A 144,179-nucleotide genomic window follows, 5' to 3' on the forward strand; every position below is an offset into this window, starting at 1 on the left:
CCCTGAGATTTAAGAGGAAGGGAAATTTTGGCCCTTTTACGAGAAATGAGTTTCAACCAAGAAGGTTTCGGGCTGGTGTATGTGTTAAAAGCATTGGGCTTCTCGTCACTCTCGTATGAATGATAAGTTATTTGGGAGCGGTTTTAGATTAGAGGAGTTGTGGTGTTTTGAAGTTAATCATTGTTATAGTTCTTTGTGGAATAAGAGGGAAATGGTAATTATTTTGAAGTCTGGCTGGGTACGCCCGACGTAAGCTGGACGTACGCCCAGTGTAAAGGGGCGAGAAGTTGCGGGTGGCCGGGTGAGTACGCCCAGCATACCAGGGAGGTACACCCAACGTAGTCTCAGAAACTCCAAACCCTAATTTAGGGTCAGCCACTATATAAAGAACATGTTGGTTCACCTCTTAGCCTCCTCATGCTCATCCTTAACCTCAGAGAAACCCTGGATCTCGTATTCTCTCCATTATTGGGTGTGTTTGACCTTAGAAAGCTCTTTTTGGCAAAAGAAAGGCTTGAAGGAGAAAAGAGAAGTTGTCAAAGAAGAAGAAAAACGATTAGAGCTTGTAGATCTTAAGAGATACCATCCTTTGGAGCTTGTTTGAGGTATAAAGCTTCTTGCTTGACATTAATATTGGGTAGATCTATGTATTTTGGAGCTTTGACACCATTCTTGTCCCAAAAGTTCTCACCTTGTTGCATGTATCGAATTGGTCAAGATTACCTGTCCTTTCAAACCTTTGGAGAGGTCTTGAGTGAGAAAAATGAGGTCCCAAGGGCTGTAATTGTTCCAGGTGTGAGATATATAGGTCTTAATGGATTAAGACCTTGGATTAAGAGCTTATGGACGTCCCAAGTGATAAAGTTTGAGACTTTATGGATTCTAATCATATTTGGCCTAGGGATCTAAAATTTGAGCTTAAGAGCTTAAGCCATTAAGAGATTAGAAGGAATTAATGAACCTCGCAGTTACGCCCCGCGTAACCCCTGAGTACGCCCCGCGTAGCGGGCCAGTGCCCTGTTTTCTTTTGTGATCATTGCAGTACGCCCAACGTACCAAGGAGGGTACGCCCAACGTACTCCTCCTGTTGGACTTTCATTTTGGGCTTTTGAGTTTGGGCCGTTGGTTATTGGGCCAAGTCTGGGAATTTATGGATAGAGTATTTTGGGCCCAATTATTGTTATGGAAATTGGTTCTAGGCCCATTTGGTGAAGTGGGCCCAATTTGGTAAATTAGGCCAATGTTGGACTTTGTATGAGATTTGGACTTTGGTCTTGGCCCGATAAGTGGAAGTATGATTGACCTAATGTTTATTTTGTTATGATGGTTAGTTCGGAATTTGCAGTGAGTTTGGTGATTCGAGAGTCTGCTTCTTCAGTTCAGAGTATCGGCATTCGCGAGGTGAGTTATCCTCACTATATCGACAGGGTCTAAGGCACTAAGGCCGACCCTTTATTGGATTGAGATTCGGATATTGTTGTTATGTTATTGCTTTGATATGTCTGCATCCTGGTAGCTAGGATAGTATATGCTAGAGACCTGGTTAAGGTCGGTTTCTTGATATGTAGAGTGATGCTACGCTAGTGACCGGTTAGGTCAGTATCCTGGTTAGGGTAATGATATGTTATGTGATCTTCTTGACCGATTTGTTGACTATGAACTGTTATATGATTGTATGTTATGTGCACATGGTTGTTTGGACTGGAGTTGGGTTGAGGCGGGTCCTACTTTGTGTTGTAGGCTAAGATACCTAGGGCAGACCGGTTGTTCCGAAGGCCCAACGAGCGGTCTGGATAGGCTGTAGGCCCCACGAGGGCGGACCAGACGTGCCGAGGCTCGGAGAGTGGACTAGGCCGACTGAAGGCCCGATGCGGGCGGACCATTCATACTGTAGACTCAGCGAGTGGACCAGGTGGGTTGAAGGCCCGGTGCTGGCCGACCAACCACACTGCAGACTCGAAGGACATGACTAGACACGGAGGGTGGACTGAAGGCCGATACGGCGGACCAGTCACACAGTAGACTCGATATGCATGGTTGTTCTATGTTCTGTTATGTTATGTATACTATTTATGTTATGGGCCGGAAGACAATATGTTTTGGACCGGAAGGTCGTAGCCTGGAAGGGCGTATATGTGGTTGGTATTTTGGGGGTATCTCACTAAGCTTTCGGGCTTACAGTTGTGGTTTAAATGTTTTTTAGGTTCTTCAGGAGACCATGGCAAGGCGAAGGAGTGATCGTACCGCTCCTCGTGTTTATGTTTATGACATTGTTCTGGGAATACTCTAATAATAAATGTATTGAAAACCTTTTTGTAATAACATTATTAAAATGGGTTGTTTTTGAAAAGTTTAAATTGTGTTGAAATTTTTGGTCGTTACAAATTTTAATTATTAAATCATAAGGGATTATCTAAATCTTGAGGATAATTACCATTTATACATTTAAGATATCCTAATCCCTTAAACATCTACATAGATTTCGAAAATAAAGGATGAGATATCCCAAAATCTTTAATTACCATATTTAACTATTAAAGGATAATTACAAGATATGGGATAAACTAAATCCCTAAAATTTAGGATCTAACCTTGGGGAAGGAGGTAATTTCGAAATCCAAGGGTTGGATAACTCTAGATTTCAAAATCTTGGAGGCTAAGGAAAGGGTTTGGGAAACCCTAGCAAAAATCGCCAACTAGGGTTTTGCAACCCTAATTGCGAAAATTACCTAGCCTTCAGGGTTTATTAGCCATAAACCCTAATATGTCAAGTTCATACAGTTGAATAAAAGCTAATTGAAAACAAAAACCATTATCTCTGATACCACTGATGAGTTTTATACAAACAATCCTATGTGTGCATGCTACCCTAAAATTGGATGTATGTTTTACTATTAGTTACACAACATTATGAATACATAACAAAACCCTAATGAGTCATACTATTTTCGAAATTCACCAAGAAGATTAGAATACATACCTTTTGTTGTTATATAGTAATAATAACTCAAATCCTCCTTGTAATGACTTTAGAAAGCTTAGAGTCACCAGTGTAACTCCTCTAATGGCTCACAAACACCAAGAGCAAGAGGATGAAGAATGATAAGAGAGGAGGCACCCAAAAATGTGTGGAAACCCTAAGGAAACTCTTATTCACGTTTTTGGGGCTTAAGGATACTATATATGCATGTAGGCTATTAGGGTTTTAAACTAGGAAACCCTAATCTGACTGCTTAAGCCCTAAGCAGCCCATGGATTCCTTTGTTATATCCCTTGGACAATTTCTAATGGGCTTCCCCATAGAATTCGTCCAACTTATATCTTATTAAGTAATCCATAGCCCAAATGCAATTATCTTATAATTACAGTTTCAGTCCCTTAAGTTTAATTAATCTCTCTTAGCCACAAAATTAACTATCAATTAATTCTTGACTACTATTAATTAAACAATTTGATTTCTCCTTTAATATATTATTCTTATAATATATTAATAAATCATAATTAATCCTCTCTCTCCATAATTCATCCTGTCAAGTCGCTTTGGTGAAGGCAACCCAAAAGGACCATGCACCATCGGGTCAAGTACATACCAAAATAGTTATGGACATAGACACTAATCCAACAAGAATACATACCTCTTGTAGTGTAGCTTGACTCCATGGGGCTTGAGTGCCTAGTGCCTTAAATGTGACACCTAAAATGGTCACACAACATCAAATTCTCTTGGAATAACTTAGAGAGAAATCCACACTTCATGAAATCAGCTATCCCTTCTTTTAAACACACTAGTGGCCAATTTTGGTGAATAATATGATGCTTATATATTGTGTCAGAATTAGGGTTACACCATCTAAACCCTAATTTTCATGACCTTTCATTTCCATGACCCATGGGTTATGTAACCTCCATGGAGAATCCATGGAGCATCCTATGGGTTTAACCCAACTTGATTTTCAATGGAGCTTTGGCCCACTATATAAGTTATGGGTGATTTACACAATGAACCCATATGTTTAATTAGTCTTCTTTTGATCACATAATTAATTCTAAATTAATTCTTGATCAATACTAGTTAAATATTATTATTACTATTATTAATATACTAGAACTTATAATATATTAATAACCACAAGTGTCTTATTTCTCTCATTTAGTCTATCCAAGTGCATGATGGCATGCAACCCAAATGGACCATGTCGGGTCGGGCCAAGTATATACCAAATATAGTTATGAACTTAGACATTAATCCAACACAATTAGTCTCTTCTTCCTATCTCTCAAGATTCTTATCCCGAGAATATAGGCTGCTTCTCCTAGGTCTTTCATGGCAATACAGTTTCCAAGCCAAGACTTAACTTCTTGTAAAGTTGGAATGTCGATTCCCATGAGTAGTATGTTATCAACATACAACACCAGAAAAAGCACTATACTCCCACTAGCCTTTATATATATATATATATATATATATATATATATATATATATATATATATATATATATATATATATACACATACATACATACACTTGACTCATCTTCACTCTTAGAGAAACCAAACTCTTTGACTTTATCATGGAAGCAAAGATTCTAGCTGCGAGATGCTTGTTTCAATCCATAGATGGATTTATCAAGCTTGCATGTTCTATTTGGAAACTCTGTTTCTACAAAACCCCCTGGCTGACTATTGTAAACACCCTTAGCCAACTTCCCATTAAGGAAAAAAATTTGACATCCACCTACCAAATTTCATAGTTATAAAAAGCAGCTATGGCGAGCATTATCCTAATAGATTTTATCCTGGATAATGGTGAAAAGGTCTCATCATAGTCAAGCCCTAGGGTTTTAGTGAAGCCCTTTGCAACAAGTCGAGCCTTGAAAGTGTGTACCTTTCCATCCATATCGATCTTATTCTTGAAGATCGATTTTCACCTAGCTGTCTTTCGACTTGGTACATTATTAACCAAATTCTAAACTTGGTTGTCATACATGAACTTGATCTCTCTATCCATTGCCTTTTTCCGTGTAGCAACCTTAGGGCCTGACAAAACTTCCTTGTAGATTGATAGCTCATCTAAATTTATCAGTGTCCTATCACTAACAAACATGTCACCATCTATAGTAATATGGAAGCCATAGAAATCAGGTGGCATGCTAACTCTATTGGAACACCTAAGAGGTAATGACTTGTCTATTGAACAATAGGAACCTCTTCCTCTTGTTGAGTGTTAGTATCATCTAAGTTTCCTTCACTGGTTAAATCTTGAATTTCTTAAATGTCAATCGTACTCCCACTATTTTCTTTGAATATGAGCTCTCTATCTCTCTCTCTTTCTCTCTCTCTCAAGACTCCTCTTTGCACCATAAAAACCACATTCTCATTAGGGCTGTAGAACACATATCTAAATGACTACTTTGGGTAACCAATAAAAATACACTTCTCACTTCTAGCTGTTAGCTTGTCTTGAGTCTTTCGTCTCATGAAAGCTTCACAAACCTAGACTTTGATATGTATTAATGAGGGAACTTCCCCATCGATTTCTGGTGAGGTCTTTTGACAACCTTCTTTGTATGGGCAAAATTGATGATGTGAGCGGCTGTCTCTAAGGCATACCAACAAAAGTGAATAAGAAGAGAAGCATGAATCATCATGGAATGATTCATGTCTAACAAGGTCCGATTACGCCTCTGAGCCTCACCATTCCATTGTGGTGTCCTGGGAGGAGTCAATTGTGAAACGATTCCATACTCCTTTAGATCGTAGTTGAACTCGATACTAATATACTCTTTGTCTCTATCCGATCTAAGAATCTTTATCTTCCTGCCTAACTGATTTTCGACTTCATGTTTAAACTCTTTGAACTTTTCAAAGGTTTCTGACTTATACCTGATTAAGTAGATATAACCATATTTGCCATAATCATCTGTAAAAGTCACATAGAATCGATTATCATCCCTTGTGGATGATCTGAGGGGTCCACACACATCTATATGTACGAGATCCAACAAACCTTCATCTCTTTCACAAGATCCAATGAAAGGTGAAATTTTCATCTTTACTCAAAGACAAGATTTGCATGTATCATCTGCCCTTAGGTCAAATAATTCCAACACTCCATCGTTTGAAGTTTGGCGACGCGTTTCATGTTAATATGTCTAAGAGGAAAATTGTAACGCCCGTAGATCCGGGCTAGTCAATTTAGAGAGAATAGGGGTCGAAAACAACTTTTCGATAAACGATTATTTAGAATAAATCATCTTAACTAAGTGATAGTATATGTTACAAGGATTCCGTACATATAAAGAACGCCGAAATCCGAGTTATAACAAAAAAGTTATGACCCGTCGAAATTTTGCGATAGAACCGGCACGACGCTGAATGACATAAAAAGTGAATTTACATTAGAGAGATATTTAGCCTTACTGATCTAAATGAAAGTTGTAGACTTCGTTAAACCATGAGCGTGCATAAAAAGAACGTCTAAATCTGACTTCGTATGAGCAAGTTATGAATTTTCTAAGTTTCGACTTAGCGGTATACAGCCCGAATACTCGATTTGAGATCGAGTGGTTTTTAGCCGAAACAATCTAAAAAAGAATCAAAGATCTCGTTAGTAGTGTAACGGTAAAAAGACAGACAAAAACAAATGTTAGATTAACAAGTTATGATTTTATAACGAAGTTTTCCTGTCACGGCCTACTAATAAAATAATATCAAAACTAGCCGACGGAGTCTAAACGAAAGTTGTAGAGCATAATCTCACCTACGCGTGGATATAAAGAACGTCAAAAACGGAGTTCATATGCGAAAGTTATGAATTTTTGAAGATCGTGGCACGTATACCAAAGCTTATCCGAAGATTACGTCCAACGTACTCTATGTACGCCCAACGTACTCCAAAATTACGCCCTATGTAATCCCAGACCCAGCAGCCTATAAATAGAAACCGAGATCAACAGATTCTTTTGCCATTTTCTTCCTTTGTCTCTAGTTTTTGCCTCGATTTGCGTGCCAATTATATCCTGAAGCCCCAGTATCATCCCCGAGCCCCGAAGCAAGTTCTGAAGTCCCGAAGATCCCAAGAAGTGCAATTCCCGAGCCGAAGCCCTGCCCGCGAGGAGCCCGGTTTTTGTGAAGATCTTCCAGATCTACCCAAGAATATTACTTCTACAAGTAGTAGTGTTGTCCGATCATCTTCTGATCAAGTGAGTGTATAGTCACTTTCATCTTACACATAGATATGAATTATTTATTAAAATACGTGTTATATGTATATATATATATATATATATATATATATATATATATATATATTGTTGTTTATATGCGTGAGTGCATAATTGCTTTCTTCTAACACATAAATATAAAGTATTAGCTATGGAATATGTGTTGTGTGTTATATATTAAATATCTATTTGAGATGGACTTGGAATTAATATTTTATACGGATGTTAAATGATTTAAATTGTGTTTGTATTTATATCTACAAAAATGTTTGGTAGAACATGGGTAGATGGAATAGTTGGTGACGATGCGACTTCGTGCCTATTGAGTAAGCCTTGGTGACGATGCAACTTCGTGCCTATTTAGTAAGCCTTGGTGACGATGCGTCTTCGTGCCTATTGAGTAAGCCTTGGTGACGATGCGACTTCGTGCCTATTTGATAAACCTTGGTGACGATGAGACTTCGTGCCTTTTTGTAAACCCAGGTGACTATGAGACGTAGTGCCTATTGTGTAAACCTTGGTGACTATGAGACGTAGTGCCAATTGTATGAACCCTGGTGACTATGCGACATAGTGCCTGTTGTATAAACCGTGGTATCAAATGGACTTGGTGCCAGTTCCTTAGGTAAATCCTTAGGAACGAGTGAAGAAAGTATAGTCGATTCTTAGGGTAAAACCTTAAGAAATAAAGAAGATAATGGGGATGGGTAATTGGGTTGATTGTTTGATGATTGAATATAATAAATATATTATTGTGGGTTGAAAACCCTATATGCTCACAGGCTCCCAAGCCTGACCCACTCAGTTTTCTTTGCATTCCAGGTAATGGCACAAGAGTATAAGTTGGTGGACTTGACGAGAGATTTTAGATTATAAATCAGTGGTTATAAATGACTGTTGTAAGATCTATTTTATATTGTTTATGTTTTTGATCTGTATCAGAACATGACATCCCGAGGTTTTATTATTTAATAAAAATACATTCTTTTTGAGAAATATTTTTGATAAATGGTTATCATATTTTGTTTTTGGGACAAATTCCGAAACTGTTTTCTTTAAAAGATAACTCTGATTATAAAACAAAGCATAAACAAACGCTTTCTATACACCATTAGATGGATCAATATGAAAAACATTATTACTTAAACTATCAACACACGTCACATTTTCATACGCACCATCACAAGGTAAATCTTCAAATAAAAAAAAACATTTTTTATAAGCAGAAATAGAACCATGCACATCATTAAATGAATATCTAAAACCTTGTTTGGACAATGCATGATAAGAAATAGTGTTACATATCATTTCTGACGTGTATCAACAATTTATTAAATCCAAAATAACACCATTACTAAGCACTAGACTATAAAATCCAATCTTAGTAACATGAGAAGATCATCTATTCCCCATCATCGGGTTCATTCTTCCATGCTCCACCTCCTAACTTTCTTTTAGCCCATGAAAATTGGAACAAATGTGAAATACACATCCTATATCAAGGACCCAAGAAAGAGAAGATGATGAGTTGTTAGTGAAATCGTGTATATACCTACAGAAGATGGATTTACCTTGCTATCCCTGATATCTTTCAGATACTTTGGGCAGCTTCATTTCTAATGCCCCTTATCATTGTAGTAAAAGCAAGTGACATCTTTGGGATCAGAATTGCGAGGAATGTCAGAACTAGATTCTTCTTTGGGTCCATTGCTTGACGGCCTAACATGAGATTTTCCTTTCCAGTTCTGTTTAGGAGGACCTTACCTCTTCTTCCCCTTTCCCTATCCAATAGCATAACGGGAGCACTAGCAGAAGTGGAGGCTAAACCTTTTCAATTCATTCCTACTTCAAATGTGTTCAATAGGTTATGTAATTGGGCCAATGTGTTCTTAGTGTTGTTCAAATGATAGGTGTCGTACCCCCGACCAAGGCGGAACATGCCAGGAGTGCGACTAAGTTCATGGATCACATATAAACTGAATATATATCACAAGTATAACGAGAAACAAAATAGCACATATATTTCATCATAATGTTTGAATATAGGGTTCTAACAGATAATAATAATATAGTAGTTGCCTTAAATAGGTAAGTAGATAACAAAAACTAGATAGCTAGTTCGTCTGTAATCAAAGACCAATCTTCTGTCTGAACACTTGTTTAATGATTTCCTGAGAATACATGTAAGTTTGAGGTTCAACACAAAGGTTGGTGAGCGTTACAAGTTTTCTGCTAACCGCAGTAATACTTTTAAAAAGTCTAAAAAGTATTTTCTTTGTATGTATGACAATGGTTAAAACAATGTTTTCAATGAGTCTTTCAAAGCCAAAACGTTTTCTGTAAGTAATTACATACTTAAAATTGTGTTTGTAATGAATCTTTGAAAGCCAAAATGTTATGTTTAATAAGTAATTCTATACTTAAAACAATGTTTGTAATGAATCTTTGAAAGCCAAAACATTATGTTCCATAAGTAATTCCATACTTAAAAACCGTATTAAAAACAACCAAACCCATGGTTGTACGAATAACAGATAAACAAACATACGGATAATGTTATCTGTCAAGGTTGCACTTAAAAACTGCAGATACGGATAAACAGACACACATAAATACATATAAAGTTATATGCCAAGGTTGTACTTAACAATAGCATATACGAATAAATGGATAAACGACAAGTATATTTGATAAGCGTACACGTAAAAGTGTACGATACTTGTTTAAACAGATGATAAAACTTCGGGTAATGTACACAAGCACATATATGAGCCTAAGATACGAGTCTTATAACTTGTATAAATATATAAACCTATATATTTTTGTGTATGTATTAGTTATATTGAAACTACCAAGCTGAGAACCGTCTATAAAGTCATAACACATTTGTAGTCGGAATGTATATGTTATTTTTATTAGTTGTATTATTTTAACAACATAACATATATAAATAATGAAGTTTAAAATGAATTTGTTTACTTAAAACATATAAGTGATCAAACAAATATTTCATTTAATGCCCCGGTTTATGTCGGTACGTTTAGTTATTTTAATTTAATTATTCTTCTAACCTTGGGTTAATTTATTTAACCAAGGTCTGATTTCTGATGTTATTGGACTCTTTTGATCATCTTGTAAATTCCTTTTATCGAAGTCTATGGGCTATGGGACTATTTGAAAAGCCCATCTAGCAAATAGTACTTAATGTGTTAATTGAGTCATTTGGAACACACACAAGAAAAACACTCTAAACCCTACTCTCTTTATCTCTCTCTCTCTCTCTCATATCGTCCTTCTCTCTCTCTTTGGGATCAAGAGTAGCCAAGGGGCTGTTGTTTGGAGCTTAATTATTGTTCATTTCCAGCCTTGATTCATATTCGTATGAACCTCCTTATCATTTCTTACAACTTCATTCATAACCTTGTTCTAGTTTTATAATTTCATCTTCACTTCTTCTCCTTCATATTTTATTTGTATCTCTTTTGTTATTTGAAAAGAATTGTATGTTATACATCATCTCAAGATCTCATATTCACCCCATATATGGTGAATGATGGATCTAGAGGATTACATGTTGCAAAAGATCATGGAAATCCTAAAAGGGAGAATGGTGATTTTATGTGCTTTATATTCATTTTCATGTTGATTATTATTACAATCTTGTGGTAAAATTAAATACTAATGATACCTAACCCCTTTTAGTACCACCATGATCATGGGGACTAAATTGGGATGATGAACATATCTTATAATGTGTTTCAAAGGGAGAAGGATGGATAAGCCAAAAAGGTATCACGGGTGGCTACGATTCTGTTTTCCATCAGATCTGTAGTCATTTTGTAAAACTCATATCATGAGCTCTAGAACTCAAACGGACCCCAAACTAGTGCCCAATGTTCATAAATTGAGTTGGATACCTTTCTTAAGCAGGCTAACCTCACTGATAAGGAATTTATCTATGGACAGGAATGGCATATTTGTTGTTAGGTCTGATCCGGGTCTGTTCTGATATGTCATTTTGTTTTCATCATATCTAAGCCTTGGAAAAGGATCCAGAGTGATTCCAAGTGTCTATATTTTCCTAATATTATGAATTTAAGATATAGAGTAGATGGGGTGTTATTTCCAATTATAAATTGGTTAGAGTGGATCCACACTCTAGATTAGTGGGTAGTCACCGACTTTTGCTAGTACTGTGACTGTCCATAATTTCAATTTTATATCTGGAGTTTAGGAGATGATTTTCATTTAACTCAAACTCTGAGACTTTCATTTGTATGTGCTTTACTTCTCTAAATTTTGTTTTTGGACGAATTCTACTCACAAGTTGGGTAGAATTGGACAACATCACTTGACTGTATTGTTGGAGACAGAAGTGATACACCCTTTTGTTAAATTCATATTTAATTCATGTTTTGGAGTTAGAAGGATTTCTTTATAGTTCTGGAATTCTGAACAATCATAGTTTCCTATAAATTTTATTTAAAGCTATGTTTCTGTTTTAGATTTTGGAGTAAATCCATTTTGAACAACAGGTCTGTTTTAGAGACCTAGCTGTGATTACACTTTTCTCAAATTATAGCTTCATTACTTCTCCTTTCTAACCTTTAGTCCTTCTTAGGTGAGGTTTTGAAGTTTGCTCAAGCTTTTTAGCATTATTTGATTGTTAGCTATCCTTACTACTCACTTAAGGTGAGTTCTCTCACACCGTTGTATTGACGATTGTGTTTTCTAGTTAGCTCGTGTGTGATTATTTGAATTTATTATAAAAGCATGCTATATAACTATTGTTTTAATTCGTACAAGTGCAATGTATGTAACTAAATGATACATATTACGTTGGTGATCTTACATACCCATCGCACCGGTAAATCCGTATCCTTTGGTGGTGTCCCCATATCCATCATTAGTTACATACATTGCACATGTACGAATTAAAACAATAGTTATATAGCATGCTTTTATAATAAATTCAAATAATCACACACGACCTAACTAGCAAACTTAATCATCAATACAACGGTGTGAGAGAACTCACCTTAAGTGATTAGTAACGATAGCTAACAATCAAATAATGCTAAAAAGCTTGAGCAAACTTCAAAACCTCACCTAAGAAGGACTAAAGGTTAGAAAGGAGAAGTAATGAAGCTATAATTTGAGAAAAGTGTAATCACAGCTAGGTCTCTAAAACAGACCTATTGTTCAAAATGGATTTACTCCAAAATCTAAAACAGAAATATAGCTTTAACTAAAATTTATAGGAAACTATGATTGTTCAGAATTCCAAAACTATAAAGAACTCCTTCTAACTCCAAAACATGAATTAAATATGAATTTTACAAAAGGGTGTATCACTTCTGTTTCCAACATTACAGTCAAGTGATGTTGGCCAATTCTACCCAACTTGTGAGTAGAATTCATCCAAAACAAAATTTATAGAAGTAAAGCACATACAAATGAAAGTCTCAGAGTTTGAATTAAATGAAAATCATCTCCTAAACTCCAGATATAAAATTGACATTATGGACAATCACAGTACTAGCAAAATCTGGTGACTGCCCACTGATCTGGAGTGTGGATCCACTCTAACCAATTTATAATTGAAAATAACACCCCATCTGCTCCATATTTTAAATTCATAATATCAGGAACATATAGAAACTTGGAATCACTCTGGATCCTTTCCAAGCCTTAGATATGATGAAAACAAAATGACATATCAGAACAGACCCGGATCAGACCTAACAACAAATATGCCATTCTTGCCCTTAGATAAATTCCTTATCAGTGAGGTTGGCCAGCTTAAGAAAGGTACCAAACTCAATTTGTGAACATTGGGCACTAGGTTGGGGTCCGTTTGAGTTCTAGACATCAAGATATGAGTTTTACAAAATGACTACAAATCTGATGGAAAACAGAATTGTAGCCACCCGTGATTCCTTTTTGGCTTTTCCATCCTTCTCCCTTTGAAACACATTATAAGATGTGTTCATCATCCCAATTTAGTCCCCATGATCATGGTGGTACTAAAAAGGGTTAGGTATCATTACTATTTCATTTTGCCACAAGATTGTAATAATAATCAACATGAAAATGAACATAAAGCACATAAAATCACCATTCTCCCTTTTAGGGTTTCCATGATCTTTTGCAACATGTAATCCTCTAGATCCATAATTCACCATCTATGGGGTGAATATAAGATCTTGAGATGATGTATAGCATACAATTCTTTGCAAATAACAAAAGAGATACAAATAAAATAAGAAGGAGAAGAAGTGAAGATGAAATCATAAAACTAGAACAAGGTTATGAATCAAGTTATGAGAAATGATAAGGAGGTTCATACCAATATGAATCATCAAGGTAGGAAATGAACAGTAATTAAGCTCCAAACAACAGCCCCTTGGCTACTCTTGATCCCAAAGAGAGAGAGAGAGAGAGAGAGAAGGATGATATGAGAGAGAGATAGAGAGAGTAGGGTTTAGAGTGTTTTTCTTGTGTGTGTTCCAAATGACTCAATTAACACATTAAGTACAATTTACTAGATGGACTTTGCAAATAGGCCCATAGCCCATGGACTTTAATAAAACGAGTTTAAAAGATTATCAAAAGAGTCCAATAACATAAGAAATCAGACCTAGACTAAATAAATTAACCCAAGGTTACAAGAATAATTAAATTAAAATAACTAAACGTACCGAGAAAAACCGAGGCGTTACAACTCTCCCTCACTAAGAACGGACTTCGTCCTCGAAGTCAACGCCTAGAAATAGATCCGGATAATGAGCCCTCATCTCGCCTTCCGGTTGCCAATTCCATCCCAAATCACTTGGATTTTCTCCGAAGTCCGTAGCACGATATCGGTACTCCCAAGTACCCTCTTCCCAACCTCACCCCAAAAAACAGGCATCCTGCACTTTCTCCCGTACAAAGATACATACAGAGAAATTTTAATGATCGAGTGATTGTTGTTGTAAGAAAACTCAACTAGATGTAGATGGTCATCCCAATATCAATCGCACATGCGCTAAGCATGTCCTCCAAGGTCTCAATCGTCCGATCACTCTGCCCGTCTGTCTGCGGATGGAAGGTGGTGCTAAAATGTAATCGTGTGCCCAACTCCTCTTGAAACTTCCTCCAGAATCGAGAAGTAAATTGGGTGTCCCGATCGGACACAATAGAAACGGGCACCCCATGTAATGAGACAATCTCCCGAACAAAGATCTCGACTAATTTCTCTGCCGATGAGCTCTCCTATATAGCCAAAAAGTGAGCACTCTTAGTCAAACGATCAACAATCACCCATATCATATCGGTTCCTCAGGCAGTTCTAGGAAGTTTTGTAATGAAGTCCATGGTTAGATGCTCCCATTTCCATTCAGGAATCTCCAATGGTTGCAAATTCCCATGCAGTTTTTGGTGTTCCGCCTTGACCTTCTGACAGGTCATACATTCTTCCACAAATTGAGCCACATAATTCTTCATTCCATGCCACCAGTAAGCCTCCCGAAGGTCCCAATACATTTTGGTAGCACCAGAATGGATAGCAATTTTTGACTTATGAGACTCATTCATTATGGTTTTCCGATTTCCCCCGGTATATGGAACCCAAACCCAACCATAGCGAGTTAGCAAACCCCGCCTATCTCATTCTATCTTAGGCAACTCTTTCCCAATCTTCTTACGCCTGATGTTTTCCTCCATTATTGTCGTCTTTTGGGCATCCTGGTTCAGATCTAACAAAGATGACACCATTGTGATCCGGAGACACTTAGCTCAAATCGGTTCGATAGATTGTTTATGACTGAGAGCATCAGCTACCACAATAGCTTTACCGAGGTGGTAGTGAACTTCATAATCATAATCTTTTACCACATCCTACTATCTGATCTGCCTCATGTTCAAATCCCGCTACTAGAACAAATATTTCAGACTCTTATAGTCAGTGTACATGACACACTTCACTCTATAGAGATAGTGTCTCCAAATCTTAAGAGCGAAAACAATAGCCCTAAGCTCCCAATCATGAGTGGGTAGTTTCGTTCGTGGGGTTTCAGCTGTCGGGAGGCATAGGCTATCACCCTATCTCGTTGCATTAACACAACACCAAGACCTTAAAGCGATGCATCACAGTAAACCACCATATCCTCAACCCCATCAGGTAAGGCCAAAATCGGAGCATCACACAATTTTTTCCTCAACTCATCAAATGCCAACTACTGCTCCGGGCCCCAAACGAATTTCACTGATTTCTTGGTTAATCGGGTAAGTGGCAAGGCGATTTTAGAGAAATTTTCAATGAACCTTCGGTAATAACCGGCTAAACCCAAGAAACTACGAATTTAAGAAGGTGTTTTTGGAATCTTATCTACAAAGCGGTAAGGAGATTTCGCTAACGGAATCGCACCCGACACCAAATCAATGCGAAACTCCACTTGCCAAATAGGTGGCAAGCCAGGGAGTTCCTCTGGAAAGACATCGCTGAAGTTGGAAATGATAGGGACGTTGTCTAGTGCTATAGCAGAAGAGCAAGAAGCCATGGCCAGGCGAGGAATGTCTCCCTGAATAATAAGTTCTCCACCTCTAGGGTTTTGAACATAAACTTGCTTCTTATGACAGTGGATTTCTGCATCAAACGCATCAAGCCAATCCATGCCTACGATAACGCAGAGCTCTCGCATCGCAATAGGGATAAGATCAATAGGGAATTCAACTCCAGAAAACTCGAGAGTGCAACCCCGAAAAACATCGGTGACATAAATAGTGCGGTTGTCGGCAACTTCGACAACCACTGGGCGAGCCAATTTTCTGATACTATGCCTCAAACGATTACTAAACGCGCGAGATACAAAAGAATAGATAACACCGTTATCAAACATAATAGCAGCAGGCTCGGAATCTAGCAAATAAGTGCCTGATATACCACATACAATCATGTAAACAATTCTAACTACCATTTATTAAATAATGCAAGGGTGGAGCAAAAGGAAAAAAAAAAAGAAGAAGAAATTTACCTGCCACTGTCCCGGTAATTACCGGCTCATCCGTAGTCATCTGGTGAGCACAATCTCGTGTCACAATAGTGGGTCCCTTAGAAGATGATGCAATTGCGGGCTTTATACCCCCGTCTCCTTTACCAACCTTCAAATTCAGGCATTCGGGCTTCTTGTGTCCCATCTCGTTGCAGTGATAGTAGATGGGAGCAGGAGAAGTAATCTGAGGAACTGCACTCGCAGGGGTAGCCCTACAATTCTTCCAATGATGCCCTGACTTTTTGTAGTTGTAGCATATCAACGGATTTTTATCGCCCTGACCTGAAGACGACCTATACTCATACCTTGACTTACCACCCTGCTTTTGCTTTTTCTAGGCATCTCCGAATGTCTTGGAAGGGGTGTCATTGGCCTTCCTCTTGGACCGGGTCTGCAACTCGATTTCCCTTCTCCTCGCTGCATCCATGATCGCGGATAAAGTCGGGAACTCCTGCATGCTAACGAATTCCCGAATCTCGGTACATAGAATGAGTTTTAAAAAATGACTACAGAACTGATGGAAACACAATCCTAGCTACCCGTGATTCCTTTTTGGCTTATCCATCCTTCTCCCTTTGAAACACATTTAAGATGCGTTCATCATCCCAATTTAGTCCCCATGATCATGGTGGTACTAAAAAGGGTTAGGTATCATTAGTATTTCATTTTGCCACGAGATTGTAATAATAATCAACATGAAAATGAACATAAAGCACATAAAATCACCATTCTCCCTTTTAGGGTTTCCATGATCTATTGCAACATGTAATCCCCTAGATCTGTCATCCACCATATATAGGGTGCAGATAGGATCTTGAGATGATGTATAACATAAAATTCTTTGCAAATAACAAAAGAGATACAAATCAAATTAGAAGGAGTAGAAGTGAAGACTAAATCATAAAAGTAGAACAAGGTTATGAATCAAGTTGTAAGAAATGATAAGGAGGTTCATACCAATATGAATCAAGGATGGAAATGAACAAGAATTAAGCTCCAAAAAACAACCCCTTTTCTGCTCTTGATCCCAAAGAGAGAGAGAAAGACGGTGTGAGGGAGAGAGAGAGAGTAGGGGGTTTAGAGTGTTTTTCTTGTGTGTGTTCCAAATGACTCAATTAACACATTAAGTACTATTTACTAGATGGACATTGAAAATATGCCCATAGCCCATGGTCTTCAATAAAAAGGAGTTTACAAGATGATCAAAAGAGTCCAATAACATAAGAAATCAGACCTAGGTTAAATAAATTAACCCAAGGTTACAAGAATAATTAAATTAAAATAACTAAACGTACCGAGAAAAACCGGGGCGTTATAACTCTCCCTGACTAAGAATGGACTTCGTCCTCGAAGTCAACGCCTAGAAACAGATCCGGATAATGAGCCCTCATCTCGCCTTCCGGTTCCCAATTCCATTCCAAACCCTTCCTATGTTTCCACTGCACCCTAACCAGGTTTATAGTCTTGTTACAGAGAGCTTTCGTCTTTTGTTCTAAAACAGCGATTGGTTTCTCAACATAATTGAGATGCTCGTCAATCTATATGTCATCCCATGGTATCACAGCGGTCTTATCAACAACGCATTTTCGTAACTGAGACACGTTGAACATATTATGAATTAGACTAAGATCGCCAGGCACTTCTAAATGGTAAGCCACCTTTCCCACACGAGTTATGACCTTGTAGGGTCCAATGAATCAGGGTTCGAGCTTTCCCCGATTTCGAAATCGAATCACACCTTTCCGGGGGAGACTTTGAGCAACACATAATCTCGCACCTGGAACTCAAGATTGGAGAATCTTTTATCGGGCTAACTTTTCTGAGGACTCCTCGCTGTGACCAAATGATACCGAATCACTTGGATTTTATCCATAGTCTGTAGAACGATTTTGGTATTCCCAAGTACCCTTTGCCCAATCTCGCCCCAACAAACGGGCATCATGCACTTTATCCCGTACAAGGATTCATACGGAGGCATCTTAATGCTCAAGTGATAGCTAATATTATAAGAAAACTCAGCTACATGTAGATGGTCATCCCAACTGCCCCTAATATCAATCACGCATGCCCTAAGCATGTCCTCCAAGGTATGAATCGTCCGCTCACTCTGCCCGTCTGTCTGCGGATGGAAGGCGATGCTAAAATGTAATCGTGTGCCCAATTCCTCTTGAAACTTCCTCCAGAATCGAGAAGTAAATCGGGTGTCCCGATCGGAGACGATAGAAACGGGCACCCCATGTAATGATAAAATCTCCCGAACTAAGATCTCGGCTAATTTCTCCGCCGATGAGCTCTCCTTTATAGCCAGAAAGTGAGCACTATTAGTCAAACGATCAACAATCACCCATATCGTATCGGCTCCTCGGGTAGTTATAGGAAGTTTTGTAATGATGTCCATGATTAGATGCTCCCATTTCCATTCAGGAATCTCCAATGGTTGCAACTTCCCATGTGGTTTCTGGTGTTCCACCTTGACCTTCCGACAGGCCATACATTCTCCCACAAATCGAGCCACATCATTTTTCATTCCATGCGAACAGTAAGCCTCCTGAAGGTCCCAATACATTTTAGTAGCACCAAGATGGATAGAAAATTTTGACTTATGAGACTCATCCATTAGGGTTTTCTGATTTCCCCCGGTATATGGACCCCAAACCATACCGTAGCGAGTCAACAAACCCCGCCCGTCTCGTTCCATCTTAGGCAACTCTTTCCCAATCTTCTCACAACTGAGAGCATCAGCTACCACATTTGCTTTACTGGGGTGGTAGTGAATTTCACAATCATAATCTTTTACCACATGCAACCATCTGATCTGCCTCATGTTCAAATCCCGCTGCTCGAACAAATATTTCATACTCTTATGGTCAGTATATATGATACACTTTACTCCATAGAGATAGTGTCTCCAAATATTAAGAGCGAAAACAATATCCCCAAGCTCCAAATCATGAGTGGGGTAGTTTCGTTCATGGGTTTTCTGCTGTCGAGAAGCATACGCTATCACCCTGTCTCGTTGCATTAACACGACACCAAGACCGTGAAGCGTTGCATCACAGTAAACCACTGTATCCTAAAACCCATCAGGCAAGGCCAAAATTGGAGCATCACACAATAGTTTCGTCAACTCATCAAATGCCAACTGTTTCTCTAGGCCCCAAATGAATTTCACTGATTTCTTGGTCAATCGGGTGAGTGGCAAGGCGATTTTAGAGAAATTTTCAATGAACCTTCGGTAATAACCGGCTAAACCCAAGAAACTGCAAATTTCAGAAGGTGTTTTTGGAATCTTCCATTGTTTAACCACATCAACCTTTGCTTGATCGACCTTAATACCATGTTTGTTTACCACATGCCCCAAGAATTGAACTTCTTCTAACCAAAATTCATATTTTGAGAATTTAGCATAAAGCCTTTCTCTTGCCAGAATTTCCAGAATCTCCTAAAGGTGTTGCTCATGCTCCTCTTTGATCTTAGAATAGACCAAGATATCATCTATAAACACTATGACTGAATGGTCAAGCATCGGGCTACACACCCGGTTCATGAGATCCATAAATGTTGCTGGTGCATTGGTGAGCCCAAAAGGCATCACCAAAAACTCAAAATTCCCATAACGAGTACGAAATGTTGTTTTCTCAATGTCTTTTTCACGAACCTGCATCTGATGGTAACAGGAACGTAAATCAATCTTGGAAAACCAAGACGCTCCCTGAAGCTGATCGAAAAGATCGTCAATACGTGGCAACGAGTACCTATTCTTTATCGTGCGCTTGTTTAACTCCCTATAATCAATAGACATTCGATGGGATCCATATTTCTTCTTCACAAAAAGAATAGGAGCACCCCAAGGCGAGCAGCTTGGCTGTATAAACCCTTTATCACTTAGTTCTTGAGGTTGATCTTGGATCTCTTTCATTTCAGGTGGTGCCAAACGGTAAGGAGATTTAGCTACCAGAGTCGCACCCGACACCATATCAATGCTAAATTCCACTTACCGAATAGGTGTCAAGTCAGGGAGTTCCTCCGAAAAGACATCGCTGAAGTCGGAAACGATAGGAACATCATCTAGTGTTATAGCAGAAGAGCAAGAAGCCTTGGCCAGTCGGGCAATGTCCCCCTGAATAATTAGTTCTCCACCTCTAGGTTTTTGAACACGAACTTGCTTCTTTCAATAGTGGATTTCCGCATCAAACACATCAAGCCAATCCATGCCTATGATAACACAGAACTCTTGCATCGCAATAGGGATAAGATCAATGGGGAATTCTGATGGGTTTTATACAAACAATCCTATGTGTGCATGCAACCCTAGATTTGGATCTATGTTTTCACTATTACATATACAACTTTATGAACACGTGAATAAAACCCTAAAGTATGTTGCTATTTTTGAAATTCATATATAAGGTTAGATCACACACCTCTTGTTGTTATATTGTAATAACAACTTAAATCTTCAAACCTTAAGTCTTGAAAGCAAGCACCACAAGTGTAGTGCCTCTAATGGCTCACAAACACTACAAGCATTTGGAAAGGCTATAGAGAGAGAAGGGGAGAGGTAGAAATCAGCCTAGGGATCTCTTACAAGCAAGTGGGGCGATTTCTTAAGGCCTAGGGGTCTTTATATAGGGTTGGGGTTAGGGTTTCAGTCCTTATCCTTATCCAATTACTTGCCCACCAAGCAACCGTAAGATAAGCCTTGATAACCCTTATCTCTTGGACCATATGGACGATTTCAAAGATATCTAATCCCTTGAATTCATCCACCCTTCTCCAAGGATAACCATTGCCTTATTTTACAACTATCACATAATTACAATTCAGCCCCTCTAGTTTAATTAATTACAGTTGATCACAAAATTAATTCCTAATTAATTATTGACCAATATTAATTAAACAAATATGATTTCTCCTTTAATAGATTATTCTTATAACATATTAATAAATCATAATAACCTCTTTCTCTATTTATTTCTCCATTCAAGTTGCTTTGGTGAAGGCAACCCAAAAGGACCATGCGTAACTGGGTCAAGTATTTACCAAATATGGTTACGGGCTTAGACATTAATCCAACAAATTCAACTCCAGAAAACTCAAGAGTGCAACCCCGATAAACATCGGTGACATAAATAGTATGGTTGGCAACTTCGATAACCATTGGGCGAGCCAATTTTCCAATATTACGCCCCAAATGATTAATAAACGTGTGAGATACAAAAGAATGGGTAGCACCGCTATCAAACATAACAACAACAGGCTCGGAATCTAGCAAATAAGTGCATGATTCACCTCATACAATCATCTAGACAATTCTAACTACCATTTATTAAATAATGCAAGGGTGGAGAGAAAGGAAAAAAGAAATTTGCCTGCTACTATCGAGGTAATCACCGGATCCTCCGCAGTTATCTGGTGAGCACGACCTCATGTCACCATAGTGGGTCCCTTAGACGACGATGAAATTGCGGGATTTGTACCCATGTCTCCTTTAACAGCCTTCAACTTCGGTCATTCGGGCTTCTTGTGTACCGTCTCATTGTAGTGATAGCATACGAGAACAGCGAAGTAATCTGAGGAACTGCACTCGCAGGGGGAGCCTACAATTCTTCCAATGATGCCTTGGCTTTTTGCAGTTGTAGCATATCAACGGATTTTTCTCGCCCTGACCGACGGCATGTACTCATACCTTGACTTACCACCCTGCTTTTGCTTTTTCTAGGAATCTCTGGATGTCTTGGAAGAGGTGTCATTGGCCTTCCTCTTGGACTGGGTCTGCAACTCGATTTCCCTCCTCCTCTCTGCATCCATGATCGCGGATAAAGTCGGGAACTCCTTCATGTTAACGAATTCCCGAATCTCGGTACATAGAATGGCAATGTAGTTTCAAAATTTCCAGTTTGATTTAGCCGTTATGACTTTTTCAATTGTTTGAGGGAACTAGGCATTCTTGTGGACGTTCTAGACTCAAATTTGAGGCTCTATAAGAGTTTATTTTCTTTTTAAAAGATTTTTCAAACCTTCTGAAGACTAGTAGTGGAAGATGTTGCGGTGTGCCAGTCGGCCAACCAAGTAAGCCTTATTTCTTATGTTAAATGTTTATATTAAATTGTTGACTATGAATTGGATTCTCTTAGTCTTAAAATGTTAGAATACACACTTATTTAGTGTTAACATGTGAGAGAGTTGTAAAATTAATGGCTAGAGCGAACTGGAAATTTTGAAACTTGACGCGAATGCGAAATTGGAACTTGTCTGGAAGGTAGTAGAAGGGCCCCTACTATTTGAAACATCGGTGCCGGTTTCGGGTCTGGGCAAGGTTAAGAATTTTTTCGCAAGCTGAGTGTTTCGTCTTCCTAGAAATAACTAGACTGAATTATTTCTAAATATTTTCCTTCTTCTATGGATACAGATGGCTCTGCCTGCTCGACTTAATCAGCTCCAAATGGAGCAAGTTAGGGATATTGTCGCCAAGGAATTAAATAACACTTTCAACAAAATAATCCCAGGTGTGACCAATGACATAATCAATCAAGTTGGTGCTCTTCTGGATGAGTGCCTCGTAGCTATTCCCGGGGGAGCATTACCGGCTCCGCCCATTCTAGATTCGACATACTACTTCGAGAAGTTCAGCAAGTGTAGCCCTCCTTTTTGGAACGGTGAATCTGACCCAGTTGCTGCTAAGCACTGGGTGTCAGATGTTAAGGGCGCCTTCATGACCATTAAGTGTCCGAACCAGTACAACGTAGTGATCGCCATAAATCGGTTGCGAAAAGGGGGAAAGACAAGGTGGAACACCATCACCGCTCTATTAAACGAAAAAGAAGTGAGGGCCATGTCTATAAAATAAGTAAGAATTTGATATGAATTTCTCAATTTTTTGTTGTGTTATTGAAGATTACATAGAGAGTATTTATACAGAGGATTTTACACCTGAATTCCTAATTACATGGCGTGATACTTGCACAACACATAGACTGTGACTACTTCTATTTCACACGTGTGCTGACTTGATTTTTATACCGTTATTACCCCCCTACAAGCTGATGTGCTGGTTGTACTCGAAGCTTGTGACATAACTGATGAAATCTGTCCTTGTGCAATGGTTTTGTGAATATATCCGCTAGATGGTCAACAGATGAAACATGTGTAATTTGAAGCTGTTGAGAGTCAACTTGTTCACGAATGAAGTGAAAATCCAATGCGATATGTTTAGACCTGGTGCGAATTACTGGAATTTTCGTCATGAAGATGGAACCAACATTGTCACAGAGAAGTAGAGGAGGGCCTGTAATGGGAAAATGCAGCTCATGTAATAGTTGTTTGAGCCATATTAATTCTGCAGCAGTGTATGCTAATGCTCGATATTCAGACTCGGTGCTGGATCTTGCAACTACTTTCTGTTTGTGAGAGGTCCAACTAATAAGATTGGATCCATGATAAATGGCAAAACCATATTGAGAGCGGCTGTCGTCTTTGTCTGAAACCCAACTAGCATCAGAGTAAGCTAAGAGAGAGGTTTTAGTGGTTGGGGAGAAGTGTAAGCAGTAATCAACCGTCCCATTTAGATACCGGAGTATCCGTTTGACTGCTTGCCAATGAAGATTAGTAGGAGAGTGCATATATTGACAAACACAGTTTACCGCAAATGTAATATCAGGACGGGTTATGGTTGCATACTGAAGGGATCCAACAACTTGCCGGTACAATTTTGGATCATGAAATGGCTCACCATCAAGAACAAGAGTGGAGGAAGGATCTGCTGGAGTGGAAATAGGAGAGGCAGCAGACATGTTGGTGCGAGACAGTAACTCACGAATGTATCCTTCTTGGCTAAGGGTGATGCCTACAGCATTTCGTGTAATTTGAATGCTAATTTGCCTAAATCTTTCAGTGCAAACACTTGATGCAACCGATTTATCAACCATTGAATGAGATCTTCATTAGTGCATGTGATGATTAAGTCGTCGACATAGACAAGAATATAAATCACAACAGAGGAAGAAGCATGAACAAACAGTGATGTGTCAGAGTGACATGCTGAAAAACCCTATGTAACTAAGTAGGATTTTAGTCGAGTAAACCAAGCTCTTGGAGCTTGCTTTAAACCGTATAAGGCTTTATGTAATTTGCAGACATGAGAAGGTTTGGTGGCATCTTCAAAACCATGGGGTTGGCGCATGTATACGGCTTCCTTTAACTCGCCATTGAGGAAGGCGTTGTTGATATCTAATTGACGGATACACCAGCCCTTTGAGATTGCGATTGAGAGGACAAGGCGAATTGTTGTAGGCTTAATAACTGGGTTGAAGGTCTCGAAGTAGTCGACACCTTCTTCTTGACTGTATCCTTGAGCAACTAATCGCGCCTTATACCGTTCAACAGTTCCGTCGGAGTTGCGTTTAACCCTGTAAATCCACTTACAACCCACAAGATTAACATTAGTAGAACAAGGGACAAGGGACCATGTTCTATTTTTTATAAGGGCATCATGTTCACTTTGCATGGCCTCTTGCCAAACTGTGTGTTTAACTGCTTGTTTGTATGTGCATGGTTCAGGAACCAAGGCGGTAGAAACAGGTGCGAGAAAGGTTTTTGGTTTCAATGAATTTGTACGTGCACGAGTGAGCATAGGGTGTCTAGTGTTGGGGGCTGGTTTGTAATAAGAAGGGATAGAGATTGCACGAGCTCTAGAACTAGAGGTGGAGTTTTGATAATGAGGAGTAGATGATGGAGATGGTGAGGTTGGTTGAGGTGTAGGCTGAGGTATTGGATGGGTGGGTGAGGAGGGTGTACTAGGAAAAGTATGTGGAGGCGATGATCTAGATGGAGGTGCACATGCAGCTACCTGTTCTAAAAAAGTGGGTGAGGAGACTTCCACTGGTTTAGTGGAAGGAGTTAGGGAGGGAGGAGTGGGGTACATAGCATAATGGAATTCTTCCTCATTAAAGACAACATGTCTTGATATGTATATACGTTCAGAAGGAATGTGGTAACATAAGTAGCCTTTGTGTGAGGCACTATATCCAATAAAAACACATGGAAGTGACCGATAATCAATTTTGTGTGGATTATAAGGTCGAAGGAATGGGTAGCATAAGCATCCAAAAGTTTTAAGGAATTGATAATTTGGATTTTTGGAGTATAGTTTTTGATACGATGACGAGTAATCTAGAACAGGGGTGATGGTACGATTGTGAAGGTAGGTGGCGGTTTTGAAGGCGTGTTCCTAGAAGATATGAGGGAGAAAGGATTGAGCGATTAGTGTAAGTCCTTTTTCGATAATAACACGATTACAACGTTCCACCGCCCCATTCTGTTCGTGGGTATGAGGGCATGAGATGCGGTGGTGTATTCCATGTTTGTGAAGATAGGTGGACACAGGGCGGTATTCTCCTCCCCAATCGGTTTGGAGACTCTTGATTTCACAGTTAAATTGAGTGTGAATCATTTGTTTAAAATTTACAAAGGTATCAAACACTTGGGATTTAAGGGACAAAAAATAAATCCAAACAAATTTTGTGCAATCATCAACGAATAATAGAAAATAACGACTTCCATTTATTGAGAATAAAGGGGATGATCCCTAGACATCAGAGTAAATTAAATCAAAAGGTTTAGAGGAACTAGGGTGTGTGTGAGTGAATGGTAGACGGTGGCTCTTGCCCAATTGACAAGCATCACAGACAGCTGGAAAGTAGGTTGAAGATGTAGGCAACTTGAACATAGAGAGAAGTCTCCGAAGAAGTGGAGTATTGGGATGAGCCAGGCGTTTGTGCCATCCATGGAGGGTGGTGCGAACACCAGATAAGGCTTGCTTATTGTGGAAAGAGGAAACTTTATTGTTCTGGCTTGGAAGTCGATACAGACCTTGCTTAATGTCCCCGCTGAGAAGCGATTTGCCCTGAAAAGATTTTACATGACAACGAGAAGGCCAAAATTCCACGAATACATTATTGTCAGTAGTGAGTTTAGAAACACTTAAAAGATTTTTGGTTATGTCAGGGACAACAAGAACTGAGGGTAACTTGAGATTTTGCAAAGTGGATGAGCCAATATGAGAAATAGAGAGGTTCTCACCATTTCCGACTTGAAGTTTATCAGCGCCCTTGTACTCCTCAACATTGTGAAGGTTCATAGAATCAGAGGTAACATGGTCAGTAGCCCCTGTATCAAAGTACCACGACGGATCATAGGTAGTAGATGGGCTGTGATGATTTACCAGATTGACTTGTCGTTGAGAATGACGTGGATTTGGTCAACGTGAGGGATAGTCGGTGTGGTTGTCGCGTTGCCAGCAATCAAGCGCCTCATGACCTGGTTTATTGCAGAGCTGGCAGTGAGGTCGGCGTCTCCTGTTATCATTGTATCGAGAGCTTGGGGTTTGATTCATGGAGAAACCAGATCCAGACGAAGTGGAATTGCGAGTGGAGGGGCGATGGACATGGAGGGCCATAGTAGTAGAAGCAGATGTAGGGGATGGAGCAGGAATGGATTGCCGAAGGTGGTCTTGCTCTAATCGAGCTTCTTCCTGAAGCAACATGCCAATAAGATCGTCAACTGAACTTGGATCATCTTTGACCATATAGGCCGTGATAAATGGCCCATAGGAAGAGTCAAGGCCCATAAGGATATAGTGAATTAGGTCTTCAGTGGAAATAGGTTTGAGATTCTCAGCTAGTGAATCGGCAATCGCACGTTTCCGTTCAATGTACTCCAACATCGACAAAGACCCCTTGTTCAGAGATTGAAGTTCCCCTTTCATAGCCATCCTTCTTGCCGAAGTCTGAGCCTGCTAGGTTTTCTCAATTGCAACCCATGCCTGGTGCGATGAAGTTGATCTAGCTACAACGGCTAGAGAGCTCTCCGAGAGTGTAGACCTGATCCAAAGGAGCACAAATTTGTCGCGTTTCTTCCACAGAGTAAAATCAGGGTTTGTTTTAGTAGTGGTGACACTCGCTTCATCAGTTGTGGAAATAATTTCAATGGGGGGGTCAGGCGAAAGAACAAAGGAATCAAGCTCAAAGGTTTCTAGAGCCGATTTGATGGTGGTTCGCCACAGACAGTAATTGTTGCGATCTAATTTAATGTTAATTGGAGGAATCTGAAAGTTTAGAGCAGAAGAATTGGCAGCAAGGCCAAGGAGAGAGGGATTGGAAGCCATACGGGAAAAAAAAAATCACTGAAGCTCTGATACCATATAAAATAAGTAAGAATTTGATATGAATTTCTCAATTTTTTGTTGTGTTATTGAAGATTACATAGAGAGTATTTATACAGAGGATTTTACACCTGAATTCCTAATTACATGGCGTGATACTTGCACAACACATAGACTGTGACTACTTCTATTTCACACGTGTGCTGACTTGATTTTTATACCGTTATTAATGTCTTGGGCCCAATTTGTGGACAGGTTCGAGGCACAATATGTGCCTAAGGTGGATGATGGATCTATAGGATTACATCATCTCAAGATCCTATCTTCACCCCATATAATGTGGATGATGGATCTATAGGATTACATGTTGCAAAAGATCATGGAAACCCTAAAGGGAGTATGGTAATTTTATGTGCTTTATGTTCATTTTCATGTTGATTATTATTACAATCTTGTGGTAAAATAAGATCCTAATGATACCTAACCCTTTTTAGTACCTCCATGATCATGGGGACTAAATTTGGATGATGAACACATCTTAAAATGTGTTTCAAAGGGAGAAGGATGGATAAGCCAAAAAGGAATCACGGGTGGCTACGATTCCGTTTTCCATCAGATCTGTAGTCATTTTGTAAAACTCATATCTTGAGCTCTAGAACTCAAACAGACCCCAAACCAGTGCCCAAAGTTCAAAAATTGAGCTGGATAACTTTCTTAAGCAGGCCAACCTCACTGATAAGGACTTTATCTATGCGAAAGAATGGCATCTTTGTTGTTAGGTCTAATCCGGGTCTATTCTGATATGTCGTTTTGTTTTCATCATTTCTAAGGCTTGGAAAAGGATCCAGAGTGATTCAATGTTTCTATATGTTCCTGATATTATGAATTTAAGATATGGAGTAGATGGGGTGTTATTTCCAATTATAAATTGGTTAGAGTGGATCCACACTCCAGATCAGTGGGCAGTCACCAGCTTTTGCTAGTGTTGTGATTGTCCACAATGTGAATTTTATATCTGGAGTTTGGGAAATGCTTTTCATTCAATTCCAACTCCGTGACTTCACTTGACTGTATTGTTGGAGACAGATGTGATACACCTTTTTGTAAAATTCATATTTAATTCATGCTTTGGAGTTAGAAGGAGTTCTTTATAGTTCTGGAATCCTGAACAATCATAGTTTCCTACAAAATTTAGTTAAAGCTAGGTTTCTGTTTTAGATTTTTGAGTAAATCCGTTTTAAACAGTAGGTATGTTTTAGAGACCTTGCTGTGATTACTATTTTCTCAACTCATACCTTCATTACTTATCCTTTCTAACCTTTAGTCCTTCTTAGGTGAGGTTTTGAAGTTTGATCAATCTTGTTAGCAATATTTGATTGTTAGCTATCCTTACTACTCACTCAAGGTGAGTTCTCTCAGACCGTTGTATCGATGATTGTGTTTGCTAGTTAGCTCGTGTGTGATTATTTGAATTTATTATAAAAGCATGCTATATAACTATTGTTTTAATTTGTACATGTGTACTGTATGTAACTAATCATGGATATGGGGACACCATCAAAGGATACGGATTCACCGGTGCGGTGGGTTGGTAAAATCACCAACGCAATACTCATCGTGAGGTGCGGTGGTTAGGGCCAAGTGATACGGGATCTTCCCGGTGCGGTTCAAACCTACAAGTCCTTCTTGTATTATTGGAGTTGATTCGTTCTTTGCCCTTATTATACAAGTATAATTGGAAAATGGATTACTTTTAGTAAATATGAATGTTAGTACAATGTCTATGTTTTAATTCACTAAGCTTTGTGCTTACAGTTTACTTTATAACTTTTCATGTGTTAAGATTAAAGAGGCTAAGGCTTAACATGGAGCACCAGGACATCGCTACTAGTTATTTTTGTTGGGACCTTATTATTGTTATTTCTTCCGCACTTATTTTATATGATTGTTAAGTTTTATGGATTGTGTTACGACTTTTCCAGTTGTTTGATTTAATTTAAGATGAGTTTTAAAAGTTTAAAATTTTTGAAAAAATTTTGGTGTCGCATTTCACAAGCTAGAAATGTGCTTACACAAAATAATGATAATTCATGTGTATTTTGTACGATAAATATTATTTAGTACACGTACTGCCATGTACAGACGAGGGCTAGACATGAAACACCGGAGGGCACGACCATTTTAGCATTTAAGCCTTTCTGAAATCCAAAAACCCTATACGACCCTTCAAACCAGATTCCCCGTACCGTAAGTAGTAGAGTAGTAAATAATATTTCTATGCAATGATGTTTGTATAAACAAAGCATGTAAGAAATATATATATGATATATAAGTAATACATGTATTCCCCCCCCCCCCCCACCCCCCACACACACACACACAACAAAAATATATAAAAGTGGGGTCGTAACACTTACCCTCGAAGCGTGAGTTCCATTTGTTTGAATTCGTTTTCTTATGAGAAACTCGTCATGTGAACCGAAAATCCGCAACTCTTGAACTTTGAGATACTTTAGGGATCGTTTTGTAAAGAATCAAACTATTAGAGGCTGTTTGGTAACTTCACTAAAATATAGGTGCTTTTCGGTAATTTAATTTAACGAATATGATTGTTTTGGTAAAGATTTATCAAATGAAGGGTTTGTTTAAATAATTGGGTTCAATATTTAAGGGTTTAGGACTTATTTTGAATAACATGTTTAATATGGAGGGCATCTTAGTCATTTTGTTGAAATACAAAGGGGGCTAAGGCTTTTTACACCCCGTCTCTTGTTTTGTTCGGGGGATGTGAATCGTTAAGGAAATTTATGAAGGAAACAGATGAACGGGAGAAAACATGAAGGGAATCAAGCATCGATCGATGACTGATCTTGAAGAGGGTAAAGCGTGTCGGTAAGCGAGAAGGGTGCACAAAGAGGCTAGCAGTCTGGCAATTCGGATCGATTGAAGGCAAAGGGAGGGAGTTCTGATGGTCGATAAGGAATTGAAATCCATATGTTAAAAATGTAAAATTTATTAATTTGTTAAATCTTGGTTTGTCAGATTAAAAATTGACAGATATACAATGTATGTTAATGCGATATATAAGGAATTGAAGATTTATAATATAGATGTCCAAATTGGTGTATATGTAGCAATTGGTATTTAAAAAACATGATATGTGATTTATATAAATATTTATATATTCAGTGTTATTTTAATTATATAACAGCTATGCATTGAGTTTATATAATTGTCACATATTGTATATTTTATAAAAACTCTTAGTAAATATGCTATACATTTGACCATAAAAGCATATCTCATACTCGTATACACATACATATATATGTATATGTATATATATATATATATATATATATATATATATATATATATATATATAGTTGTTTACGAATTTATGAGTGTTAGGCTATTTCCATCGTTATAATCCACATCAATCGGGTTTGATTTACGTACTATTCCGAAATACATAACTAATAATAGAAATTATGTCGAAATAAATAGTTTAATGTTTTGTGATTAAAAATCCTGAAAACGTCTGATTTTTCAACTTTTGTTAACATTTTTACTAAAAATATTTCAAATATGAAATTATATATTACGTTGTTGCCTGAGTCCAAAAATGCTTTCAGAATACCATTTGAGGTGTGCAAGTCCCTTAATTGATCGATTCGGTTTTACGCGATTACACATTTGGAAGTAAGGTAGCATCTGACACCATATAATAATTGAAATAATATTATATATATTTTACTTTAGATGCACTAAAACTCAATAAGTCAGATTATGACGAGATTCACGGTTAACTGGCCGGTTATAATATTTTCCCTAAATTGTGGGATGTCAGAATAGGTCAAGATTAACTGATCATAACAACTTGGTAAGGAGTTTAGCTCTATATCAGTATCCAACTCTTCCTCAAAGTGTACATTTAACCTAACAATGCATTCCATGTATCATTACATTCTATGTACATGGTCATATACTGATTCTCCCTCTTTCATCTTGCATGCCATCATGGATTTGACCACCTCACACTTTTCTTGATGAGCTCGTTTGTGGAACTTTTCCACAAGGTCCTTGTTCATCTTATACGGCCAGTAGTCCTCATAAAATCTCCACAACTTAGGGGTCATAGTGGTGACCATGATGCAATCAACTTTTTTCGCATCATTATAGTGTTTCTTGTAGGAGGCTAATTCTTTAAGAGTGGCCTTCTCTTCGTCGATTTCATTAAGGGACATCTTTATGTTGCACATCCAGTCATTATATTTGGTTCCATCCAATGTCACCATTGGAGGAGGAGGAAGCAGAAGCATCAGCTGGCGTAGAGATCTATAAAAAAAAGGTAGTTTAGTTAGACAAGAATAATTCTTAATAAAGTAACCCAAAGTTAAATACTAAGGCTAGGACACAACTATATAATTCACAACTTAGAAAAAGGATGTCGTAATCTAATTGTAAATTTTATAAAGGTAGGTAATTGACGATTTACCAATTTCACCAGAAAAGAAATGAAATTAAGTGAAATTCCTTGGGTCTTTTGAGATGCATTGAAACTATTCAATGGCATGTGTAATCTTAGATTATGTTCTTCAGTTTATGATTCGGATACGAAGGATCACAAACAAGATGTAAATAACCATGCAAATGCTCTTGGTAATCTCATTGTCGTTTATCATCTCAATTGATGTGTTGGTAAACCACACACGCTCCATCAACAATGATAATTTATGAGATACCAATTACAACTCTTTACTCGTCTCTATCATTGTGTTGGTTAACATGGTTAACTAATGACTTATAAAGTGTAATGTGTAATTTCATGTGTTAGCATACTAATTTACATTTTCCCTAAAGTAACTAGATATGGGAATATAAATAAAAGGTTCTGGTACTTTTAATAGCATTATCATTTTAATAAGATTTAGTTTGTCCTATCAAATTCGTTCTACTAACGACCCTCCGCTATGGTAAGGAAGTGGTGGGTGAGAGTGGGCACCCATTCAACTATCATTTTATAGGCAGTTTCTTTATACCCCACCTATGTAACGAAGCCGTGAATGAGACATACTAGCGAATCGACCGACTGATTGTTATACATATAATATATTAACAATTATATATATATATATATATATATATATATATATATATATATATATGTATATATATATATGTAAGGTGTATTTTAAACTTTTCAAAATAGTAAGTTTATTTAATTTTTTAATTTTGAAAATTAATAATAGGTTAATTTAAATTTAAAATAAACCGAAAAATCGATTTTATATTTCTCTATTAATTAACAATTAATTAAATATATTAAATCATATAAGGATTAACTAATTAAATTAAGCCTAATCCTAACCCTTTAATTTTCGAAAATTAGGGTGTAGGAGTTATCCAATTTTATAATCATCACTTTTAATCAAATTAAACTAACAATTATCTAAAATAGGACTTATCCAAACGTTTTGATACCACTGATAGAATTAGGTACAACAAATAAACTAAAAACCCTTAAGTTTACATGCAACCTAAGGATCTATGTTTTTACTATTGAACCTATAACTAAGAACATCACATAATAAACCCTAGAATTCCTAAGCATATTTGGAAAATCATAAAGGATTTAGGTTTACATACCTTGTTGTTATTATAGTAAATAACAAAAATCCTTCACTTGTAGATCTCTTGAAAGCAAGCGCTACAATTATTGTGCCTCTAATGGTTCACACCCATACTAGCACGAAGGAAGACTGTACCATCCCAAAATATGGTCCAAAAATTTTGTTTTAAAATCATTTAAGAAAAGCATAATTTATCAAACATCACAGTAAAAATTATAAGTTATGTATATCAAATCATCATAATAAAATATTGTATCAAATCATATCCCAAAATATTGGATTTTATACATCCCTGGCTGAACGAATGGTGTGTGCACTGCAATCATCCCAAACTCTACCCTTTTCTAACAAAAGTACTTGAAACCAAAACTGAAAACTGTAAGCACGGAGCTTAGTGGTTCTACCCAAACTACCCCATACCATACGCATAACATATAACATACAACTAGGAGATTCGGGCCTCGCCACACTCAAGGAGATACGCCCCCTACCCACACTCGGCTAATAATGAGATACGGGCCTCGCCCACACTCAGCTATCTCAGAGATATGGGCCTCGCCCACAATCTATTGACTAGGAGGTATGGACATCACCCACGCTCCGCAATCTGGGAGATACGGGCCCCCGCCCACACTTCGCTAACTAAACATACATACAAGTATCACACAGATAACAAGTATAACTATAATCTACCAACTCATAAACATACTCAGATAATACTAAGATACGGGCCCTACCCACACTTAGCTACTAATCATAAACAAGTCTAAGATATGGGCCCAACCCACAATTAGCTACTAAACATAATAAATCTAAGATACAGGCCCAACCCACACTTAGCTACTCTACACGGGCCGACATTGGTGTCTTTGACACATTCCTATTGAAGGAAACTCACCTCGTATGCTAACTGTGAAATCTCATGTGAGGAATCCTCGACTACTACTCCAACGTCTCCCCGACTATCATTATCACAATAAGCACTTAGTCAAAAACTGAGAATCATTCTAAGGGTAAAATGGCCATTTTACCCCCTGGTCAAAGTCAACATTATGGGTTGACCCAACTCACTGAGTTGACCTATCAACTCGCCGAGTTCTATAACTCAAATATCCTGAAATCGAGATCTAACTTGCCGAGTTGCCCGGGCTACTCATAGTCTTGATTTGGAGAATGAAATCGACGAGTCCCTTCACGGACTCACCAAGCCTACCTTGTACAAAATCACAATAGCACGATTCAAATCGTCGAGTCCCTCTCTGGACTTGCGAGTTCCTTAGTCTGTTCGAGCCATCTTAAAGGGTTAAGTCCTCACTCTTCAGCTCCAAAGCCCATACTTCATCTATACACTAGAAATGTCATTTTAAGGGTAAAGTTTCCAACTTTACCCGCTAATAGTCCTTCTTAATGAGTTTAGCTAAAACCATAGTTATTTATGACATAGATCTTGGTACAAAAGCCACACTACCCCAAGATAACATACACTAACATAGATCTAGGCCTAAAATATCATTTGAACACGTAAGGTCTCTGACTTTCCTTCCATGCATGGCCTTTTGGGCTCAAAAGGCCAAACTAACACCTTAAATCTTGTTTGGGGGGCTTTAATGGAATTAAGTTTGCACCTTTATGCCTTAACAACCTTAATGATTCCAGATCTGAAGGGGTCCTTGCTTGGGACATCCATATCCCAAGGGTTAATCTTCTTGGACCCCAAAACCCAATAAATGGAAATAAAGAGATTTAATAAACTAATAGACAAGATAGAGGCTTGATTACAAGAAAACGAAGGCAATGAAATATTGCTTCTGGATCTATTATCTTCTCTTTGAACCTTCTAGCTCCTTCTTCTTCCTCAAGCTTCAAGAACACACAAAGATCACTCAAAATGGTTCAAAAGCTCACACACAACTCTAAGGTTTCTTGGATTAGGGTTTGGGACTTGGAGGCTGGAAATGAGGCCATAAGCTGGGGATTAAGATGCTTAAATATGGTGCAAACCTCCGAAATTAGGGTTTCACTATGACAAACCTACGCATCGAGTTAAGGGCTCTCAACTCGTCGAGCAGATTGCTTAAAAACCAGCGTCCAATCTCGTTTCTACTCGATGAGTCCGGGGCTCCCAACTCGTCGAGTAACTATACAAAAATGAATAAATTATAAATAAATATGTACCAGGGATTAGACGTTACAAAGACTAGAGAGAGGGGAGAGAATAGTATAATTTTGGCTATCTCTTTAGAATAATGATTCGCCGAAAATGCAAGGTTTATAGGTCCTCATATAGTGCAACCTAAAAACCATGGATAACCTTAAACCCAATATAATAATATTATCTTGAATTGATAATTATTCATTTAGAGATTAAAATCTTAAAGATCGATAAGATTCAAACAGGTAAGCAATAACACAATAATAATCAAGCAGATGTCGAATAATTAAAAGTCACACCTCAGCTAAACTCGATGAAGAATTTTCACTGTAGAGGCGTGTTAGGGTTACAAGATGAATCAAGAGTTAACTAAAATAAGAGGCATGCATGTACCATATATACTCTAACCCTAGAATTAAATACGGTAGGATAGTCCTAACCCGTTTACAAAACACAATAAATACAAAGCCCAATGATGCAAAAATAATACTCAACAATCTCCCCCTTTGTGTTAATTGACGCTAGAGTCCATCAGCAAGTGATTCACTTCTGCACTTCCTAGATTTTTGGAATAAGGTAGAGCAGCATCTTGCAAAGCTAAATATACCACATAATCATATCTGAAAAGCACTTGACATCATCCTCGTCGTTGCCCTTGAACTTGGTAATCAAGTCCAATACAAATTCCATAGATGCAATATTGTACATATGTTTGTCTTCGAGATAGAAGTAAGACTTGTGAAAGTCAGCTTATGTTTGTTCTCTGGACCGGTACACTACGAACAATCATTCCTTATATATCTTCCTTGGCTTTAATTTCTCTAAGTCTTTCGAAGCTTCCTTGGGAACGATAGTCGGCTTCTTCTTTAGAACTGCAGTAATATCCAAATCCATCAATCCAACTTCTTGAATATAATACTTGAGCATTATTTGGAGATGGGACATAACAGGTTAGTACTTCTCTTTCTCTCTCAACAACATGTTATAAAGTACGATCCAATCGTTTGGATTCAAACAGGGCAAGACTGCGAGGGTGAATTCGTAGGCTTGACAAGCCAAACCTTTCGCTACTTTGAACTTTGCATTGGGGAAGCTTTCAGTCTCAATTGGCCCAGTGAGCTATTGTTGGATAAGGTGTCTAAGTCCATAACTATATTTGATATGTACTTGACCCGGTTTAGCATGGTCCATTTGGGTTGCACTTCACCGGAACAATTTATACTTTTAAGAAGAGGATATGTATGATTTATTAATATATTATAAGTTATAATATATTAATATGAAATCATAATATTTAATTGGTATTGATCAATAATTAATTTGGAATTAATTTTGTGGTCAAAAGAGACTAATTAAATATATACAGATTGATTGTGTAAATCATTCTTTCTTATAATGTGGGCTAATGATCCATGATTCCTTATATTGGGCTAAACCCATGTGGTGACCCATGGATGCTCCATGGAGGTTCAAACCCATGGATCATGAGGAATGTGGAAATTCATGAGTTAGATTGTGTAATCCTAATGTGACCACTATATAAGAAGCCCTTTGGTTCAAGAAAATGGCACCCTAGAGCATACACAAGAGTGAGGCCAATTTTTGAGCTAGAGAGAGTCCTCTTCCAAGTTCCAAAGTGTTAGTGGTGATTTGTGATTCCACTTGAGGCATTCACATTATTGGTTCTAAGCTATTAAAGCTCCAAGCAATAAGCCACAACAAAAAGGTGTGTTTCCTAACTTGTTTTATTTACTATGTATAAATTTTTTTGAATGCTAGTTAAGGCAATACATTGGAAACTTCATGTTTGCATGTATAATAATGAAAGCATAGATCCAATGTATTTAGGGTTGGATGAATACCTTAGGAGTGTTAGGATGCTCAAAACCCTTCACCTTCACAACAATTATTATGTGCTCACTCTAAGTTTCATAGTGGGGCTTCATGTGCTTCAAGTAGAAGGAGAATAATAGTTGATCAGCACCACTGTCTGTGAAAGGAGCATTCACAACCTTCACGAAAGCATGAAACCTGAAAGATTTCAGAGTAATGGAAAGATCGGGTTGTGAATCCTGAGAATTTTGATGATTAAAGGATGCAACAAGATCCAACCAATACTGGCTTGGCAACTCTACAACATCATGTAGGATTGAGCTTCCTTTTCTGCCCTTTCCTTTTCCTAAGCCTCCTTGATGATTCGTTGAGTTTTATTCAATTCAGCATCACGAGCCTTTCGCCTTTTAAGTTCAGCTTCATCAGGGTCATCGTCTTCATCATCATCAATTATGGGCTCTTCTTCAATTAACTTTTCTTTGGTCTTAGGTTCTTTCTTGACAATGGGCTTAGCTGGGACTTTCAAAGGTTCAACTTTTCCAGATCCACCTTCTCCCCCTTGTTTTTGATCAGACCCTTGAGGTGAAACACCATGCATATGGTGAAACATCACAAATACAGGACTTAGTTTGTCAGCCAAGTGCTTGCGAACAGTGATAGAGATCATTGAGTCTCTGGTCTTAATGATATCTAAGAGCAAGCCAGTGACATCAAAAATGCAGCTTCGCACTTTGACCTTCTCTGTTTTCCTGGAAAGAGCATCCATAACCTTAATTTCCATCGCCAAATCATCCTGAAGCTTTGTAATTAGCAAAGTGAGGGATGTTTGAAACAAGGCATGATCCTGCTATAAGCCAGTGCGAATATTCTCCAAGTTTGTCTTCTCAGTTTTGAACATAGCAACCATGTTATGAAGAGCTTCATTCGCGGATGCAGTGTTGTTGTAGGTGGTTCGGTAATTCTCCATGACGGTGGTTGTTTCAGAGATTAGTTTATCGACTTTTTCGGTGTTGTTGTTGTAGGTGGTTCGGTAATTCTCTTCTATTTACAAAGTTATTAAGGTTTCTGTTAATATAGTATCTTGTTTAGTCATTTTCATAGTGCTCTTGACAATACATAGTGATCTTGATATTACCCTTTAAGCTATTTTAGTTTACACATCTAATTCTTAATAGGTTTCAAAATCATATCATCATGCAGCACGACAATTCTCCAATTAACTCTATTAATCTTTCTAACAACATTGGATAGCCAACAAGGATCCCAATTCTCTTTCCTAATGAATATGAAGTTTGGGCACTTCACTTTGAAGATTACGTTCTTGGTTTGGTGGACAATGGCTATCTCATCTGGGAAGCGATCGCACTGGGGGCTTTTGTTCACACTAGAACCAGAAAAGTTATTAAAACTCAAAAGGAATATAACCAGTTGTTCCTTGATGTAAAGGATGTTCCTCAGGATGAGAAAGAAAAGCTAATCAGCAATGGTAAAGTAATGAGGATCACTAGATTCGCTTTGCCCGCTGATACCTTTCGTCTAGCTAGTTCATGTGATACTGCTAAAGCCAATTGGGATAGGCTCAAGGAACTCTAATCCACTGATGCAGATCTTGAGCACTCCACTCAAACACTCTTGCTTTCAGAGTTTGGTGCTTTCGTACAAAATCCTGAAGAAAGCTTAAGTTCAACTTTCAATCGCTACAATCATCTTCTGAGTAAGATGATGAAACATGGTATTGGACGAGAAGTAATCAAACAGAAAGTTACATTCATGAACGGGCTTAGTTCTGAGTGGATGGCAGTGATTTCTACTGTCAAAGCGCATGAGCAATTTAAAAACTATTCCTTAGCCAAGCTAGTTGGGATTTTGAAGGCACACGAAAGTGAGGTGACAAAAGAAGTGAAAGTTGTTTCTGGAATCGGATATCTGGCTCTTGTTACGAAAGGCAAGACAGTTGTAGAAGATGAGTCTGAGTCTGATCAATCTGAATGTGAACTTACGAACAAGAAGTTTGGATTAATGGTTTCAAATCCTAAGAGGTTTGTAAAGCATTATTGAGCATAATTCCGAAGGTTTTTGAAGTACAAAAGCGAATCCAGAATTGATGTTCACTCGTCTCAAATGACGCAAAGGGGGAGATTGTTGGGATAATTATGTTTTGTCTTTGGGCGTTTTGTTTAAGTCTATCTTGTAAACAGGTTGGGCCTGTCCTCCCGTATTTTATTCTAGGGTTTGAGTATTTAAGATGCATGTATGCATCGTATTTTAGTTAACTCTGATATTATCTTGTAACCCTAAGCACACCTCTAAAGTAGCAATTCTTTGTCGACTTCTTCTGAGACGTGACTTTTAATCATTCAACATGTTTTGAATCATCGTTGTGTTCTTGGCTTTAATATGTTTGAATCTAAACGATCTTTTCGAGGATTTTCATCCTAACAACAAGGATAGCCAGACAACGTCTTCATCAGATAACTCATTAAGTGATTTTATTGATGTCATGTTGCAATTCAACAACTTTCACCGAATCTGATGCCAAGACCAATGGAAATATGCGGTTTTTGAATTGTGAGATCAATAAATAGGCTACAAAATACTCCCGGAACCGCAAACCCTTGACAAGGCAGAAAACTCTCTTTTTAAAACAATGTCATTAGTCATGAAATAATAACTACCTCCATAAACAATAAGTAATGGCATACTATTCGGTGTCATTTAACACCCATAGACACATGAACCCACCAACCAAAACAAGACGTCCAAAAAATTTGGGTTTGTATGTTGTAGCGACAATTGCGTCATATATATTGTCAGGCTGCAAAAATTTTAAAATTCACATACTGCCCCAGACTAGTAATTTTTTAGTTCTAGACTTGCTCTATGAGTTCCAGACGAGTTGTACATATTACGGACTAGGCTTGTTCTTCGATTCCATAGTGTTCTTGTTCCTGAGACTCATTTCTACGATTTCCCTTGTACTAATCGTTTCTTATACATATATAACTCAAACAAAAAGCTTAAATATCACCAACATCTACTTCAACTAAATTAATATTTCAAAATATAAAACACAATACATTCCGGTTCAAATAATAATCTAAAAATAAATTAATAAGATTAAAATAACCATACATACCACAAAAAAAAAAAGAGTTTTTCGCTATCAGTCCACATGTGTTTTGAAAATTGTTTGTTTGAGTTTCTGTAGTCCTAAACATTCAAAATGTAACAATGGTCCAGAATGCGATTCCGGAATGATTCTCTGAGATGGTATATATAAGGGGAGCATATTGTTAGAATCATTACTAGTTCAACCATAATCAACTTAAAAGAATAATGATGTTCTATTTTCTAAAACCGATAGAAATGATTATTCACTACCTTATATGTTAGTATTTATTTTAATTTTTTTTTCGGATGTGAGATTACATATTTACGGATGGGATTAAGCTTCTGGTGACCCTTATTAAACAAGTGTCCGAAATGTGTTTCGGACTATATTGTTAGTTCTTAAGAAAATGGTTCTTTTATAAAACTATTAGAAAATATGTTTACTCAATTTCTCTTAGAATGTATCTAGCTTACTTCTGAGTGATTGTTCGTCACCGTTCAGGTTGTTATCATGAAGATGATGACCACCGGCCCATATCCAGACACACTTGTACCTGCTGCCATGGATTGACACTCACTAACTTGTACACATGTACCATCTCTTACTTCCATGTGTTCTTCTTTCCATGCCATTCCCTCTTACATGTCACTCCCTCCTTCACCTTCTTCCTTCATAAAAACCTACCTCTCGTTCTCCATTTGCCACACCTTCATCAATGGCATCCAAAGCTTCTTTGATTCTCTCATTCCTCCTACTCCTCTCCACCTGCCTCGCCCGCCACCAGCAACAACAGCAGCAGCACCCGCAAAACCAGTGCCAGATTGGAAGAATCGACGCTCTTGAGCCGTCCGATAGGATCCAAGCCGAAGCTGGAGTCACTGAGTTCTGGAACGCCGATGAGAAGCAGTTCCAGTGTGCCGGCGTTGAGTTTCTCCGACACCGGATTCAACCTGGTGGACTTCTCTTGCCATCCTACGTCAACGCCCCTCTCTTGTCCTTCATCGAAAAAGGTGTTTTATTTTTCCTTTCCAGACTTTGAATTGGTTTAAGAATAGGAATTCATGGGTTGTTGACTTGTTCATCCGATCTCTACAGGAAGGGGTGTTCATGGGGTTATATTGCCGGGATGTCCAGAAACCTATGAATCTTCTCAGGAACAACAGTTTTCCGGTCAGAGTGAACGCAGAGGCCAGAAGTTTCAAGGGTTACAAGATCGCCACCAGAAAGTACGGAACTTGAACCAGGGAGATGTTGTTGCCATTCCCGCCGGAACAGCTCACTGGATTTATAACGACGGCGAGACCGAACTTGTTGCTGTAGTCTTCTTCGACACTCAGAACAGCGCTAACCAGCTTGATCAAAACCACAGGGTAGATGAATAATATTACATTACATTAAACTATTATTAATTACCAAATTTAGAACTAACTAAAAGATTCGAGCTTATAATTAAATGTTTCAGAGATTCTTCCTCGCCGGGAACCCTCAAGGTCAAAGCGAACAACAACAAGGTCAGAGACAACCACGCAGACAACAAGGCCAGTCCCAGCAGGAGCAGCCCTACCGCAATGCTGGCAATATCTTCAACGGTTTCGATGTGGAGTTCTTAGCAGAAGCATTCAACGTCAACAGGGAGACTGCTGAGAAGCTTCAAGGACAAAGAGACCAAAGAGGTCACATCGTTAACGTCGAACAAGATCTTCAAATCATCAGGCCACCGCAGACCAGAGAACAGCAAGAACGTGAACAACAGGGAGGACGTCAAGGTGGACGGAGCAACGGTTTTGAAGAAACCATTTGCAGCTTGAAGCTAAGCGAGAACATCGATAACCCCACCCACGCTGACTTCGTAAACCCACAAGCCGGCAGGATTTCAAACCTCAACAGCTTCAAATTCCCCGTTCTCCGGCAACTCCAACTCAGCGCCGAGAGAGGCGAACTCCACCCGAACGCAATTAAGGCGCCATTTTGGACATTAAACGCCCACAATCTTGTGTACGTCACCGACGGAACCTTGAGGATACAGATCGTGAACAACGCCGGGGAGTCAGTTTTCGATGATGAGCTCAGGGAGGGACAGGTGGTGGTGATCCCACAAAACTTTGCAGCGATCAAGAGAGCCGGTGAACAAGGGTCAAGGTGGATTTCTTTCAAGACTAATGACAACGCTATGGTAGCTAATCTTGCTGGTCGTGTATCGGCGCTCAGGAGCATGCCGGTGGATGTGGTGGCGAACGCGTATCAGTTGTCAAGAAACGACGCTCAGAAGCTAAAGTTCAGTCAGCAGGAGTCGCTTTTGCTTAGCCCCAGCACTTATTCTAGGAGCCAGGGGAGGGCTTCGGCTTAAGTAAAAGTCTCTGCACTGAGTTTAGGGTTTGAAAAATTAATAAAGGATGTAACAAGAGTTGTATAATAATGCAAGAGTAATAAGACCTTAAAACCTTTTAAATTTTGCTTATCTTTGCATGCTCTTAATTTTAATGGCAAATTGCAAATTGCATCTCTTATCATATTTTCATAAAGCATTTTTTTTATTTAATTATTAATTATTAGTAGTATAAATCATAAACTACTAATTCAATAGTATATATGCTCAAAATAAATCTAAACACTTGATTTAGGATAATTATTAATTACATCTATTTTTATATTTTTATATTTTCTAAGACTATCTTTGACGTACTAGTTGAAAAACTAATTGTTAACTGAAAAGCTAATTGATAGCTGAAAAACTAGTTGTTAAATAAAAAGATAGTTGTTATTAGGCCCCTCAAATTCTTTCTCAGCCTAGCTGCTACTTTCTTCTCCTTCTGTCGATTCATTCTCATTCTTCTTCTTCTTTCAATCCCTTTTTCTTGAATCATGCTAGACGCATCAATTCTGTTGTTCCCACCATTGAAAAGCCATATGGTATCTCCAACATCAAGGCTTCCATCCCTATTGCCCCTGATCTTGAAAAACAAAATTATGATGCATGGAGAAATTTGTTTCAAACTCACTGTTTCCATTGTGCAAATGTGTAATTTCTACAAATGTGGTGAAGCCATTGCTTCAAATGGTTCTCAAGAAGGTAAGTTCTGCTCACGAGATGTAGAGTGATCTAGAGAACCTGTTTTGCACCAACAATGACACAAAGATCATTCAACTAGAAAATGAATTACACACTATTACTCAAGGTGATTATGATATCACCTCTTACTGCACTCGAATCAAATCCATTACAGACATGCCTGATAATATTTATTCTACTGTTCCTGAAAAGAAAATTGTTATTTATACTATCAACGGATTACATCTGAAGTTCGAGAATATTGCTACAATCATTTGTCATAGTGATCCCCTGCATTCGTTCCTTAAAGTATGCTCAATGCTCATGGATCAACAACAACGCCTCAAACAAATCGCTACACTATCAAATTCTAGTGCTACTTCTTCTTCTCCCACTGTTTTGATTTCCGAACAGCAACATTAAAACATTAATAATCCTTCCATTCGGAGAAATTTCAACCAGCGGGTGGTCGAACCGGTGGTCGGGGATGAGGCAGGGGTGGCGGAAGTCATGGTGGTCGTTGGTCTCATAATTCCAGTCAACATGTTGATACGCCACCGGGCTGGAACTTTGGGTGGTAGCCTGTTAATCCTGTTGCTACTGCAAGTCTTCTACCAAACCCCACTCAACAATAATGGAATCAGCCCCCGTTAAAGCCATGAACTCAATAAAAGCGTCGCCCATCTAGTCACCAAAGTGCGTTCACTCAACAATATGCACATATCTTCACCAAAGGGCTTCATTCGTCTCTATTTGTGGATTTTAGATCCATTTTGAATGTTCGTCAGCTACCTCCCGTTCAAACTGTGGGAAAGGGCTTCATTCGTCTCTATTTGTGGATTTTAGATCCATTTTGAATGTTCGTCAGCTACCTCCCGTTCAAACTGTGGGGGGCTGTTAATGTGTATTATGTTGTTTATATTATTATGTATTATTACGCCCATATTAGTTAGTGTATTCTAGCCTTATACTTGTATTATGTAATATATATTGTTAATTAATGAGAAGGGTTCGTTTCATGGGAAATATATCAATTATCAAGGAGATATAGATGGTGTTTAGGATTACATAAGGAATAGGATAATTTATCATTAAAAAAAAACGTTTCATATTCTCACCCTTAATTCAAAATGATTCATGTTCTACACGTCCAACTCTATATAATTTTTTTATTGGTAAAGGAGGATGTCACCTTTGAAAATTTTTATTAGCTCGAAAAAAAATTAATACAAATGTACGTTGAGACTCCCCACTAATGAAAAAAAAATCTTTAGAACATGCCTATAATCCAGACGAATTAAAATAAATATATAAAACAACAAAATAAAAATGTTATAACATGCTTTGAACCTTATTCCATAAACATAACAAAGAAAAACAAGAAGCAAGGTCATCGTAACAATGATAATTTTGTCAAATATATATTTTTCGATGCGTAACATAGCCAAATCATTTAATCTTTCTTGCGACATAAATGATCTCAACTAGCTTTCTAATAACAGTAATTTTGTAAAATTTCAATCGACTAATGCGCAGTAGCATATATTTTTAATAATATTCCATATGCAATGAAACATGCGGACAACAATTTTCAGTTTTAACAAAGTCTAGAATTTCAACAGCATACATAAAAACTTTTGGCAAAGTTAATTTCAATACTTGATGTTCAAAAAACAAATTATTTGAATCTACATCACAAGTTATCGTGAGAAAAGTGTTTTGTGAAATTAATATAATCTTTTTTTTTTAATTTCAGTGTCATTGAATGACTTCAACTTTTTTGAATCATATAAAAATCTAAAAAGTATTTTCAAAGATCGTTAATTTCTCAAATCTACTTTTTAATGAAACAATTATCCCATCAACACCAACCATCAAATATTTAATCCTAAACGATTCTTCGGTTGACTGTAATTTTTATGCATTATCAGGTTCATCAAATTTTCTTTTTCTAGTAACTTTGACTTCTTATTTGAAATGTAGGTTCAACATCCATACCAATTGCTATAACTTAAACATTATCTAAACTATGGCAAATCATTTGTTTCTATATTTCTCAAAGAACGACATTATACTTTATAATTCATTAACGGTGGCATCTCGTTAATTAGATCCTCGAAATGCCAAGTTGTCTTTTGATAAATATTTCACGGCAAACATTATTCTTTTTAAAACTTTTCGCCAACGCTTTTTTTCTTTTATATATTATTGTTGTAAGTCTTTATCACTCGTTTTATTCTTATTCAATCTTATTATTGGCTCATTCCAAGATCACACAAATAAAATATGTTTGAGCAATATTTTCATGTTTATTAAGTTTTCAAAAAGGTGTTTCTAATTATTAAATCTATTATTTACCAAAGAAATTTGATTATTATTATTAATAGATTTAAACAATTTATAAGAAAAACAAAATATTTTATCTACTATCTACTTGTTAAGAATAAATTAAACATTTTCGATCACTTGTTTCACCATTACCTATTTTTCTAGTATAAACACCATAAGAAAAATATCTGGATAAATTATCTTTAGGAGACATAAGATTTAATTTTATAATTGCTCCTTTTTCAACTAGAAACTCCCTTAATTTATTGTAAATATTATCTCAATTACTTGGATCATAAATATTTAAAGGAGGAACAAATTGATGGTTGTTTTCATTCAATATCATTTTGATTACTAATTTTATTCTCATTAGCGTTATTTTCATCCTCAATAGTGACATTATTTTCGTTACCAATTTCATTCTCATTAGTGTTATTTTCATCTTCATTAATGCATGGGCGGCTCAATCATTTTGAGGGCTTTAAGCGAACCAAAATTTTGGTCATTTTAGCGTTTGTTGTACTCCTCAATTGTATTCACATATAAGTTCACCATTTATGTTTTTTATGGACAATATTAATATGGTATAAAGGACTTTTACTATTGTGATAATCTAAATCAACAAGCATTTGAAAAATTATAAGATTATAATATCTAATATAACAAAAGTACTTAACAAACATGTTAATAAAAACTGTCATTCAATGTTAATAATTTATGGTATTTAGGACTAGAATATAACAAACTTGCTATATTCCACTGTTGCAGAAATCGATATTGGCGGCCGATTACTCAGCCATTAATCGTTTAACGGCTTTGAACCAATTATGATTAGGGTGTTTGGCGGAAATTGGTCAAACTCGGGCTTGGTGGTCTTCGGCGGTCATATGCGGGAAATATTCAAAAAATTTATAATTTTAAATTTTCAAATATTACATCAAAATTTTAAGTTTTCAAATTTCTTACTTTTCAAATATTAAAATATTATACTTAAATTTTCAAAATTTCAAAATTATAAAATTTTAAGTTTTCAAATACTTACTTTTTTTAGGAAATATTTATTTTTTTAAATAATTTTATTAATAACGTCGGGATCCCGATTAATCTCCGTCTAGTCCGATTAATCGTTTATCGTCAGTCGACCGCTAAGCGATTTTTACAACTTGGTATATTCTAAACGAATAAAGTATGCTCAAGGGTTTCTGGTTATTCTATGTGAACAACTTGAAATCCTTAATTGATTCTTAAACTATTTCTCAAATCGTACATTTTAAAGTTCCTATGCATGAAATTGTCATATAGTTTCAGCGTTCCATCACTATCACTATGGACGCCATAAAATAACAGAAAAACAATGCAAAGACTCGTATGGAGTCATAAGATCCATAAATAAAATGTTATAAGATGTGAATTTGGTAATATCCATTTCAACAAATGATAATACATGTGGAAGTCTTCTAACAGAGAATCGAGAAAGAATATTGGAATAGATTAAGGAAAGGAAAACAATATAATAGTACCATAATAGAAAACTGAAACACATACCAATGAGGATTTGAATCGAGAATCAAGATAAAAGTCAGAATAATAGAAGATGAAAGTGTATTGCGTCAGACTCATTCACTCGTAGATCAGAAACGGATGACATGAATATGTCATAGAAATTAGAATCGGTAGAAGAATGTGGTGTCGTTTCAATATCATGAGTGTAGCGGTCGTTGATTTATTCTTTTGCTTGATTTATTTTGTGGTTACCGGATTCAATTTTTAATGGACTTTGGGGCCCCTTAGAAATGGGGGTCCTAAGTCTTAGCATAAAAAACCTCTACATAGAGTCGACCCTACATTAGTGACATAATTTTCGTTATCATTTTCATTCTCATTAGTGTTATTTTCATTTTCATTAGTGACATTATGTGTTAATCTCATTATCATTGTGACTCTTTTCATTATCATTTGTGATATTTCATGTTCAATTTGAGTATTGGAATTATCTTTTTTTTTTTTTTTTTTTTTGTAAATTTATCCATTGATCCCCTTTAAGAGTGGTCATATTGTATTTTTTTTTTCTTTTTTCTTTTTCGATTTACAGATAGATGTTTTCTAGAAAACATATTATTATCTTATATTACCTTTGTCTTATATTTATTGACCACTTTTGATTTTTGAAGTCTTTATTCTTCAACTTTGACCTTAAATATATATATATATATATATATATATATATATATATATATATATATATATATATATATATATATATATATATATATATATATATATAATACTTGATGCAAAAATATATGAATGGATTGTATTTTAAATGTCTTTATTTTTTTAAGTTTCATCAAGTAATATATAACACAACTAAAAATATTTAAGGTCAAAGTTGAAAAATAAAGACATCAAAAGTTAAAAGTTGACAATAATTATGGGACGAATGGAGTAGTTATTATTGTAACATCCGAAAATTCGAGGCCAAAAATTTCATTTTTAATCAAGAGATTCATAACATAGTTTACTAAACATGGCCAATGTCATATCAATTTATAAAAACCATAACAACATGTATGAAAACCATATCATCATAAATAATGAAAATCAGAGTACAATCCCAGAAAACTCCATTTGGAAACCATATGTGTGTGATGCGCTACTACACCGCCGACTCTTTCCCTTTAGATGAAGAGGTACCTGAAACCCAAAATGAAACTGTAAGTACAAAGCTTAGTGAGTTCCCGCATCATACCACATACCATACAATCATATAGCATGCATACTACCGGACAATTCTGGGGGTGCCCGACCTACCCATGTCAAGCCATTCTGGGGTGCTGACCTACCCATGTCAAGCCATTCTGGGGTGCTAACCTACCCATGTCAGGCCGTTCTGGGGTGTCGACTACCCTCCGGTCTATCTCAACTGGCAACAGGGACTATTTCACCCCTACCTCTATCATACAAAACAAATATAGTTATACGATTAGGCATATCTAGGGTACTGACCTACCCTTTAGTCATAACAACCGAGTCAGGGAAAACTAATCCATACAACTACCACTAACTTATATAGCACATCACATAAGCATGTCTCATAAGCATATCACATAAGCATACCAAGACAATTATCACAAAGACAATTATCTATCAATTACTCTTGTTGGTAAGCCGATATTGTGGCCTTAGACCCACCCCTGCTGGAAGGTAACTCACCTCGATGTAGTGTAAGGTCTGTACTATCCTCATTGTGAAAGTCGGCTCTCCTCGACTCCTCAATCCCTACACGAAAACCCTGCAAAGTTATCAATTTGTACTCACAACCCCTACAAGGGTCAACTTGTATCCAAGTTAAAGTCAAAGTCAAATTCAAACCTTGGCCAAGTCAACTCTTTGGTTGACCAGACTCGCCGAGTTAGTCCGCCAACTCGCCGAGTTCCTTCGTCCACATAATACTACAAACCCATCCCCACTCGTCGAGTCTAGCAAGAGTTTGACAGGTTCACCTTCAACAACACTATATCCAATCTTCAACCGACTCGACGAGTTCTTCCTTGAACTTGTCGAGTTCATCTTCAGCATATGAATGCGTCCAGTCTATGACTCACCGATTTGTATGAACAACTTGTCGAGTTCCATGATTCCCAGGTCCCTTATGAGCCTAAACAACTGAGGGACCTTCCACACTCTCATCTGCTCCATTGACAGAAAGGATTTAGTGGTCATTACACCCCGAATCAACGAGTTCAAGAACAACTCGCCGAGTCCATCCTTGATCATTACTATACAGTCGATTTAATTGGGTCTTAACACATCAAAATCATAGATGTGGCCACCTAATGTCCATTTTACACGTAAAGTTCCAAGCTTGGTGCACATGCAAGGGATCGTTAGCTCAAAAAGCCATAAAATATGTTCTACAAAGAGCATGGGGCTCCCATGGCCATAGAGTTGGCACCTTTATGCCATGCGACCCTTCCAATGACCCAGATCTAAAGTCAAAACTCCATAGAACTCTTCACAAATCCGAAAATGGCTTAGAAAGTCCTAAAGATACTCAAAATCCAAGCCCTAAGGATGAATAAACACATGGAAGACCAAGACAGGGGCATTTTACCTTGAATGAGCTAGAAATGGAACAAAATCTCTGGATCCCCAAGCCCAACTCGAACTCTCAAGCTTCCTTCCTCTTTTCAAGCTTCACAATCCACCAAAATGCACCAAAATGCACCAAAATGGCCTTAGGACACTCACACAAGGCTAGGTTTCGAGATAATGCTTTCTGGGAGTAATAAGGATTGTGGAGGCTGAGATAAGTTGTTTAAATAGGGCACAAACCCTCAAAATTAGGGTTTCACCCAAACAACACCTACTCGCCAAGTCAGTCTCCCAACTCGTCAAATAGGTCACTTAAAATCCCCGCGAATCATGACTCAACTCGACGAGTTGGGCCACCAACTCGTCAAGTCCCAGAGAAAAACATAAGAAATACTTGAAAGGAAGCATATCAGGGATCGAGTGTTACAAATCTTCCCCACTCATTTTCGACTTTATCCTCGAAGTCTGCTACTGGGTCCTGAAAAAGCTCAGGGTAATGCTCCCTCATATCGTCCTCTGGCTCCCAAGTCCATTCTGAGCCCTTGCGGTGCTGACATTGCACCTTTACCTGCTCCACTCTCTTGTGCCTCAAATCCCTTGACTTCCTATCAAGGATTGCTACTGGTTGCTCGATGTAATTCAGGCTGTCATTAACCTGAATATCCTCTAAAAGCACAACTGCCGATTCATCTACCGGGCACTTCTGCAACTAGAGACGTGAAAGGTGCTATGAATCTAACTAAGTTCGGCTGGCAGATCCTACCTATATACCATGTTGCCCACTCGGGCTATACCCATGAAGGGTCCAATATACCTGGGGCCCAACTTGCCCCACCTCCTAAATCGTATGATGCCTTTCCAATGCAACAACTTCAGGAACACCATATCCTCGACCCGAAACTCCAGATCTGATCGACGCTTGTCGGCATCACTTTTATGCTGACTGTGAGCAGCCTGAAGCCTGCTCCGTACATGTTGGATCCTCACGTAGTCTTGACTACCACTTTGGTACTCCCCATAACCCTCTAACCAACCTCACCCCAGCATTTGGGGTCCTGCATGTGACGTCATAAATTCCGAAACCAAAAATTTTTCATTTTTACAATCATCAAAACATTGAGTAATAAGTTTAGCTTCCAATGTAACAATTTAGTCACGACCGATTACATAACAAACGATCACAAAATGGTTTCCCCGAGTGTGTGTACGATCACGCCGACGCCTTCCCACGGTCCTCGCTAGTACCTGAAACACATAACACAACCAATGTAAGCATAAATGCTTAGTGAGTTCCCCAAAATACAACCTACGCACGTACGCCTTTCCAAGCTTTGACCTTCCGGTCCATGTGTCTCAGGGGACTTCCGTCCCGACTGGGTAAACCTTCCGGTCCTACCCACGTCAACCTTACGATCCATATGACCACGCCTTCTGGCCCAAATCAAGCATATCATACATGGCACATATAACGAATAACTTATCACACATAAGACATATATCTCATATCATATTCGACCTTCCGGTCACACAGTCAAACCCTTCCGGGTATAGTATAGTGAGAAGACTCACCTCGTATGCCTCGCTAATCGTGAACCCTGGAATCACTCGTGCTCGAATCCTCGAGCTGTAATCCTCCTATGATATCATGAATCTATAATTATTACTTGTACCACTAAGGTTGACCATCCATATCAAGTCAACACAGGTTGACTTGGTCAACAGTCTTTGGTCAATTGGACCGGACTCGGCGAGTGCACTATAGTGACCCGGCGAGTCTACGCGTTTTAACCAACTCGCAAGGATTTTCCCTTTGACTCGTCGAGTACTCCCCCGACTCGACGAGTTCCACCTGGGCCTGAATCACGGGGCCACCGCGATTCAACTCGCCGAGTCGCAAGGACGACTTGGCGAGTCCCAACTTGACTCGGTCCACCTGTCAACACCTTTCTAACTCTCTACGACTCACTGAGTCACCCACAACTCGGCAGGACTACACACTGGGTGGTCTCAAGGACAATCTTCAAGCGACTCGTCGAGTCTGTTCTTCAGACTCGGCGAGTCCATGCCATGCATCAGCTAAAACTGGCTTTGGGGTCAGATCCGTTCCATACACACATAGATCTGGCCTTCCCAAGCTTATTTATCACGTAAAGTCTCAGTCTTGGTCGCCATGCAACGTATACAAGGCTCATTTTGGAGAAATAACCTCTAATATGGCAACCCTAGCTTCTAACTCAAAAGAATGGACATAAAGCTTGTCATATGGGGCCTCCTGGACCTGCTAAGGTCCAGATCTAGGTTCCATATCTCCATGGGACCTTTCATACTTCCAATTTAAGCCAAATAAGGCAAGAAGAAACCCTAGATTTGACACATCAACCCAAAATACGAAGTTTAGCTCTGAAAGTTACCTCAAGAAGGTTCCCTTGATGAAATAGAAGCAGATCCAAGCTCCCTAACTCTTCAAGCTTGATCTTCTCCCTCCTTTCTTGCAATAATACACAAAATGATGAACAAATGGCCTATTATCACACTCATAAGGGCTCACAGTCGTATGGGTGCACTTAGGGTTCAAGGTGGCCGCAAATGAAGGCCATAAGGTCCTTTAAATAGGGCTTAGGACCGGGAAATTAGGGTTTCATTAAACAGCGTGGACTCGCCGAGTCCATCCCTTGGACTCGCCGAGTCCGGACGCGAACCTCCGCCCAAAACCGCGACCCGACTCGGCGATTTCGACCTCCAACTCTCCGAGTCCCCTCACAGAATATCAAAATTATGAAAGTAAAGATACCTGGGAATCCGGGCTGTTACACTGCACTTCCTCCCAACAATATCTCGAAAGCAGGACGGTCAATACTCGTATGATAGCTATTATTGCAGGAGAACTATGCTAGAGGAAGGTAAGTATCCCAACTACCTCTGAAGTCTAAAATACACGCTCGCAGCATATCCTCCAGAGTCTGGATGGTCCGCTCGCTCTGAACATCCGTCTGCCAGTGAAAGGTGGTGCTAAAATGCAGACGAGTACCCAGCTCGTCATGAAACTTCTTCCAAAACCTGGAAGTGAATCGTACATCCCTTTTGGAAATCACTGAAACTGGCACCCCGTGCCGCGCGACTACCTCACTGATATAAATGTTGGCCAACTTTTCGGCCGAAATGCTCTCCTGAACCGGAATAAAATGGGCGCTCTTGGTCAATCGATCAATGATGACCCAAATCGAATCCACTCCCCGCACGGTCTCGGGAAGCTTTGTGATGAAATCCATAGTAATATCCTCCCATTTCCACAATGGGATATCCAACAGTTGGACCTTGGCGTGAGGTCTCTGGTGCTCAGCCTTGACCTTCCTGCAGGTCAGTCACCTCTCCACAAACCAAGCTACATCCCTCTTCATACAGGGCCACCAATAATTAAGATAAAGATCCTTGTATATCTTCATCGCCTCGGGATGGATAGAAAACCTAGATCTGTGCACCTCCTCTAACAATATCTAGCGTACACCTCCATGATATGGAACCCACACCCTATGGTGAAGAGTCAACAATCCCCGACTATCATAATCGAATGAGGAAAGCTGACCCACAGTTGGCTCGCTCTTCAGATGTTCCTCCTTCCTGGCCTCCTATTGGGCCTCCTGAATCTGCTCCAATAGTGGAGTCACAACTATCATCCTCATACAGACATCTCCGATCGACGCTTCCTTGTGGCTAAGCGCGTTGGCCTCGACATTGGCCTTCTTGGGGTGGTAGAGAATCTCACAATCATAATCCTTTACCACATCAAGCCACCAACGTTGCCTCATATTCAGATTTGGCTGGTCCATGAGATACCTCAGGTTCTTATGGTCCGTGTAAATAGTACAACAAACCCTATAGAGGTAATGACATCAAATCTTGAGGGCGGACACAATAGCCCTAGCTCCAACTCATGTGTCGGATAATTCGCCTCGTGAGACTTCAACTGCCTCGAGGCGTAAGCGATAACATGCCCTCTCTGCATCAATACCACGCCCAAACCAGAGATGGACGCATTGCAATATACTGCAAAATCCTCCATGCCCTCTGGCAGGGCTAAGATTGGTGCCTCGTACAATCTCTGTCTCAAAGTCTCAAACGCAGGCTGCTGTTCAAGCCCCCAACGAAAAAACCATGGCTTTCCTCGCAACCTGATCAGGGGCACAACTATCTTGGAGAAATCCTGAATGAATCTCCGATAGTAGCCTGCCAGTCCCAGGAAGCTCCGAATCTCGGATAAAGACCTCGAAACCTCCCATCTTATCACGACCTCCTCCTTGGTCGGGTCAACTGAAATCCCATTCTAGTTGACAAGGTGCCTAAGAAATTGCACCTCGTGCAACCATAACTCACACTTGGAGAACTTAGCATACAAGCTCTCCCTCCCTAAAGTATCTAGAACCTCCCGCAAGTGCTCCTCATGTTGCTCTCGTGTCTTCGAACAAACCAATGAAAACTATCACATACCGAAAAACTATCACAGACCGAAAAACATCAGCATGCACACGCAGTTCATGAGATCCATGAACACGGCAGGAGTGTTGGTGAGCCCAACAGTGAAGAATACTGGGTCCCGTTTAAGTGGGATACGAGTTCTGATTTCTACGAGAAGTCATCAGAGTCAGAGGAAGATGACGTCGATGAAGATGAGGAAGGAGTCTCAGATACAAACATGGAAGATGGGGGAAACGGAGAGAGAAGAAGGTGAAATCTGGATAGAGAACAACAGTGAAGAGGGCACAAAAGTGGAAGAAACAGTCATATTGGAGGATAACGGCACAAGACGTGCGAAAGACACGATGCCGGTGGAAGTCACATCATCAGTGGAACCTGCAACGCCGGGGACGGCACCAACTGATGGGGGTGGCATACTAGAAGCTCAACAGTCGCCTGAAAATTGTGCCAACATGGATACAGTCCCTAGAAAGGAAGTGGAAGTGTCACATGCGAACCCTGAGAAAATAACGGAAAAATGTAACGACAATCAATCTAGACACGGTAATGAAGTTGGAATGGGGTCCACAGTACAACTATACTCACTTGGAATAGGAGACAATACTTCAGGTGGGTCAGTAAAAAAACTTTGGGTCGCTTAATGGACACCCTATGGACTGCTTTGGGTCATTCCCCTCTCCGGGCCTTGTTGGTGTTAGTAATTTGCAAGATTCATCAGCAAGTTTGTCTCATCGGAAAAGGAAAAGAAACATCCACATGGAAGTTGAACCCCATCATAAGCTGGTAGAGTCGATGGTACCTCTTGAAGGTAAAAAGGAAGACGATTCCAACATAACATCTATGGAGGAAGCTAAAACTGTGGCAATCGGTAAAGACCTAGGGTTCCAAATTGATATAGGGGATCCGGTTCTACAAGAAGTTATGGGTAAAAATGGAGAGATGAATATCCCCAAATGAATTGTCTCAGTGTTAATATTCGGCGACGATTACAAAACCGAATGGGTAAGAAGACTCAAAGTTCAGAATGACATATCATTCTTGGGTATACAAGAAACCCAATTGACTGATGTCAATAATATTAACGTAAAGGGCTGTTGGTGTTGGATTAATGTCTAAGTCCATAACTATAATTGGTAAGACTTGACTCGACCCGGCATGGTCCATTTGGGTTGCATGGCATCATGCACTTGGATAGACTATAATGAGAGAAATAAGACACTTATGGTTATTAATATATTATAAGTTCTAGTATATTAATAATAAGAATAATGAGATTATTTAATTAGTATTGATCAAGAATTAATCTAGGATTAATTAAGTGATCAAAAGAAGACTAATTAAATATATGGGTGGATTGTGTAAATCATCCATACTTGTATAGTGGGCTAATGCTCCATGGATAATCAAGTTGGGCTAAAACCCATAGGATGGTCCATGGATGCTCCATGGTGTATTTGAACCCATGGATCCAAGGAAATGGAAAGTCATGACAATTAGGGTTTACCCTAATTGTAACACTATATAAAGATCTTATTCTTGACAAAATCGGCCACTAGTATCATTCTAAAGAGGGCTAGCCGATTTCATGAAGTGTAGAATTCTCTCTAAGTTGTTCCAAGTGTTTATGGTGTTGTGTGAACCATTTGAGGTGTCACACTTGGGGCACTAGGCACTCAAGCTTCATGAAGACAAGCACCAACAAAAGGTATGTTATTCTAACTTGTGTTATTCAAAGTTTTGTATGCTAGAATAGTACAATACCTTGGAAAGTTGATATTTGCATGTATAATAGAGAAAACATAGATCCAAGGTATTTAGGGTTGAATGTACACTTAGGAGTGTTAGAATGCTCAAAACCCAACAGTGGTATCAGAGCCAAGGCTTGTTTTCTTGTTATACTTGCAATAGAAGCTGAAAAATCGAGTTTTGTTGTTGTCTGCCCAGCAGACTCGCCGAGTCCATGAAGGGACTCGACGAGTCCAAGGCAAAAAGCATCCAACTCGCCGAGTTGGTTAGTGCACTCGACGAGTTGGACCCCCAGACAACATAAATTCGACCTTTTTGGCTGGAATTGGACTAGAAACATTACCCTAAGATGTTTTTGAACTTATAAACTTGTTTTTGATGTGGTAATGTTCATGCTAATCCAATTTCAAATCTAATTGTCAATAGATTCATGTTTTGTATTAGTTTAAAGTTTAGACTAATTACATGAAAAAGTTTGATTTGAATTATCTTGTTCTTATGAGTTGCTTAGATTAATAGAAAAGTTGAGTGAAAAAGTTGTTTTCAATCCAAATTAATCTAAGAGTTGATTCTAAAATGTGTTTTTGTAACTTGTCCTCAAGTTATATGAAAAGTCACATTTAAGTTTCATAAAGCTCATAAAAGTTGGCAAAGGTTACAAAATGAAGAGTCTAGTTCTAATTAATTGGAGTTATGACTCCATAATTTGTCCTCAAGTTATGGAGGACCAAGAGTCTCTTCATTAAATAATAAATAAATAAAAAAGTGTAACCTTAATTAATTCCATATGTTATAAAATAAAGAAAAGTTAATTCTTTTATTAGTTTAAAGTCTTCCATAACTTGTCCTCAAGTTATGGAACTTGAAGAGTTTTTGGATTAAAACTACTTTAAACACATAAGTTATGGAATTAATTAGTTTTGAATAGTTTCAAAACTTGCCCTCAAGTTTTGGAATTTGTAAAGTTTTCTCATATGAATACTTTAATTCCAAGTTAGCCCTTAGAATTTTAAAAGTTAAAATTCAACCCTTATACTTTATAATATTATAAGTTAATAATATATATATATATATATATATATATATATATATATATATATATATATATGTATAAAAGTAAAGTCAGTCTTACCGCTAGTACGCCTCATTCACGAAGCCAGTCTATAAGGTGGGTATAAGGTTGTTGCCTATAAAATGGCAACTTAATGGGTGTCCACTCTCACCCACCGCTTGCTTGACTGGTGGAGGGTCGTTAGCCGAACGGGTTTGACAGGACTATAATTCTCCCTTCATTAAAAGTATTAATGATAAATACTAAGTAACTAAACTCTTAATAATACCCAATCTTAGTTACTTAGGAAAATGTGAATAAGGTGTTAATCCATGAAATTACACTTTGCACTTTGTTTAAGTTGGTTAGTGGAGTGTGTGTTGTTAACCGGCACACTAACTTGTATTTAACAAGGTAGGCAAAGGGTAACTTAATGTTTATCATAGTATCGATGGAGCGTGTGTGGTTAACCGGCACATCGATTGAGGGGTAAACACTTAAGGGTACCAAGTAATTTGCATGGTTACTTCACACCTTCTTTTGTGATCCTCGGCATCCCAGTCACAAAACCTGAAGGGCACACTCAAGATTGAAACATGCCATTGAACAGTTCAATGAATCTCAAAGATCTAGGAGTTTCAAAACCAATGAAAACCTAATAATACATTTCGTTTATCTTGGTGGAAATTGGCGAATCGTCATTCACCTACCTTCAAATTGTTTTATAGCTTGGATTACGTCATACCTCTTCTAAGTTATAAAATAGTTTGTTGGGTCCTAGCCTTAATATTTCATATTGGGTGTCATATTAAGGACTTTAAGATCAACTATCTTGAATATCTACCAAAACATGTCTGGTTTAGACATTTATGATCTTTCCAAATCTCTTGAAACAAACTTTCCTAAATGAAGATGATGTTCCAATGGAAATCATACTTCTTTCACCTCCTCCAATTATTCTCCCTACCCCACAAGTTCTTGAAAATTTTAAGGTCACTTGAGCCCTATTGGCAAGTAAAGGTCTTGGTGTGGTCACATCTTGGAGATGTAGTCACATATTGACAAGCTGGGAGAGTTGGGTGTCAAAGTCTTGAGAAAGTTGGTGGTTCAATCACTTTCTAAGTCACATAGTGAGTTCTTTTGGAAAACCTATGAAACATACTATGACAAGACCCTTAATGATCTTATCTATTTGTTAAGATCAACTTCCTCAAAACTTGATGGGCATTGACAATAGTGGCATAGGAAATACATAAAAGCATTCTTTTCCCAATGGAAAGGGATTGACCATAGTCAACTAGGTTGAACAAATGGTAAAGAGAAAAGCTAAGTCTGTGATAGTCCCGTGTACCATTATCAAAGGGTCCATATGTTTATATTGCTAAAGGAAGGGTCATTAGTTGCGAAGCTGCTAAATTTACCTAAGGATGTTAAAGTCAATACGTTTGACTCTACTTCAGGTAAAGTCCACTATCTAACTCTGCTAAGTTTCTATTCTGAGATTCTTATTACATGATGTGACTGGGTCACATGTTGATGTTTTAAGAATCAAAGAAAAGTGAAGGAACTTAAAGAAAGAATATGCTGAATCTAATCGCATAGATGGATTTCTATCGCATAGTTTGAAGATCGGATTCTTGAGCTACTTCTTAGGAGTTATGAGGTATTGCTTAGGAATAGATAACAACAAGTTTTCATATGGATTGTAAGGATAAGTTTTTCCGCATAGTTTTAAAATAAAAGAAAATTTTTTGATTTTATTTATTTTAAAATATCCTTACAATGGCATTTGAGGAAAAAATTGCTGCTTATATGATTCCATTAATAGCAAGAGTGGAAATATGAAATTGATTCCTTCATTTGTGGTAATGTCTAAATTTACCAAATAAGGAAAGATTCTCATCATCCAAAGTCTCAATTGGACCGGGACGTGGAATCATGCAAGTTGTATAGCATGATGAATGAGAACTTTCAAGTATTGGAAAAATTAAGACTAATTACTTGTTCAAATGGATGTGTGAGTCAAGTAATGGACTAAGGGATCGAGTACATAGTCATGTGCACGGATTAAGTCCACCACAAAAGATATAAGGCTATTCGTCATAGTTTACTAAAGCTCAGTAAATATGATTATACTTACAAGCTTAAGTGTAACTCTGAGACATTGGAAAAGGTTTCAATGCATGGCAGAGCGGATAAGAAGAATCAAATTAGGTAGAAGGATAAAAGTTTCTCAAATCTAAAAAGATGGGAGAGTACTTTAGTATCAGTTTTGTGATCATCTTAATGATTAAGAAACCATATCAAAATTAGTTCTCTAAGGAAGTCTTAGTGCATTCTTATGACTAAGAAGAAGGGATCTTGAATTGTTGAAATGGTTAAATCAAGAAGATGAGTCATACTTCATTCCAATACAAGTCTTAGAGTCATACTCCAAGATTGTAATTTGAGTGACATGTCTTTAAGAAGGTTTAAAACACGTGTCAAATGTAAGAGTAAAAGTGTCCTACTCTTGTTCATTTGAAGTTGGTAAGTTGTGATGTTTTGGATAAAACAAAAACCAACTTAGGCCAACTATGTGAAGCGTTTGTCTTGATAAAGAATCCGCACTATCCCTTGAATATTTGACAAGAGAGTCTTATATGTCAAGAGGACAGTGGGAGTCTTAAAGGTCTTGAAAGTCTCAAGAACTAATCAAGAATAATACCTGAGTTCTTCACTAGCACACGACTTAAGGTTTATAGCCTATCGTGTTGACATATTCTGTGCCCATTCCAATCAAAGTTGGCTTTGTATATGAGTTCTTAGAGTTCTCAATTGGTTGCACAACAACTTGGAAGCAATGGTAGGCCCTTGAGCTGCCAGGTGGCAAGAAATTAAGATTGAGTTCAGTCCATATGAGTTTGGATTTGTCATTATCCTTGTCTTGTGACTATGGTTTTGACAATTCACATGGATAAGAACACATACACCATTAAATCTAAGTGTCATAAGGTTTCTCTCCGATTCATGAAAATGATGGTGAGGAAACACTTTCACTTAGTAGATTTTAGTTAGATAGCAATTGTGATATTTGCATTCTCAAAGTCGTTAGTGGAGCGTGTGTGGTTTACCGGCACACTAACCTGGACTTGTGAAAAGTGGCAAAAAGGTCTAACCATTATGATTACGGCATCCCTCTTCATAATTGTTTAGACACACAAGTGTGCTATCTAAGGGAAGGTGTATGATTTTGATAAAGTTCTATCAAAACAATCCAGTATCAGAAATCTGAACTTTGGTAAGAATTTCAGTAAAGTATTGATTTCTAGAAGTCCAGCTGATTTCTGAGTACATGTCAAAGCTAGTGGGAGCATAAGTGTTATGCTAATAATCATCATGTTAGTGGGAGCATGATAATTATGATAAAGATTGCAAGTTAGCAATGTTAATTATAGGAAACAAAAGGTTTCAATTGGGAAAAAGTTGTTTTGCTATAATTAAGGGAGAGGAAATTATACTTCATCTCAAATCTATAAGCTTAGATCGTGAGGTTTTAATCATTTAGTCAAGGATATATATGAATTTCATGTTGGAATGGCTCAACATAAGGAAATTTTGTATATGAGTCCATTATTTGCGTTCTAAAATTCGATTATGATTACGGCATCCCTTTTCATAATCGGAATTATGAGAACTTGGCAAATTGAAATGGAAATGTTATAGCAAAAGACTGGTTTAGTCTTTATGTGAGACATCATGAATCGTTTCCCATATGCTTCGGATATAGGATCGATTACATGTGCTATATTCATCCTTTCTAAAATTTTCCAAATGCCTGGGGCATTAATAAGGGAAAAGGTTTAGAAATGGATATGACTAAAAGGATTAAACAATTGTCGAGGACAATCTAAGGTTTACCAAAGATTGGTTGCTCAAGGACAGTTGGAAGTATAGTGATAATTCTGGAAGGACCATATTGACATAATCTGTAAGGAGGCAACTCTTGTTCAGAAGTGATAGTCAAAATGAATCTGGAAATGTTTCAAAGTTAGAATTTTCAATCTGTTTAAGATTAGGAAACTTAATGCAAGAAGGATGTTTCTAAGGAGCTGATCTCCTTTGGAATACTCTGTAATGATTGTTGCCAAGTCTTTGTGAATTTGTGCATAATCGTTACAAGAGGATCAATGCATATAAGTTTAGAATCTAACAGATTTCACTAAATGACATGAATTTGGAATTCTTGCATTTGCAGTAAGGATTTGGGAGTGTGAAAAGAGAATCATTGAAGTTATGTTCAATTGATCTAGTTCACAAAGTAAAGATCGTAGACAAAAATAGTATGCATACTTGGTGTATGGCATGACTAGTGTTTAGAAAACATAGTGTACATGCTTGGAGCATGGGACAACTATTGTTTTTAAATTCAAGAATAAAGTTGATAGCTGAAACAGTATACAATGAATAATGTGTAATCATATGGTGATAAATAAAATGTGTTTTATTTATGTTCATAGGTTTTGATACCATATTGGATTCAATTATTATTGTGTTTCACTTTGCATGTTTTGACTTCCCGAATAAACTAGGTCATTCTTCCAGAATGACTAAGTTATTCAAACCATCCACAATCGGTCATATGTTGGAAGTAGATATGAATTAAGACTGTCATGGGTTGGCTTGTAGAGGTCTAAGGTGTTGGACAAAGGGCTACAACACTCATGAGTGCTCATATGTTCTGAGTATTGGATTCAACCCGCGTTCATTGGAATCACTTCATGGATTTTATCATGAGTGATCATGAGACGATAATATCTTATATTCTTCAAACCTAGAGATATGAGTTGTTACTATGAGTTGATAGTACATTGATTGCACGAAAACGCATTGGTAACTCGATGTTATAAAACGTGTCTTTGTGTATGATTCAACAAGTAGTAGAACAAGCCATATGAGTCGAAGTTTATCCATTCCTTTTACCTTCGGGATAAAAGTGATATTTGTGGGCCCCTCGATGATTTGATGATGACAAATGGAAGTGCTCGGTCGGGCCAGGACTGATTTGATTTGTTCAATTAGTCATTCGTCATAAATCCGAAATCGGGAAACAACAAATGGATAGAGAGAATGATTATAATCCATGTCTCAGTCCATATGATATATATAATGGAGGAATATATGATCCCTTATCTATTGGACAAGTCATTGACAAAGGTCAGAGTTTATCGACAAGGTCAGAGTTCGACAGAAGCTTTTGAGAGCTACGATTTCCAGTTGGTTCATGAAGTCATACGCAATAGTAGTTTTAGACTTATCCAAGTGGGAGACTGTTGGATTAATGTCTAAGTCCATAACTATAATTGGTAAGACTTGACCCGACCCGGCATGGTCCATTTGGGTTGCATGGCATCATGCACTTGGATAGACTATAATGAGAGAAATAAGACACTTATGGTTATTAATATATTATAAGTTCTAGTATATTAATAATAAGAATAATGAGATTATTTAATTAGTATTGATCAAGAATTAATCTAGGATTAATTAAGTGATCAAAAGAAGACTAATTAAATATATGGGTGGATTGTGTAAATCATCCATACTTGTATAGTGGGCTAATGCTCCATGGATAATCAAGTTGGGCTAAAACCCATAGGATGGTCCATGGATGCTCCATGGTGTATTTGAACCCATGGATCCAAGGAAATGGAAAGTCATGACAATTAGGGTTTACCCTAATTGTAACACTATATAAAGATCTTATTCTTTACAAAATCGGCCACTAGTATCATTCTAGAGAGGGCTAGCCGATTTCATGAAGTGTAGAATTCTCTCTAAGTTATTCCAAGTGTTTATGGTGTTGTGTGAACCATTTGAGGTGTCACACTTGGGGCACTAGGCACTCAAGCTTCATGAAGACAAGCACCAACAAAAGGTATGTTATTCTAACTTGTGTTATTCAAAGTTTTGTATGCTAGAATAGTACAATACCTTGGAAAGTTGATATTTGCATGTATAATAGAGAAAACATAGATCCAAGGTATTTAGGGTTGCATGTACACTTAGGAGTGTTAGAATGCTCAAAACCCAACAGTTGGGACCAAAGTGACTTTGGATACGTAGCGATGAAATCAGAGGGTAGATCTGGCGGATTGCTCAGTATGTGGGATTCACAAAAATATACGGTAGTTGAAATGCTAAAATCAAGACATTTCATCATCACTATAGGAAACTGGAGCGGAATCACAAGATCAACGATTTTTGCTAACATATACGGTCCGCATTCCCCTCGTGAAAAGAAGAAACTATGGGACGATCTGTTAAAAATCAAAGCGGAGAAAATGGGAGTCCGGATAGTCCTTGGCGATTTCAACACCGTACAGAGACAAGATGAGAGGTATAATTCACAATTCTGTAACTCTTCAGCATATTGGTTTAACAGATTCATAGGCGAAGCGCAATTACATGAACTGAGGATGGGTGGTCATCGATATACATACTTTTGTCAAACTGAAATCAAAATGAGTAAATTAGGTAGATTCCTAATATGCCCCATATTATTAAATTATTTTCCCGCGACCACAGTAACTGCTTTGCCTAGGGAGATCTCAGATCACTGCCCTATCATGTTGAGAACCACTACAGAGGCTGATTTTGGAAAAACACCCTTTAGATTCTTCAACTCATGGATGAACCGCGATGGATATGATGAGGTTATTACTAGGGCATGGTCCAGTTTTGTTGGATATGGTGCTCCTGATGCTTATCTTGCTGCAAAATTAAAGAATTTAAAAAATGAGTTGAAGAAATGGAGAGCCACTGACCATCCCAAAGAAGTCATGGAACTAAAGACACTCAAACTAAAGTTGCAGGAAATTGATGAGAAAATTGAAGAACAGGTAATCAAAGATTATGAGATAGAAGAAAGAAGATCAGTCTTCCACAGAATTGTAGAATTGGAAAAGATGAAGATATTTGATTTGAAACAAAAATCAAGAATAAAGTGGGCAGTCGATGGGGATGAAAATTCTTGCTTCTTTCATGGATTTGTCAACAACAGAAAGAGGAAAAATCACATTAATGGTTTGGTGATAAATGGTTCCTAGAACACAAGTGTGGAAGATATAAGGCAGGAGATTTTCAACTTTTACAAGGATAAGTTCAAGGAGAAATGGGTTTCCCGCCCTAAATTCATTAGCCCAAAGTTCAGAAAATTAGACTTGATGAATATCGAGCATCTAGAGGCCCCTTTCACATTAGAAGAAATAAAATGTGAAGTCTGGTCATGTGGACAAGACAAAGCACCTGGCCCAGATGGATTTAATTTCAATTTCATTAAAAGGCACTGGTCGATTGTTAAGGGAGATATATTCGAAGCCGTTCGACACTTTGAGAAATATGGAATAATTAGCAGGCGATGTAATTCTTCCTTTGTTACACTAATACCTAAAGTGAAAGACCCTAGAACACTTGGAGGGTATCGCCGAATTAGTCTCATTGGATGTTTGTACAAAATAATCTCCAAGACTCTCGCCAATAGACTGAAGAAAACAATTGGCCTGAATATCAGGCAGGAGCAGTCGGCTTATGTCAAAGGGAGAAATATTCAAGATGGTCCCATGATTGTCAATGAGTTGTGCTCATGGGCAAAGAAGGCGAAACGAAATTTTTTTCTCTTTAAGGTTGATTTCGACAAGGCATTCGATTATATAAATTAGGAATACTTGGATTCTCTTTTATGGAAAATGGGGTATGGATGCAAATGGAGGATGTGGATATCGGGGTGTTTAAAATCAGCCACAACATCATTACTTGTTAATGGATCACCCACAAAAGAATATGAGATTAGCAAAGGAATCCGCCAAGGAGATCCCCTGTCACCATTTCTTTTCATTATAGCCATGGAGGGGCTAAGCATTGCTATGAAGACAACGTGTGAGAAGGGTATTTTCAAAGGGATAAAAATACCACATGATGACATATCGGTGTCACATCTCTTCTTTGTAGATGATGCACTCTTCCTTGGAGAATGGAATAAAGAAAACATTAAGAACCTAGCCCGGATTCTCAGGTGCTTTCATGCCACATCAGGTCTCAAGGTAAACTTTAATAAGTCACGTGTTTTTGGAATAGGAGCGAATATGCACAAGGTAAATAGATGGGCAACACCGCTTGGTTGTAAACCGGATGTACTACCATTCACTTATCTAGGCGTGCCAGTGGGGGCTAATATGAAGTTAAAAAAGAACTGGGCTCCTATCGTGGAGAAATTTCATAACAAACTTTCCTCATGGAAGGCCAAAAACCTTTCTATGGGTGAACGATTAACCTTGACAAAGGTTGTTCTTGGCAGTCTCCCATCTTTTTTCTTTTCACTCTTCGTAGCTCCAAATAGGGTAATTGATAAATTAGAAAAAATCAGAAGAAAATTCTTGTTAACCTATCTTTGATTGTTAAGTGGTGGTGGAGACTAAGAACAGAAGAAAATACATTATGGGGAAAATTAATAAAAGGAATTCATAATATTAGAAACAGAGCATCAAGTTACATGGCAAGCAGTTCCATCCCAGGGGTATGGAAAAGAATTGTTGGGGCAGGAGATGAACTGAAAAAAATGGGAGTCAATATAGAAGACATTATTGTAAAGAAGGTACACTCAGGCGATAATACTCTATTCTGGTTAGACAATTGGTGTGGTAGCGGGTATCAATTGGAGAAAAAGAAGAAGTGCAAGGTGAGTGATAGAATCCAAATTGAAGGAATGAAGTGGGATTGGAAGGAAAGGCTCTCTAAAGATCAGATGAGGGAATTGAATGTACTAGTCTCAAGACTTGGTACATTTCAACTCACCATGGGGACAGATTCATGGAGGTGTACCTTATCAAATGGCAATAGATACCATGTCCATAAACTAAGAAGATTGATTGACAGCTCCCAAGCACTTACAGATAGGTGCTGATTGACTTGATGCATGATGTCCAAATTAAAGTGAACTGCTTTATTTGGAGAGCAAGTATAGATAGAATTCCCACTAAGTGTGCGTTGCAGAAAAGAGGTATCTTAACAGGATCTTCCAGGTGTGAATATTGTGAGACTGAAGATGAAAATACCTCACATGCCCTAATCAAATGCCCTTTTGCTCAGACTGTATGACAGTGGGTATTTCACTGGTGCAACATATATGCTCCCATGACTGGTGATATTGGAGAAATGCTCACTTTTATAAAGATTGGGGGAATTGTAGCAGAAAGCGAAGTAATCTACTAGCCATCTGTTACGGTACGATGTGGTCAATATGGAGGGCTCGATGCGACCGAATTTTCAAGAAGTTGAGGTGTTCCCCTGCAACGGTCGCAGATAATGTTATATCAATAGTTTTCACATGGATCAAACACAGGAGGAAAAAATGCCATTACCAATGGACACAATGATGTATTAACCCTTTTGATTGTTTGTAAAACTCTTTTTATGTTTCTATTTTGCCCCATCTAACATCTTGCTACTTGGTGGTCTTTTTCTTATAATATATTACCGGTTCCAAAAATATAATTAATATTTATTATATTTAGTTATAATAATATTCTTATATACTTAATATTTCAATTAATGTTTAATATTTTTTAGAAAAAACATCATAAATGGTCCCTGTGTTTTCCCAGATTCTGAAGTTTAGTCTCCGTGGTTTAAAAATCTCATAAATGGTCCTTGTGCTTTCAAAACTTTTGACAGATGGTCCTTATTTCTAACTCCGTTAACTTTTGTCTGTTAAGTGAGGGGCGTTTTCGTCATTTCACACCACAAGGACCATTTATGATCTTTTCAGTTATTTTTTTAAAAAAGAAAAAACTAAATATAATTATTTAATATATAATCTCTCTCTCTCTCTCTCAGAACACATATACAGACATTAAAACCAATACTTTCTCTCTCTCTCTCTCTCTCTCTCTTTCTCTCTCTCTCTCTCTCTCTCTCTCTCTCTCAGCTAGTTGATCTACATCACCACTGAATTCCTACAAATCAAGGAAAGAACCCTTTACAGATTATTACAAGAAATCACAAACTGCAAGAGAAAGTGTCATGCACTGAAGAACTTACATGTAACTTTTTAAGAGTTTGGTTTGAGCTTGTTTTTCTGGACATAAATGGAGTCTTGGGTGTGAGACTAGATTGAGAAGAGAGTTTTTCCATCACAAGCTTTCCAAAGTCAGTAACTCTGGGATCAGGGGCACCAGACATAATGAAGCATATATCAACAATACTTTATGCAGTTATGGTGCCTTCACCAGGGCCATGTTTCCAGCATAGTAAATAAGTGCATACGCACTTCTCAAGTTTATGCTCTTTGCAGCAAACCTATCCAGTGGATAACAGCAAACTATGAACAAAATGGGATCGAAGAATAGAATGCGATTATCTACTTGTTCGAGCAGGTGATTGAAAACTGCGTATTTGCCCTAAATTATAGGTAAGATACTTACACCATCAACAATGGCGTCGAAGTATAGAATTGATCCATCGACTTTATAAGTAGCACACACCGTCATGCCTTCGATCACTGTGGAGCACTCGTTCTCCTCGATCGGCACGGACACCGGTCGAAATCGACGGAGAAATTCTTCCAGTTCATCGTGTTTGGAGAAATTACCCATAGAGAATACCTCATCAGCGTCGCCTGACTTGAAATCCATGAACTTGACGCACAACCGCTTTCCATTTTCGAGAATGACACCGGAGGTGTACCACGCATCGTTGTTCTTCGATCAGTAGTCAAGGTTGTAGCTTACCTTTCCGTTGCCGGAAAGTATTGGTTTTAATGTATGTATATGTGTTCTGTGAGAGAGAGAGAGAGAGAGAGAGAGAGAGAGAGAGAGAGATTTTATATATTAAATAATTATATTTAGTTTTTTCTTTTCTAAAAAGATAACTGAAAAGATCATAAATGGTCCCTGTGGTGTGAAATGACGAAAATGCCCCTCACTTAACGGACAAAAGTTAACGAAATTAGCAATAAAGACCATCTGTCAAAAGTTTTGAAAACACAGGGACCATTTATGAGATTTTTAAACCACGGGGACTAAACTTCAGAATCTGAAAAAACACAGGGACCATTTATGATGTTTTTTCTATTTTTTATAAGTGTTTTTAAAACACATATTAAAAAATATTTTTAGAAAATAGATGTATTTAATATCCCTTAAGAAAAGTCAAACAAAATTAATACACGAAAATAGATGCAATTAGTAATCATCCTAAGTCAAGTGTTTAGATTTATTTTGAATATATATATATATATATATATATATATATATATATATATATATATATATATATATATATATATACTATTAAATTAGCTTTTTTTATGATTTATACTACTAATAATTAATAATCAAATAAAAAAATTGCATTCTCAAAATATGACAACAGATGCAATTTGCAATTTGCCATTAAAATTAAAAGCATGCAAAGATAAGCAAAATTTAAAAGGTTTTAAGGTCTTATTACTCTTGCACTATTATACAACTCTTGTTACATCCTTTATTAATTTTTCAAACCGTAAACTCAGTGCTAGACTTTTACTTAAGCCGAAGCCTTCCTGCTAACTCCTAGAATAAGTGTTGGGGCTAAGCAAAAGCAACTCCTGCTGGCTGAACTTCAGCTTCTGAGCGTCATTTCTTGACAACTGATACGCGTTCGCCACCACATCCACGGGCATGCTCTTGAGCGCCGATACACGACCAGCAAGATTAGCTACCATAGCGTTGTCATTAGTCTTGAAAGAAATCCACCTTGACCCTTGTTCACCGGCTCTCTTGATCGCTGCAAAGTTTTGTGGGATCACCACCACCTGTCCCTCCCTGAGCTCATCATCGAAAACTGACTCCCCGGCGTTGTTCACGATCTGTATCCTCAAGGTTCCGTCGGTGACGTACACAAGATTGTGGGCGTTTAATGTCCAAAATGGCGCCTTAATTGCGTTCGGGTGGAGTTCGCCTCTCTCGGCGCTGAGTTGGAGTTGCCGGAGAACGGGGAATTTGAAGCTGTTGAGGTTTGAAATCCTGCCGGCTTGTGGGTTTACGAAGTCAGCGTGGGTGGGGTTATCGATGTTCTCGCTTAGCTTCAAGCTGCAAATGGTTTCTTCAAAACCGTTGCTCCGTCCACCTTGACGTCCTCCCTGTTGTTCACGTTCTTGCTGTTCTCTGGTCTGCGGTGGCCTGATGATTTGAAGATCTTGTTCGACGTTAACGATGTGACCTCTTTGGTCTCTTTGTCCTTGAAGCTTCTCAGCAGTCTCCCTGTTGACGTTGAATGCTTCTGCTAAGAACTCCACATCGAAACCGTTGAAGATATTGCCAGCATTGCGGTAGGGCTGCTCCTGCTGGGACTGGCCTTGTTGTCTGCGTGGTTGTCTCTGACCTTGTTGTTGTTCGCTTTGACCTTGAGGGTTCCCGGCGAGGAAGAATCTCTGAAACATTTAATTATAAGCTCGAATCTTTTAGTTAGTTCTAAATTTGGTAATTAATAATAGTTTAATGTAATGTAATATTATTCATCTACCCTGTGGTTTTGATCAAGCTGGTTAGCGCTGTTCTGAGTGTCGAAGAAGACTACAGCAACAAGTTCGGTCTCGCCGTCGTTATAAATCCAGTGAGCTGTTCCGGCGGGAATGGCAACAACATCTCCCTGGTTCAAGTTCCGTACTTTCTGGTGGCGATCTTGTAACCCTTGAAACTTCTGGCCTCTGCGTTCACTCTGACCGGAAAACTGTTGTTCCTGAGAAGATTCATAGGTTTCTGGACATCCCGGCAATATAACCCCATGAACACCCCTTCCTGTAGAGATCGGATGAACAAGTCAACAACCCATGAATTCCTATTCTTAAACCAATTCAAAGTCTGGAAAGGAAAAATAAAACACCTTTTTCGATGAAGGACAAGAGAGGGGCGTTGACGTAGGATGGCAAGAGAAGTCCACCAGGTTGAATCCGGTGTCGGAGAAACTCAACGCCGGCACACTGGAACTGCTTCTCATCGGCGTTCCAGAACTCAGTGACTCCAGCTTCGGCTTGGATCCTATCGGACGGCTCAAGAGCGTCGATTCTTCCAATCTGGCACTGGTTTTGCGGCAGCTGCTGCTGTTGTTGTTGGTGGTGGGCGAGGCAGGTGGAGAAGAGTAGGAGGAACGAGAGAAGCAAAGAAGCTTTGGACGCCATAGATGAAGGTGTGGCGAATGGAAGGTGTGTGGCGAACTTAGAGCGAGAGGTAGGTTTTTATGGAGGAAGAAGGTGAAGGAGGGAGTGACATGTAAGAGGGAATGGCATGGAAAGAAGAACACATGGAAGTAAGAGAGTATACATGTGTACAAGAGACTGAATGGAGATCCATCGCAAGAGGTATAAGTGTGTTTGTGTATGGTTTATCGTTATAAAAACTCGAAGGTTGATGAACAATCACTCATAAGTAAGCCAGATACATTTAAATAATATTTCTTATTATTATTTTTTTTAGTTCAAGATTGCTTTTTAAATAAGCTTCGTAATATAACAATTCCTTTAAATAATATTTCACAAGACTATAACCAAATTTTAACTTGCATACAAGATATCAAAATTATGTAATCTAGGATAAAATGATATTGATGAAATTTCGTAATTGTATATCGTTTAAGTTGGGAAAACAATGCATGAGTTGAACCACTTGAACTACTGACAATGATTTGGTTGACATGAATAATTCATGGATTAAACATATTGCGGTTCTATTTGTACAAAGAATATATTTTTACATGAACACATAAATCAAGATATTCGGAACACCTTGAAAGTATCAAGTTGTGCTTGGATTTGAAACCGTTTTATTGGTGCTTGCCAATGCCAGACATTGCAAAGTATATTGGCCTGTGTTGCTCTTTGGTTAAAATGAGTTTTTGATCACATAGGTGTTTTTAAAAAATGGGTATACTTTTAAATTTGGGTAAATTATACCGATCGTCCCTCGTGCAGGTGCCAAAAAGCACATTCAGTCCCTATTTTTAAAAATTAATTCGGACCGTCCCTCGTTTGATTTAACCTTGCACGTTTCATCCCTCAAAGATGAATTTATTGCGTACTGAGTCCTTGCTAAATTTTAAATGACCATAATACCCTTTTGTTTTTATTTTTACATTAATTTAACGTTTATATTATACTTTTCAATTAAAAAAAAATAAATGCCCCTCCCTTTCACTTTCCCCAACCTTTCTGCCATTAACTATTATCGAGTGAAGAAAAACACATACACACATACATAGTCGATGAAAGGGAAAAAAGATCGATGAAAGGGAAAAAAAATGATAATTGTCGGACCATTATCGCCAAGCAATTATCAGTAACCGTAACATATTCACCAACCACCACCATCATCGATTATAGTGACAGATTGTGATGCGACTAAAGAAAAATTAATTTTGGAAAACCTTGAAGGAAAATGGTGGTGATGCTTGTAAGAAGAAACAGAGTTGTCGGAATCTACTATCACTACCACCAGAATCTACAACCACCACCACCGCAATCCTCCACCATCGACGGACCACAACCTTCCTCTTTTGTCTACAATCTGAATACTCCCTCTTTAATCTCCAGTGTGCATTCCAACGTTTCAGATCGACGCCGCCTAGGGTTTCAAACCTTTACCTTCATCTTTTCAGTTCTAAGATCGCCAAATCCGCCACACACACTATCGGACTAGAAGCAACTAATGTACCAAACAGGATCCTACCCACCACTTGCCCCCTTTCGCTTGCAAAAAATACCCACAACCCACCAGCATAGGTAGGCGCCGATGGTGGAAGCATTGTTCCTGAAAACATCAATATCGTAAACCTCCCATGGAGCGTAACCGTGTTGTTCGAAGGATCTGCAGACTAATGCAAGAATGTGAGAACGAAGGGTGTTGGGGCTATACCGGGTTACGATAATTCATGGCTCGATGGTAGTGATTTTATTGATGGTCGATGTCCGATCAATGGAGAGGAAGAGTGGGAGAGAAAGAGGGAGACAAAGCTGGGGAAAGGGAAGGGGAGGGTAAGTTGGGGTGTAGATATATTTTTTTTCATTTTCTTTTTCAATATTAAAATGATAAGTAAATAAAATAAAATTGTAAAAGAAGTTATTAAGGGTAAAATAATCATTTTATGTCATTAGGGACTAAACATGCAAGAAAAACAGAGTCAAGGGACGGTCCGAGTTAATTTTTGAAAATAGGGACTAAACGAGCTTTTGGACACATGTACGAGGGACGAATGGTGTACTTTACCCTTTAAATTTATTTACTATAGAGGGTTATTTAGCAACTTAAAAAAAAAAAAAAAAAAAAAAAAAAAAAAAAAACCAACCTATGTGCCTTAATTTTTTTTTCTTGCCGATCGATTCTTTCCCTGGGTAAAAAAACGAGCTGCACACTTCTAAATTTCCGGCAAGATCGTCATCTCCTGCGACTCCAACGACTACGATCCAATGACGCCAGCGAATCCAACAGCACCACGGCGGCGACTACAATCCATCGTAGGTACGTTTTTTTGGCTTCAATTACAGGTTCGTTTTTTAGTTCAATTTTGAGCTATAACTTCGATTCAAGCTGTAATCTCTAGTTTGGGTTCATTTGTGAGTTCGATTTTTGATTTCTACATTTCTGAGTTCGATTTACAAGTTGTATTTGCTTCGATAACAGTTTGTTTGTTTGATAGACTGATATTGTTTAATTGTTGAATTTTGATTTTTGATTTGTATTTGCTTCAATCAGTTCAATTTCTGGTTCCTATTTGCTTGAATATGCAATATGTGTTGATTGTAACAACTAGAATTCTTGAGATTGAATTTATGTTCTAAATTATCTATTTGATTGTAACAAGTGCTGATTTATCTGTTCTATTTCTGAGTTCTTTTATTATTTTTTTTTATTTCATATATTTGATTGTAAATGGATGCTAATGTCATATTAGACGTTGTGTTCGAATAAGGATTTCCGCTCAATCTCTCAAGCTGTTGCAAACAATGCAATAACAATTGATAATGAAGTTATTGCAAATGATGTGTTAGAAGAAGATGAGATTGAAAAAGATGAGAGAATTAGAGAAGAAGATGATGAAGAATCTTTTGAAAACAAATTTTAAGTTTCTTCTATTTTTACTACTATGGAAGAAACATATATGAGGATACAGAGCAATTTGATTGTGTTACACAAAGTTTGCAAGAATGATTTTACACAAGAATTGGAAAATATTCATGCTTTGAGAGCCGAAATAGTAGATAAATTAGGCAGGGACGGACGAAAGAATACATAGTAGGTGTTGCCGGAATGAATATGTGTTGCCGATACATGAAAAATAGTTTTAAAAAATTGAAAATTTGAAAATTTTTCCACTGCGACTAGAAAAGTTAGAGGTTGGCGGTGCCATACCGGGCACCCCTTAAAATCGTCCTTGAAATTAGGCTAATATTACATAATAATAAACGATTGTTGGTTTTGTAGTTCAAATATTTTACTTATGAATTTTTTGGGTTAAGATGATGTTTGTTGGTTTTTATAAAAAGATTTGTTAGTTATAATAATGTTTGTAAAAAACAATTAACAATATTAAAAGCAAAAACTAACAAGAAAGAACAAAAAAAATTATATTATTGAAAAAAACAGTATGTTACAACCAAGGTAGGATGCTTATGAATATTGTTTTATTTTGTTGGTTTATGTCGTGTGAAAGAAAAAGAAGGGAACATGATACAATTCAAAAAAAAATACAAAATAATCCTATATGGTAAATATGTTTAAAAGTATACCTACTTGGTAAATAAGATTTTCAAAAACACCTATACGGTCAAAAACTCGGTTAAAATTGAGGACGATTTGGAACCACTTAAATATGCAAGATGTGTTGATTGTACCAACTAGAATTCTTGAGATTGAATTTATTTTCTAAATTATCTATTTGATTGCAAGATGTCGTGTGAAAGAAAAAGAAGGGAGCATGACACAATTCAAAAAAAACCATATATGGTAAATATGTTTGAAAGTATACCTATTTGCTAAATAAGATTTCAAAAACACCTATACGGTTAAAAACTCGGTTAAAATTGAGGACGATTAGGATGCTTATGAATATTGCTTTATTTTGTTGCTTTATGTTATGTGAAAGAAAAAAAAGGGAGCATGACACAACTCAAAAAAAAAAAATATATACAAAATAATAGTATATGGTAAATATGTTTAAAAGTATACCTATTTGGTAAATAAGATTTTCAAAAACACCTATACGGTCAAAAACGCGGTTAAAATTGAGGACGATTTGGAACCACTTAAAGTACTAGAATATAAATGGAACAGTATCACCGTTGGTTTTGTGATAAAGTTGTCCAAGACAGGAAAGAGGTATGATACGATATGATTTGATTGAGGTTGAGGAAATAATTGAGTTTCTTAAACTGTTTCAAACAGATCAAGACCGACATTAGGAAGAGGTGTTGGTTTAGATTGGTTCTGGTAAAATGTCATTGGTTGTGAAGAGAACGGATTGAGTGGAAATATTTGCGGATTATTGTAAGAAAGTAGTAGATAGAGGGAAAGTGAATAGATTGATCAAATGATGGTCGATAACATGATGCTGATAGAAGGGTTGAGGATGGAAGGTTTGGTGATTGGGTGTTTAGAGGTGAAAGATTTAGTGATTGAAGTTTTGAAGCTTTCTTTGTTGGTTCTTAAGGTTTTCCTTATTTGAGATGAAGAGATTTTTTTTGGTGCATTGAAAGAGTTTGTGAGAGAGATAATGATATTTTGTATCTATAAATTGTTGAGAGTGTGGTTTGAATTATAATAGTTGAAAGCACTACAAGAATAAGGAGCTATGGCGACAACACCTATCTCGACGATGCAAGTTATCACTACAAGTAGGGTTATGTTGCCTATCATTGGTATATCTTTTGTCAACTTTGACCAAATTTGTTTGACCAGAAGATATGTGCCAACGACATGTTGTCGCCATAGATTCGGTGGGAACAACGAAATTATTCGCGATCTTTTGAAAACTTGTGCCGACGACAAGACGTCGGGATAGGTTACAACAAATCTAATTTTCATTTATTTTTATTCTGTGGTGCAGAAAAGCAAAACGACTTAGTTTTTTTATAAGTTATCCCGACAACTTGTCGTCAACATGTCACATGGCAATCCGCGTGAAATATCTATCCCGACGACGTGTCATCGGTACAACTTTTTCACTTTTAAATTTTTTTATTTGTTTCAGCAAAAGCAGGGACAACGTCCTTTATGTAAACCCTATACCGACGACTTCTCGTCGGCATAGGGGTTTTTGCAGCAAAAGGCAGCACCAATTCTCTGTCGACGAAAATCGCAATTGGGCACTCCTTACCGGTGACGAGCAATAGGTACACATGTGGTCAACATCTATACTACGAATTTTTTGTTTGTTAGTGCTTGTTGAAGCTTTTTACCATGAATTTGGGGTTTTTCTGGTTACAGTCGTTCACCCACGGCTACCGTTCACCATCATCCACCGTTCACCACCTTTGACCTTCCCCAATGCCGACTCCACTCTCCTAGTTTTCTTGATATATAGTAGGAGTAGAGGTAGAGGTGTCGACAGGATTAGAGGCACCGGGAGGAGAGGAAGTATAGGAGAAAGGACCGAGAGGTTGAGCAGAATGACTAGGGTCATTAAAGATATTACGGGTGTCATCTAACTTGAGGAAGTCATAGTCAGGAGAATGTGTTGGAGTCATAGAGCCAAATGGAAAGATTGTTTCATCGAATGTGACATGATGAGAGATGATAATTTGATTTGTATGGAGGTTAAGACAACGAAAACCTTTATGGTTGGTGGGATATCCATGAAAGATGCAAGGAACCGAACAAGGTTGAAGTTTGTGAGTGTTGTTTATGTGAGGATAGAAAAGGCATCCAAAAACGCGAAGGTGGGAGTAGGATGGATGTTTGTTGAAAAGTTTGTGGTATGGTGTGTCATTAATGGCGTGTCATTCTCTAAGGTGGTGGAGGGAAGGATGTTCAAAAGATGTAAGGCCATGTGTAAACCTTTAACCCAATAGGTTGGAGGGAGGTGCGCCCGGAAATGCAAAGTATGTATGATGTTATTTATAGTTCGAAGCATTCTTTCAGATTTCCCATTTTGTTGAGAGGTGTAAGGACAAGAGAAGCGCATATGGATGCCACTGATGTCACATAAGGTATGAAATTGAGAATTATCAAATTCTTTGTCATTGTCACATTGAAAGGTTTGTATGTCAGCATGAAATTGATTTTTGATATAAGCATGAAAATGAATGAATTTAGAAAAAACATCAGATTTTTTACGAAGAGGATACACCCACACAAAATGAAAAAATTGATCAAGAAAAATGAAATGATATTGAATTCCAATATGACTTAATAAATGAGAAGTCCAAACATCCGAATGAATAACCTGAAATGGAAAAGCAGCATCATTATTCGACAGAGAAAAAGATAAACGAACATGTTTACCGAGTTGACAAGCATGACACAAACTAGATGACTTCTTATTATTACATGATATAGACTTATTGGAAAGTACATATTGAAAAACTTGATGGTCAGGATGACCAAGACATTGGTGCCACGTGGATGAGCTGACACCAAGAAGTACATAAGGAGGTGGACTTGTAATGGGATATAAATCACCCTGACTATCACATTGAAGGAGGTGGACTTGATTGGTGAGATAATGCTTCACAGAAAACCAAACTCGTCAAATTCAATACTACATTTGTTATCACGAGTGAATTGACAAACAAAATTAAGGTTTTTAATTATTTAGGGAGTGATAAGAACATTGTTAAGAGCTAAAGTACGAAAGGGGTTAATGCTAATAGAGGAGTTACCCGATTGAGTAACGGGAATACGAGATCCATTGCCAACTAAAACAGAAAAGTTAGAACACTTATTTGTAAAGGACTTGAGAATACCTTGGCCGACGTGAAGGTGAACAGTTGCCCCAGGATCCATATACCAATCAACATTTTCGGGTTCTTGAAGATTCATGGTAGAGAATGCTTGCTGGAGAGCGGTTGGTTGATCAGGAAAAAAAATTCTACCATGTATTGGGTTGATTAAAATGTGGGCTAGCCATAAAAGTTTGTGGAGGATAAGTTGAAGTTGAATTGGGCTAATTAAATTGTTACCATATAAGTTGCTGATTATACGGCCTACTATGCTGAGAGTTAGCCCAATATGTATGGGGAGGAGGTAAAAGCCCAACAACATTGATATTGGGTCGCTGATTGGAAGACGCTCCAGGCCAAGGGTTTCATATCCCCCAGCCGCTATTACTAGCAAGAGTAGCCTGCGATCCAAAATTCCCGCCGACACCACCAGGTCGACGTCTGTCGCCTCCTCTACCAGAACGACCGCTCATGTCGCCGCTTATGGAGTTCCGACCACCGCCCCTGCCATTAAAGGAAAAGCCTCGGTGATTATTTGGAGGCCAATTTTCATGTGTGCGGTTTTCGTGCGTGGTATTTAGGATAGTAAGGGCTGAAGCATGATCTTGATGAATGGCTGGTACTACATGATTTTGTTCCTTAAGCATAGAGCGCTCTAAAAAGTGCTAACATCAACCAATGGTGGTAACCACATGAGCAAACTTTGGAGAGAAGCCATTAATGGCATAGATAACAAGATTATGTTCTGGAACTGCCGCTCTGATGTTAGCAAGAATATCAACAATTAACATTATTTGAGTGCAATATTGAACGATCATTGAGTCACCAATAGTAATTGAACAAAGTTCATCATCATATGGCTTTGGATTCTTTGTTTTCAAGGAAAAGATCTTCAATAGACTTCCAGACTTCGGCTGCTGTAGCATCAGGTTTGAGAATGGTTTGAAGGAGAGGTTGAGTGAGAGTGTCATACATTCATTGTTTGACGATATTATCAACTTCTTCCCACTAAGGTTCATCGACTTTGAGAGATGAACCATCAAGATGAACATAGACGAAATACCCAATGCAATGGGTCTTGAATAATTCTTTCCATGAATCATAATTCATGTGATCAAGATCAAGTAGAAGAGGGACATATGACTTTATGTTTGTGATGCCAAAAATTTTATCAGTGGGTTTGGTTTTGGAAGAGCCTTCTGAGCCAGTCATGATGGAGAAGAGATAGAAGTCGAGAAGATAAGAAAAGAAAGACCGCTGCCCTGAGGATCGACTAGTGTTTTAGAGAGATTACGCTGATACCATGTTAGGCACCATATTTTCCCATGAATGATTATTGTATTCCATCACCAAATATATACATGATATAAGATTTGGGCTATGCAAAACATTGTGGGCTAAATACAATAAGTACAATAAGTAGAAGATTATATTTCTAACAGATGTATGTATGTATGTATGTATGTATGTATGTGTGTGTATATATATATATATATATATATATATATATATATATATATATATATATATATATATATATATATATATATATATATATATATATATATATATATATATATATATATTTGTGTAATCTGGAGTTGCTGTCTGGAGCTGCTCAAACTGAGTACTTTCAGGTACACTTATAGCTTCCACTAATAATAAACAATATTGAAGTCTTGAAAAATGCTACTTTGGTGGATGATTCATCAGTCTTTGTATAGATGTTCATGATAGTTTGATGTGAAGAATAATATCTTTAACTGAAATGAGATGTGTTTTCCTGTTATTCTCATAACTTCTGATAGGTAATATTCCATCTATTTATTCTTTTAGGATAAAATAATTAAAATCATATACAATGTTTCACCACAATTTTGCAGCTATTATTCGTATGCAGCTTCTATGGATTTTGGGTTTCCTGATATTTTCATTTCACGTGAGGTAACTTAATCCCATGTGGATATCTTGTTTCTTTTTTCTAATTATGAAAATTCGAACCATATAAAACATTAAAGAATGTTACTTTTTCCCTTTTCATTCAACATAAAACACATTTGGATCGACTCCACAACAAGCCAAAGTATGTAAATCTTTGGTTCTAAATGCCTTTAAAATTTGAAGGACTTATACACTATGTTTATTTAAGTTTCTAGTGGGATTTGATTGTTCAGGCACTTGGGACAAATCCACGTTATCTTTTTGAGATATATGCATTAAAACAGAGCAGTTATTACCAAACGTAAGTAATATAATTATATAACAGTTTATGAAGAAATATTAATTATTAATTTGATTTCTCTTATTTTGTTATGTGTCACTCATGGCATATGCATATATAACACATTTGCAAGTAAGTTTTATGCTTTATAAACTCGTGATTCAAAAATAATGCAAGATAAATTTCTAGTTTTTTTAATTTGTTAGAAATTTATGTCAAATCTTCTCCCTTTGTAACAACCCAAAAATCACAACTAAAAATTTCCTTTTAAACATTACTAAAACCATATTTATAAAACCATAACATAAGTCATAACATAAACTCAGAGTATCAATTCAAAACATGTTCTCATTATCAGAGTGAACATCCCAAGCTGACTAACTATGGTGTGTGCCATGCGATCACCCAGAGCTCTTCCCTCCGCCATCAGAAGTACCTAAAACTATAACTACAAACCGTAAGCACGAAGCTTAGTGAGTTCCCTAACCTACCACATACCACACACATAAATGTGTACTGCAGATACTGGGCCTCACCCACTACCTCGGGCCTCGCCCGCTACAACAGGCCCCGCCTGGGTTCGAGCTCGCTCGGCGTACAGATCTGTTTCCCTTAGGCCCCGCCTGTCTTTGGCCCCCACCCGTTATACATATACAAACATATAACATATCGCATAACGCATAAACCATAACTACTCTATTGCATTCCTGTACTAAGGCTTCGCCTGTCTTGGGCCCCGCCCCTATCTTGTTACGGATGAGTCATGGAACCCCGTCCATACTCTGGTAATGGTGAGATACGAGACCTCGCCCACACTCACCCCTTACGAGGAACATACAAGTATCACACAGACAACAAGTATACTTTATCATTCAAACCATTCCTTGGTCACCCGTCCGACATTGGACCTTGGTCTGGAATATCATACTAGCAAACAATGCCTTGGGCTAACCCCCTTGTCTTCCTACTCATAACTTCATCGGCCGACATTGTAGCCGTAGACCCATTCACACAAAGGGAAACTCACCTGAACTGCTGAACTCTGTTGAAAACCCTTTGGCTGCTATCCGATAACTCCCCGAACTGCTGCTCCTCTAGCTCCACGAGCTACCAAAACCAATAACAACATTTAGCCTAACTGTCCTCAAGAAGTCAACTAAGTCAACTCTGGTTAAGGTCTATCTCAAGGTCAAAGTTAACGGTCAGAGTCAACTTCAAGTTAACTCAACTCGCCGAGTTTTTCTACCAACTCGTCGAGTCCATGCTCCTCAAATCCCAAAACAACCTCGACTCTACTCGTCGAGTCTACCAACAACTCAACAAGATCTCCTTCACCTAAACATTTGGGACCATCGTCAACCAACTCTTCGAGTTGTTCTACAACTCATCGAGTCCATCTTCATAAGCTAAGGAGATTGCCTTGGACTCGCCGAGTTCCTCCTTGAACTCGTCGAGTACCATGATCTTCATGTCCATTACGGACACAGACTGGTTGAGTCCTTCTCCAACTCACACACTGATTTGACTCATAAACAGAAGGGTTTGGGTTTGCAACCCGACTCATTGAGTCCATGAACTGACTCGCCGAGTCCATCTTATGACATCTCTATTTTGCCGATTCCAGTCCATTCCAACACCTCAAACTCATAGATCTGGACTCCTTATGCTAGCATTGCACGTAAAGTAGCTAACTTTACGTGCATTCAAGGTGTTATGAAGCCAAAACTCTTAATCCAAGCTAGAAAGAAGGTCTATGTCATGAAATGGGATCTCAGCTGGATAAAGCCAACAACTTTGTGCTTGTAAAGCTCAAGAGTGTCCAGATCTGTGTCCAATCCATCCTCAAAGGCTTAATACTTGGATTGACCTTGGAAATGGTCCAAATATGACCAAATCAATGCTAGAAAGGGGATCTATATGATTAATGTTGGGATGAAAACCCTAATTGTGATTTGATGAACAAGATGAAAAAAATAAGAACAAACACAATAATGAAGATTATGTCGAATGATCACTCGATTTATTGAAATATGAGGAATAAATTACACTTAAAGAAATAAGAATCTAACTCTACAAGAAACCTCACGTGACGGCTACATTTTGCCTCACTCTCTTAACCCTAATTGTGAATAATACATGACTATTTATAGGGAAAAGACAAGTCTTGGGCTTTTAACCTAGAATTCATCAAAGGGGCCCATTGCCATCATCCATGGAGTGCTTTGAAACCCTACAATCTCCCCCTCAAAGTATGGAATGGATGACAATGCTTTAACTTCCAAAACAAGCATCTAGCAAATAAAAAGATCTGCAACGAGGAATATATGAAGCAATCCACGAATCTTGATTCTTCAATAGTCTTCAAACACGGGCTCTAGGATATATAAATCAAGCACCGAAGTAATGTCTTTAAACTTCATTTTCGAATGTAATCCCAAAGAATCTTCATGAAAACCAAACCCGCCATAAAAACCCATTTCAGAACAAAGAGACCGAATCACTTCTTGTCTTTGAAGAGCTCCCCCTCCAAGTCACAATGATCTTCAAATAAGCTAATGATATAAGCCATCAAAAAATATGATGTAACAACCCAAACTTTAAGATTCGTAACGCCACTTGATCGAGAAAATACAAGAAGTCGGAGATATAACAAGTCCTTAGCAGAGCTCGATGAAGAACTTCTGCTGTAAAGGATACTTCTCTGTAAAAACCTTAGTAGAGCTCGATGAAGAACTTCTGTTGTAAAAGCTACCTTCATAATTCTCCCACAAGCTTTATCAAAAATCTTCAACTTTGAAAAGTCACAAATCCAATTTCGAATGGCCATACCAAATTCTCCCCCGATTAATAATCAAAAACATGATTATAAAGCCTTCAAATGGTCATGAGAATGATCTTGAATGGATAAAAAATTACTAAGCTCCCCCGCGACAAAACGATATACACAATGAAGTATGAAATCCGAAAAAGTCGTGAAAAATTTGATGATATCACGAAAAACGACCTTCCGAACTGCCAAGACTTGATGGAATCATTATTTTGCTGTTCATGAAAAAATATGAGCGTTGAAAAACCAAAACTGTTCACCGGCCCTCAATGTAGTAAACTTTTCTTAATATTGGGCAGAAACTGTCACTTGCTGAAAGACAGGGGCTGGAATGGAATTTTTGCATCAATACACCCCTTCATTTGTAACAAAAACTGGAAATGGTCCAAAAATACCAAACTGTGAAAACAACAGGGACCAAAAGAGCCAATTCGCTGAAGTTTCAGGGACCAAAAATGAAACATTAAGTCTTCTTCCCCAATATATATGACTGATAAAAGAAATGCGCGACTGGAACAAATGCTACAGATCATACTTTCGTTTCAAGTACAAGCAACCGAACCTAAGTTCGTTTCAAGACCGCCATTTATTCACGCGAACACAACCGAACGTTCGGTTCGTTTCTTATTTCCATATCAGGCGAAACTCCTTTCGCTTTCGGTTCATCCTTCGTTTTCTCCAACCATTAACAACCAAACCCAGTTTCATTGATACAAAAGCAAAACCGAGCATCACGATTAGAATAAGGAGCGAAACCTTAGCCAAGCCGAATCACAGGTTCGCTTTCGGTTCATATCCAATTTCAGTCCCAGCATAAACACGCGAACCCAAGATCGAGGTTTGTTCCAAGAGCTACCAACCGAACTCAAGATCGATCCAAGTACATACCAAATCCCATGATACAAAAGCGAACTCAAGTCCCAATAGTTTAATTTTGACTTTCATATGACTTAAGTTCTTCCCGATTGAGTCCCGATTTCATTCATAGGTTGTTGAAACGTATTCGAACACAAGTTCGTTGCGAGTCGCGAACAACCAACGTTCACAGGTAAGCTCACAATTTTAACCATGAAATCCGATTCCAATGACAGATGAAAGAAGCGCTTCCGATACCTGTACTTCAAATCCGATTACACCCTTCACAGATCAATAATTCCAATTTTGACCTTTTCAATTTTGACCATCAAGAACAACCTTAAATCAACCCAGTTAAATCCCAAACACGATTTCATACGTTCGCATCATACTTTCGATTTTGACTAAAACCATGATTGCAAGACCCATTTTATTATGAACCAAAAGAACATGAAGCACACCACAATTTGATTTTATCAGGGATCATCAAACTGCGAATGTATTATTCCAATCAGCAAGACAACCAATTAAGATACCAGCGCTCCGATAGCCTATGTTCCGACTATCTTCATAGCATCGCACCAACTACCCTCGATCATTTAACTCAATTTTGACTTTTCTGATTGACAATTCAAATTGAGATTCAACGCAGTGTATCATATGACTTCAAAAATTGCATTCAACCAACACCAAGTCAATACACCACAGATCGATTTCATTTATGAATCATTAGTAATTTGAAGAAACAAATGAAATCAAGTCAATCAATAAGAACTGAAAAAAAATGATGAATAAAGAATAAAGGAGTAACGAATTCAAGATGCGTCTTTTACAGATGGGTCGATTAAGCCAATCGATATTCAAACGCTTACAAACGATATCATCGGTCAATCATCGATTAGTTAATTTTGACAAGCAAGGGAGTATCGAATTGAACACTGAATGAAGATGCAATTGGAGACTCGGATGCAATATTAAAGCCAAAGAAAATTGGATCTACACAAAGCGTATGGATCATGAACAGTGAAGCGGCCAAAGGATTGGGCCAGATCAAAATAAGACACGAATGGAATCAATTAGGTAAAAAAAAATGATTAAAATCAACTGATTTTTGGATTAAGCTAATGACCAGATCCAGGATGAACAGAAGAACGAATTAAAAAAAAATACCATATAAACAGTATAAATCTCCATGAACAGTAACTTGAACAAAAATCTTAATTCCATACAAAACACCAATAATCTTCAATATATGTGCAGAAAATCACCAAATCAAGAACCGATACTTCAAAAATCAATAGATCTTCAAAGACCCGCTCTGATACCACTTGTTGGGATGAAAACCCTAATTGTGATTTGATGAACAAGATGCGGAAAATAAGAACAAACACAATAATGAAGATTATGTCGAATGATCACTCGATTTATTGAAATATGAGGAATAAATTACACTTAAAGAAATAAGAATCTAACTCTACAAGAAACCTCACGTGGCGGCTACATTTTGCCTCACTCTCTTAACCCTAATTGTGAATAATACATGACTATTTATAGGGAAAAGACAAGTCTTGGGCTTTTAACCTAGAATTCATCAAACGGGCCCATTGCCATCATCCATGGAGTGCTTTGAAACCCTACAATTAACAATCAAGGTATAAGCTTTTTACCATTAAATGGTCTGAAATGCTACCCCAACTTTGGATCTATAGCTTCTTCTTGCACCACCAAAGTCGTTCCTCCTTCTCCAAAATTCAATTCACTCACAAGGCAAGAACTAGCTCAACAATGGAGTTGGGTGGCTAGGGTTTTGGGTTATGGACGAGAGAAGCTGTAAATGAACCCTAGGGAAGAAAATAAGAAGCTTAAATAGGGTACCAAGTCCCGAAATTAGGGCTTCCTAACTCAGACCAGACTCGTCGAGTCCACTGTCTGACTCGTCGAGTCGGTCACTTAACCTTGCACACAGATCCCACTCCGACTCATCGAGTTCTTCCTTGGACTCGACGAGTTGACCCCTTTTGACTTACAGTTTCCTTTCCTTTCTTGGTCCTTCTGATTCTGGGTGTTACACCCTCATTACAAGTTACTGTTTCAATCCTGCAATGGATAGAGCACTATCAATCCTGCAAAAGTTTATTTTTGATGCTCAAAAGGGAAAAATCATCAAAGATAAACTACGATTTGGTGCTCCTTGGAAACACCCACCATGTAAAGATGACCCTTAAATGCGTTCAGAATGGGCAAAGCTTCAACTAATGGATTTCAACCAATGTTGAGTCAGTGTCGAGTTTGGGGTAAATATGTCTTTTTCTTGTTTTAGTTATTCTCGTTGTGAAGATTCCAACTGCCACTGTTGCCTAGTTTTCTATTCAACTCCAACACACAAGGGAGTACCTCTCAACAAATTGTCGAGCACGAGAGGATGGAAGAAGAAGGAAATGAAGAAGAAGAAGAAGAAGAAGAAGAAGATGATGATGATGATGATGGTTGATGTTTTGTATTATTTTGAACAATGTTAAGTATTTTTTATAATATTAAACTTAAATTTGATGTTTTGAATTTGAAAAATGGTAGCTAATTATTGTATCTCAATTGATATATGTTGCAAAGTATTTGGATTTGTTAAAAATGCAGGAATGGAAATGTACAAAAACTGTAAAAACTAAAAAAAAAAAAAAAAAAAAAAAAAAAAAAAAAAAACACACACACACACCCGATATCTACCCCACGACTTGTCGTCACCACAGGTAATTAATCAAACTTTTTTTTTATTCGAAAATTTTCTCGACGAAATGTCTTCCGACACATGTCTTTGGCATAGGTTCCCATGTGCCGACGACACCTATGCCGACTCCTTTTCTTATGTAAATAATAATAATAATAATAACAATAATAATAATAATAATAATAATAATAAAGAGCTATTCAAAGCACCCTAGTATATTCGATGGTGTCATGCTTTTAAAAGCTTTAAAATGGAGGTATTGATTCACCAGCAGCAACTTCCATAATAATATACTTTCCACTTATAATAATCAAACCAAAAGAGATATAATTAGTGAGAAATAAACACACTCTTCATTTATTCAAGATAAAAATGAATTAACTAAAATCGAGTGTGCAGTCAAGAAGTAATACCACTTCAATTATTCAATTAGAACAAACCCTATATCACCTAGAACATCCGGTAGGATAACCAAAAAAAACACATTTAATATGTTTTTTTTTCTTTGACAACAACAAGAACACCAAGCAGGGGCGAAGCCAGGAATTTTTTTTAGGATGTTCCTCTTAAATTATCAATCATCCAAAAACTAAAAACATATATAAATTATCAAACAAAACGAAAATATGGGGTTTTATTTGATGTTTCTATTATTCTATATGCTTACAGAACGAGAAGAAAACGTTATGAAAATTACATATATTAAAAGAAAAAATAGGAATGTCATTTTCTCCTTTCATTACCATTTACTGCAATAAAGAAAGGAGAGTTGCTATATCTTATCTCCAATCCCCATAGTCTAATTCTAAACAAACTAACACAAAAGAGTTACCTATTGGCGGTGACGAAGCTATAACCAAAAACAATGTAGTTCCTTATTTAAATGAAACTGAAAAAAAGTATGAAAGTATAAGTCGTTTAGCAGAAATAAGATCGGTCCTAAATTTTTTATATATATATTTTTTGTATTGAAAAGGAAAAAAGGTAGGTCCTAGGACCTACCTTGCTAATGCTTAGCTACGCCCCTGCCTGTTGGCCACATGGTTGGGGACAATGAACATATCATATTTACTTTACTACCTGTTTATCTAAATGAAGACAACTAATATATTACATACATATGGCTGACATATCATGTGGCTTAGATAAAACAAAATATTAGCAATAGGTAAACAAATACCCTACGTGCCTAAGTTTGTTCATAATATACATTCTTAAGACATTATAACCTAATTGCTTGTTACGTTGCTGTCTTGCTCCGATCTCCAACTCTTGCTGCCAGTGCCAACTTCGATTAAGAGGATTAGAGGAAGAACGATGTTCAACACGCATCTTCTAACTTTCTAATTTGTCGTTGATTTGAGCGAGTGAAGGGGGTTTTGGGTCTTCGATTTACCTAATGGAAAAAAGCGACGCACACAACTTTCATAAGCTTTCTTCATCGTTGTTGTGCCTCCCTTCCTTCTTCTACAAAAAATCGAAAGTGTAATCTTCCTTCCGGGCAGATGGACATCGTCGTCTCAAGCGCCGCCTCTCGCAACCTCCGACTTGCTGCAATCTTCCCCTCGTTTTCTCTGAAATATTTTTTCTGATGTTGGGGTGTTGTATGAACGAAATTTGTTGGTATGTTTATGCATGATTCATATAGGAAAAAATTAGTTGTTGGTATGTTTATTAACGAAAATCTGATGTTAGGATTGTTATTTCTGAAATCTATTTTCTTTTCTTATGTTGAATGTTCTTACATTTGTTGATTAATGTCTTTTTCTTTTTGATGAACTTTTATCATTTATCAGATATGTAGTGATTTTTTTCAAGCTTATATGTTTGATTATTATCTTTTACTTCAATTGTAAGGGGTACTGAAGTAATTATACTTTTCAATTCATGCAGCATGCTGGTCTTTATTGTTGGGTTCATGAGAAGGTGGTGATGCGGATGAAGTTTGATCATAGAGTTGTAAGGGCTACTTTGTACAACAACACATGTGTTCTTCATTTTCTCCTTTCTCTTTTATATTTTTGCAATCCTGTTATTGTAATTACTTGGTAAATCGTATTAGTTATCTAGTATTGCCATCAAATTTGCTTAGATTCTGCTTGTTGGACTATAATGTGTATCCAACAAGGAAGATGATGTAGTAGCAGTTTAGTATCAAGGATAACAATTGCTGCATAAATTTGTACTTATGATGTATTGCACTTCAACTATTCAGAATACGTTTTGTAATTTCACTTTAAATTATATCATTTTACTTTCATTTTACAATATTAACCTTTGTCAATAACTTTCATTTTATAGCAATGTACTTTGTATTTTAATTTCATTTTATAGAATTCTATTTTTAATTTAAATATAAAGAGCCCCAACAGTCCATTTATACCATTCTACCTCAATGGGTTTGTTAAATGGGGAAAAATGTTGTAAAATGGGAAAATGTGTTGTAAAATGAGTTATTAAATGGTTAATTATAAAGGAATTATTATGAGAAATGTTTTTTTAAGGGTAATATAGTTAGTTTGTATAGCCAGACAGATGTAAAATCAAACGACAAGTTTCAGTAAGAAGTTAATCCAGTCAAAACTTCTAACCCAGTCAGCTTCTAACCCAGTCAGCTCTAACTCAATCAGCAACTATCAAGATAGATGCCTATATTTTGATGAGCATACCATATTTAATATGAAACGTTTCAAAATGGAATTGTAATTTAAGGTGATCTACCGTTAAAAAAATTCATATAAAATTGACACTCCTTTAAAGAATAACAAAATAGACGTAACTAAATTGTAATTTGAGACGACCCTCTCATATCAGAAGGTAGAGAGATAAATGGTAAATTAGGAGTAGATTATATAATTGTCTAAATAAATAAATAATCGTTAAAAAGGTCAAACAAAATTAATACACTTTTAGAGAATATGAAAATAGATGTAATTAGTAATCATCCTAAATCAAGTGTTTAGATTTATTTTGAGCATATATATTATTGAATTAGCACTTTATGTATACTACTAATAATTAATAATCAAATAAAAAAATTACATTCTGAAAATATGATGACAAATGAAATGTGCAAATTGCCATTTATATGTATATATATATATATATATATATATATATATATATATATATATATATATATATATATATATATATATATATATATATATATATATACACTAAAGGTTTGTTCCTTAAGAACAGTGAAGTTTTGCAGTTTAGGACTTTCGCCATAGAAATTTTCAACATTGGCAGTTTACCTCCTTTGGCTTTTGGTAATATCATTTTCGCCACAAACATTTTTATATTCGCCTTTTACCCAATATTTTGCCTCAACATTACTGGATGTGTCGGTGCAGTCACGTGTTCCTCCTGGCTCGCGTCCTCCATCGCCTCCGTGACTCATCTTTTCTACCGCTTTATCAAGCGACCAGGTGTAGAAACCAATCCCTTCAATCACGTTTTCTTCTCTGCTTCTTTTAGATCATCGACATGTTTACTCAACCACCATAAGACTTATTCAAGGGTTTCGTTGGGCTAACTACTAACTCTCATGGTCTCCGATTCAATCTCTCATGGTCAAACTATTGTTAAACCATCAGTGAAACAACCCTTCAGCCCCCTACTGTGCACCCAAAACCATCGTCTTCTGCTATATGACCTCCTCCTAAGAGGATTGTTCTTCCATACCCATCAATACATCCTTTCCATCTTTCTTTTTCGGATCAATCTCCTTCTCCTTTATCTTTCTCCATCTCCCGAATCCGTAAATCGACAACGAATTCAGCAGAGGAATTCGCGAATGCTGGAGATTTCCTCCACAATCACTCACACCTTTAATTGGATTTTTATGTATGCTTTGATCTCTACCGTCTTCACTGTCTCCACTGTATGCCAAGTATTCGAATATTTGCTTAAACAAAACTTACATAACAGATATCTGAAGTTGTACCCCACACCAAGTGTTCAACGGCTTTTGATTTATCGAGGTTAAAGGAAGGACAAAGGAGAAACCGACATTATTACCAACGCACTTTAAAAGGGAGCTATATAGGTTGATATCCTCCCAATTTGTAGGGATGTCGTTCTAAAATATTGATTCACTTATGAGTAATTTATACCTCAATTTTAACGTTCTTAATTCTTACATTCATCATTGATCTCCGATTAGTTGATTTGGATTTGGTATTATTTTCACAGTTGGGCATTCCAGCAAGGATGAAAAAAGATTCAAAAGAATTCGACGGAGAACTGTTCAATGTACTTAGTCTGCAACAAAGGAGTTTTGGTTTTTCTGCTTAATAAACCGAAGAATGTAATGGTTGCTGGATTCAATTGGCAAAGGGCAGAGGTATAAGGTCCATTGTGAAACATGCTTATTTTTTATAATTTTAAAATATCAAAGAAACTCACATGAAATAGAAAATATGAATAAAAAAGGATTACCTGATATAGAACATCTTGATTAAATAAAATTTGTTGCTTTATCCTCATTAGTATGGGGCGATACCATCTATCAGAGCAATTTGGAAATTAGAATTGGATGGTAAGTTTATCAAATGTTGAAATAATGTTGTCTACCAGCTGTTTGTTAAAAGTCATTATTGAACTTTTAAAATCTTATATGCATTATCATATATTGCTTTGTTACTAAGTATAAATTTGGTTGATAAAGAAGGCAACAAAGAAAAAGTTTCAACACAACTTCAAGAGGGTGAAAGATGATCACATGGATCAATGGGATAACCTCCATGCCCAATTACTATCATAGTTCATAAATACTTTTTTCATCATTGGAAGGTTACATGTTCTTCTCATTCCACATATATAGATACATATACATGTTTAATTCTGTTGATTCTTTTTGATGATTCGATTTTATTTGCTTTTTTACCCTCTTATCAAATGTTTATCACGGTAGGGAATCTTCTTTTAGTGACTAAAACTCTTTAACATGGAGAATATGTATATATCTTTGTTTTAGTTAAATATTAGAAACCTTCTACATTTTAGCATTTGGAATCTAAAATAGAGAATAAAGAGATCATCAAAACTATTGAATCACAGATACAAAGAAAGGAATATGAGCTTGCATATTTGCTATATATATATATATATATATATATATATATATATATATATATATATATATATATATATATATATATATATATATAGTATTTTCTTCATCTATGAGGTAAATGCAGAAACAGTAGCTTTTTTCAATTTTTTTGAATGTTATACGAGCATATTAACATGTCATTTGAAGGACATATTTATAGTTGGAGATATGCTAATTTTGCTAGGCAACTTAATTCCCCTAACTTTAGGGTATGTGCATATGATATGTTAGACTTTTATTACCAAAAGACCATTTATAGATTACAATAAGAATTTTCATTTTACTTCTTACAATAAACGTTATATGAAAAAACTATAATGATCTTATAATTTTCAATACTTTAGTCCATGGAAGTTGTGATGGATTACAAGCAGGAGTAAAATGGTTCAAATCAAAGAGGCACTCCCTTAAGTGCTCTATTAGTGTTTATGCAGACCCTTTTGATGTAGATGCATACAAAACTTAAAGCTAGAGATAAAAGAGTTAACTATTTCTTGATTTTAGATTAAATTAACTTATTTTTACAAAAGAATAATCATGTAGTAAATATATGACCTCCTATTAGTATGCAATTCATCATACTACTTTACAAAGCAATACATTCAAACCTCCACATGTCGGTTACATTATGTTAGACATCTATAACTGTTTCCCTTCAACAACATTATAAGATCAGTTATGGCAAATGATATCTTCATTGATGATATTTTTGTGGTATGGTCTTTTTCAATTATTAATCAAAACTTTATGTTTTTGACTGTTTCATTTCACTAATGGACCTATGGTATATTGGTATTTCGGTTATCAAGTTGAAATTGGCATTATTAGCCAAACTAAGTTCAAATTCATCTTTGGAATTTTCATACATCAACTAATTACACAAAAATCCATTTAAAATTCTTTGGATGTTGAGGAAAAATATTTGGGCAAAAGCGAATATTAAAGTTGTTTGTGGCAAAAATGATATTACCAAAAACCAAAGGTGGTAAAGTGCCAATGTTTAAAAGTTTTGTGGCTAAAGTCCTAAGCATTAAAACTTCACTGTTCCTAAATGAACAAAATTTTAACTTATATATAAAAGACAAAATTGCAAAAATGGTCCATGTGGTATACAAAATTTTGGAATTTTAGTCCAAACCATGAGTTTTTTGGATCCGTGGTCCTTTTGGAGTGGTTTCTATCTGGTTTTGGTCCCTACACTTGACTCCCATTAAGTTGGATCTATTAAGCCCCCTCACATGCCTCACACGTGAGGGTAATTTCATCATTTCCTATGTTAGGGACTATTTTTGCATAAACGTTTTTTGGACTAATTGACATTTGCCCCTCATTTACTTTCCCTAACACTTGTCAACTCCTCAACTCCCTCCTTCCTGCTTCTGCTCCATTGAACCTACAAAAAACCCTCGTTGCTTATCCAAACAATATAATCGACACTACACATACAAGGGCATACGTTTAATAGGAAATGGTGTTCGTAATGTGGCATATCAGACCAAAACACGAAGTTGTTAATGTATCAACTGTATATGGTAAGTTGCTCTATTTTCTTTAACTTTTATACTTTGCATTTTCTTATTGATTTAGAACAAAAAAATGCAAAATTTTGACTTTGTTAATATGTACAATTTTGATTTTTAGCTGGTGCACCCACATGGTTTAGTATTAAGCTTAATCACGGTGGGAAATTTACTAAGTTACCTAATATAAAGTACATTGGAGGTAAAGTGCGTTATGTTGATTCTGTGGACATTAATGAGTTTTCTATGCATGAACTTGATGCCATGATGCTTGACCTAGGTTACCCAGACCCATGGAATTCTAAATTCGCTGATGAATCCCTAATTATATACTACCATTTTAGGATACCCAATGGTGACTTTCAATTTGGTCTTAGAGCTTTAGGGAATGATCATGATGTGATCAACCTTTCTAAATACATTGTACATAACAATCTGATTGAGGTGTATACAGAGCATGGAAAGACAAATTTACTGACTTACTTCATGTAACCAAATGCAAAGGGTAAAGTTGTCATTGAGGAATTACCATAAAATGATGATCAAGGGGCTGAAGTTGAGGGTCAAGTTCATGCAGATTCTCTAATGAAAAATGTGAACCATGGTAATGGTGAGCCTATTGGTGAGTTTAATGTCTCTGATTCTTTTTAGGAGTAAAAATGATAGTTTCTAACCAGAGTATAGAAGGGGTAGGGTTGGGAATTCCAATATAGGTGAAGGTTCTTGTAGAAAGAGGCTTAGTTTAGATTATATTGATGAGGGTCTTCACATTTCAAAGGAAAAGAATGATGATCAAGATGGTTCAACTGGTGTTCAGGAAGTAGCAACTTGTGTTCATATTGATGAGATGGATGGTGTTAGGGAGGTTGTTGTTCAAGAAGCATCAACTATTGATGAAGGATGCCACAACACCCCCTGTTAATAATGCTGATGAACAATTGAATGAGTTATTCGATAACCTTATGGAAAATTTGATTAGGAGTGATGATGATAACGCAGAGTATGAAGGGGATGGAGAAACTGAAGAGGGTAATGAAGAGTATGAAGAGGATGATGAATCTCAAGAAAGTGATCCAAATTTTGAAGAGTATGATGAATAAGAAAAATAGTGATCCAGAGTATGAAGAAGATGAGAGACAAATGGAAGATGAAGATCATGTGGATGACATAATGGATGTTGACAACAATATACAGGATGTGGATGTGGACATGGGAGAATTCACTCTCAATGTTGAAAGTGATGTGGAAGGTTCTTGTATAAATGTTGTTCATGGGTATGAACCTGAAGATATGGAAGTGATCAACAATGAGGAATTTGAAGTCTCAAGGAGCTTTGCAGGATCAACATGTGGTTGATGTTAGGAACAAAACATACACTTGCAGAAAATGGGAACTAATTGGAATTCCATGCAGACCTTCAATTGCAACTCTAAATGAGATGAGTAAAGGCCAAAAGGCTGAGCTTGACATTTACAAATGGGTTCACAAGGTGTATTTTCTAGAGACATGGTAAAAGGCTTAATCATTTAAAGTAGAGCCAATTAAGGGTAGATCCATGTGGCACAAAAGTGAATGTCCCTCAAAGCTAATCCCTCCTCCACATCACACTTAAGTGGGAAGGCCTAAGAATAAGAGAAGACAAAGTGAGGGTGAAAGGTTAAGCAAAAAGCAGAAGGCAAGTCAAGGTGATGGAGTGAATGCTACACAAGAAGGAGGTTCCCAAAAACCAACAAATGATCGAGTGCAGAGGCTATCAAGGAAGAATATCAGTGTTACTTGTAACAAATGCAAGAACAAGGGACACAACTCTAGGACCTGTAAAGCGCAAGGTGGGAATTAGTCCAAGAAGTAATATGAATGCATGGGGTTTTCTGTGATTTTGGTTGGTTATGAAAACTTGATTGTTATGTTCACAATATTTTGTTGAAAACTTTTGGTTGGTTGTTATGAAAACTTGGTTGTTATCCTAGGTATGGTAATGTGTCCCTTTTGGTAATGTTTAGAATCTTTGGTTGTTATGTTTAGAAACTTTGGTTGTTATATTACAAATCTTAATGAAATGTGCATTTTGGTTATTTACTTTTGGTTCTAATATATACATTTTGGTATTACATTCATACCATTTCTATTCATATGTTAATTCTGATACATTCATACCATTTTGGTAAAACATTCATTACACTTGCATCATAAAATTATACATATATCATTATCATCATAAGTCACTACAAACATGATCACATAAAATTACAACAAAATAACCAAAACACCCTTCAGAGTATACCCCTACACATGCCAAATACAGAAGATTACAATCACAAAGAAAAACCAACTTCCAAACATGTACATTTCCAGCTTCAAATTGTCATCCTTCAATGCTTTGACATTTGCCACCAACATGTTGTTCCTGTATATGAGTCCATTGCATTGATCCTGTAGCATGTTCATACTTTTAACCAACTCATTGCATCGTTCCTACATTGAATTCAAATTTCTTAGCATACCAAGTATGATGGCTTTAGCCCTAGCACACATTGGGGGATCAAGCCACCCAATAAACCCACAAACGGAATCATTCATAGGGCATGCATAAAATATCCTTCCTGGATTTAGAGGGGTCCAAGATGTTTTCACCATAACAACTTTTCCACAAAAACATAGCACCATTTTTGTTATAGCAAAGCTCAAGAAGAAAGGTAGAAGAAAAGAGACGTTGGGAAATGTTGGGGAAGAAGATCGCAGTAAGTGGGGGTATTTAAAAGGAGTTAATCCAAAAAACGTTTATGCAAAAAATGGTCCCTAACATATGAAATGACGAAATTACCCTCACGTGTGAGGCACATGAGGGGGCTTAACAGATCCAACTTAATGGGAGTTAAGTACAGGGACCAAAACCACATAGAAACCACTCCAAAAGGACCATGGATCCAAAAAACTCATGGTTTGGATTAAAACCCCAAAATTTTACCTACCATAGGGACCATTTTTGCAATTTTGTCTATATAAAATGTTATTTCTAGTTTTATCGTATGAAGTAGTAAACGTGGTTGGCTATTCGAATGCTAATATGATATTAGCAATTTCCTAATTAACCCTCATGTTGTGAATTAACAATGATGATTTGCAGGTTTTAAGAGCTGCAAATTAGTTAAAAAAAGATATTCTACATATCACAGTTGAAGATTCCGTTAATGATTATGATAGATTATCGGCAATGCAATTACAAGGGAGATGACACCTTTTGAAGTTGAAGCTACAATTGCAAACTTGATTAAAGATTGGACAAAATTGAGACTAAACAGGTTGAAAGAATGGGTGAATACAAATGTCCAACAAGAGGCGACTTCATTAGATAAATAGCAATGCACTTTACCAAGAGTTCTGATTATAGCAACTTACTTTCATTTTTATTCGTAAGGAAATCCACTTTTATATTCACTAAAATTGAAACTGTCACTAGATTGGAAGTAGTTTATGTTAATTAAATAGAAAAACCAATATTTCAAAATAATAAAAGTATGCTGGTAAAATATGTAATCTTTTCTTTATGATTTCGTCCATGGTGCTCGTTTTATGTGAATGTTATAATATTAATAACTATGATTTCGTCGTTTAGATGCAATGTATGTGAATGTCATAATATTAATAACTTTTGTAGTAAATATGGTAATAATCTAGATTTGTAAATCTAAACTCTAAAATTTCCATGGTATCAAAAATATAAACTTAAAAAACTAAATTTTGCCCAAGTTTCCCTGGGATCAAAAATATAAACTTGAAAAACTAGATTTTGCCCAAATACGTTATGATGAGTTGCTTAACAAAACACAATACACCTTCTAACCCATGCAAACCCATGCAAAAGCATGGGCTCTTCCCTAGTTAAAATAAAGAGCATTAACAAAACACAAAACACCTTCTAACCCATGCACACCCATGCAAAAGCATGGGCTCTTCCCTAGTTAAAATAAAAAGCATGCAAAGGTAAGCAAAATTTAAAAGGTTTTAAGGTCTTATTACTCTTGCACTATTATACATCTCTTGTTACATCCTTTATTAATTTTTCAAACCGTAAACTCAGTGCTAGACTTTTACTTAAGCCGAAGCCCTCCCCTGACTCCTAGAATAAGTGCTGGGGCTAAGCAAAAGCGACTCCTGCTGGCTAAACTTCAGCTTCTGAGCATCATTTCTTGACAACTGATACGCGTTCGCCACCACATCCACCGGCATGCTCCTGAGCGCCGATACACGACCAGCAAGATTAGCTACCATAGCGTTGTCATTAGTCTTGAAAGAAATCCACCTTGACCCTTGTTCACCGGCTCTCTTGATCGCTGCAAAGTTTTGTGGGATCACCACCACCTGTCCCTCCCTGAGCTCATCATCGAAAACTGACTCCCCGGCGTTGTTCACGATCTGTATCCTCAAGGTTCCGTCGGTGACGTACACAAGATTGTGGGCGTTTAATGTCCAAAATGGCGCCTTAATTGCGTTCGGGTGGAGTTCGCCTCTCTCGGCGCTGAGTTGGAGTTGCCGGAGAACGGGGAATTTGAAGCTGTTGAGGTTTGAAATCCTGCCGGCTTGTGGGTTTACGAAGTCAGCGTGGGTGGGGTTATCGATGTTCTCGCTTAGCTTCAAGCTGCAAATGGTTTCTTCAAAACCGTTGCTCCGTCCACCTTGACGTCCTCCCTGTTGTTCACGTTCTTGCTGTTCTCTGGTCTGCGGTGGCCTGATGATTTGAAGATCTTGTTCGACGTTAACGATGTGACCTCTTTGGTCTCTTTGTCCTTGAAGCTTCTCAGCAGTCTCCCTGTTGACGTTGAATGCTTCTGCTAAGAACTCCACATCGAAACCGTTGAAGATATTGCCAGCATTGCGGTAGGGCTGCTCCTGCTGGGACTGGCCTTGTTGTCTGCGTGGTTGTCTCTGACCTTGTTGTTGTTCGCTTTGACCTTGAGGGTTCCCGGCGAGGAAGAATCTCTGAAACATTTAATTATAAGCTCGAATCTTTTAGTTAGTTCTAAATTTGGTAATTAATAATAGTTTAATGTAATGTAATATTATTCATCTACCCTGTGGTTTTGATCAAGCTGGTTAGCGCTGTTCTGAGTGTCGAAGAAGACTACAGCAACAAGTTCGGTCTCGCCGTCGTTATAAATCCAGTGAGCTGTTCCGGCGGGAATGGCAACAACATCTCCCTGGTTCAAGTTCCGTACTTTCTGGTGGCGATCTTGTAACCCTTGAAACTTCTGGCCTCTGCGTTCACTCTGACCGGAAAACTGTTGTTCCTGAGAAGATTCATAGGTTTCTGGACATCCCGGCAATATAACCCCATGAACACCCCTTCCTGTAGAGATCGGATGAACAAGTCAACAACCCATGAATTCCTATTCTTAAACCAATTCAAAGTCTGGAAAGGAAAAATAAAACACCTTTTTCGATGAAGGACAAGAGAGGGGCGTTGACGTAGGATGGCAAGAGAAGTCCACCAGGTTGAATCCGGTGTCGGAGAAACTCAACGCCGGCACACTGGAACTGCTTCTCATCGGCGTTCCAGAACTCAGTGACTCCAGCTTCGGCTTGGATCCTATCGGACGGCTCAAGAGCGTCGATTCTTCCAATCTGGCACTGGTTTTGCGGCAGCTGCTGCTGTTGTTGTTGGTGGTGGGCGAGGCAGGTGGAGAAGAGTAGGAGGAACGAGAGAAGCAAAGAAGCTTTGGACGCCATAGATGAAGGTGTGGCGAATGGAAGGTGTGTGGCGAACTTAGAGCGAGAGGTAGGTTTTTATGGAGGAAGAAGGTGAAGGAGGGAGTGACATGTAAGAGGGAATGGCATGGAAAGAAGAACACATGGAAGTAAGAGAGTATACATGTGTACAAGAGACTGAATGGAGATCCATCGCAAGAGGTATAAGTGTGTTTGTGTATGGTTTATCGTTATAAAAACTCGAAGGTTGATGAACAATCACTCATAAGTAAGCCAGATACATTTAAATAATATTTCTTATTATTATTTTTTTTAGTTCAAGATTGCTTTTTAAATAAGCTTCGTAATATAACAATTCCTTTAAATAATATTTCACAAGACTATAACCAAATTTTAACTTGCATACAAGATATTAAAATTATGTAATCTAGGATAAAATGATATTGATGAAATTTCGTAATTATATATCGTTTAAGTTGGGAAAACAATGCATGAGTTGAACCACTTGAACTTCTAACAATGATTTGGTTGACATGAATAATTCATGCATTAAACATATGGCGGTTCTATTTGTATTAAAGAATATATTTTTAGATGAACACATAAATCAACATATTCGGATCACCTTGAAAGTAACAAGTTGTGCTTGGATTTGAAACCGTTTTATTGGTGCTTGCCAATGCCGGACATTGCCAAGATATTCGGAACACCTTGAAAGTACCAAGAATATATTTTTGATCACATAGGTGTTTTTAAAAAATTGGTATACTTTTAAATTTATTTAATATATAGGGTTATTTAGCAATTTAAAAAAAAAAAAACTATGTGCCTTAATTTTTTTTTCTTGCCGATCGATTCTTTCCCTGGGTAAAAAAAAAAAAAAAACGAGCTGCACACCTCTAAATTTCCGGCAAGATCGTCATCTCCTGCGACTCCAACAATTACGATCCAATAACGCTAGCGAATCCAACAGCACCACAGCGGCGACTACAATCCATGTAGGTACGTTTTTTTGGTTTCAATTACAAGTTCGTTTTTGAGTTTGATTTTGAACTATAACTTCGATTTTCAAGCTCTAATTTCTAATTTGGGTTCATTTGTGAGTTCGATTTTTGATTTCTACATTTCTGAGTTCGATATATGAGTTGTATTTGTTTCGATAACAGTTTGTTTGTTTGATAGACTGATATTGTTTGATTGTTGAATTTTGATTTTTGATTTGTATTTGCTTCGATTTATAATTTGTATTTCCTTCAATCAGTTTAATTTCTGGTTCCTATTTGCTTGAATATGCAAGATGTGTTGATTGTAACAACTAGAATTCTTGAGATTGAATTTATGTTCTAAATTATCTATTTGATTGTAACAGGTGCTGATTTATTTGTTCTATTTCTGAGTTCTTTTATTGTTTTTTTGGTTTCATATATTTGATTGTAAATGGATGCTAATGTCATATTAGACATTGTGTTCGAATAAGGATTCCCGCTCAATCTCTCAAGCTGTTGCAAACAATGCAATAACAATTGATAATGAAGTTATTGCAAATGATGTGTTAGAAGAAGATGAAATTGGAAAAGATGAGAGAATTAGAGAAGAAGATGATGAAGAATCTTTTTATGACAACTTTCAAGTTTCTTCTATTTTTACTACTATGGAGGAAACATATATGAGGACACAGAGCAATTTGATTGTGTTACACATAGTTTGCAAGAATGATTTTACACAAGAATTGGAAAAGATTCATGTTTTGAGAGCCGAAATAGTTGATAAATTAGGCAGGGACGGACGAAAGAATACATAGTAGATGTTGCCGGAATGAATATGCATTGCCGATACATGAAAAATAGTTTAAAAAAATTGAAAAATTAAAATTTTTTACACTGCGGTCAAAAAAATTGGGGGGTTAGCGGTGTCATACCGGGAACCCCTTAAAATCGTCCCTGAAATTAGGTTAATATTACTTAATAATAAACGATTGTTGGTTTTGTAGTTGAAATATTTTACTTATTAATTTTTTTTTATTAAGATGATGATTGTTGGTTTATATTTAAAAAGTTGTTTGTTGGTTTTTATAAAAAGATTTGTTAGTTATAATAATGTTTGTAAAAAACAATTAACAATATAAAAAGCAAAAACTAAAAAAAAGAACCAAAAAAAAATTATATTATTGAAAAAAATAATATGTTACAACTAAGGTAGGATGCTTATGAACATTGTTTTATTTTCTTGGTTTATGTCGTGTGTAAGAAAAAGAAAGGGAGCATGACACAATTCAAAAAAAAAATAAAATAAAATAAAATAAAAATAAAAAATTAACCCTATATGGTAAATATGTTTAAAAGTATATCTATTTGGTAAATAAGATTTTCAAAAACACCTATACGGTCAAAAACTCGGTTAAATTTGAGGACGATTTGGAACCACTTAAATATGCAAGATGTGTTGATTGTAACAACTAGAATTCTTGAGATTGAATTTATTTTCTAAATTATCTATTTGATTGCAAGATGTCATGTGAAAGAAAAATAAGGGAACATGACACAATTCAAATATATATATATATATATATATATATATATATATATATATATATATATATATATATATATATATATATATATATATATATATACAAAATAACCCTATATGGTAAATATGTTTAAAAGTATACCTATTTGCTAAATAAGATTTTCAAAAACACTTATACGGTTAAAAACTCAGTTAAAATTGAGGACCATTAGAATGCTTATGAATATTGCTTTATTTTGTTGGTTTATGTTGTGTGAAAGAAAAAGAACGGAGCATGACACAACTCAAAAAAAAGAAAATACAAAATAACAGTATATGGTAAATATGTTTAAAAGTATACCTATTTGGTAATAAGATTTTCAAAAACACCTATACGGTCAAAAACACGGTTAAATTGAGGACGATTTGGAACCACTTAAAGTACTAGAATATAAATTGAACAGTATCACTGTTGATTTTGTGATAAAGTTGCCCAAGACAGGAAAGAGGTATGATACGATATGATTTGATTGAGGTTGAGGAAATAATTGAGTTTCTTAAATTGTTTCAAACAGATCAAGATCGACATTAGGAAGAGGTGTTGGTTTAGATTGGTTATGGTAAAATGTCATTGGTTGTGAAGAGAACGGATTTGTTGAAATATTAATAATAATATGTCAATCAAATATTTATAAGAGAGGGTTTATTATGTTATAAGTTATAATATGCAGCGTGTTGTGAGAAAGTTTTGTACAGGTTATGCACGCGGATCCCAGTATCGGATCTTTGTTGTATCCGGGTTGAACCGGAGTATGAAGGTGAAGAGATGCTTCTGGATTAGATTATTCGTCATTCCAATTTTTAGATCAGAGTATTAGGGTTTCATAATATCTAATCTCTCTCACTAGTTCATTCTGTGTTATTGATCCTTGTTCATTGTAATCTGGTTGTAATATACAGATAGTATACGATAATCAGTAGAATAGTTTGTGTGTTCATATTTGAGAGTAGAATAGGTTATTGTAGTAAGTTTTCTGATGTAAATACATGAAAAACCTTCTGTTTCTTTGTTATCAAATGATATAAGAAATGAAGATGTTGGGAATGATTTGGTTGTCATTTTTTTATCATGGTATCAGAGATGTAAGGTTGAGGTTTTTTGATCTCGTTGTTCCGATTGCTTTTTCAGAGTTCTTATCAACCGATCAGTAAAAGGTATTCATCACTACTCTTTGTTTTGAACCCACTTTTGTTTTTTGTGTTCTATTTGTTTAGGGTTTCTTTGTAATACCCTATTGATTGTTGAATCTGGTTATCAAGATCCTGGTACTGCTAGTTGTTGTTTGAATTGTGCAGGCTCGTGAGGATCGAAAGTTCTACGACGATCTGTATCGAAACGTTAAAGCTAGATCGATTAATCCCTTATCTGAAATAACTCTCGTGGGGTCGGATTTCATCACCGATAAACCCTCGTAGAGAACGGGTTTAGGGAGTCGATCTTATAAAACAATCTGGACTAGTGCACTGTGAGGTTTCTTGTTCTTTTTTATCTGATTCTTAGCTGTAGTTGTGTGACATATTGATGTCTTGAGTACACTGGTTGTTTGTTTGTCTCTATTTTTTGTGTTGATCGTAACCTTTGATTTTGTTTGAACTTGGTGTTGACTGCCTTGGGCCCCGACATACTGTGGTGACCATCTGGGCACTAAGTCAGCACTCTTGTTTTTTTTTTTTGGTGTGTTCTTGTTATTTCTTTTGATCTATAATGACTGATATACCAGAAGGTAGTGGGTCTACCAAAGAAAAAGATCCCACTACCCCAATTGGTTTTGATGATCCATTGTATATCCATCCATCGGATAATGCTGTAACCTCTATCATTACTATTAAACTCTTTGGAAATGAGAACTATCACCTATGGCGTAGTGCAATGATAAGAGGACTAAAAGCTAGAAATAAGATAGGGTTTGTAGATGGTACACTTACTCTTAATAACACTGAGTCATCTAAGTCTTCTAAATGGGAACGTGTCAATGTTGTCGTTTGCAATTGGATTTTAGGGTCAATACCTGAGTCAATTTATGCTAGTCATGTGTATTCTGATAAAGCAGAGGATATTTGGAATGAATTGTTTGAGATCTATAACAAAGCTGATGGATCCATAATATTTAATATTCATCAGCAAATCAATACCTTAAAACAAAATGGCTCTTCTCTTTCAGATTACTATAATAAACTTGATTCGTTATGGAAAGAATTTGATGGTTTAACTAGCTTAACAGAGTTTGTATTTGAGGCTGCTACCAAACTAAGTGATCATTCTAAACTAATGAAATTAATGCAGTTTCTTAGTGGTCATGATGATACTTATAATCAAGTTAAAAGTCATATTCTTTTATTGGAACCACTACCAAATGTTAAATCTGCTTTTTCTATTTTATCAAGAGAAGAGTCTCTTCAAGAACATGGTTCTTTAGGGGTTTCCAGTTCTTCTAAAACTCAAGTGTAAGCTTTCAATAGTAAAACAAATGAATTTAAGAGATCACAGGATCAAAATAGGTCTAGAAACCAGTTGCAATGTAAAAATGGTGGTATTAAAGGTCATTCTATTGACAGATGCTATAAATTGATTGGTTATCCAAAGGATTTTAAATCCATAAAAGGGAATAATAATCAGAAAACTGGAACTTTCTCTATGAATTCTTCTTCTGTTGGGTCTAATAATGTTGGTTCTACTGTTGGGTCTAATAATGTTGGTTCTAATGTTCATTCTAAGTCTATTCATAATAGTGACATTCACTATCTCACTAGTGAACAATATAATAAATTTATTCGTTTGATAAATGAGAAGTCTTCCAGTGAGAATGTTACTGCAGCTGCTAATATGGCAGGTACATCCTTCTTTCACTATTGTAACTCTTTTTCTAGTTTTGATAGTTCTCAAAGTTGGAATATTAACTCAAGGGAAAATCAACATATGGTTTCTTCTGAGTCCTAACTTAGAGATTCAGTGAGTGTGTCAGGTCTTAATCTTTTTGTAAAGCATCCAAATGGGTCATCTGCTCCTATAAATAAAATAGGAAATCTTCAGCTGTCTTCATGTCTCACCTTGTTTGATGTCTTTGTTGTACCTGATTTTAATGTTAATCTTGTGTCTGTACATAAGTTGTGCAAAGATTGTAGATGTGAGGTTGTATTTTCTGAAAATAATTGCAAAATCCAAGATTCACTATCAAAGGAGATGATCGAGAGTGGTAGGGAATCTGGGGGGCTGTACTATCTTGACTGTGCCCCTCAGGTAACTCTACTAATTCTTCTAATACTAGATGTTATGTTTCTAAACTTACTTGGCACAGTAGGCTTGGTCACCTAGCTGATCAAGCTCTAGGATCTTTGAAAGAAAAATTAAAATTTGGTAGTGAATCACTTCCACCCTGTGATGTTTGCCATAAGGCTAAACAAACAAGGGAATCATTTCCCCATAGTCAACATACTTCTACAATAATTGGTGAATTAGTTCATTTAGATGTCTAGGGACCGTATAGATTTGCTTCAGTTGAAGGTTTTAAATATTTTCTGACTATTGTGGATGATTTTTCTAGGGAAACTTGGGTTTTTCTTTTAAAATCAAAAAGTGAAGTTTTTTGATGTTTTATAAATTGATTCGATCTGATAATGGAACTGAGTTTGTTAATAATCAAATGAATTATTTTTTTATTGAAAATGGGATTTTACACCAAACTTCATGTGCTTACACTCCACAACAAAATGGAGTTGTGGAGAGAAAGCATAGACATATTCTTAATGTAGCACGTTCGCTTCTTTTTCAATCAGGAATTCCTGTTAAATATTGGAGTGATGCTATTTTAACTTCAGTTTTTTTAATCAATAGGATGCATTCTTCTGTTTTAAATGGGTTGTCTCCCTATGAGTTAGTTTTTAAAAGGGCACCTAATTTTGATCATCTTTGAGTTTTTGGTTGTTTATGCTTTGCTGTTAAACTTAATGTGAGTGATAAATTTTCTGAACGTGCTGAGAAATGCATTTTACTAGGATACTCAGCTGATAAAAAGGCTTATAAGCTTCTTAGTCTTGATACTAATTCATCTTTTGTATCCAGGGATGTGAAATTTTATGAGTCCGTCTTTCCATTTAGACTAAAATCAACTTCTGTTGATAAAATGAAAAGTGTTTCAGGCCCTAGTGATCCTTTTTCCTATGATGATTTTGACACTAATGATTATCAAAATGATTCTATTAATCCAGATGAATTAAGAATTGAGTCCCAGTTGGATGGTGCTAATGCAACCATTGACTTGGATGATGTCAGTAATGAGACTATTAACCGAAGTGGCGAGGCAGTTGTGCCTCCTGCTGGGTCCTCTGTTCCTTCTTCTTCTAGTGTATCCGAGGAAGACAGTCAGTCTCATTTTTTGCCTTCAATTGAACAATCTTTGGGTCCTTCTAGGTCTAGACGTAAGTTGATAATGCCTGTTAAGTTTGTTGATTATGTGGTAAAATGTAAATATAAGTATGGTATTGAAAGAACTGTGAATTATTCTTGTCTTAATTCTGAAACTAAATGTTTTGTTTCAAATTTGAATAAAACAATTGAACCTAAAACTTTTAGAGAAGCTGTGATTGACCCAAATTGGGTCAAGGCTATGAATGAGGAAATGGAAGCTTTACATAGGAATCATACTTGGGAAATAACTAATTTACCAAAAAACATGAAAGCAATTGGATGCAAATGGGTGTATAAAATTAAATATAAATCTAACGGTGAGGTTGAGAGATATAAAGCTAGGCTAGTTGCAAAGGGTTATAATCAAAGAGAGGGTATTGATTTTGAGGAGACTTTATCTCCTGTTGCAAAGATAGTCACTGTTCGTATTGTTATTTCATTATATGTTCATTATTCTTGGTCATTATATCAGTTAGACATAAATAATGCTTTCTTGTATGGGGACCTTTCAGAAGATGTGTATATGTGTCTTCCACCTGGTTATTATTGTAAAAATGATCTTAGAGTTTGTAAATTGACTAAGTCTTTATATGTTCTTAAACAAGCTCCTAGAAAGTGGAATGAAAAACTATGTGCTGCATTGTTTATGTTTGGTTTTCAACAAAGTATTAATGACTATTCCTTGTTTATTAGAAAATGTAATGGTTCTATTACTGTTCTTTTGGTATATGTAGATGATATCATTTTGACTGGTAGTGATGAATCTGAACTTAAGAAAGTAAAAGATTTTATGAAAAGTCAATTCTTAATTAAAGACTTGGGAATACTTAAATACTTTCTAGGAATAGAAGTTGTAAATATTGAACATGGTTTGTGTTTAAATCAAAGGAAATGCTGCCTTGAACTCTTACATGAATACGGTATGCTTGGGTGTAAACCTGTAACTACACCATTAGAAACCAATTTTGTAATAAGTTCAGGAGATTTTGATAAAAAGGATGAATTGTTAAGTAATAAAACTGAATTTCAAAAACTTATAGGAAAGCTGATTTATCTTACTATCACAAGGCCTGATATTTCTTATGCAGTTCAAGTCCTTAGTCAGTATATGCATAAACCAAGAAAATCTCAGTTGAAAATTGCTTTCAGAATTTTGAGATACTTGAAAAACAATCCTGGAAAAGGTATTGATTTAACAAAACATGATGGATTTGAATTAAAAGGATTTGTTGATGCAGATTGGGCTAAATGTCTTACTACTAGAAAATTTGTAACTGGTTATTTGGTTTACTTCAATAATTCTTTGATTTCTTGGAAAAGTAAAAGACAGTCTACAGTTTCAAGATCGTCAACTGAATCTGAATATAGAGCCTTAGGCTCTATTACATGTGAAATAATGTGGGTTTTGAAAGTTTTATTTGAACGAAATATCAAAGATATTATTCCTGTTTCTGTATATTGTGATAATGATTCAACTATTAAATTAGCACTTAATCCAATTTTTCATGAAAGAACCAAGCATTTTGAAGTTGATCTTCATTTTATTAGGGGAAAATTTTCAAGTGGTGTGTTGAAATTAGTAAAAATAAGTTCTTGTGATCAAAATGCTGATTGTCTTACAAAGTCATTAAATGTTAAACAACATGAGTTTTTGGTAAAAAGGTTGGGTCTTGTTGATGTTATTAGTATAGAAAAATAATAAATATTTGATTGAGGGGGATGTTGAAATATTACTAATAAGATGTCAATCAAATATTTATAAGAGAGGGTTTATTATGTTATAAGTTAGAATATGCAGGGTGTTGTGAGAAAGTTTTTGTACCGGTTGTGCATGTGGATCCCAGTGTCGGATCTTTCTTGTATCCGGGTTGAACCGGAGTATAAAGGTGAAGAGATGCTTATGGATTAGATTATTCGTCATTCCAGTTTTTAGATCAGAGTACTAGGGTTTCATAATATCTAGTCTCTCTCACTAGTTTATTCTGTGTTCTTGATCTTTGTTCATTGTAATCTGGTTGTAATATACAGATAGTATACAATAATCAATAGAATAGGTTGTGTGTTCATATTTGAGAGTAGAATAGGTTATTGTAGTGAGTTTTCTGATGTAAGTACATGAAAAACCTTCTGTTTATTTGTCATCAAATGATATAAGAAATGAAGATGTTGGGAATGATTTGGTTGTCGTTTTTTTTTATCAAGAATGGAAATATTTGCGGATGATTGTAAGAAAGTAGTAGATAGAGGGAAAGTGAATAGATTGATCAAATGATGGTCGATAACATGAAGGTGATAGAAGGGTTGAGGATGGAAGGTTTGGTGATTGGGTGTTTAGAGGTGAAAGATTTAGTGATTGAAGTTTTGAAGTTTTCTGTGTTGGTTATTAAGGTTTTCCTTATTTGAGATGAAGAGATTTTTTTTGGGTGCATGGAAAGAGTTTGTGAGAGAGATAATGATATTTTGTATGTATAAATTGTTGAGAGTGTGGTTTGAATTATAATAGTTGAAAGAACTATAAGAATAAGGAGCTATGGCAACGACACCTATCTCGACAACGTAAGTTGTCACTACAAGTAGGGCTATGTCGACTGTCGTCAGTATATCTTTTGTCAACTTTGGCCAAATTTGTTTGACCAGAAGATATGTGCCAAGACATGTTGTCGCCATAGATTCGGCGGGAACAACGAAATTATTCGTGATCTTTTGAAAACTTGTGCCGACGACAAGACGTCTGGCTAGGTTACAACAAATCTAATTTTCATTTATTTTTATTATGTAGTGCAGAAAAGCAAAACGACGTAGTTTTTTGTAAGCTATCTTCGAATGTCGCTGGGAGCGACTAGTGGTTGTGCTGGGTCAGTAATCGGTGAGAGTCGGTAATCCAGATATTGGTAGGTTGGTAGGGACCAGGATGGTCTCAGTTCATTCGGAAGCCAGATAAGAATAGCAGGATTTCTAGTCAGTAGCAGTGCGGGGATGCAGAGTATGGTGGAATTCAGTTAGTCGATCGTGGGGTGCTCGACACCGAATGATAGTAGGAAGAATGCCCAGTGGGTACTGGCAACGATGACCCGTACTGGGAGTGGCGGGAGTAATAGATTGGTGAGGAAAAGGTATTCACCGCGGCAGAAGGGATAGATGGTTATCGAGCATTAACTTGGGAGAGGCAAGGAAAGCGCGTAAGGAAAGAAAGGATGAACCCCTACGGGGTCAGTGCAGTATTTGGAGATTACCAAAAAGATTGTCGGTTGAGTAAGTTGTGTTACAGGATGTTCGGGCTCAGGATGGACCCGAGATTATTATCTGTAAGGATTGGCGTTGGTCTGAATGATTGAACGGAAGGCCAGCAAAGTTAGGCAGCTGGTGCTAGAATGGATGGTGGGGCTTTGGAGGCAGATCATTGGCAGTAAAGTATAGTAAACTTCGAGGGTGAAGTTTAGTTTAAGTGGGGGAGAGTTGTAACACCCAAAGTTTCAAAGGCCAAGAAAGGAAAGAAAAGCCCTAATTTAAGGGTCGACTCGGCGAGTCCAAGGAAGGACTCGACGAGTCCGAGCGGGATCCGAGGCGAGGAATAAGTGACCAACTAGGCGAGTCGGCCAAGGCGACTCGGCGAGTAGGGTCTGTGCGAGGAAAACCCTAAATCCGGGACTTGGAGCCTATTTAATCGCCTCCATCTTCTTCCTAGTGCTCCTTTACTGTCTCTCACACCCAGAACGCCGCACCCTAAGCCCCCATTGTGCTCATTCATGCTTTTGGCCATTTTTGAGTTATTTAAAGGAAAAAGAAGAAGTGGGAATCTTTGAAGCAACAAGGAGTGGCATTGGATCCGAAGTTTGGGGATCATTTCAGAGCATTTAAAGGTATTAAGTCGTTTCTCTCCTCCAGATTTCCCTTGGTTGTGAGTTTTGGGGCTTTTAAGCCATGTTTGAAATCAATCTCGAGCTTGAGGTCCAGATCTAAGGTTGCTACCTCAGATCCATGCTTGTTTTGGTCTAGAATTCCGTAAAGTATCAGCCCTTGAGTGGATCATGGAGTCTTTTTGCCTTAAGCCCTAGTTTTTGGCATGTTTTGCCTAGATCACCTTCTCTACACGTAAAGATGGCAACTTTATGTAGGGAATAGGCTTGGGAAGGGTAGATCTACGGTTTGGAGTCCATGCATGACTCAAAAGTCCTCTGCATGTAAGGAGAACTGAAGGGACTCGACGAGTCATTTGAGTGGACTCGGCGAGTAGCATGAAGTTGTGGAGAAACTCGACAAGTGGGATGAACAACTCGTTGAGTCGTATGCAGATTGCCTTGTACTCGGCGAGTCTGTTCTTGGACTCGGCGATTCAGGTAGCGAAACCCCAAAACCCTTCGAGTTGTGACTCGAATCAGTGAGTCGGGTGGAGACTCAGTGAGTTGCACAGGTATGGACTCAGAAATAGGTAGACTCGACGAGTCATGGACTGACTCGGCGAGTCGAGTCGCGAATGGAAGGTGTCTGATCATTTTGAACTCGGCGAGTAGGGTTGATCTGGAAGGTTTACTTTGACCAGGACTTTGAATTTGGGCCAGGGTGGACTTGGTTGTCTTTCGGGGGTCAGTTAGACTCAATGTTGCATTGATATTGGTAGTTCGGGGAGCAAGGGGAGCAGGAGTTCCGTGAGTTGTCAGGCATCAACTAGTGAGATCATCAGCAAGTTCAGCTAGTGCAGGTGAGTTTCCCTTTGTGTGAATGGGTCTAAGGCCACAGTGTCGGCCCATGTAGTTATGAGTAGAAGACCCGGGGTTAGCCCTAGGCACAGTATGCTAGTATTATTTTCAGGACGAGGTCCAGTAATAGTGGGCGGGTGCCCAAGGAATTGTTTATATGATAGTTTATACTTGTTGTCTGTGTGATACATGTATGTGCCTGGTAGGGAGGTGAGTGTGGGAGAGGTCCCGTATCTCACCAGTAGCAGAGTGTGGATGGGGTTCCATATCTCATTAGTAGCAGAATAGGGGCGAGGCCCGAACTAGAACAGGAGTGAGAGTGGGAAAGGCCCGTACCTCACTACCATTAGGAGCGTGGATGGGGTCCCATGACTCATCAGTAGCAGGACATGGGCGAGGCCCAGGATAGTCGAGGCCTTAGGACAGAACCAGTTGTATGTGTTAGTTATGAAATGTTTATGTGTTATTGTTTGTTGGTGGGCGAGGCCCTGTGACAGGCGGGGCCTAAGTAAAATAGATCTATATCCGAGCGGGGCTCGAAGCCAGGCGGGGCCTGGAACGGCGGGGCCATTGTAGCGGGCGACGCCCGAGGTAGGGGCGAGGCCCAAGATAGTGGGCGTGGCCCAGTATGTGCAGTGTGTGGTTATGCATGGTATGTGGTAGGGTGGGGAACTCACTAAGCTTTGTGCTTACGGTTTTCAGTTTTAGTTTCAGGTACTTCCGGTAGCGGAGGGAAGAGCTCGGGGTGATCGCATGGCACACACCATAGATTAGACAGCCTGGGAATGTTTACTCTGATAATGAACATGTGTTTTGAAAACTTATACTCATAATATGTTTTGGAATGATGACTTTACTTTAAGTAATGATTTATTAAAAGAAATTTTTGGTCTTAAATTTTGGGTCGTTACAAGTTGGTATCAGAGCCTTGGTTTGAGGGATTCGGAATTGGTAAAGAAGTTTTCAAAATGAAAAGACAGTTTTGCAAAAAGGGAGTTTTGATAAAGAAAATAGTTTTAGAAAAGCAAAAACAATTCGGAAAGATAAAAAAAAAAAAAAAACTTTGAAAAGAGAAAAGAGGTGTGGTGCATGCAATCAATCGAGCTCAAGTAAGTACCCCAAAATACCCATACAAGTTTATGTTTTGATTATCAGTTAATAGAACATCATGCTAGATTAGGACTAAGGATCTAGGGAGGATGCCTTATCTGCCTATTATATGTGCTTTTGATCTGCATGATAGTGCTGAATAGTCAGTAGTAGGATAGCCTAATTAGGTTATGCCTGAGTTTATGAGTTGTGTTGCATGCTAGTTCAGATTCTTGCTGTGTGGATATGATTGCTTGAGTATGTTATGGTTAGATTTTCCCTTGTCTGAATGTTGCTTGCTTTGTGCATTGTGGGATTCGAAGTGATGGGAGTTAGCCATTAGGTGGATACGTCACGTCACATGTGATCAGGGTTGAATAATCTCAGAGTGTTGGATTTGGTCCTATTGCACAACTCTTGTTTAAGTCCAACCGTTGTAGGAACGAGTCTTTTACTTGAAGGATTATCTGGGCCTCGTCACATGTGATGGTATCCAGGTGATGGCTAATTGGCATTGCGAGGAGGCCTTCAGCAGCTGAGGACTGGTTTGAGTTGAGTCAAAGGTTTCCCTAGGGTAAGCCTAGGATGAGGTAGTTCTGGGAGCAGTAGAAGTAGAAAAGGGACCTGGTGGAGTCAAAGCAGTTCCTGAGGAAAGTACGGATAGATGTGGAAGGTAGTATGGGCCCGTACTACTGAAAGCAGAGGATCCGTACTCGATTCGGGAAAGGCCAAGACAAGACCGGGAACCTGGTAGTGAGTATGTTTGGTCTCGCAGCAGTGAGGAGTATGCTGATAGTGGTTATGTTATATGTTTCAGTATGGTGACATTTCAAGAGGGACCAGCGGGCGGATCAGGCATGGAGAGGGATTAGGCTCGGGTTTAGGTGCCGAGCAGCTCGAGGAGCGGATGAGAGAGTTGATATCAGCGGAGGTTACACGCAGTATTCTAGCTCAGACTCCTGTGATTTTTGGCACAGTCAAGGAGGGTATATTGGAGATTTTGGATGAGAGGCTGGGAGCCTTCCGTATTGAGATGATGGCTTTGTTGGGAGCACGTACCTTGACATTTCGGGAGTTTAGGGCTTGCGGGGCACCATATTATCATGGGGCTAGGGACCCCATCGCTAGCAGCAGATGGTTGGCTGATGTTACCAACGCATTCCGTACAAGCCGGTGTCCTGAGGAGGACAAGGTCAGACTCGCTTCCTGTATTCTGAAGGACATAGCAAGGGATTGGTGGGAGGAGATTGGTCACGCTTCGGGTGATGATGCCGCGTTGGATGCAATGACTTAGAGTGATTTCTCAACAAGGTTTAGAGCGGAGTTTTCGCCGATTATTGAGGTGCAGCAGTTGGCCCGGGAGTTTCAGGATTTGACGCAGACTACTGAGACTGTGGCGGAGATCACCGCCAAGTTCAGAGAGAGAGCCCTTCTTGTTCCGCAGTATGTCGCGGATGAGGAGATGAAGAAGGCACGATATCACGAGATGCTGAGGGATGACATCAGGGAGTTCGTGAGTAGGTCCGGTTGTAAGACGCTGGAAGATATGATTTCTCGGGCCAGGGAGAGGGAAATTGATTTGGAGCAGATCCGGAAGAGGAAGCCAGATGAGGTTCAGGTAGCCGCGAGTTCGGGCAAAAGGCCCAAGGGATCAGAGTCGAGATCGAGGGATTATCAGGACCGCAATCGATGCGGAAGGTGTGGCAGGACGCACGGGGGCGCGTGCAGGAGTGGAAGTGGTGGTGAGTTTGGCTATTTCAGGTGCGGTCGGACTTGTCATTTTAGCAGAGATTGTACTGCTACCATCACTCAGGGATCAGACTTGATATATTTTCACTGCAATCAGCAGGGCCACAAGAAGGCCCAGTGCCCCAGTTTGCTTTCAGTAGGACGGGTGATGGCACCTGCCCCTGCAACTTTGAGGATCACAGACGGCCGTCAGGGCCGTGCGGAGGCGCCTGCGGTAGGAGGTCAGGCTTTTCAGATGGCTACTCTGGAGATGCGAGCAGCGCCGTACATTGCAGGTATGCGACTTCCGTTTTCAGTTCTTTTATTTTGTGCATGATTATATTGTTATGGTTCTGCATCATTAGCGGTTGAGCATTTTATTTTCGAGCGGGTTCATTGTGATCGAGTTATATGCCATTTGCATACCTTGGTTATTGGTTAGTAATTAAGGGATGGGTTATATCGAAGAAGGTTACTTTGAGTGCAGTATCCATAGCATGCCTTAGAGAGACTCGGTATGTCTCGCTAGTTCAGAGCCGTATAAGTTTTAGAATGGACAGGTTAGATCCTTAGCTATGGTAAGCTTAGGATTCCTCAGCGGATTGATTATGGTAGAAAGGATTGGGATTTCTTCTCATCGATCATCGAGGTGCAAGCAGGATCAAAGTGGGGGAGAATCCTCCGAGTGTATAAGGGTAAGGGCACGCAAATCCAGATCGGGTATATAATTCTGAGAAGGAAAGAAGGTAGTTCAGCGTTTGACGGATCGAGTAGTTCAGGGTTGCGAGTTTGAGAACTTCCCATCAGTGATTGCGTATAAAGGGTAATGGTGGGTATGTGGTTCGGATTCAGGTTAAAGGGCCGCATGTAGAACTCGTGTGAGTCGGAATGGAGATCTTGAGGTCAAATAGCAGGAGATGTTTTCGTGTTAGCAGTCAGTGGTGGAAAGTGATGTAAGATTGCGGGGCGGCTGTAGCCTTCACTAGCAGTCAGTGGTGGAAGTGTTGTCAGACTACGGGGCAGCCGTAGCATTTTGTAGTAGCTTCGTTGGCGGAGTCGGGGCGAGGCCCTTATCTCCTAGCCTTCAGATAGGGATCGGGAATGGGGAATGGATGAGAATGGTATGGAGTTGCCTGTATAGCCATTGAGAGATGAGACCTTGGAAGAGGCCGCTCTAGGATATAGTTGGGTGAGACTCGTGGGCGAGGCCCGTGAGTTTTAGCAGCACAGGTGGGACCTGGTAAGAATCTTAGCGTCTAGGCAAGGGGATCAGGGATCCGAGGAAATTGTAGTGCCAGCATGGTAAAATAGATTGAGCAGTATAGGTGGCGGAAGTATCTTCGAATGTCGCTGGGAGCGACTAGTGGTTGTGCTGGGTCAGTAATCGGTGAGAGTCGGTAATCCAAATATTGATAGGTTGGTAGGGACCAGGATGGTCTCAGTTCATTCGGAATCCAGATAAGAAGAGCAGGGTTTCTAGTCAGTAGCAGTGCGGGGATGCAGAGTATGGTGGAATTCAGTTAGTCGATCGTGGGGTGCTCGACACCGAATGATAGTAGGAAGAATGCCCAGTGGGTACTGGTAACGATGACCCGTACTGGGAGTGGCGGGAGTAATAGATTGGTGAGGAAAGGGTCTTCACCGCAGCAGAAGGGATAGATGGTTATGGAGCATTGCCTTGGGAGAGGCAAGGAAAGCGCGTAAGGAAAGAAAGGGTGAACCCCTACGGGGTCAGTGCAGTATTTGGAGATTACCAAAAAGATTGTTGGTTGAGTAAGTTGTGTTACAGGATGTTCGGGCTCAGGATGGACCCCAGATTATTATCTGTAAGGATTGGCGTTGGTCTGAATGATTGAACAGAAAGCCAGCAAAGTTAGGCAGCTGGTGCTAGAATGGATGGTGGGGCTTTGGAGGTAGATCGCCGATAGTAGAGTATAGTAAACTTCGAGGACGAAGTTTAGTTTAAGTGGGGGAGAGTTGTAACACCCAAAGTTTCATAGGCCAAGAAAGGAAAGAAAAGCCCTAATTTAAGGGTCGACTCGGCGAGTCCAAGGAAGGAGTCGACGACTCCGAGCGGGATCCGAGGCGAGGAATAAGTGACCAACTCGGCGAGTCGGCCAAGGCGAATCGGCGAGTAGGGTCTGTGCGAGGAAAACCCTAAATCCAGGGCTTGGAGCCTATTTAATCGCCTCATTCTTCTTCATAGTGCTCCTTTACTGTCTCTCACATCCAGAACGCCGCACCCTAAGCCCCCATTGTGCTCATTCATGCTTTTGGCCATTTTTGAGTGATTTAAAAGAAGAAGAAGTGGGAATCTTTGAAGCATCAAGGAGTGGCATTGGATCCGAAGTTTGGGGATCATTTCAGAGCATTTGAAGGTATTAAGTCGTTTCTCTCCTCCAGATTTCCCTTGGTTGTGAGTTTTGGGGCTTTTAAGCCATGTTTGAAATCAATCTCGAGCTTGAGGTCCAGATCTGAGGTTGCTACCTCAGATCCATGCTTGTTTTGGTCTAGAATTCCGTAAAGTATCAGCTCTTGAGTGGATCATGGAGTCTTTTTTCCTTAAGCCCTAGTTTTTGGCATGTTTTGCCTAGATCTCCTTCTCTACACGTAAAGATTGCAACTTTACGTAGGGAATAGGCTTGGGAAGGGTAGATCTACGGTTTGGAGTCCATGCATGACTCAAAAGTCCTCTGCATGTAAGGAGAATTGAAGGGACTCGGCGAGTCCCTTGAGTGGACTTGGCGAGTAGCATGAAGTTGTGGAGAAACTCGACGAGTGGGATGAACAACTCGTCGAGTCGTATGAAGATTGCCTTGTACTCGGCGAGTCTGTTCTTGGACTCGGCGAGTCAGGTCGCGAAACCCCAAAACCCTTCGAGTTGTGACTCGAATCAGTGAGTCGGGTGGAGAATCGGTGAGTTGGACAAGTCTGGACTCAGAAATCGGTAGACTCGATGAGTCATGGACTGACTCGGCGAGTCGAGTCGCGAATGGAAGGTATCTGATCATTTTGAACTCAGCGAGTCAGTAGGGTGACTCGGCGAGTAGGGTTGATCTGGAAGGTTGACTTTGACCAGGACTTTGACTTTGGGCCAGGGTGGACTTGGTTGTCTTTCGGGGGTCAGTTAGACTCAGTGTTGCATTGATATTGGTAGTTCGGGGAGCAAGGGGAGCAGGAGTTCTGTGAGTTGTCAGGCAGCAACTAGTGAGATCATCAGCAAGTTCAGCCAGTGCAGGTGAGTTTCCCTTTGTGTGAATGGGTCTAAGGCCACAATTCCGGCCCATGTAGTTATGAGTAGAAGACACGGGGTTAGACCTAGGCATAGTATGCTAGTATTATTTTCAGGACAAGGTCCAGTAATAGCGGGCGGGTGCCCAAGGAATTTTTTATATGATAGTTTATACTTGTTGTCTGTGTGATACATGTATGTGCCTGGTAGGGAGGTGAGTGTGGGAGAGGTCCCGTATCTCACCAGTAGCAGAGTGTGGATGAGGTTCCATATCTCATTAGTAGCAGAATAGGGGGAGGCCCGAACTAGAATAGGAGTGAGAGTGGGATAGGCCCGTACCTCACTACCATTAGGAGCGTGGACGGGGTCCCATGACTCATCAGTAGCAGGACAAGGGTGAGGCCCAGGATAGGCGAGGCCTTAGGACAGAACCATTTGTATGTGTTAGTTATGAAATGTTTATGTGTTATTATTTGTTGGCGGGCGAGGCCCTGTGACAGGCGGGGCCTAAGTAAAACAGATCTGTATCCGAGCGGAGCTCGAAGCCAGGCGGGGCCGTTGTAGCAGGCGAGGCCCGAGGTAGGGGCGAGGCCCAAGATAGTGGGCGTGGCCCAGTATGTGCAGTATGTGGTTATGCATGGTATGTAGTAGGGTGGGGAACTCACTGATCTTTGTGCTTACGGTTTTCAGTTTTGGTTTCAGGTACTTCCAGTAGCGGAGGGAAGAGCTCGGGGTGATCGCATGGCACACACCATAGATTAGACAGCCTGGGAATGTTTACTCTGATAATGAACATGTGTTTTGAAAACTTATACTCATAATATGTTTTGGAATGATGACTTTACTTTAAGTAATGATTTATTAAAAGAAATTTTTGGTCTTAAATTTTGGGTCGTTACACAACATGCCGCGTGGCAATCCGCGTGAAATATCTATCCCGACGACATGTCGTCGGTACAACTTTTTCACTTTTAAATTTTTTTGTTTGTTTCAGCAAAAGCAGGGACAACGTCCTTTATGTAAATCCTATACTGACGACTTCTCGTCAGCATAAGGGTTTTTGCAGCAAAAGGCGGCACCCATTTCTCTCTCGATGAAAATCGCAATTGGGCACTCCTTACCGGTGACGAGCAATAGGTACACATCTGGTCAACATCAATACTCCGAATTTTTTGTTTGTTAGTGTTTGTTGAAGCTTTTTACCATGAATTTGGGGTTTATCTGGTTACAGTCGTTCACCCCCAGACACCGTTCACCATTGTCCTCCGTTCACCACCTTTGACCTTCCCCAATGGCGACTCCACTCTCCTTCCAACTTTTCTCTTTCAATGGCGACTCCACTCTCCTTCCAACTTCTCTCTTTCACTGCCACAACAGGCAATAATTTGGGATTTTTCTCGTTTTTTTTTGTTTTTTGATTTTGTGTGTTTTCGGTGACCACTGGCCATCATTTCCTTGTTTTCTTGATATATAGTAGGAGTAGAGGTAGAGGTGTCGACAAGATTAGAGGCACCGGGAGGAGAAGTATAGGAGAAAGGACCGAGACGTTGATCAGGATGACTAGGGTCATTAAAGATATTATGGGTGTCATCTAACTTGAGGAATTCATAGTCATGAGAATGTGTTGGAGTCATAGAGCAGAACGGAAAGATTGTTTCATCGAATGTAACATGACGAAAGATGACAATTTGATTTGTATGGAGGTTAAGACAATGAAAACCTTTATGGTTGGTGGGATATCCATGAAAGATGCAAGGAACCGAACAAGGTTGAAGTTTGTGAGTGTTGTTTATGTGAGGGTAGCAAAGGCATCCAAAAACACGAAGGTGGGAGTAGGATGGATGTTTTTTGAAAAGTTTGTGGTATGGTGTGTCATGCTCTAAGGTGGTGGAGGGAAGGATTTTTAAAAGATGTGAGGCCATGTGTAAAGCTTCAACCCAGTAGGTTGGAGGGAGGTGAGCCCGGATATGCAAAGTATGTATGATGTTATTTATAGTTCAAAGCATTCTTTCAGATTTCCCGTTTTGTTGAGAGGTGTAAGGATAAGAGAAGCACATATGGATGCCACTGATGTCACATAAGGTATGAAATTGAGAATTATCAAATTCTTTGCCATTGTCACATTGAAAGGTTTGTATGTCAGCATGAAATTGATTTTTGATATAAGCACAAAAATCATGAATTTAGAAAAAACATCAGATTTTTTACGAAGAGGATACACCCACACAGAATGAGAAAATTGATCAAGAAAAATGAAATGATATTGAATTCCACTATGACTTAATAAAATAGAAGTCCAAGCATCCGAATGAATAACTTAAAATGGAAAAGCAGCATCATTATTCGATAGAGAAAAAGATAAACGAACATGTTTGCCGAGTTGACAAGCATGACACAAACTAGAGGACTTCTTATTATTACATGATATAGACTTATTGGAAAGTAAATATGGAAAAACTTGATGGTCGGGATGACCAAGACATTGGTGCCACGTGGATGAGCTGACACCAAGAAGAACTTAAGGAGGTGGACTTGTAATGGGATATAAATCACCCTGACTATTACATTGAAGGAGGACTTGATTGGTGAGATAATCCTTCACAGAAAACCAAACTCGTCAAATTCAATACTACATTTGATTTCACGAGTGAATTGACGAATAAAAATAAGGTTTTTAATTATTTATGGAGTGATAAGAACAATGTTAAGAGCTAATGTACGAAAGGGGTTACTGCTAATGGAGGAGTTACCCGATTGAGTAATGGGAACACGATATCCATTGTCAACTAAAAAGAAAAATTAGAACACTTATTTGTAAAGGACTTGAGAATACCTTAGTGAGCGTGAAGGTGAACAGTTGCCCTGGTATCCATATACCAATCAACATTTCCGGGTTCTTGAAGATTTACGGTAGAGAATGCTTGCGGGAGAGCGCTTGGTTGATCAGGGAAAAAAATTCTGCCATGTATTGGGCTGATTAAAATGTGGGCTAGCAATAAAAGTTTGTGGAGGATAAGTTGAAGTTGAAGTCGAAGTGGGTTGATTAAATTGTTGACATATAGGTTGCTGATTATATGGATTGCTATGCTAAGACTTAGCCCAATATGTGTGGGGAGGAGGTAAAAGCCCAACAACATTGCTGTTGGGTTGCTGATTGGAAGACGCTCCAGGCCATGGGTTTCAAATCCCCCAGCTGCTATTACTAGCAAGAGTAGCTTGCGATCTAAAATTCCCGCTGACACCACCAAGTCGACCTCTGCCGCCTCCTCTACAGGAACGACCACTCTTGCCGCCGCCTTTGGAGTTCCGACCACCGCCCCTGCCATTAAAGGAAGAGCCTCGGTGATTATTTGGAGGGCAATTTTCATGAGTGCAGTTTCCATGTGTGGTATTTAGGATAGTAGGGGATGAAGCATGCTCTTGATGAATGGCTGGTACCACACGATTTTGTTCCTTAAGCATAGAACGCTCTAAAAAGTGTTAACGTCGACCACATTTCAAGAAAAGTCGGGAATGGTTTCTGATGGCGAATGGTGGTAACCACATGAGCAAACTTTGGAGAGAGTCCGTTAATGGCATAGATAACAAGATTATGTTGTGGAACTACGGCTCTGATGTTAGCAAAAATATCAGCAATTAACTTTATTCGAGTGCAATATTGAACGATCATTGAGTCACCAATAGTAATTGAACGAAGTTCATCATCAAGTTCTATGGCTTTGGATTCTTTGTTTTCAAGGAAAAAGATCTACAATAGACTTCCAAACTTCGGCTGCTGTAGCATCAGGTTTGAGAATGGTTAGAAGGAGAGGCTGAGTGAGAGTGCCATACATTCATTGTTTGACAATATTATCAACTTCTTCCCACTAAGGTTCATCGGCTTTGAGAGATGAACCATCAAGATGACCATAGACGGAATACCCAATGCAATGGGTCTTGAATAATTCTTTCCATGAATCATAATTCATGTGTTCAAGATCAAGTAGAAGAGGGACATATGACTTTACGTTTGTGATGCCAAAAATTTTATCAGTGGGTTTTGGTTTTGGAAGAGCCTTCTGAGCCAGTCATGATGCAGAAAAGATAGAAGTCGAGAAGAGAACAAAAGAAAGACCGCTGCCCTGAGGATCGACTAGTGTTTTAGAGAGATTACGCTGATACCATGTTAGGCACCATATTTTCCCATGAACAATTATTGTATTCCATCACCAAATATATACATGATATAAGATTTGGGCTGTGCTAAACATTGTAGGCTAAATACAACGGGCCACACAAATTAAAACAAATACAATAAGTATAATAAGTAGAAGATTATATGTGTAACATATGTATGTATGTATGTGTGTGTGTGTGTGAATATATATATATATATGTATATATATATATATATATATATATATATATATATATATATATATATATATATATTTGTGTAATCTGGAGTTGTTGTCCGGAGCTGCTCAAACCGTGTACTTTCAAGTACACTTATAGCTTCCACTAATAATAATCAATATTGAAGTTTTGAAAAATGCTACTTTGGTGGATGATTCATCGGTCTTTGTATAGATGTTCATGATACTTTGATATGAAGAATAATAGCTTTAAGTGAAATGAAATTTGTTTTTCGTTATTCTCAAAACTTCTGATAGGTAATATTCCATCTATTTATTCTTATTGGATAAAATAACTTAAAATCATATACAATGTTTCACCACAATTTTGCAGCTATTATTCGTATGCAGCTTCTACGGATTTTGGGTTTCTTGATATTTTCATTTCACGTGAGGTAACTTAATCCCATGTTGATATCTTGTTTCTTTTTTCTAATTATGAAAATTTAAACCATATAAAACATTAAAGATTTTTACTTTTTCCTTTTTCATTCAACATAAAACACATTTGGATCGACTCCACAACAAGCCAAAGTATATAAATCTCTAGTTCTAAATACCTTTAAAATTTGAAGGACTTATACATGTTTTTTATTTAAATTTCTAGTGCGATTTGATTGTTCAGGCACTTGGGACAAATCCACGTTATCTTTTAGAGATATATGCATTAAAACAGAGCAGTTATTACCAAACGTAAGTAATATAATTATATAACAGTTTATGAAGTAATATTAATTATTAATTTGATTTCTCTTATTTTGTTATGTGTCACTCATGGTATATGCATATATAACACATTTGCAAGTAAGTTTTATGCTTTATAAACTCGTGATTCAAAAATAATGCAATACAAATTTCTAGTTTTTTTTAATTTGTTAGAAATTAATGTCAAATCTTCTCCCTCTGTAACGACCCAAAAATCACAACTAAAAAATTCCTTTTAAACATTACTAAAACCATATTTTTAAAACCATAACATAAGTCATAACATAAACTCGGAGTAGCAATTCAAAACATGTTCTCATTATCAGAGTGAACATCCCAAGCTGACTAACTATGGTGTGTGCCATTCGATCACCCCGAGCTCTTCCCTCCGCCATCGGAAGTACCTAAAACTAAAACTACAAATCGTAAGCTCGAAGCTTAGTGAGTTCCACAACCTACCACATACCACACACATAACTGCATACTGCAAATACTGGGCCTCACCCACTACCTCGGGCCTCGCCCGCTACAACAGGCCCTGCCTGACTTCAATCCCTGCTCGGCGTACATATTTGTTTCGCTTAGGCCCCGCATATCTCTGGGTCCCGCCCACTAAACATATACAAACATATAACATATCGCATAACCCATAAACCATAACTACTCTACTGCATTCGTGTACTAAGGCCTCGCCTGTCTTGGGCCCCGCCCCTGTCCTGTTACTGATGAGTCACGGGCCCTTGTCCTGTTACCGATGAGTCATGGAACCCTGTCCATACTCTGCTAATGGTGAGATATGGGACCTCACCCACACTCACCCCTACCAGGCACATACAAGTATCACACAGACAACAAGTATACTCTATCATGCAGACCATTCCTTGTTCACCCGCCCGACATTGGACCTTGGTCCAGAATATCATACTAGAAAACAGTGCCTAGGTCTAACCCCCGGGTCTTCCTGCTCATAACTGCATGAGTCGGCATTGTAGCCATAGACCCATTCACATAAAGGGACACTCACCTGCACTACTGAACTCTGTTGAAAACCCTCTCGCTGCTATCCGATAACTCCCCAAACTGTTGCTCCTCCAGCTCCCCGAGCTACCAAAACCAATAACAACACTTAGCCTAACTGTCCTCAAGAAGCCAAATAAGTCAACTCTGGTCAAGGTCCTTCTCAAGGTCAAAGTTAATGGTCAGAGTCAACTTCCAGTTGACTCAACTCACCGAGTTGTTCTACCAAATCGTTAAGTCCATACTCCGCAAATCCCAAAACAACCTCGACTCTACTCGTCGATTCTACCAACAACTCAACGGGCTCTCCTTCACCTAAACATTTGGGACCATCTTCAACCGACGCGTCGAGTTGTTCTACAACTCGTCGAGTCCATCTTCATAAGCTAAGGAGATTGCCTTGGACTCGCCGAGTTCCTCCTTAAACTCGTCGAGTACCATGATTTTCATGTCCATTACGGACACAAACTGGTTGAGTCCTTCTCCAACCCAAACACTAATTCGACTCATAAACAGAAGGGTTTGGGTTTGCAACCCGACTCGTTGAGTACATGAACTGACTCGTCGAGTCCATCTTATGACATCTCTATTCTGCCGATTCCAGTCCATTCCAACACCTTAAACTCATAGATCTGGACTCCTTATGCTAGCATTGCACGTAAAGTTGCTAACTTTATGTGCACTCAAGGTGTTATGAAGCCAAAACTCTTAATCCAAGCTAGAAAGAAGGTCTATGTCATGTAATGGGATCTCAGTTGGATATAGCCAACAACTTTCAGCTTCTAAAGCTCAAGAGTGTCCAGATCTGTGTCTAATCCATCCTCAAAGGCTTAATACTCGGATTGACCTTGGAAATGGTCCAAATGTGACCAAATCTATGCTAGAAAGGGGATCTAGATGATTAACAGTCAAGGTATAAGCTTTTTACCTCTAAATGGTCCGAAATGCTACCCCAACTATGGATCTATAGCTTCTTCTTGCACCACCAAGGTCCTTCCTCCTTCTCCAAACTTTAATTCACTCACAAGGCAAGAACTAGCTCAATAATGGTGTTGGGTGGCTAGGGTTTTGGGATCTGGATAAGAGAGGATGTAAATGAACCCTAGGGAAGAAAATAAGAAGCTTAAATAGGGTACCAAGTCCCGGAATTAGGGCTTCCTAAACCAGACCAGACTCGTCGAGTCCACTCTTTGACTCGTCGAGTCGGTCACTTAACCTTGCAAATAGATCCCGCTCCTACTCATCGAGTTCTTCCTTGGACTCGATGAGTTGACCCCTTTTGACTTACGGTTTCCTTTCCTTTCTTGGTCCTTCTGATTCTGGGTGTTACACCCTCATTACAGGTTACTGTTGTCAATCCTGCAATGGATAGAGCACTGTCAATCCTGCAAAAGTTTACTTTTGATGCTCAGAAGGGAAAAATCATCAAAGATAAACTACGATTTGGTGCTCCTTGGAAACACCCACCATGTAAAGATGACCCTTACCTGCGTTCAGGATAGGCAAAGCTTCAAGTAATGGATTTCAAGCAATGTTGCGTCAGTGTCGAGTTTGGGGTAAATATGTCTTTTTCTTGTTTTAGTTATTCTCGTTGTGAAGATTCCAACTGCCACTGTTGCCTAGTTTTCTATTCAACTCCAACACACAAGGGAGTACCTCTCAACAAATTGTCGAGCACGAGAGGATGGAAGAAGAAGGAAAAGAAGATGAAGAAGAAGAAGATGATGATGATGATGATGATGATGGTTGATGTTTTGTAATATTTTGAACAATGTTAAGTATTTATTATAATATTAAACTTAAATTTGATGTTTTGAATTTGAAAAATGGTAGCTAATTATTGTATCTCAATTGATATACATTGCAAAGTGTTTGGATTTGTTAAAAATGCAGGAATGGAAATGTACAAAAACTGTAAAAACTAAAAAAAAAAACACCCGATACCTACCCCACGACTTGTCGTCGCCACAGGTAATTAATCAAACTTTTTTTTTTTCGAAAATTTTCTCGACGAAATGTCTTCCGACACATGTCTTTGGCATAGGTTGCCATGTGCCGACAACACCTATGCCGACTCCTTTTCTTATGTAAATAATAATAATAATAATAATAATAATAATAATAATAATAATAATATTGATAATAAAGAGCTATCAAAAGTACCCTAGTATATTCGATGGTGTCATGCTTTTAAAAGCTTTAAAATGGAGGTATTGATTCACCAGGACCAACTTCCATAATAATATACTTTCCACTTATAATAATCAAACCAAGAGAGATATAATTAGTGAGAAATAAACACACTCTTCATTTATTCAAGATAAAAATGAATTAACTAAAATCGAGTGTGCAGTGAAGAAGTAATACCACTTCAATTATTCAATTAGAACAAACCCTATATCACCTAGAACATCCAGTAGGATAACCAAAAAAAAACACATTTAATATGTTTTTTTTCTTTGACAGCAACAAGAACACCAAGCAAGGGCGAAGCCAGGAATTTTTTTAGGGTGTTCCTCTTAAATTATCAATCATCCAAAAACTAAAAACATATATAAATTATCAAACAAAACAAAAAATGTGGTTTGTATCTGCTTTTGGATCCATGGTCCTTTTGGAGTGGTTTCTATCTGCTTTTGGTCCCTAGACTTAACTCCCGTTAAGTTGAGGGTCAAGTTCATGCAGATTTCCCATTGAAAAATGTGAACCATGGTAATGGTGAGTTTAATTTCTCTGATTGTTTTTGGTGTCAGAATAATAGTTTCTCACTAGAGTATATAAGGGGTAAGGTTGGGAATTCCAATATAGGTGAAAGTTCTTGTAGCAAGAGGCTTAATTTATATTATATTGATGAGGGTCTTCACATTTCAAAGGAAAAGAATGATGATCAGGATGGTTCAACTGATGTTCACGAGGCAACAACTTGTGTTCATATTGATGAGATGGATGGTGTTAGGGAGGCTGCAACTGTTGTTCAAGAGGCATCAAGTGTTGATGAAGGATGCTACAACACCCCCTGTTAATAATGCTGATGAACAATTGAATGAGTTATTTGATAACCTTACGGAAAATTTGATTAGGAGTGATGATGATAACGCAGAGTATGAAGGGGATGGAGAAACTGAAGAGGGTAATCAAGAGTATGAAGAGGATGATGAATCTCAAGAAAGTGATCCAAATTTTGAAGAGTATGATGAATCTGAAAATAGTGATCCAGAGTATGAAGAAGATAAGAGACAAACAGAAGATGAAGATCATGTGGATGACATAATGGATGTTGACAATAATATACAGGATGTGGATGTGGACATGGGAGACTTCACTCTCAATATTGAAAGTGATGTGGAAGGTTCTTGTATAAATGTTGTAAATGGGTATGAACCTGAAGATATGGAAGTGATCAACAATGAGGAATTTGAAGTCTCAAGGAGCTTTGCAGGATCAACATGTGGTTGATGTTAGGAACAAAACATGCACTTGCAGAAAATGGGAATTAATTGGAATTCCATGCAGATCTGCAATTGCAACTCTAAATGAGATGAGTAAAGACCCAAAGGCTAAGCTTGACATTTACAAATGGGTTCACAAGGTGTATTTTCAAGAGACATGGTAAAAGGCTTAATCTTTTAAGGTAGATCCAATTAAGGGTAGATCCATGTGGCCCAAAAGTGATTGTCCCTCAAATTTAATCCCTCCTCCACATCACACTTAGGTGGGAAGGCCTAAGAATAAGAGAAGATAAAGTGAGGGTGAAAGGTTAAGTAAAAAAGCAGAAGGCAAGTCAATGTGATGGAGTGAATGCTACACAAGAAGGAGGTTCCCAAAATCCAACAAATGATGGAGTGTAGAGGCTATCAAGGAAGCATATCAGTGTTACTTGTAGCAAATGCAAGAACAAGGGACACAACTCTAGAACATATAAAGGGCAAGGTGGGAATTAGTCCCAGAAGTAATGTGTCATGCATGCATAAGGTTTTCTGTGATTTTGATTGGTTATGAAAACTTGGTTGTTATGTTTACAATATTTTGTTGAAAACTTTTGGTCGGTTGTTATGAAAACTTGGTTGTTATCCTAGGTATGGTAATGTGTCCCTTTTGGTAATGTTTAGAATCTTTGGTTGTTATGTTTAGAAACTTTGGTTGTTATGTTACAAATCTTAATGAAATGTGCATTTTGGTTATGTACAATTGGTTCTAATATATACATTTTGGTATTACATTCATAACATTTCTATTCATATGTTAATTCTGATACATTCATACCATTTTGGTAAAACATTCATTACACATGCATCATAAAATTATACATATATCATTATCATTATAAGTCACTACAAACATCATCACATAAAATTACAACAAAATGACCAAAACACCCTTCAGAGTATACCCATACACAAGCCAAATACAGAAGAATACAATCAAAAAGAAAAACCAACTTCCAAACATGTTCATTTTCAGCTTCAAATTGTCATCCTTCAATGCTTTGACATTTGCCACCAACATGTTGTTCCTGCATATCAGTCTATTGCATTGATCCTGTAGCATGTTCATACTTCTAACCAACTCATTGCACCGTTCCTGCATTGAATTCAAATTTCTTAGCAGACCAGGTATGATGACTTTAGCCCTAGCACACATTGGGGGATCAAGCCACCCAATAAACCCATAAACGGAATCATTCATAGAGCATGCATAAAATATCCTTCCTGGATTTAGAGGGGTCCAAGACGTTTTCACCAGAACAACTTTTCCACAAAAACATAGCACCATTTTTGTTGTTGCAAAGCTCAAGAAGAAGAAAGGTAGAAGAAAAGAGACGTTGGGGAATGTTGGGGAAGAAGATCGCAGTAAGTGGGGGTATTTAAAAGGAGTTAATTCAAAAAACGTTTATGCAAAAAATGGTCCCTAACATATGAAATGACGAAATTACTAACAGATCCAACTTAACGGGAGTTAAGTCCAGGGACCAAAAACACATAGAAACCTCTCCAAAAGGACCATGGATCCAAAAAACTCGTGGTTTGGATTAAAACCCCAAAATTTTGCATACCATAATTTTTGCAATTTTGTCTACATAAAATGTTATTTCTAATTTTATCGTATGAAGTGGTAAACGTGGTTGGCTATTCGAATGCTAATATGATATTAGCAATTTCCGAATTAACCCTCATGTTGTGAATTAACAATGATGATTTGCTGGTTTTAAGAGCTGCAAATTAGTTATAAAAAAAAAAAGATATTCTACATATCACAGTTGAAGATTCCGTTAATGATTATGATAGAATATCGGCAATGCAATTACAAGGGAGATGACACCTTTTGAAGTTGAAGCTGCAATTGCAAACTTGATTAAAGATTGGACAAAATTGAGACTAAACAGGTTGAAAGAATGGGTGAATACAAATGTCCAACAAGAGGCGACTTCATTAAATAAATAGCAATGCACTTTTCCAAGAGTTCTGATTATAGCAACTTACTTTCATTTTTATTCGTAAGGAACTGTCACTAGATTGGAAGTAGTTTATGTCAATTAAATAGCAAAAACCAATATTTCAAAATAATAAAAGTATGTTGGTAAAATATGTAATCTGTTCTTTATGATTTCGTCCATGGTGCTCGTTTTAGATGCAATGTATGTGAATGTTATAATATTAATAACTTTATTATTTCGTCCATGGTGAATAACTTTATGATTTCGTCGTTTTAGATGCAATGTATGTGAATGTCATAATATTAATAACTTTTGTAGTAAATATGGTAATAATCTAGATTTGTAAATCTAAACTCAAAAATTTCCCTAGGATCAAAAATATAAACTTGAAAAACTAGATTTTGCCCAAATTTCCCTGGGATCAAAAATATAAACTTGAAAAACTAGATTGTGCCAAAGTACTTTAAGATGAGTTGCTTAACAAAACACAAAACACCTTCTAACCCATGCAAACCCATGCAAAAGTATGGGCTCTTCCCTAGTTAAAATAAAGAGCATGCAAAGGTAAGCAAAATTTAAAAGGTTTTAAGGTCTTATTACTCTTGCACTATTATACATCTCTTGTTACATCCTTTATTAATTTTTCAAACCGTAAACTCAGTGCTAAACTTTTACTTAAGCCGACGCCCTCCCCTGACTCCTAGAATAAGTGCTGGGGCTAAGCAAAAGCGACTCCTGCTGGCTGAACTTCAGCTTCTGAGCGTCATTTCTTGACAACTGATACGCGTTCGCCACCACATCCACCGGCATGCTCCTGAGCGCCGATACACGACCAGCAAGATTAGCTACCATAGCGTTGTCATTAGTCTTGAAAGAAATCCACCTTGACCCTTGTTCACCGGCTCTCTTGATCGCTGCAAAGTTTTGTGGGATCACCACCACCTGTCCCTCCCTGAGCTCATCATCGAAAACTGACTCCCCGGCGTTGTTCACGATATGTATCCTCAAGGTTCCGTCGGTGACGTACACAAGATTGTGGGCGTTTAATGTCCAAAATGGCGCCTTAATTGCGTTCGGGTGGAGTTCGCCTCTCTCGGCGCTGAGTTGGAGTTGCCGGAGAACGGGGAATTTGAAGCTGTTGAGGTTTGAAATCCTGCCGGCTTGTGGGTTTACGAAGTCAGCGTGGGTGGGGTTATCGATGTTCTCGCTTAGCTTCAAGCTGCAAATGGTTTCTTCAAAACCGTTGCTCCGTCCACCTTGACGTCCTCCCTGTTGTTCACGTTCTTGCTGTTCTCTGGTCTGCGGTGGCCTGATGATTTGAAGATCTTGTTCGACGTTAACGATGTGACCTCTTTGGTCTCTTTGTCCTTGAAGCTTCTCAGCAGTCTCCCTGTTGACGTTGAATGCTTCTGCTAAGAACTCCACATCGAAACCGTTGAAGATATTGCCAGCATTGCGGTAGGGCTGCTCCTGCTGGGACTGGCCTTGTTGTCTGCGTGGTTGTCTCTGACCTTGTTGTTGTTCGCTTTGACCTTGAGGGTTCCCGGCGAGGAAGAATCTCTGAAACATTTAATTATAAGCTCGAATCTTTTAGTTAGTTCTAAATTTGGTAATTAATAATAGTTTAATGTAATGTAATATTATTCATCTACCCTGTGGTTTTGATCAAGCTGGTTAGCGCTGTTCTGAGTGTCGAAGAAGACTACAGCAACAAGTTCGGTCTCGCCGTCGTTATAAATCCAGTGAGCTGTTCCGGCGGGAATGGCAACAACATCTCCCTGGTTCAAGTTCCGTACTTTCTGGTGGCGATCTTGTAACCCTTGAAACTTCTGGCCTCTGCGTTCACTCTGACCGGAAAACTGTTGTTCCTGAGAAGATTCATAGGTTTCTGGACATCCCGGCAATATAACCCCATGAACACCCCTTCCTGTAGAGATCGGATGAACAAGTCAACAACCCATGAATTCCTATTCTTAAACCAATTCAAAGTCTGGAAAGGAAAAATAAAACACCTTTTTCGATGAAGGACAAGAGAGGGGCGTTGACGTAGGATGGCAAGAGAAGTCCACCAGGTTGAATCCGGTGTCGGAGAAACTCAACGCCGGCACACTGGAACTGCTTCTCATCGGCGTTCCAGAACTCAGTGACTCCAGCTTCGGCTTGGATCCTATCGGACGGCTCAAGAGCGTCGATTCTTCCAATCTGGCACTGGTTTTGCGGCAGCTGCTGCTGTTGTTGTTGGTGGTGGGCGAGGCAGGTGGAGAAGAGTAGGAGGAACGAGAGAAGCAAAGAAGCTTTGGACGCCATAGATGAAGGTGTGGCGAATGGAAGGTGTGTGGCGAACTTAGAGCGAGAGGTAGGTTTTTATGGAGGAAGAAGGTGAAGGAGGGAGTGACATGTAAGAGGGAATGGCATGGAAAGAAGAACACATGGAAGTAAGAGAGTATACATGTGTACAAGAGACTGAATGGAGATCCATCGCAAGAGGTATAAGTGTGTTTGTGTATGGTTTATCGTTATAAAAACTCGAAGGTTGATGAACAATCACTCATAAGTAAGCCAGATACATTTAAATAATATTTCTTATTATTATTTTTTTTAGTTCAAGATTGCTTTTTAAATAAGCTTCGTAATATAACAATTCCTTTAAATAATATTTCACAAGACTATAACCAAATTTTAACTTGCATACAAGATATTAAAATTATGTAATCTAGGATAAAATGATATTGATGAAATTTCGTAATTATATATCGTTTAAGTTGGGAAAACAATGCATGAGTTGAACCACTTGAACTTCTAACAATGATTTGGTTGACATGAATAATTCATGCATTAAACATATGGCGGTTCTATTTGTATTAAAGAATATATTTTTAGATGAACACATAAATCAACATATTCGGAACACCTTGAAAGTACCAAGTTGTGCTTGGATTTGAAACCGTTTTATTGGTGCTTGCCAATGCCGGACATTGCCAAGGTATTCGGAACACCTTGAAAGTACCAAGAATATATTTTTGATCACATAGTTGTTTTTAAAAAATTGGTATACTTTTAAATTTATTTACTATATAGGGTTATTTAGCAATTAAAAAAAAAAAAAAAAAAAACTATGTGCCTTAATTTTTTTTTTCTTGCCGATCGATTCTTTCCCTGGGTAAAAAAAAAAAAAAAAAAAAAAAAAAAAAAAAAAAAAAAAACGAGCTGCACACCTCTAAATTTTCCGGCAAGCTCGTCATCTCCTGCGACTCCAACAATTACGATCCAATGACGCTAGTGAATCCAACAGCACCACAGCAGCGACTACAATCCATGTAGGTACGTTTTTTTGGTTTCAATTACAGGTTCGTTTTTGAGTTCGATTTTGAACTATAACTTCGATTTTCAAGCTCTAATTTCTAATTTGGGTTCATTTGTGAGTTCGATTTTTGATTTCTACATTTCTGAGTTCGATATATGAGTTGTATTTGCTTCGATAACAGTTTGTTTGTTTGATAGACTGATATTGTTTGATTGTTGAATTTTGATTTTTGATTTGTATTTGCTTCGATTTATAATTTGTATTTCCTTCAATCAGTTTAATTTCTGGTTCCTATTTGCTTGAATATGCAAGATGTGTTGATTGTAACAACTAGAATTCTTGAAATTGAATTTATGTTCTAAATTATCTATTTGATTGTAACAGGTGCTGATTTATTTGTTCTATTTCTGAGTTCTTTTATTGTTTTTTTGGTTTCATATATTTGATTGTAAATGGATGCTAATGTCATATTAGACATTGTGTTCGAATAAGGATTCCCGCTCAATCTCTCAAGCTGTTGCAAACAATGCAATAACAATTGATAATGAAGTTATTGCAAATGATGTGTTAGAAGAAGATGAAATTGGAAAAGATGAGAGAATTAGAGAAGAAGATGATGAAGAATCTTTTGATGACAACTTTCAAGTTTCTTCTATTTTTACTACTATGGAGGAAACATATATGAGGACACGGAGCAATTTGATTGTGTTACACATAGTTTGCAAGAATGATTTTACACAAGAATTGGAAAAGATTCATGTTTTGAGAGCCGAAATAGTTGATAAATTAGGCAGGGACGGACGAAAGAATACATAGTAGCTGTTGCCGGAATGAATATGCGTTGCCGATACATAAAAAATAGTTTAAAAAAATTGAAAAATTGAAATTTTTTACACTGCGGTCAGAAAAGTTAAGGGTTAGCGGTGTCATACCGGGAACCCCTTAAAATCGTCCCTGAAATTAGGTTAATATTACTTAATAATAAACGATTGTTGGTTTTGTAGTTGAAATAGTTTACTTATGATTTTTTTTTTATTAAGATGATGATTGTTGGTTTATATTTAAAAAGTTGTTTGTTGGTTTTTATAAAAAGATTTGTTAGTTATAATAATGTTTGTAAAAAACAATTAACAATATAAAAAGCAAAAACTAAAAAAACGAACCAAAAAAAAATTATATTATTTTAAAAAACAATATGTTACAACTAAGGTACGATGCTTATGAACATTGTTTTATTTTCTTGATTTATGTCGTGTGTAAGAAAAAGAAAGGGGGCATGACACAATTCAAAATATATATATACATATATATATATATATATATATATATATATATATATATATATATATATATATATATATATATATATATATATATATTAACCCTATATGGTAAATATGTTTAAAAGTATATCTATTTGGTAAATAAGATTTTCAAAAACACTTATACGGTCAAAAACTCGGTTAAATTTGAGGACGATTTGGAACCACTTAAATATGCAAGATGTGTTGATTGTAACAACTAGAATTCTTGAGATTGAATTTATTTTCTAAATTATCTATTTGATTGCAAGATGTTGTGTGAAAGAAAAAGAAGGGAACATGACACAATTCAATATATATATATATATATATATATATATATATATATATATATATATATATATATATATATATATATATATACAAAATAACCCTACATGGTGTATATATATATATATATATATATATATATATATATATATATATATATATATATATATATATATATATATATATATATACAAAATAACCTTACATGGTAAATATGTTTAAAAGTATACCTATTTGCTAAATAAGATTTTCAAAAACACTTATACGGTTAAAAACTCGGTTAAAATTGAGGACGATTAGAAAGCTTATGAATATTGCTTTGTTTTGTTGGTTTATGTTGTGTGAAAGAAAAAGAACGGAGCATGACACAACTCAAAAAAAAAATACAAAATAACAGCATATGGTAAATATGTTTAAAAGTATACTTATTTGGTAATAAGATTTTCAAAAACACCTATACGGTCAAAAACACGGTTAAATTGAGGACGATTTGGAACCACTTAAAGTATTAGAATATAAATGGAACAGTATCACTGTTGATTTTGTGATAAAGTTGCCCAAGACAGGAAAGAGGTATGATACGATATGATTTGATTGAGGTTGAGGAAATAATTGAATTTCTTAAATTGTTTCAAACAGATCAAGATCGACATTAGGAAGAGGTGTTGGTTTAGATTGGTTCTGGTAAAATGTCATTGGTTGTGAAGAGAACGGATTTGTTGAAATATTAATAATAATATGTCAATCAAATATTTATAAGAGAGGGTTTATTATGTTATAAGTTAGAATATGCAGCGTGTTGTGAGAAAGTTTTGTACAGGTTATGCACGCGGATCCCAGTGTCGGATCTTTGTTGTATCCGGGTTGGACCGGAGTATAAAGGTGAAGAGATGCTTATGGATTAGATTATTCGTCATTCCAATTTTTAGATCAGAGTATTAGGGTTTCATAATATCTAATCTCTCTCACTAGTTCATTCTGTGTTATTGATCTTTGTTCATTGTAATCTGGTTGTAATATACATATAGTATACGATAATCAGTAGAATAGTTTGTGTGTTCATATTTGAGAGTAGAATAGGTTATTGTAGTGAGTTTTCTGATGTAAATACATGAAAAACCTTCTGTTTCTTTGTTATCAAATGATATAAGAAATGAAGATGTTGGGAATGATTTGGTTGTCATTTTTTTATCATGGTATCAGAGATGTAAGGTTGAGGTTTTTTGATCTCGTTATTTCGATCAGATCTCGTTATTCCGATTGCTTTTTCAGAGTTCTTATCAACCGATCAGTAAAAGGTATTAATCACTACTCTTTGTTTTGAACCCGCTTTTGATTTTTGTGTTCTATTTGTTTAGGGTTTCTTTGTAATACCCTATTGATTGTTGAATCTGGTTATCAAGATCCTGGTACTACTAGTTGTTGTTTGAATTGTGCAGGCTCGTGAGGATCGGTGTGGATCGAAATTTCTACGACGATCTGTATCGAAACGTTAAAGCTAGATCGATTAATCCCTTATCTGAAATAACTCTCGTGGGGTCGGATTTCATCACCGATAAACCCTCGTAGAGAACGGGTTTAAGGAGTCGATCTTATAAAACAATCTGGACTAGTGCACTGTGAGGTTTCTTGTTCTTTTTTATCTGATTCTTAGCTGTACTTGTGTGACATCTTGATGTCTTGAGTACACTGGTTGTTTGTTTGTCTCTATTTTTTGTGTTGATCATAACCTTTGATCTTGTTTGAACTTGGTGTTGACTGCCTTGGGCCCCGGCATACTGTGGTGACCATCTGGGCACTAAGTCAGCACTCTTGTTTTTTTTTGGTGTGTTCTTGTTATTTCTTTTGATCTATAATGACTGATATACCAGAAGGTAGTGGGTCTACCAAAGAAAAAGATCCCACTACCCCAATTGATTTTGATGATCCATTGTATATCCATCCATCGGATAATGCTGTAACCTCTATCATTACTATTAAACTCTTTGGAAATGAGAACTATCGCCTATGGCGTAGTGCAATGATAAGAGGACTAAAAGCTAGAAATAAGCTAGGGTTTGTAGATGGTACACTTACTCTTAATAACACTGAGTCATCTAAGTCTTCTAAATGGGAACGTGTCAATGTTGTCGTTTGCAATTGGATTTTAGGGTCAATATCTGAGTCAATTTATGCTAGTCATGTATATTCTGATAAAGCTGAGGATATTTGGAATGAATTTTTTGAGATCTATAACAAAGCTGATGGATCCATAATATTTAATATTCATCAGCAAATCAATACCTTAAAACAAAATGGTTCTCCTCTTTCAGATTACTATAATAAACTTGATTCGTTATGGAAAGAATTTGATGGTTTAACTAGCTTAACAGAGTTTGTATGTGAGGCTGCTACCAAACTAAGTGATCATTCTAAACTAATGAAATTAATGCAATTTCTTAGTGGTCTTGATGATACTTATAATCAAGTTAAAAGTCATATTCTTTTATTGGAACCACTACCAAATGTTAAATCTGCTTTTTCTATTTTATCAAGAGAAGAGTCTCTTCAAAAACATGGTTCTTTAGGGGTTTCCAGTTATTTTAAAACTCAAGTGTCAGCTTTCAATAGTAAAACAAATGAATTTAAGAGATCACAGGATCAAAATAGGTCTAGAAACCAGTTGCAATGTAAAAATGGTGGTATTAAAGGTCATTCTATTGACGGATGCTATAAATTGATTGGTTATCCAAAGGATTTTAAATCCAGAAACAAGAATAATAATCAGAAAACTGGAACTTTCTCTATGAATTCTTCTTCTGTTGGGTCTAATAATGTTGGTTCTACTGTTGGGTCTAATAATGTTGGTTCTAATGTTCATTCTGAGTCTATTCATAATAGTGGAATTCACTATCTCACTAGTGAACAATATAATAAATTTCTTCGTTTGATAAATGAGAAGTCTTCCAGTGAGAATGTTACTGCAGCTGGTAATATGGCATGTACATCCTTCTTTCACTATTGTAACTCTTTTTCTAGTTTTGATAGTTCTCAAAGTTGGATTATTAACTCAGGGGCAAATCAACATATGGTTTCTTCTGAGTCCTAACTTAGAGATGCAGTGAGTGTGTCAGGTCTTAATCTTTTTGTAAAGCATCCAAATGGGTCATCTGCTCCTATAAATAAAATAGGAAATCTTCAGCTGTCTTCATGTATCACCTTGTTTGATATCTTTGTTGTACCTGATTTTAATGTTAATCTTGTGTCTGTACATAAGTTGTGCAAAGATAGTAGATGTGAGGTTGTATTTTCTGAAAATAATTGCAAAATCTAGGATTCACTATCAAAGGAGATGGTCGAGAGTGGTAGGGAATCTGGGGGGCTGTACTATCTTGACTGTGTCCCCTCATGTAACTCTACTAATTCTTCTAATACTAGATGTTATGTTTCTAAACTTACTTGGCACAATAGGCTTGGTCACCCAGTTGATCAAGCTCTAGGATCTTTGAAAGAAAAATTAAAATTTGGTAGTGAATCACTTCCACCCTGTGATGTTTGCTATAAGGCTAAACAAACAAGGGAATCATTTCCCCATAGTCAACATACTTCTACTATAATTGGTGAATTAGTTCATTTAGATGTCTGGGGACCGTATAGATTTGCTTCAGTTGAAGGTTTTAAATATTTTCTGACTATTGAGGATGATTTTTCTAGGGCAACTTGGGTTTTTCTTTTAAAATCAAAAAGTGAAGTTTTTTGTTGTTTTAAATCTTTTGTAAATATCCTTCAAACTCAGTTTAATGTAAAAGTTAAAATGACTCGATCTGATAATGGAACTGAGTTTGTTAATAATCAAATGAATTATTTTTGTATTGAAAATGGGATTTTACACCAAACTTCCTATGCTTACACTCCACAACAAAATGGAGTTGTGGAGAGAAAGCATAGACATATTCTTAATGTAGCACGTTCGCTTCTTTTTCAATCAGGAATTCCTGTTAAATATTGGAGTGATGCTATTTTAACTTCAGTTTTTTTAATCAATAGGATGCATTCTTCTGTTTTAAATGGGTTGTCTCCCTATGAGTTAGTTTTTAAAAGGGCACCTAATTTTGATCATCTTAGAGTTTTTGGTTGTTTATGCTTTGCTGTTAAACTTAATGTGAGTGATAAATTTTCTGAACGTGCTGAGACATGCATTTTACTAGGATACTCAGCTGATAAAAAGGCTTATAAGGGTTCTTAGTCTTGATACTAATTCATCTTTTGTAACCAGGGATGTGAAATTTTATGAGTCCGTCTTTCCATTTAGACTAAAATCAACTTCTGTTGATAAAATGAAAAGTGTTTCAGGCCCTAGTGATCCTTTTTCCTATGATGATTTTGACACTAATGATTATCAAAATGATTCTATTAATCCAGATGAATTAAGAATTGAGTCCCAGTTGGATGGTGTTGATGCAGCCATTGACTTGGATGATGTTAGTAATGAGACTATTAACCGAAGTGGCGAGGCAGTTGTGCCTTATGCTGGGTTCTCTGTTCCTTCTTCTTCTAGTGTGTCTGAGGAAGACAGTCAGTCTCATTTTTTGCCTTCAATTGAACAATCTTTGGGTCCCTCTAGGTCTAGACGTAAGTTGAGAATGCTTATTAAGTTTGTTGATTATGTGGTAAAATGTAAATATAAGTATGGTATTGAAAGAACTGTGAATTATTCTTATCTTAATTCTAAAACTAAATGTTTTGTTTCAAATTTGAATAAAACAATTGAACCTAAAACTTTTAGTGAAGTTGTGATTGACCCAAATTGGGTCAAGGCTATGAATGAAGAAATGGAAGCTTTACATAGAAATCATACTTGGGAAATAACTAATTTACCAAAAAACAGGAAAGCAACTGGATGCAAATGGGTGTATAAAATTAAATATAAATCTAACGGTGAGGTTGAGAGATATAAAGCTAGGCTAGTTACAAAGGGTTATAATCAAAGAGAGGGTATTGATTTTGAGGAGACTTTCTCTACTGTTGCAAAGATAGTCATTGTTCATATTGTTATTTCATTATCTGTTCATTATTCTTGGTCATTATATCAGTTAGACATAAATAATGCTTTCTTGTATGGGGACCTTTCAGAAGATGTGTATATGTGTCTTCCACCTGGTTATTATTCTGAAAATGATCTTAGAGTTTGTAAATTGACTAAGTCTTTATATGGTCTTAAACAAGCTCCTAGAAAGTGGAATGAAAAACTATGTGCTGCATTGTTTATGTTTGGTTTTCAAAAAAGTATTAATGACTATTCCTTGTTTATTAGAAAATGTCATGGTTCTATTACTGTTCTTTTGGTATATGTAGATGATATCATTTTGACTGGTAGTGATGAATCTGAACTTAAGAAAGTAAAAGATTTTATGAAAATTCAATTCTTAATTAAAGACTTGGGAATACTTAAATACTTTCTAGGAATAGAAGTTGTAAATATTGAACATGGTTTGTGTTTAAATCAAAGGAAATGCTGCCTTGAACTCTTACATGAATACGGTATGCTTGGGTGTAAACCTGTAACTACACCATTAGAAACCAATTTTGTAATAAGTTCAGGAGATTTTGATAAAAAGGATGAATTGTTATGTAATAAAACTGAATTTCAAAAACTTATAGGAAAGCTGATTTATCTTACTATCACAAGGCCTGATATTTCTTATGCAGTTCAAGTCCTTAGTCAGTATATGCATAAACCAAGAAAATCTCATTTGAAAATTGCTTTCAGAATTTTGAGATACTTGAAAAACAGTCCTGGAAAAGGTATTGCTTTAACAAAACATGATGGATTTGAATTAAAAGGATTTGTTGATGCAGATTGGGCTAAATGTCTTACTACTAGAAAATCTGTAACTGGTTATTTGGTTTACTTCAATAATTCTTTGATTTCTTGGAAAAGTAAAAAACAGTCTATAGTTTCAAGATCGTCAACTGAATCTGAATATAGAGCCTTAGGCTCTATTACATGTGAAATAATGTGGGTTTTAAAAGTTTTATTTGAACTAAATATTAAAGATATTATTCCTTTTTCTGTATATTGTGATAATGATTTAACTATTAAATTAGCACTTAATCTGTTTTTTCATGAAAGAACCAAGCATTTTGAAGTTGATCTTCATTTTATTAGGGGAAAATTTTCAAGTGGTGTGTTGAAATTAGTAAAAATAAGTTCTTGTGATCAAAATGTTGATTGTCTTACAAAGTCATTAAATGTTAAACAACATGAGTTTTTGGTAAAAAGGTTAGGTTTTGTTGATGTTTTTAGTATAGAAAAATAATAAATATTTGATTGAGGGGGATGTTGAAATATTAATAATAATATGTCAATCAAATATTTATAAGAGTGGGTTTATTATGTTATAAGTTAGAATATGCAGGGTGTTGTGAGAAAGTTTTTGTACCGGTTGTGCATGTGGATCCCAGTGTCGGATCTTTCTTGTATCCGGGTTGAACCGGAGTATAAAGGTGAAGAGATGCTTATGGATTAGATTATTCGTCATTCCAGTTTTTAGATCAGAGTACTAGGGTTTCATAATATCTAGTCTCTCTCACTAGTTTATTCTGTGTTCTTGATCTTTGTTCATTGTAATCTGGTTGTAATATACAGATAGTATACAATAATCAATAGAATAGGTTGTGTGTTCATATTTGAGAGTAGAATAGGTTATTGTAGTGATTTTTCTGATGTAAGTACATGAAAAACCTTTTTATTCTTTGTCATCAAATGATATAAGAAATGAAGATGTTGGGAATGATTTGGTTGTCGTTTTTTTTTATCAAGAATGGAAATATTTGCGGATGATTGTAAGAAAGTAGTAGATAGAGGGAATGTGAATAGATTGATCAAATGATGGTCGATAACATGAAGGTGATAGAAGGGTTGAGGATGGAAGGTTTGGTGATTGGGTGTTTAGAGGTGAAAGATTTAGTGATTGAAGTTTCGAAGTTTTCGGTGTTGGTTCTTAAGGTTTTCCTTATTTGAGATGAAGAGATTTTTTTTGGGTGCATGGAAAGAGTTTGTGAGAGAGATAATGATTTTTTGTATGTATAAGTTGTTGAGAGTGTGGTTTGAATTATAATAGTTGAAAGAACTATAAGAATAAGGAGCTATGGCAACGACACCTATCTCGACAACATAAGTTGTCACTACAAGTAGGGCTATGTCGACTGTCGTCAGTATATCTTTTGTCAACTTTGACCAAATTTGTTTGACCAGAAGATATGTGCCAAGACATGTTGTCGCCATAGATTCGGCGGGAACAACGAAATTATTCACGATCTTTTTAAAACTTGTGCCGACGACAAGACGTCGGGATAGGTTACAACAAATCTAATTTTCATTTATTTTTATTATGTAGTGTAGAAAAGCAAAACGACGTAGTTTTTTGTAAGCTATCTTCGAATGTCGCTGGGAGCGACTAGTGGTTGTGCTGGGTCAGTAATCGGTGAGAGTCGGTAATCCAGATATTGATAGGTTGGTAGGGACCAGGATGGTCTCAGTTCATTCGGAAGCCAGATAAGAATAGTAGGATTTCTAGTCAGTAGCAGTGCGGGGATGCAGAGTATGGTGGAATTCAGTTAGTCGATCGTCGGGTGCTCGACACCGAATGATAGTAGGAAGAATGCCCAGTGGGTACTGGCAACGATGACCCGTACTGGGAGTGGCGGGAGTAATAGATTGGTGACGAAAGGGTCTTCACCACAGCAGAAGAAATAGATGGTTATGGAGCATTGCCTTGGGAGAGGCATGGAAAGCGCGTAAGGAAAGAAAGGGTGAACCCCTACGAGGTCAGTGCAGTATTTGGAGATTACCAAAAAGATTTTCGGTTGAGTAAGTTGTGTTACAGGATGTTCGGGCTCAGGATGGACCCGAGATTATTATCTGTAAGGATTGGCGTTGGTCTGAATGATTGAACGGAAGGCCAGCAAAGTTAGGCAGCTGGTGCTAAAACGGATGGTGGGGCTTTGGAGGCAGATCGCCGGCAGTAGAGTATAGTAAACTTCAAGGACGAAGTTTAGTTTAAGTGGGGGAGAGTTGTAACACCCAAAGTTTCAAAGGCCAAGAAAGGAAAGAAAAGCCCTAATTTAAGGGTCGACTCGGCGAGTCCAAGGAAAGACTCGACGAGTCCGAGTGGGATCCTAGGCGAGGAATAAGTGACCAACTCGGCGAGTCGGCCAAGGCGAATCGGCGAGTAGGGTCTGTGCGAGGAAAACCCTAAATCCGGGGCTTGGAGCCAATTTAATCGCCTCATTATTCTTCCTAGTGCTCCTTTACTGTGTCTCACACCTAGAACGCCGCACCCTAAGCCCCCATTATGCTCATTCATGCTTTTGGCCATTTTTGAGTGATTTAAAGGAAGAAGAAGAAGTGGGAATCTTTGAAGCATCAAAGAGTAGCATTGGATTCGAAGTTTGGGGATCATTTTAGAGCATTTGAAGGTATTAAGTCGTTTCTCTCCTCCAGATTTCCCTTGGTTGTGAGTTTTGGGGATTTTAAGACATGTTTGAAATCAATCTCGAGCTTGAGGTCCAGATCCGAGGTTGCTACCTCAGATCCATGCTTGTTTTGATCTAGAATTCCGTAAAGTATCAGCCCTTGAGTGGATCATGGAGTCTTTTTGCCTTAAGCCCTAGTTTTCGGCATGTTTTGCCTAGATCTCCTTCTCTACACGTAAAGATTGCAACTTTATGTAGGGAATAGGCTTGGGAAGGGTAGATCTACAGTTTGGAGTCCATGCATGACTCAAAAGTCCTCTACATGTAAGGAGAACTGAAGAGACTTAGCAAGTCCTTTGAGTGGACTCAGCGAGTAGCATGAAGTTGTGGAGAAACTCGATGAGTGGGATGAACAACACGTCGAGTCGTATGATGATTGCCTTGTACTCGGCGAGTCTGTTCTTGGACTCGACGAGTCAGGTCGCGAAACCCCCAAACCCTTCGAGTTGTGACTCGAATCAGTGAGTCGGGTGGAGACTCAGTGAGTTGGACGGGTCTGGACTCAGAAATCAGTAGACTCGGCGAGTCATGGACTGACTCGGCGAGTCGAGTCGCGAATGGAAGGTATCTGATCATTTTGAACTCGGCGAGTCAGTAGGGTGACTCGGCGAGTAGGGTTGACCTGGAAGGTTGACTTTGACCAGGACTTTGACTTTGGGCCAGGGTGGACTTGGTTGTCTTTTGGGGGTCAGTTAGACTCAGTGTTGCATTGATATTGGTAGTTCGGGGAGCAAGGGGAGCAGGAGTTCCGTTAGTTGTCAGGCAGCAACTAGTGAGATCATCAGCAAGTTCAGCCAGTGCAGGTGAGTTTCCCTTTGTGTGAATGGGTCTAAGGCCACAATGCCGGCCCATGTAGTTATGAGTAGAAGACTCGGGGTTAGCCCTAGGCACAGTATGCTAGTTTTATTTTCAGGATGAGGTCCAGTAATAGCGGGCGGGTGCCCGAGGAATTGTTTATATGATAGTTTATACTTGTTGTCTGTGTGATACATGTATGTGCCTGGTAGGGAGGTGAGTGTGGGCGAGGTCCCGTATCTCACCAGTAGCAGAGTGTGGATGGGGTTCCATATCTCATTAGTAGCAGAATATGGGCGACGCCCGAACTAGAACAGGAGTGAGAGTGGGCTAGGCCCGTACCTCACTACCATTAGGAGCGTGGACGGGGTCCCATGACTCATCAGTAGCAGGACATGGGCGAGGCCCAGGATAGGCAAGGCCTTAGGACAGAACCAGTTGTATGTGTTAGTTATGAAATGTTTATGTGTTATTATTTGTTGACGGGTGAGGCTCTGTGACAGGCGGGGCCTAAGTAAAATAGATCTGTATCCGAGCGGGGCTCGAAGCCAAGCGGAGCCTGGAACGGCGGGGCCGTTGTAGCGGGCGAGGCCCGAGGTAGGGGGCGAGGCCCAAGATAGTGGGCGTGGCCCAGTATGTGCAGTATGTGGTTATGCATGGTATGTGGTAGGGTGGGGAACTCACTAAGCTTCGTGCTTACGGTTTTCAGTTTTGGTTTCAGGTACTTCCGGTAGTGGAGGGAAGAGCTCGGGGTGATCGCATGGCACACACCATAGATTAGACAACCTGGGAATGTTTACTCTGATAATGAACATGTGTTTTGAAAACTTATACTCATAATATGTTTTGGAATGATGACTTTACTTTAAGTAATGATTTATTAAAAGAAATTTTTGGTCTTAAATTTTGGGTCGTTACAAGTTGGTATCAGAACCTTGGTTTGAGGGATTCGAACATGCCCTCGGGGGTGTCTGAACTCAAACTGAGGAATTGGTAAAGAAGTTTTCAAAATGAAAAGATAGTTTTGCAAAAAGGGAGTTTTGATAAAGAAAATAGTTTTAGAAAAGCAAAAAGAATTCGGAAAGATAAAAAAAAATCTTTGAAAAGAGAAAAGAGGTGTGGTGCATGCAATCAACCGAGCTCAAGTAAGTACCCCAAAATACCCATACAAGTTTATGTTTTGATTATCAGTTAATAGAACAACATGCTTGATTAGGACTAAGGATCTAGGGAGGATGCCTTATGTGCCTGTTATATGTGCTTTTGATCTGCATGATAGTGCTGAATAGTCAGTAGTAGGATAGCCTAATTAGGTTATGCCTGAGTTTATGAGTTGTGTTGCATGCTAGTTCAGATTCTTGCTATGTGGATATGATTGCTTGAGTATGTTATGGTTAGATTTTCCCTTGTCTGAATGCTGCTTGCTTTGTGCATTTTGGGATTCTAAGTGATGGGAGTTAGCCATTAGGTGGATACGTCACGTCACATGTGATCAGGGTTGAATAATCTCAGAGTGTTGGATTTGGTCCTATTGCGTAGCTCTTATTTGAGTCCAACCGTTGTAGGAACGAGTCTTTTACTTGAAGGATTATCTGAGCCTCGTCACATGTGATGGTATCCAGGTGATGACTAATTCGCATTGCGAGGAGGCCTTCAGCAGCTGAGGACTGGTTTGAATTGAGTCAAAGGTTTCCCTAGGGTAAGCCTAGGATGAGGTAGTGCTGGGAGCAGTAGAAGTAGAAAAAGGACCTGGTGGAGTCAAAGCAGTTCCTGAGGAAAGTACAGATAGATGTGGAAGGTAGTATGGGCCCGTACTACTGAAAGCAGAGGATCCGTACTCGATTCGGGAAAGGCCAAGACAAGACCGGGAACCTGGTAGTGAGTATGTTTGGTCTCGCAGCAGTGAGGAGTATTCTGATAGTGGTTATGTTATATGTTTCAGTATGGTGACATTGGAAGAGGGACTAGCGGGCGGATCAGGCGTCAGAGAGGGATTAGGCTCGGGTTTAGGGGCCGAGCAGCTCGAGGAGCGGATGAGAGAGTTGATATCAGCGGAGGTTACGCGCAGTATTCTAGCTCAGACTCCTGTGATTTTTGGCACGGTCAAGGAGGGTATATTGGAGATTTTGGATGAGAGGCTGGGAGCCTTCCGTACTGAGATGATGGCTTTGTTGGGAGCACGTACCTTGACATTTCGGGAGTTCAGGGCTTGCGGGGCACCATATTATCATGGGGCTAGGGACCCCATCGCTAGCAGCAGATGGTTGGCTGATGTTGCCAACGCATTCCGTACGAGCTGGTGTCCTGAGGAGGACAAGGTCAGACTCGCTTCCTGTCTTCTGGAGGACAGAGCGAGGGATTGGTGGGAGGAGATTGATCACGCTTTGGGTGATGATGCCGCGTTGGACGCGATGACTTGGAGTGATTTCTCAGCGAGGTTTAGAGCGGAGTTTTCGCCGATTATTGAGGTGCAGCAGTTGGCCCGGGAGTTTCAGGATTTGACGTAGACTACTGAGACTGTGGCGGAGATCACCGCCAAGTTCATAGAGAGATCCCTTCTTGTTCCGCAGTATGTCGCGGATGAGGAGATGAAGAAGGCACGATATCACGAGATGCTGAGGGGTGACATCAGGGAGTTCGTGAGCAGGTCCGGTTGTAAGACACTGGAAGATATGATTTCTCGGGCCAGGGAGAGGGAAATTGATTTGGAGCAAATCCGGAAGAGGAAGCCGGATGAGGTTCAGGTAGCCGCGAGTTCGGGCAAAAGGCCCAAGGGATCAGAGTCGAGATCGAGGGATTATCAGGACCGTAGTCGATGCGGAAGGTGTGGCAGGACGCACGGGGGCGCATGCAGGAGTGGAAGTGGTGGTGAGTCTGGCTGTTTCAAGT

At 37.7% G+C, this 144,179-nt stretch overlaps 7 protein-coding genes across 7 annotated transcripts; 2 read left to right on the forward strand and 5 right to left on the reverse strand.

Annotated features, from left to right (window-relative positions):
• Positions 1 to 15,569: 15,569 nt before the first annotated feature.
• Positions 15,570 to 16,404, reverse strand: LOC145047031 (uncharacterized). Its single transcript, XM_078995275.1, has 2 exons — positions 16,242 to 16,404; positions 15,570 to 16,141 (listed from the first exon to the last, which is right to left on the reverse strand). The coding sequence occupies exons 1-2, from the start codon at positions 16,402 to 16,404 to the stop codon at positions 15,570 to 15,572; spliced, it is 735 nt and encodes a 244-aa protein (XP_078851401.1).
• Positions 16,405 to 26,517: 10,113 nt separating this feature from the next.
• On the reverse strand, positions 26,518 to 27,030 carry LOC145047032 (uncharacterized). Its single transcript, XM_078995276.1, has one exon. It carries the CDS (start codon positions 27,028 to 27,030, stop codon positions 26,518 to 26,520), a length of 513 nt encoding a protein of 170 aa, XP_078851402.1.
• A 13,787-nt stretch (positions 27,031 to 40,817) lies between these two features.
• LOC145048558 (11S globulin seed storage protein G3-like) lies at positions 40,818 to 42,577 on the forward strand. Its single transcript, XM_078997091.1, has 3 exons — positions 40,818 to 41,160; positions 41,246 to 41,520; positions 41,613 to 42,577. Exons 1-3 carry the CDS (start codon positions 40,866 to 40,868, stop codon positions 42,495 to 42,497), a joined length of 1,455 nt encoding a protein of 484 aa, XP_078853217.1. The 5' UTR covers positions 40,818 to 40,865; the 3' UTR covers positions 42,498 to 42,577.
• Positions 42,578 to 68,372: 25,795 nt separating this feature from the next.
• Positions 68,373 to 70,203, reverse strand: LOC145048561 (11S globulin seed storage protein G3-like). Its single transcript, XM_078997094.1, has 3 exons — positions 69,793 to 70,203; positions 69,433 to 69,707; positions 68,373 to 69,340 (listed from the first exon to the last, which is right to left on the reverse strand). The coding sequence occupies exons 1-3, from the start codon at positions 70,085 to 70,087 to the stop codon at positions 68,474 to 68,476; spliced, it is 1,437 nt and encodes a 478-aa protein (XP_078853220.1). The 5' UTR covers positions 70,088 to 70,203; the 3' UTR covers positions 68,373 to 68,473.
• Positions 70,204 to 96,101: 25,898 nt separating this feature from the next.
• LOC145048563 (11S globulin seed storage protein G3-like) lies at positions 96,102 to 97,950 on the reverse strand. The gene is made up of 3 exons (XM_078997095.1): positions 97,540 to 97,950; positions 97,180 to 97,454; positions 96,102 to 97,087 (listed from the first exon to the last, which is right to left on the reverse strand). The coding sequence occupies exons 1-3, from the start codon at positions 97,832 to 97,834 to the stop codon at positions 96,203 to 96,205; spliced, it is 1,455 nt and encodes a 484-aa protein (XP_078853221.1). The 5' UTR covers positions 97,835 to 97,950; the 3' UTR covers positions 96,102 to 96,202.
• A 29,744-nt stretch (positions 97,951 to 127,694) lies between these two features.
• On the reverse strand, positions 127,695 to 129,505 carry LOC145048564 (11S globulin seed storage protein G3-like). Its single transcript, XM_078997096.1, has 3 exons — positions 129,095 to 129,505; positions 128,735 to 129,009; positions 127,695 to 128,642 (listed from the first exon to the last, which is right to left on the reverse strand). Exons 1-3 carry the CDS (start codon positions 129,387 to 129,389, stop codon positions 127,758 to 127,760), a joined length of 1,455 nt encoding a protein of 484 aa, XP_078853222.1. The 5' UTR covers positions 129,390 to 129,505; the 3' UTR covers positions 127,695 to 127,757.
• A 4,328-nt stretch (positions 129,506 to 133,833) lies between these two features.
• LOC145047034 (uncharacterized) lies at positions 133,834 to 136,203 on the forward strand. Its single transcript, XM_078995280.1, has 2 exons — positions 133,834 to 134,955; positions 135,754 to 136,203. The coding sequence occupies exons 1-2, from the start codon at positions 133,834 to 133,836 to the stop codon at positions 136,201 to 136,203; spliced, it is 1,572 nt and encodes a 523-aa protein (XP_078851406.1).
• Positions 136,204 to 144,179: the final 7,976 nt, after the last annotated feature.

Source organism: Lactuca saligna, chromosome 5 (genome assembly GCF_052625555.1).
Source record: "Lactuca saligna cultivar CGN05327 chromosome 5, ASM5262555v1, whole genome shotgun sequence".
Taxonomy (NCBI): Eukaryota; Viridiplantae; Streptophyta; class Magnoliopsida; order Asterales; family Asteraceae; genus Lactuca; species Lactuca saligna.

What these genes read in the sequence shown, in the direction of transcription:
- LOC145048561 (XM_078997094.1), bottom strand. Translation starts at nt 70,087, where the DNA reads ATGGCGTCCAAAGCTTCTTTGCTTCTCTCGTTCCTCCTACTCTTCTCC. An exon ending in CTTGTCCTTCATCGAAAAAG is followed by an intron (nt 69,708 to 69,792) that starts GTGTTTTATTTT and finishes CGATCTCTACAG; the next exon opens with GAAGGGGTGTTCATGGGGTT. An exon ending in AGCTTGATCAAAACCACAGG is followed by an intron (nt 69,341 to 69,432) that starts GTAGATGAATAA and finishes TAAATGTTTCAG; the next exon opens with AGATTCTTCCTCGCCGGGAA.
- LOC145047032 (XM_078995276.1), bottom strand. Translation starts at nt 27,030, where the DNA reads ATGGCTATGAAAGGGGAACTTCAATCTCTGAACAAGGGGTCTTTGTCG.
- LOC145048564 (XM_078997096.1), bottom strand. Translation starts at nt 129,389, where the DNA reads ATGGCGTCCAAAGCTTCTTTGCTTCTCTCGTTCCTCCTACTCTTCTCC. An exon ending in CTTGTCCTTCATCGAAAAAG is followed by an intron (nt 129,010 to 129,094) that starts GTGTTTTATTTT and finishes CGATCTCTACAG; the next exon opens with GAAGGGGTGTTCATGGGGTT. An exon ending in AGCTTGATCAAAACCACAGG is followed by an intron (nt 128,643 to 128,734) that starts GTAGATGAATAA and finishes TAAATGTTTCAG; the next exon opens with AGATTCTTCCTCGCCGGGAA.
- LOC145048558 (XM_078997091.1), top strand. Translation starts at nt 40,866, where the DNA reads ATGGCATCCAAAGCTTCTTTGATTCTCTCATTCCTCCTACTCCTCTCC. An exon ending in CTTGTCCTTCATCGAAAAAG is followed by an intron (nt 41,161 to 41,245) that starts GTGTTTTATTTT and finishes CGATCTCTACAG; the next exon opens with GAAGGGGTGTTCATGGGGTT. An exon ending in AGCTTGATCAAAACCACAGG is followed by an intron (nt 41,521 to 41,612) that starts GTAGATGAATAA and finishes TAAATGTTTCAG; the next exon opens with AGATTCTTCCTCGCCGGGAA.
- LOC145047034 (XM_078995280.1), top strand. Translation starts at nt 133,834, where the DNA reads ATGACTGATATACCAGAAGGTAGTGGGTCTACCAAAGAAAAAGATCCC. An exon ending in TTACTGCAGCTGGTAATATG is followed by an intron (nt 134,956 to 135,753) that starts GCATGTACATCC and finishes CTTCAAACTCAG; the next exon opens with TTTAATGTAAAAGTTAAAAT.
- LOC145048563 (XM_078997095.1), bottom strand. Translation starts at nt 97,834, where the DNA reads ATGGCGTCCAAAGCTTCTTTGCTTCTCTCGTTCCTCCTACTCTTCTCC. An exon ending in CTTGTCCTTCATCGAAAAAG is followed by an intron (nt 97,455 to 97,539) that starts GTGTTTTATTTT and finishes CGATCTCTACAG; the next exon opens with GAAGGGGTGTTCATGGGGTT. An exon ending in AGCTTGATCAAAACCACAGG is followed by an intron (nt 97,088 to 97,179) that starts GTAGATGAATAA and finishes TAAATGTTTCAG; the next exon opens with AGATTCTTCCTCGCCGGGAA.
- LOC145047031 (XM_078995275.1), bottom strand. Translation starts at nt 16,404, where the DNA reads ATGGGACACAAGAAGCCCGAATGCCTGAATTTGAAGGTTGGTAAAGGA. An exon ending in AATTACCGGGACAGTGGCAG is followed by an intron (nt 16,142 to 16,241) that starts GTAAATTTCTTC and finishes GTGGTATATCAG; the next exon opens with GCACTTATTTGCTAGATTCC.